This window comes from Anabrus simplex, chromosome 1, assembly GCF_040414725.1.
Source record: "Anabrus simplex isolate iqAnaSimp1 chromosome 1, ASM4041472v1, whole genome shotgun sequence".
NCBI classification, from domain to species: Eukaryota; Metazoa; Arthropoda; class Insecta; order Orthoptera; family Tettigoniidae; genus Anabrus; species Anabrus simplex.
This window is the reverse complement of record NC_090265.1, coordinates 1026835541-1026968505: the sequence shown is the minus strand read 5'-3', so window position 1 is coordinate 1026968505 and position 132965 is coordinate 1026835541. Positions and strand designations below refer to the sequence as shown.

Sequence of the window (132965 nt, the reverse complement as noted above, 5' to 3'; positions counted from 1 at the left end):
GCCGCACTTAAGCGACTGCAGCTATCGAGCTCGGTGACCATTTGTTGGCCGACACCCACTCCCCACTCTGCATCCGCCGACCTTAATGTTGACAAACAAAGAAAAGGTTGTCGGGGGATGGTTGATGATCGAGGGGCATAGCCCGTTCATGAAGATGGCGTTGTGTGAAGATATGGAGTTGATCTTTGCTCTTTTGTGTCTTCATGTTTGTCCTTGTATTTCCTCTCCATTGCTCCTTCTGCCAACGTTAGTCTGTCATTGAGTTCTTCTTTGTACGAATTTTAATCCTCCCTCCTAGTTTCTTATCTCTGATGTTACCCACGACAACCACATCAGCAGTTCTTCTTTTCGGTACACCAAAGAGATGATAACGGTCAATGTTCGACATATTAATATCAATGTTCAGTTTTCTTTCAGTGTTGTCATATTTTTGGTGTACATGTTTTCACCTGGTTCTTTCGGGATGCCATGGAAAATTAAACAGATTCGGTGGCTATACTGTTCCGCTTCTTCTATCTGTTCACTTCACTTCTCCAGCTTTTGCTCTAATTTTGCAATATTCTCTTTTCTTTCTTTAAGTTCAGCGGACTCTTTCTCCTGGAACGCACACAACTCCTTCTCCAGCCGCTATAGGATGGTGTCTATTTGGTCATTGTGTGTAAAATGTGCCCAATGTATCTCAGATGTCGACTTAAGATTGATGGTGTGACATGCGGTTTATTGTAAGATATTCCTGTGACCTGATTGCTGCGGTGTTATTTTCCTTAGTGAGTTCTAAGCATTTTAATGATTTTATACGTATATCGGTATAGACTGTTAAGCTTTTCAGCGTTCAGTCTACAGGCCTCTGGTGATTAATTACGCAACTCCATAATCTTTTATTTGGAACTTACTCTGTGGCCTCGCCTAGTTCCACATCTTTTAACCCACCCAGGTCACTGAAAACAGAGTCAAGCTATTGTCTTCCTAATCCCGTTCTGCTTCTCTGTCATGACGAGATCATTATTCTCCCAGGTAACCTATCATTCCTCCATTCGCCTCGCCCCATTAAGAAATGAAATTAGAAGGCGTCAGCTTTCCGTACTCAGAAATCAATTATCAGTGCCGTGTAGAAGAGCTGATTAATTATATCGCAAATCCTGAATTTCGTCTTCTTACATAGTAACTTTGAGCTATGTAAAAGTAAACGCGTGTCCTCATCCCGAGGTGGTGCAGCTCCTTTCAGGCGCAGCCCAAATGGATGTGTGCTGCATGTACCATTTAAACCACATATCAGCCATGCTGCCATTCTTAAATCTGCGGTAGTACTGGGAATCGAACACGACCGTCCGAAGACCGCAGCTAGTAATGCTAACCGGAGAATAATGAATGCCCTTCCGTACTGAACCGTTAGGAGTAAGGCAGCAGCATTTCCGAAACAGACAGCGACGTGCAACAGCCGGCCTGTTATTGTCTGGACAGATGTATCACGTGTATTTATTACCCACTGTATGGACGTGGAGAGGAGATACTAAGCTACTTGAATTACAAGCCTAAACAGGCATTCAAAAACGAAGCATCCACCGAATTTTACGGGAAGATCTTCACGCTGTAAAACGTGAGACTGAAAAATTCACACTCAGGAGACGACTGGTATCGACGTCTGCCGCATTGTGGCAACGTGTTGTGAGCAATCTGGGTTTGCCATAAACATTATGTAGCACAAGGATTTCATGGTTGACAGTTTCCTCGCTTTATACAGGGTGTACCAAAACTCGACGGCAAATATTTAGGAATGGATTCCTCAATAGAGAGAAGAACAAAACTTTATGACAACATGGGTCCGGAGACGTATACTTACAGATTTATTCAAAGTTTTGCACATTTACACCGTACGTCTGTAACGGCAGCTGAAACACTTTGAGCATGTATCAGAGGAAATGTTCAAAGTGACGACCTTCAGGTTGAATACAAGCCTCCCCTCGTCGTCGTGTGGAATTACGCACGCCATCAAAAATGCCTGGTGTAGTGCGTACTGCCTGAGAGGTTGTCACAATTCGCTCACATAAAGTTGCTTCATCAGGAACAGGAGTTGCATACCCGAGAGAATTAACGTGTCCCCTCAGGTAAAACTCCAGGGGGTCCAAGTCAGGAGAGCGTGGAGGCGGCCAAGCAATCGGTCCTCCTCTACATATCCAGCGCTCAGGAAAATGGGTATTCAGGTCCCTGCGGGAAGCAGACTGAATTGTGCGGGAGCACCATCATGCAAGAGAAACATTTGTCGACGGGATGCAAGTGGCATGTCTTCCAAGTAATTAGGCAATGCAGTACGCAAGAAATTCGTGTAGTTCTGTCCAGTAAGCCTATTCGGAGGAACGTAAGAGTCCCAAAAAGGAATCACCAACAATGCCTGCCCAGATGCTAATGGCGAACCTCTGTTGATAAGATGATTGAATGATTGCATGAGGACATGTAAATTATTACTAAAATTAATTTGTGTCACAAAGTTTGAATAAAACTGTAAGTATACGTTTCCGGACCGATGTTGTCATAAACTTTTTTTCTCCTCTCTATGTGAGGAATCCATTTCTAAATTTTTACCGTCGATTTTGGTACACCCTGTATACTACACTGGTCAACCTGCTCGTCATTAATTCATAAATTCCACAGAAACTTACGTCTCCAATTTATCTATTCCCATTTGCCTGGTAGATTTCACATTCGTGCGAAAAAGAAATAGTTGGCATGACTTATGTTCCAAATCTCGTATACTGTTATCACAAAGTGACTTCAACTTTCAATGTCATAGAGGATGGTAACCTTGAAGAAGGAAACTTCCAGCAAGTATGATAATTACCGGTATTACATAACCAATACAATCGCCCGTAAATCAGCAGGTGTAAAATATGGCACGCCTGGAACAAGGAAACCTGTCCTACTGTGTGACGGTAGGGGTTTCTCAGTTAAGGGCAAACCCACGTTTCTTTTGTTTGATTTACTGGTGCTTGTCTTGAATACGACAAGTAGAGCCATCACCGTTTTCCATTCTCGCAGATTCTTATCATAAGATGTATTGTGAGTAGACCACTGTGAAGTAATTTCCTTGAGCGTTTTAGTACAGCTCCCTTTGAATTTTTACTCATTAGAATGGACTAATCGAGCTGATTTGTGAATAAATCGAAATATTATAACGTAATGTTCTAAATTGCTGAGATAAATGTTACCATTTCTATCCAAGATGGAGCAGAACTACATCCGTATCAGAATTTCGAATTAAATCTGATTCATCCCGAATCTTTTAGGTGGAATTCTAAACAAATGAAATTTCAAAAGGGGTTATTTGTATCATCTTAAATTTTATACTTGATATTCACTGAGTCCCTTTCCAGAAATCCTACTGACTAGTCTGGAATAGAAAATCATTTGGGGGTGGTTAAGGGGGCGATGTTAAAAAAATGAACATAATATTTCCATTGACTAAAAGACGTTCATCGAAGTTTCCTCGATACGTTATAGCATCATATTCAGTCAACATGCCATACGATGCAGGTATCATTTCCAAATAAAAAATGGAAATATGTATGATATACACAGTAATCATCATCATGAACTGCCAGGAAACTGACTTTCATTTCTAAACTAACCTGTATTAGAGATTCATGTGGTAAGGCTGCAAAGAATAATCTTTGCAATCTGTAAGTATTTGTAACGTTTGCATACTTAATTAAATTCAATATTCACTGAAACATTTGTTAGTTCAAATTCGTGTACACTGCATGCTTCTCATTCTCCAGTGAAATTTTTCCTCATTGTTCTATTTTTCTCAGCTCCAAAGTGTCTCATTTCTGGTTTTCAGATAGAGCACATTTTTGTACATGTGAAGTTTGTCCTTTGTATGCTTATATATGTATCTTTATCTCTCTGCCTCTCCTCTCACAAGAACTGACAGGTGCATACTTAAATGAAGACATTTGGAAGAAAGTGAGGTCAAATTGTACGTCTTTTGCATTTTTACCACACAGTACGTCTTTTATAAACTTGACAGATTCAAAACCAGGATATGAATGAATCACTGTTCATCTTATCTAGTTGCCACAGCTATTTCTCCGTGCAACGATTGCAGACACACATGAATGTCTCTAATAAATGCTAATATTCAACAAGGGGTAGACCTGTAGCTTCCAACTTTGTTATCGCAAGGGGCAATTTTCCAAAATTTGATTTTATATAAAATAAATCTTGCTGCACATTTTTTGCTGAATTCCACCTGGGCATCTTTAATGTAAACAGTGTCATCTACTGGAAAACCGTACACGAACTAAAACCAGAAAAAATAATTCAGTTAAGCGATATTACGCCTAATCAGTGACATGAAGGTAATTGATGATAAATTTAAAAAAATAATTAAGTTTACTATTTAACCTACAGTCCAGATTAATGATTTCTTACCTATTTAACTGCTTCAAAATTATTGAATAAACGATTGTATCATTTAGCCACGTAGCTCATCTCGATAGAATAGGCTGTGATGGCAAAGGCAAATCTAGCAAACTCTCCTGATATGCATCAGCACAAGCTGGAGCATACAGGAACACCGTTAGTAGAAAAATATTGTGTCAGAGTACGATTTAGAATATTAAATTATCGCTTTTCAGTATACGATTTAATTAATATTCGACACTACTTGTATTTTATGCATTTTTTTTACCTTCCTTGTGGCAGAAATCAATGCATTCACCTTCTCATACTTAAAACACATTGTTTACGCCATACAATGCAGCGCATGGACTAAACATGTAACGTGCTTGTATCAGTCTATATTACCTCTTGAAAAGCTAAATCGTATTTTAAACCGCACCTCCCCTACATTTGAAAAGAATTGCTGTGATCTCGCATCAAATGATCTACAGGAAGCCGTATAACTAATATTTCTCCCCGGTATCTCTTCGCCAAAATTAAACAAATTGTATGTTTCATGCTACGTAACTTCTGATTGTAGTTCGATCCTAAAATTTGAGGTTCAACAGTGTCCTTGACAGTACTGAAACATCGGCTGTTAAACATCGGCTTTAGACCGTGTCTAAGTAATAAGTAACATCTTCGCAATGTGGTGGCCATATTTAGGCATCGTTTAACTGTAAACGTCTAAATGTTGTTTCTGCAATTATTCCAATGTACATTGAACAGCGACGCGTTCCAATCCGGAAGAAACATGTAACAGTAAACAAGGGATTGTAATCAACATTTTTACATATATGATGGGTTGACTGAGGATCTAAGCTCAGCTTAAGATATAGCTGGAGGTTAAAAACTGGATAACAACACACTGGTCCTACAGAAAATCCCACTTTAAGTCCCGTGACTTTCTGAATGTGTGGTGAACAGTTCGTGTACTGTGTAAGCTTGCCCCTATACACTGATATTAATTCAGCAGTTCGAAATCTAGTTGGATCTCCAACAATTCTACCATTTGTCACATATCAAAGCTACCAAAATAAATATAATTAGGGACCAACTGATACGAACATACATCACAGTTCGTTTCATAGTGACCGCTTCAGAGAAAACGTTTCCACAAGTGTTGTTTATATTTCAGTCACTTTCATATTATTAAAGCAAAATATCTGGCTGAGACAGGTTAATGAAAGTAAAAAGAACTGTTGGTGCTCAAACTAGGAAACATATTTCATAGACTTCACTGTACATCACCAGAGGTGGATGTGGCCTTTATGAAATATATATGTAACAAACATTTGTATCAGTTTATTTCAACTGTGCTTTCATTCCCTTTAAATGAAGGTTTGTCCTGGAGTTCTCTTCCTGTGCGTTCTGCTTTGGTCTCTCTCACGCTTCCCGAGGGAGGGCTCAGTTGATGCTCTACAGTTTAAAATACATTTGAAAGAAGGAACAGAAAATGTAGATTCGTGAAAAATAAAGCTTCATCTCTTAAAATACCCGTATCGCTTCAGTCATCGTGCCTAGGCATTTTGATTTGATGGCATTCAGTCTTCCTCTGTGTCTATTTTGACATTTGGTAGAGAATCGGATGAAATATTGCATTCCACAATTTAGCTACCAGAATTACCTTGTCACTTACTTTCAATATGTCCTAGGCTGTGCAGTGTTCACTAAGTCTCCCTCAGACTAGAAGATGTACTTCGTCCTGGACAACTCCGCTCTTGCACTATGCTGCTTTCTGCTGGGAGTAATCCACAGTTTTGAAGGATTCTGTTGCACCTTGTAGCACCGGTTATAAGCCTGTTTAGAGATCTCCAGATGTGTAAAGAATGTCTCTCTCAGGGACTAGTTCTTCCTGACCTGCATTTCTTTGTCACTCAGCTTCTCCTCCCAAAACTTAATGCGAATGGTTTTCTGAAATTCTTGAAGAGCCTGCGATGTAGTAAAAAAACACTTCCTAGACTTCAAGTGGCATTCAGGTAAGTGGTGTGGATCATCTATTTACTTTTTACGCTCGGAATCCGTTAGTATCTTCCTTCTTACATCAGTAATTGCGATTCGCATGAGTGTGTAGATTTTGTGAACAGTTGTTGGTTTAAGGCATCCTATGACGATGCAGGCAGTTTCGTTGAGAAGTACGATGACATTGCTGTAGCTGTGCAAGGCAAAAGCTTTACTGTGTTCAATGAAGGCTAGCCAACAACATAAATACCAACTGAAGTAAGATGTGTGTGTGTGCACATTCCACATTTTCAACAGGGAAGCAAGAAGAGAGCTTGATATCTGGTGGAGAGGCGATCGATTACAGCGTTGTCTAACCCCTAAACACTTCGGGGTAACGCTGGACCGCATCCTATGAAACCAGTGATATTGCTTAAGTGTGTTCTAGAAACAATGTCTTGCACAAACCCATCAGTTGTACCTTGGGGTGTTCAATTTGCTACTGTAAACATCTTCTATCATGAGATGTGGCTTGCTGTCTTTGTATCTTTCTTTCTTTCTTTCTTTCTTTCTTTCTTTCTTTCTTTCTTTTCGTTCAGAAGAATCTGGCAAATCTTACCTGGAATCATTTCACTGATCTTATTCTGTGGTTTAGTTGAGTCACCGTTCTTCAGGGTCTTCCACGCACATCTATGATTTAACTTCATGTCAAGGTTTCCGACAAGATTACATAAATCAGCTTTCCTTTCCTGTGCAATGCTACCATTAGTTTTTCTCCCACTTCTATAGTTTCAACGTCGAAAGGATCTTTTTCCATAAAGACACTGGCACCTGTCGGGGAGGAGCTTCGAATCTTCTGTTGATTCTTTGATGTACTGGGTCGGAATATTCTTGGGGTGCAACTCATGAACATTTCTTTGATGACAGTTATAAAGTCATTGTAAGTTTCAGAGCGTGTGCGTATAGGATAAAGCCGATAGCAAACCTCATACAATTACCCTCCTTGAAACTGAATCTTCTTTGGAAAAGTATTAGTTGTTGTTTTACAGCTGCCTGCAACGTGCATCGGAGAGGTCTGTGTTGATTTAGGGATATTGGTTCATCGAAGTCTTTTTATACTAGGCAGCTATCTTTGATGTAACAAATAAATTATTTGGATTATGTCCCTACCACCAAACGGCGCTGTTGAAGGAGGAAAGTAGTTTTGGATCAAGAAACTACAGTAAATCCTCACATCTGCCCAGGTCTCAAGCTGCACCCCGTTCTCGTCTGCTTCGTTGTAGTACCAAAGAGTACCTTGCCATCTTAATTACTCCATTATGAAATTGCGAATGTGGGTGTAAAAACTGCTTGTTTCCATAAACAAATAATCTGGTCTCAGAGATTTATACACTGATGTCACGGAGAAATTTGACATATTAACACTAAGAATTTCAATGCGTTCATTGTCTGAGAGTGAAACAGACAGAACTTCGAGATTTGATATTTCAAAAATGGCAGAACGATATTTATCATGTGGTCTTTCAATCACGAAATCCATACCAGCTTTTCTTGGTCTTTTTCTCTCAGGCCTCTGTGTGTTGTTTGTACTAATCAAATATCACAGTAGGGATTATTACATTTGTCAAATATTAAAACTTCCTTAAAAAGCAAAGCAAAGTCTTCTCCGTAGAGGCCATGAAGACCCTTGGATGGGTAGAAGGTAAAGGCTTCCACTATCCGTACCGTAACCTCGGCACTTGATGGGGTATAGTGGTTGGCCTTCGCTCGGCCGTCTTTGCCCCCAGGAATTAACCTGGTACTCATTTTTGGTGTAGGCTGAGTGAACTTCAGGGCCATGTGCACCTCCGGAAGTGGAGAACTCGTTCCTTAAATTTTACGACTTCCTGACGGAGATTCGAACCCACGTACTTCCGGGCGTACCGAGCACGCCTTTACCGCCTCGGCCAGGCAGGCCCTGTTAAAACTTCCTTAGCGCTGGATAATCCCTGTGTTAAGTGAGATCATCATAAGGGTTGATTCTAAAAAAGGTAAACTTTTTGAAAATACACCTTGCTTTGAAATGGTGGTAGAAGAATAACCGCTGGATTGCTCCAACATCCTATTGTAACTCATTCATCTCGTCTGGTAAAAACAATAATTGCGGGAGGCTTTTCCGTTTACCCCACTTCTACATTAAAAGTGTTGCAGTAAATACCGTAGCACATTTCCAAGCGCATTACAACATGCAACAGTAATTTTTCTATGTTTAGTTAAAAATGAAATATGTGGGTTATTCTTATAATCAGTCATATACGAAATTCCTTAAGGTATGTCGAAAATATCCTTGTGCTTGGCAATAACTCATTTTAGTACATTTCTCTTCTAACGACGCATTTCATGACCATGTACAGCTTTGTCTTTTGACCCTTCATGTTATCCATTTTAAACGTGTGTGATATTTATTTACTGAATAATGCTAAGAAAAGAAAGAACGGTATGCTCACATGTAAGAAGTTCAAATAACGTACTCCAGGTGATAATTTCCCTTGTGAGAGATGAAATCCTGCGACGTAAAGAAAGCTGTAAAAAGAAAAAAATGAAATCCTGTGTCTGCCTCCAAGTTTGTTTGAAAATTGGAATCATTTATTATGAGCTTATAGAACGACAAATGCGATTCGATTATTAATAAACTCTACTCTTTCTTTCTTTCTTAATCTGCTTACCCTCCAGGGTTGGTTTTTCCCTCGGACTCAGCCAGGGATCCCACCTCTACCGCCTAAAGGGCAATGTCCTGGAGCTTCAGTCTCTAGGTCTGGGGATACAACGGGGGAGGATGACCAGTACCTCACCCAGGCGGCCTCACCTGCTATACTGAACAGGGGCCTTGCGCAGAGGATGAGAAGATTGGAAGGGATAGACAAGGAAGAGGGAAGGAAGAGGCCGTGGCCTTAAGTTAGGTACCATCCCGGCATTTGCCTGGAGGAGAAGTGGAAAACCACGGAAAACCACTTCCAGTATGGCAGAGGTGGGAATCGAACCCACCTCTACTGAGTCGACCTCCCGAGGCTGAGTGGACCCCGTTCCAGCCCTCGCACCACTTTTCAAATTTCGTGGCAGAGCCGGGAATCGAACCCGGGCCTTCGGGAATGGCAGCTAATCACACTAACCACTACACCACAGAGGCGGTAAACTCTAATCTACTTCTCTCCGAGTACTGTATGTTCTTCGAAATCCTTCCATGTCACTACAGCCCCGATGGGCCTAGATCTACCAAGCGACCGCTGGTCAGCCCGAAGGCGTGTAGAATACGAGTGACGCGTGGCCAGCGCGGCGAGTACTCATTATTCCTCGCTTAGTAGCCGGGGCCGCTATGTCACCGTCACATAGCTCCTTAATTGTTCTTAGGTAGGCTGAGTGGACCTTGTACCAGCCCTCAGATCCAGGTAAAATCCCTGACCTAGCCGGGAATCGAACCTGGTGCTTTCAAGTAAGAGGCAGGCATACTACCCCTAGACTGCGGGGCTAGCTAGGGATGTACAGCACTTGTATTTTATAAATTTTCGTCTTGTGTTCAACAGTCTGAAAACTTAGTTATATTAGTGTAGTCAACATTGAAAAGCATGGTCCATCTTTAAAAGTAAGGTTTAAGTGTGGACAACCGAGTATGTTGGTGGCACTGTTTGAGTCACGTAGCTATGAGCTTGAATTAGATAAATTCTGTGTTTGAATCCCTTCACCGGTAGTCCTGAAGATTATTTTCCATTTTATGCCAGACAAATGTTGGGGCTATACCTTAATTGAGACCATGAGCAATACCCTCCCAGTCCCAGCTCACGTCCATCTTTACGTTGCCAAAATCCATCGATGTAGGCTATTAGTACGACGCAACTCAATAGCAAACAAAAATAAAAACAAATGTGGTCAAGTGTGGTTTAGAGAGGAGAACTGTCACTTATAGTGTCCTATGTAATAAATTACGTAATATAACTGTCACTTTAAGTTCCATTTACTCGTAATTAGACTCACTGCGTTCTGTTGTCGCTGAGTATTGTTATGGCAAACGGTTGAACTCTGTAGAATGCTGTTCTCTTGCCTGACGCGGAAATAAATAGAAGAGTTTAAGTGGCCTAAAGTCCACAAAAATTGGACAGTTGAGGACTGAAAAAGTATGCCGTGAACAGATGAGTCCAAGTTCTAAATATTCGGGCAACGGCGACGAGTTTTCGTTCTGTGTTCAGCATCGGACAAAATTAACACTGACTATATAACACCTACAGTGAAACATGGAGGGGGTTATGTGACGGTTTGGAGTTATTTCACATTCAGTGTAGTTGGTACACTGCACCATTTTCATGGAACAGTGGACAAGAACGGCTACCATTCCATCATATCCCGGTATGCTCTTCCGTCTGGACAAAAACTTGTTGGACGTGGATTTGTCTTCCAACAAGGCAATAACCCCAAACACACCTCTCACTACTGCATTAATTAACTGCAAAGAATGTTAAACTCTTGGGATATTGTTCTTAATGGAATGCTGCCCTCCGCCCATTTTCCAGACTTCCATCCAACTGAGCTGCTGTTAGAGGACTTGCAGAAAACAGGGGTGGGGGTGGGGTGTTTATTTGATGAGAGTAAAGTTTGATGTGTTCTGGTGATGTGTTTTAAATGTGTACATATTGTTTATTTATTATAAGATGCAATGTAAAAACATAATTTTCTTGTAAAATATTACTTTTTGAATATCCATGTCTCACTTCTTTAGATACGTATTGCACCCAAATTGCCTTCGACGTTTCCAAGGGTACAGTATGTTATTTTATTTTAATCAATCCTTTGTTTAACAGTTCAATTCTTGTACGGAACTTATGACCTGCAGTGTATATGTAATAAAATAGAATGCGCAAGTTTAACACGGTGGACGCAAGTATGGATTCACTTTTCTAAAATGTAAGCAACTCCTTGGCTGAATGATCAGCGTAGTAGCCTTCGGTTCAAAGGGTCTTGAATTCTATTCACAACAGGGCCAACAAGTATCCGCGTCTACTTATTCCTTGGGTTTGAGTAAGTATTGCGCTTTTATCAATACAAACCATTTCATTCACATACAACACATTACGTAAATCTGCCTACATCCCGCCACATAGAGTTGGCATTAGGAAGAACACCCAGTCACAAAACTGACTCAAATACACATATGCAGTTCACACCCGTGATCCCATGCGGGAGTGGGAAAAGAGGCAGATAAACAAGAAACATATGAAAACAACAGGAGGAAAAGGGGACTGTAATTTTTTTCAGGAGAAATAATTTAAAGTTCAAAAGTAATGTATTGAAGAACTGTGTGGCAAATGAAAAATACCACCATGGATTCTGGAAGATTTTTTTTTTTTGCTAGGGGCTTTACGTCGCACCGACACGGATAGGTCTTATGGCGACGATGGGATAGGAAAGGCCTAGGAGTTGGAAGGAAGCGGCCGTGGCCTTAATTAAGCTACAGCCCCAGCATTTGCCTGGTGTGAAAATGGGAAACCACGAAAAACCATTTTCAGGGCTGCCGATAGTGGGATTCGAACCTACTATCTCCTGGATGCAAGCTCACAGCCGCGCGCCTCTACGCGCACGGCCAACTCGCCCGGTAGGAAGATTGTTGATCTAGTGTGAAAGTATTAGACATTTTCCACCTTTATACTTCCAATTTCCATTATATAAATTATCGAAAAAGAAAAGAGTTTTCCTCTTCTCTCCATGTTGTCTTCATATAGAAACGGACCCTTGAATGTATCGTAAAACTAATAAACATTTTTGCCTGCCAACATTACACCTCAAGGATATAAAAACGCAAATCGAACAGTGTATACTTGTGACAAACCTCGAACTAGTGTTAAAGACTACACGATTTTTGTAATCGAAACTAATGTGTACATGAAGATACATTTAGAATATGTTAATACGTTTCTAATCTTATGTAACTTAAAATATTTTCAGTCTGCCGAACACACTAGTTCAAAATATAAAATATAACATACCTGTACAAAATACACTTTATTAAACTAATTTTACAGATATGTTATATATTATGTTTTGAACTAGTGTGTATGACAGACTAAAAAGTTACATTAACTACGTCTACACTGGAAAATATGGCTTTCATTCTTTCTTAATCTGCTTACCCTCCAGGGTTGGCTTTTCCCTCGGACTCAGCGAGGGATCCCACCTCCACCGCCTCAAGGGCAGTGTCCTGGAGCTTCAGACTCTGGGTCGGGGATACAACTGGGGAGGATGACCAGTACCTCGCCCAGACGGCCTCACCTGCTATGCTGAACAAGGGCCTTGCGGAAGGGATGGGAAGATTGGAAGGGATAACCAAGGAAGAGGGAAGGAAGCAGCCGTGGTCTTAAGTTAGGTACCATCCCGGCATTTGCCTGGAGGAGAAGTGGAAAACCACGGAAAACCACTTCCAGGATGGCTGAGGTGGGAATCGAACCCACCTCTACTCAGTTGACCTCCCGAGGCTGAGTGAACCCCGTTCCAGCCCTCGTACCACTTTTCAAATTTCGTGGCAGAGCCGGGAATCGAACCCGGGCCTCCGGGGGGTGGCAGCTAATCACACTAAGCGCTACACCACAGGGGCGGACAATATAGCTTCCTTCTTAACAAATGTCTAGTCTTATGAACCGTATAAAGCAAGTATAGCATTACAATTGCCCCATTATGTTCAATGATTTCAGAAGCAACACAATTAACAATATTAGAAAGAATAACAGATTTCAGTTGTTGATATATACCCTGCAGTTTTGCATGATGTTATCAAAATGACATTTAATTTAAAATCAATGACGTGAACAAGTTGTTGTTTCATGTGACGAGGTTCTCGGAACTCATTCATAATTTTTATCAACTAAGTGCTCGAAATTTAGGCCAAGGTCTCTTTCATTCACAAATACAGTCCATGGTTAGGTAAATAAGTACTATAAGGATTAGGTTTATCTTCATGGCATATTGCATGATTAGAAGGATAATTTAATATCAAACGTCCCTCAAGAATTATATACTGTCACGTTGTAACGGAGGGTTTGACTGCTTGGCTGAACGGTCTGCGTAGTGGCAGAGGGCCACGGTTTCGATCTTGGGTCGGGCCGCGGAGTATAACTTTTTCTGGTTAATTCACTAGTCTGGGGGCCGGATGCTTGTGTTCTTATTAATGCACATCTTTATTTATGCGCAGCATGTCACGTACAAATTACGACATAAAAATGTAATATTAAATACACTATATCCCTTTAATGCAGGGGAACACTCTGTATAGGCAGCATGCTCCCCATAGGCTATTGCAGCCTGATCCCCAATCTTACAATTATTACAAAAAAGCACTCTGGGCATGAGTGGCTCAAACGGTTAAGGCTCTGGTTTTCTGAACCTAAGTTGGCAGGTTCGATCCTGGCTCAGGCTGGTGGTATTTGAGGGTGCTGAAATACGTCAGTCTAGTGCCCGTAGGTTTACTGGCACGTAAATGAACTAGTGAGGAAAAACTCCCGGCACCTTGACGTCTCCAAAAATCCTACAAGTAGTCAGTGGGACGTAAAACCAATAAAATTATTATTATTATTATTATTATTATTATTATTATTATTATTATTATTATTACTGTTGCGGAGTTATCCGTGGAAGGCAGAGGTGAAAGAATGTGCGGGATGGAATGGGTCTAAGTACAAAGCTGAAAGATGAATTAAAATTTCAATAAGGGTTATATTTTCAAAACAGCCAAACTTAACAGATTTGATATAGACTTTGAACATACAACAAATAACAACAAGTTAACAAATCAGGTCCAAGACCAGGAGATCCCAGATATAGAGATATTTTAACGATCTGGGCTTCGAGCCCCACCTTTTACAATTCCTGAGCTCTCAGCTCACAACCACATATTACCAAAGGGCAGAAATCCCCTTATTGCATGGAGCACTTGCTCCCAACTTTTACCCTCAAGCCTCTCAGAGGCACTTTTCAAACACAAGAAAGAGATGAGCCGCTCTCAATTTTTCAAGCCTATTAAAGGCAATACCAGACTATTACACGAAATTGCCATCAAGGCACCGCTTACATCAAAGGAAACGGGGGTATCTCGTACCCACCCTACTGGGCCTTAGTGGAAAAGAACAGATTAATTAAATGGCCCAAAATACCAGGATGAATGGAGGCGTTGCTTGCACTCCTACATGAAGCCTTATAAAACCTAATGGGCACTAGGCCGATTAAACAGGGGCTATTCCCACACTAGGGAGGTGACTCGTATAAGAAAATTTTAATACATTAAGAGTAGAAAATTGGTAATGAAAACGTAGTCACCTCAAATCAAAATGAAGGGGAGTTCGAGAGGGTAAAGCACTCTCTATCCCCGATTTACAGTTAAAGTAATAAGAAAATTTTACATAAGCCGGCACTAAGTTACATTTCTAGACAGGTAGGTTACATTGCAAAGGGTTTCGGACCTTCTCCGAGGGTTAAACTGCTGAGCTAGCAAGAAATAAAGATGTTAAAAGGCCATTACCTTGTTGAAGAGCTGCTGCCCGAAGGAAGAGGCGCTACCCGCCCCCTGCTATACTTCCATACACTATGCTAGATGTTGTTGAAGTGGCCGAGAGCCAGGAAAATCAGCAGTTTTTATACTCTCGGGGAAGATTCGAGACCTTTCATGAATAATTAAGACACACCCACAGTCGTTTATTGGGTAGCTTACAGTTACACATCAAAATTGGAGAAGAAAGACCCAATTGGCTGAAAATTAATGACAGAAATTATTGATTGGCTAACTTCAAACCTGGCGGAAAGAAAAGATTTATATTGCCAACCCACAAATGAAAGAACGAAATTTAGTAAGGAACAAACTTATGAATACAAAATTTCTTCAAATAAAGTTCTACCACTTCGCACCAGGGTGCATGGTCATAGTTTTTGTAGAGACATCTATCAGAGAATGTCCACACTTCTTGATAATTAGTAAACAAAAGCAGTTCGAAATTAACACAGTGACATATTCTGAGAAACTGTTGAGATAATTCAGTTTTTAAAGTTCAGAGTTTCTGCTGTAGGGAAGTATTTTAAGGCGGAAAATTCAAAAGTACGGCGTAGAGGTGTACCAACCGGTACAAACCTCCCCCCCCCCCCAAATGTCCTTCCCTGGGGTGACACAGAAGAAGTTGAAGATAATTATTTCCCAAAACAAAATTCCAAGTTTTTGTTTAACCAAAATTAATCATCATTTGTAGAAAATTTCTGCTTCCTTGCAAATAGATTTGTGGGAGGATGAGACATTAAGAGTTTTCAAAGTCTTGTACAGGAATTTTGAAAAACCATTTAAAGCACCAAAACATTTTTTAAGTCTCCTTTGTTTTGAAATAGATAGTTAGGAGTTAGTTGAACTCCGACTTGAGAGTGTCTTTGTCGTAGAATGCCAACCACACGATGAACATTTTGACGGCAAGACCATCCGCCGCTGTCGATCTCCAGTCGAGGTCCTCCGGACCCCTTAAGTATCCTGAGATACCTCTCTCCCGCACTATGAGAGGGGTAGTCGTGGTGAAGGACGCCGCAGATGCGAAGTTTGTTTACAGTCCCTAGATAAGCTTGCGGTTGGTGCGCCGCACTTCAGCCTGTGCCGGAAGATAGCCTCCGGCGCGCCGTACACAGAAAGACATCAGGGGAGTGGAGTGGGCCCATACCCCACCACGGTGGCGGTAAGGCAACGAACGGCTGCGGGGCACTGAAACAGTAAGATCTCGGCGGCAGAATTGTTGTTGACATATGATTTCTTATTTTGGGGTACGATCTTGTTGGGGAGGCTGAGGGGTCAGCGGCGTGGAATTTTTATTTTTAGCCACTGGTATGGTTTAGCAGGAGACGGGAGCTTGGTAATGGCCGCAAGGAAGGGACAGCAGAGTAACCATAGGAGAAGGTCTTACATACTTATACAAGGTTGATGAGAAAACAAAGGGCAGAAGGCCTAAGATTTAGCGAAAAATATAACCTTCAGAGTTCCAGCGAAATGTTAATGACTAACAAGGGTTTTACACAGGCTTAATCTGTGAAATATGGACCCTAATGATCCTCTGGGTGGCTGGATTGCTCACTAATAATGTTACCGGAGTTAAGAAATCCAAAACGGTGCCACGGTCCATGAAATCTGGGGGCAAGCTTGCCCGCGGGAACAAAGTTCTTGACCATAACTTGGTCTCCTACCTTTAAATTGGTGGGCCTCCGTCCACGATCATATCTTTCCCTAACCTTTTCATGAGAAATTTTAAGATTGGCCTTAGCCTTCTTCCATAGATCTCTAACATTATCTGGATCTATTGTCTCCGGCAGAATATCACTAAGATACCAAAGGTTAGAGAGCGGCGTTTTGGGTACGAACTGAAACATCAATGAAGCTGGAGTGAACTTATGAGATTCATGGACCGCCGAATTCAAAGCAAAGGCTAACCAATGCAGGAACGAATCCCACCTGGAGTGATCGTCATGATGATAGGCAATAAGAGCCGATCTTAGATTACGATTGACCCGTTCAGCCAGAGATGGTTGAGGATAGTACGCTGAGGTTGTTACATGTGAGATGGATAAATCAAAACAGAATTTACGGAAGAGATTGGAGGTAAAGGCTTTGGCATTATCAGAAGCAATATATTGACACGGACAAAAAGAAGCAAAGATGGAATTTAAACAAGAAGTGGTGGACTGAGCGGTTGCCAGCTTAGTCGGGAATAGCCAGGAAAATCTTATGAAACCATCTACACACACAAGGATGAATTTGTTGGCATGCCCCTTTGATTGGGGGAAGGGTCCTACGTAGTCGATATAGAGGCGTTCCATGGGGCGCGACGCTTGATGAGAAGACAATAACCATTGCTTAGTGGACATGGTGGGTTTACTAAGCCAAGAAGATTTACAGGCTTTTACCAATTCACGAATTTCACCGTCCATACGTTTCCAAATGAACATCTCTCTGATCTTTTCTCGGGTTTTAAAAATGCCTAAGTGCCCCCCTAATGGGGTCTCATGGTAGTATTTGAAGATCATAGGTACAAGGACAGCTGGAACCACAACTTTCATCTTCTTATCATGCCCCGACGGGCAACATAAAACACCCTTCCTCAATACATAAGGGACGACATGTTCCCCAGAAGAAAGAGTTTCCATAATAGGGGCCAGCGTCGGATCTTCACGTTGATATTTTTCAATTTGTAATTTGCATAGAGTTTGTAATATATACACTAGGTATGGCACTGGCGCGGCAGTCGCATGTCAATTTCAGCGAGCGCGCTCTCTGGCAAAAACTGGATTGTTCGGTGCTTTCACTACTGGTTCTTCCTGATAAATTGAAGTATGTAGTTCTCTGATGGAAACTCCCAGTCTCTATGGCTGCACAGGGAGGATCATGAAGGGAAGTGGCGTTTCTTTTCCCATGTATCTTTCTTTAAAATTCATTTTCATTCTTCTTCCTGTCTGTTTTCGTAATCCGTTTTCCCTTCAGGGTTGGTTTCTCCCTCTGACACAGCGAGGGATCCCACCTCTACCGTCTCAAGTGCAGTATCACGGAGCGTGAGACTTTGAGTCATGAGGATACAACTGGGCAGGGAAACTAGTGACTCACTCAGGCTGAACAGGGGCATTGTGGGGGGATAGGAAGAGTGGAAAGTACAGACAAGGAAGAGGGAAGGAAATGGCCGTGGCCTTAAGTTAGGTATCATCCCGGCATTTGCCTGGAGGAGAAGTGGGAAAACACGAAAAACCACTTCGAGGATGACTGAGGTGGGAATCACACCCCCAATACTCAGTTGACCTCCCGAAGCTGCGTGGACCCGGTTCCAGCCCTCGTACTGCTATTCAAATTCCGTGGCAGACCCGAGAATCGAACCCGGGCCTCCGGGGGAGGGGTTAGCTAATCACACTAACTACTACACCACACATGCGGATTGCACTGTATTCTTCATTATAACCAGAAGATAATGTTGGTTTCTCGACATACTTCTCACAGTATTGACAATATTGACGGGTATAATATAATGGGCTGCTCGTCATCATGAATTTTCAGATTTCCGAGATTAAACTGATGGATTAAATTACATACATTTGTTTTCCTTGTAATGCCATTGTTGTGCATTATATACTGGAACAGTTCTCTTAGTGTGTCAGTGGTATCCTGTCGGCCTCAGGGCTTAAAAAAAAAAGCTATTTGTTTGAGGCGACGACCTAGAAAGATATTTTGCCCCTACTTGCACCATATGTTAGGAGGATCCCGCGTGTATGTTGTAGCCTAAATGGCGGAAGTGGGAAGTGTTGAATGTGAGGAAAGAAACATTAAAGGCGACACAAACACCCAGTCCACAGGCCAGGGATATTAATTATTTAAAATTAAAAACCCCCGACCCATCCGGGAATCAAACCCGCGGCCGCCGGAGGACGCGCGTACGCGTTGCCCCCTACACCGCGAGGCCGGACCGCGGTACAAGACAGCCGGTTCAAATCCTGTACAGTACCACGCTCAGGCGGCCTCACCTGTATGCTGAGCAGGGGCCTTGTGCGGGATGGGAAGATTGGAAGATTTGAAAGGATAGGCATTTGCCTGGATGAAAAGTGGGAAATCTCGGAAAACTACTTCGAGGATGACTGAGTGGGAATCGAACGCTTACTCTACTTAGTTGACCACAGGAGACTGAATGAATCCTGTTCCAGCCCTCGTACAACTTTTCAAATTTCGCGGCAGATCCGTGAATCGAACCTGGGCCTCCGGGGGTGGGAGTACTAACAGAGATCTAAATAAATAAAATAACGAGCGTGTGGCTGTACATTGACTACAGAGCCGAAATTTCCGTACAGTTATCCGTTTCAGGTGTAATAATTACCATCTGCACAATTTTTATCTATGGTGTATGTTTGTCTGAATTCTTATAACTTGAAAACTATGATATATTTCTACGAAACTTGATATTTAGAATCCATCTCATTCCTCCCTCGCCCCCACCTCAAAAGGATGATGAACTTGGACTTTAAAAACATCTGGAGTGCCCCCAAAATGTACGGATTCGACAATATTGTCTATTATTATTTGTACCGGGAGGTACACCTCAACCCCACATATTTAAAAGAAGCGCCTTAAGGAACTCTATTTATCGAACAACTCGTGAAACGGCTAATACATAAAGTTGGGACATTGATCAGAAGATGTCACTACTGAATAACTGAGTAATATTTTATTTTTAAGTTTCCTAACCTGATTGGATTTATTTGTTTTGTTTTGGTGTACATCAAGAAGTTTGAACTTTTATCCATAGACTTCTCGCAAAAACACTGAGGTCATGCACTCAGGTGCAAGGTGGAAGAATGAGTGATTTAAAGAAGTTTTGAGTTTTTAGGTTTTCGCAACTAAATTGACTTTCATTTATTTTGATACTTCAAGGTTTGCAACACTTCCTTCTTGTCCCGCCAGCTTTGGAATCTGGTCAATTAGAAATTTTCTGTATTTATTTTTCAGACAATCAGAGGCTTCTTGTAACTTTTTATTCTGCCAATAAAATGAGAGGGTGTGTCCTGATTTAGTCCAGAGCCTTCTAGAATCCTCCCCTCGGGTATATAAGCTGCGGCTTTATCAAGCTACCTTGCCTTATTCATCGTCGAAGTTCTGAGTATGTATGTGAAGGCAGGAGGCGGGGTGCCCCATTCTTCGGCAGGCAGAACATCAGCCCAGTTTTTTATCTACGTGGCTATCTCCGTAAACTTACCCGAGGAAAAGGTTCTGATCTTTAACTATGTAACCACTTGTTTTCTAAAATGTAAACTTTCTTTCGGCTAATGTAAAATGTCATAAAAGACTCAAATCGGGGATAGAGAGTGCGTTACCCTCTCGAGTTCCCCTTCAATTTATCTTGAGGTGAATACGATTTTGTAACCGTCTTTCTCCTGTAAATTACTAAGTAACTTGTCCTTGTAGTCACCTCAGAAGTGTGGGATTAGCCTCAGCATCATCGGGCCACAGGCCCAAGTAGGGTTTTAAAACCGAAATTTCAAGGAGCGCAGGTGTACGCTTCCATACATTTTGAGTTAGGGCCACCTGTACTTCTTTTTCACGAAGGGTACTAGATACCCCTGTGTAAAGGTATTGTAAATTGTAGGTTGTGCCTAGAGAGGCTAGAGATTGTAAGGTTTTGTGTAAGGTTGCCTTGAGTAGGCTTTATGAAATTGGGAGCGAGTCTCCTTTGTTGAATTCGGAGAGCATGTAAGCTCTTTTCGGGTATTTATTTTAATATTGAGTGGTGCCTTTGGAAGGCTGTAAATTGTAACGGTTGGAGCAAAGTGCTCTGGAATTTTGTGTCTTGGGAGATATCTCTCCTTGTCTAATTAAACGCTACTCTGTAAACGTGTAAATTTGGGGCTTGAAGCCAAAAACTGTTAAATTCCCTATTCTGAGGTTTTCTATTCTTGCATCAAAATTGTCATTGTACCTGATACATTGTTTTGTTTCACTAAGTGAAGAATTTTGTTAAGTTTGAGATCTGAAAAGAAATATAACCTTTAGCATTTTTAATTAATCTTTGACTTTCGTAGATAGACCCATTCAGACCGCACCTTCTTTCACCTCTCTCTGTTCCACGGAAACGCCGTAACATTATTATTATTATTATTATTATTATTATTATTATTATTATTATTATTATTATTATTATTATTATTATTATTATTATTATTATTATTATTATTATTATTATTATTATTATTATATCTCACCCACCTTTCGCTCCAACCACAAAGGGGGATGAAATTGGATATAAAAATTCCGGATGTCATTATTCATCTCAGCGACCCCGAATACTATGGAATCAAACTCTTTTCGATTATTTTCATATCTCCCCCCTCTAGATAAAAAAAAATCCGCAGTGTCACTATTCATCTCAGCGATCCCGAAAACTACGGATTTGACACTAATTTCGATTACTTTTATGTCTCACTTCCCCTCGCCCCCACCCCAAATGGTGGGGAATATGGACTTTAAAAAATCCGGAGGGTCACTATACACCTCAGCGACCCCCAAAACTATGGATTCTACACTATTGCCGATTATTTTTACATCTCACTCCCCCCTCGCCACCACCTACAAAGAATGATGAACTTGGACTTTAGAAAATTCCGGAGTTTCACTATTCGTCTTAGCGACCTAAAAACTACAGATTCGACAATATATTCTGTTATTATTATTATTATTATTATTATTATTATTATTATTATTATTATTATTATATCCCTCTCCCCACGCCCCAATCGCAAAGGGAGGCGAAATTGGACTTAAAAATTCCGGAGTGTCATTATTCATCTCAGCGATCCAGAAAACTATGGACTAAAACTCTTTTCGGTTATTTTTTATATCTCTCCCCCCTCGACTCCCACACGTAAGGGATAAAAAGTCCGGAGTCCCAGCATCCCCGAGACATGTGGATTCGACACTATTTTCGATTATTTTTATATCTCACTCCCCCCTCGCTCCCACCCCAAACGGGCTGAAATTGGAATTTAAACATTCCGAAGTGTCACTATTCATCTCAATGATCCCGAAAACTATGGATCAACAATATTTTCGATTATTTTTATATCTCCCCCTCGACCTCACTCCTAAGGGATAAAACATCCGGAGTGTCACTATTCATCTCAGCGACCCCGATAAATATGGATTCGACACTATTTTCGATTATTTTTATATCTCATTTCCCCCTTGACCCCACCCCCAAAGGTGGCTGAACTTCGACTTTAAAAATCCGGATTGTAACTATTCATATCAGCGACCCCGAAACGTATGGATTCGACACTATTTTCGGTTATTTTTATAACTCAGCCCTCTCACCCACCGTCATTAAGGGTGATTGTGGTGTCTTTCCCCCACGAGGTTTGTCTCCTGGTACTAAGTCACGAGTATACCACGTTTGGTTGAAAACGCTCCAGTGGTTTAGGAGATGTAATACATGCACATCCACATAAAATGACATTTAATTATATAGACCTATAGATAAATTGCATAGACGCGACTTTGCTCGTTGGGAATCCCCAGTTGCCCTTTGTTAGGAGTGGGCGATAACTCGTGTCATTCCACTGTTGATATTTTATATTTTTCACAGTTTCTTGAATATTTTACACATCTACATTCTTCAAACTCGGCAGACCTATCAAAGATGGCCCTGTGACATGAAAGCACATCTCGATCACGGCATGTTGGATTGCTATTTCCAAATAACAGGCATAAGAATGAACCCCCTATCAAGAAAGGTATTCTATAAAACATGGCGGTGTGTTCCCATCCTCCTATATACAGCATTTACGATCGGACTATCATGCTATAGCGTAAGCTGCTGTCGCCTAGCAACAATTCGTCCATCTAGTCGATCCATTCTTGGTGCAGCTTTGCAATTTAATAAAATTACATAAAATTACTCATAAACCCGCCTGGTGGCCATGATCGTTAAGGCGCTGAAGTCTAAAGGGTCTGACACCAAGGTTAGCCGGTTCGAGTCCCGTTGGTCGATAAAATGTTCACCATCAGAATGTTGGCCGGCAGGATAGGGGAGGTGGTGGTATAAAATTTCTAATCACTAGATTGCGTGCCAGAAGCCTGGATTAAATTCCAGACCTCTCCGCAGTGCTCGTATGGAGTGAGGGCATATGACGCTGTTGATGGTGATTCGTCCGTCGGGTGGGAACGTTAAGCCTTGAGCAAACTCCTTGGTGCTATTCGACAGGAGAAGGCTATGTGCCGGCACCAGGTTTCACCCTTTCCCTTCTATCATATATCGCGTCATTCATTTCATCTCATTAACTCAAAGGTTGACGTCAGGAAGGTCATCCGGTCACAAAAACCCGCCACGACAGATTCATCTCACCTTATACCCTACCCCGTAGGAAACGGGACAAGGGTTAGACAAACACAAACATAAAATTACTCATAATTAAAACTACCTATCTGATTTCGTTAAAAACCACTTCATAAACCCTCTCAGAAGTAATGAGAGCAAACTATGAAATGTTCAGCGAAATCGCTCAAGTAGTTTTCTACTCTATTAATCTCAAATATACCATCCAATTTTATGTATATAATAGATGTCTAAAAGCCCCCATTCATACCTTACCGGACATTATAATTTATAGACTAGATATGCAACCCATGTGAACATCTAGAGTAAGTCCTTTATTTTCATTATTACTTTCTTTCTTAATCCGTTTACCGTGCAGGGTTGCTTTTCCCTCGGGCACAGAGATGGATCCCACCTTTATCGCCTCAAGGGCAGGGTCCAAGGGATACAACTGGGCAGGAGGACCAGTACTTATTCCAAGTGTCCTCACCTGCTTTGCTGAACAGGGGCCTTGAGTGGGAATGGAAAGATTGGAAGGTTTAGGCAAGGAAGAGGGAAGGTAGCGACCGTGGCCATAAGTTAGGTGCCATCTTGGCATTTGTCAGGAGGAGAAGTGGGAAACCACGAAAATCTACTCCGAGGATGGCTGAGATGGGAATCGAACCCACGCTGCTCACTTGATCTCTGAAGCTGAATGGATCCCGTTCCAGTCCTCGTACCACGTTTCAAATTTCGTGGCAGAGCCGAGAATCGAACTATTCTTTTAAATGTCATGTCTGTCTGTTAGGTCATCAGCCCAGAGGCTGGTTGGATCCTCAAATAGCACCACCAAAGCTTATGCGGTTATAAGGAAACCGCAGAAACCAATGTCAGCACCAAAATGAGGCGTACTAGGCAAGGCGAGGAGTGAGGTAGTTTGCCATTGCTTTCCTCACTGGGTCAGAAAGTGCTATTGCAGCACGACTGACCCTATGAGCAACACCTTTCATAACACTCAGATGCACTAGTCGTGCTCTGAATGTCATTACTTAGCACCACCCATACCCCAGCAGCTTCCATATTGTCACAGCCATGGATGAGACTGGGACTTCGGTGGAAGCTACACTTTACTCTGGCCTGTGCCAAGAGGTGGAGACAAAATTACTGTATCCATCAAGAAATGGCAGCAGGCAATTAAATGCCATATAGGACTATATAAAAGCACAATAAATTATTGTAAAAAATGTTGCAGTTTTCTTCAATCATATAATTTACTTCTATCCTTTTACATCAAAGGAAATCATTTTACAACTTAAGATCTTACAGCAAATAAAACTTTACAGGAAAAGCTAAATAATAATCTTCATAATAGACTGAAACCACAACCGGGTGTCACATTTCTGCTTTTAATCACGTTTGAAGAACACGGATTAAATAATTTTTTCTAGTTTGCCCCAAAATCTCACCAACACTTTTAGGTCTAAAAACTCGCTCATTAGCTTCGTACGAGAGAGAATGTTTTCGGTTGTTGGTTAGAAATGCAGAAATTCCTGGCCATTTACACAAAAGATAGAGAAGTATGCATACCCCCAGTATTAAATAATAATGATTGAAGACTTAAAATGAACGGTAAATTTATTTTATGTTACTTAATTGCTGCTGAACAACGTCCTCTTTTATCACGCATTTCTCCTGCTGTTTGGGCTTTCTTTCTAGTGGACAGGTGCATCACAACTATACTATAGTCTCTGGGAATATTTGCACTTAAGAATTTAAAACCATATCAATATCCACACAGTTGTAAAAGTCCTCTGTTTATATTGATGAGTACAGCGGTGCGAGCATTTTACCAAACAGCTGAGATTTCAACATGCTCCGCTCGCTATAGTGATTCTTTCGCAGACGGCGGCGCCGCTGCTACCTCTAGTGTGTTATTTATTATAACTCTGTAGCATTTTTCAACACGGCCCGTAGTTCTCACTCATTATGTCAGTCGCTCTCACTCTCCCTTCTACCCTCTTCCTTCTCTCTCCTCCTTGTGACATGCACTTGCATACCGCACTATGAAATTACGAATATGGCACGTTCCCATGTAGCGCAGTGGGTTAGCTGTAGGCTACAACCTTTGTGTTTACCATAACAGCTAAGGCTCGAATCCCGTCTCGAACAATCATTTATTCCCAAATGAGTACATCTTTAATAATGTCATTGGATTTACGTCGAAATAACTTCTTTTACGATTTTCGGAGACGCTGAGGTGCCGGAATTTAGTCCCGGAAGATACTTTTACGTGCCGATAAATCTACCGACATGAGGCTGACGTATTTCAGCACCTTCAAATACCACCGAACTGAGCAAGAATAGAACCTGCCAAGTTATTGTCAGAAGGCCGCTCCTCAACCGTCTCTGAGCCACTCAGCCCGACAATTAATACATCGTGATGACGTCAGGCAACGAACACACCAAGTTTCCCCGAGCTAACTTCGATGTTAGATGCTTCACTCCATTATGACATGACAGATAATTCACATGCGTGAAGAGAGCAAATGTTGGCTCTCATCAAACACGCCAGTTTTAGCATTCGTGGATCAGCTGGTGTGGCCTTTCACCTAGGGCTGCTCAGAGATGGATACGGCAGTTGTGGATGCCAGGGGACGTTTGACATCTACCGGGTAATGGTTTAATAATAATAATACTTATTATTATTGTTATTATTATTATTTTTAATGTCGTGTGGCTATTTCTAGCCGAGTGCAGCCCTTGTAAGGCAGACCCTCCGATGAGGGGTAATAATAATAATAATAATAATAATAATAATAATAATAATAATAATAATAATAATAATAATAATAATAATAAACGGCTTTACGTCCCACTAACTACTTTTACGGTTTTCAGAGATGCCGAGATGCCTAAATTCAGTCCCGAAGGAGTTCTTTCACGTGCCAGTAAATCTACCGACACGAGGCTGACGTATTTAAGCAGCTTTAAGTACAGCCAGACGAGCCAGGATCGAACCTGCTAAGCTGGGGTCAGAAAGCCAGCGCCTCAACAGTCTGAGCCACTCAGCCCAGCGGGGTTTATGGTTTAAAGCGTTTTTCTACTAGAGAAGAAGACAACAGATAGAGAAACCCGTTCTTGAACTAGGCGCAGCTCATGCAGGCGACCAAATTTCCTTTATGTCTATACACGGTCCGTAAACGATTACGATAAGCTGGGCTCTACCGCAGAAAAGCTGCAGCCAAAGTGTCCCTCTCCGATGAACAGATGGTCGATCGATGCACCTTTGTCGAGGTGGAATTATTTCCTAATTGGAATCATATGATCCTCTCTAACGAGACTTCTTTCAGTTGGGCGGAAGTCTAGCCCGTTACGACAAAATGTATAGGGCCAAGTGTTCACGCAGTGGTCGCATATCTATATTGTGTTGGGGGTGAATGTCATCTGATGGGGCTGGAGATAGATAACCATCTCACATCGCAGTGGCGGCGATTGGGAATTAGAAGACTGAGAGAATAAATATGTGTAAGTAACAAGGAGTTCCGTGGGTCTGGTGGATTTAGCGAAGATCGGGTAAACAACAAAATATTTAAAAATAACTACAAGGTGGCAAGTGTTTGATGCTTCCAGAGCAAATTTGGACAGATAAGTAAAGTTTACAAACACTAGTTTTTCTCTTTTTAAAATTTTGATTAACCATCATCATCATCATAATCTGTTTATCCTCCAGGTTCGGTTTTTCCCTCGGACTTACCGAGGGATCCCACCTCTACCGCCTCAAGGGCAGTGTCCTGGAGCTTCAGACTCTTGGTCGGGGGATACAACTGGGGATTATGACCAGTACCTCGCCCAGGCGGCCTCACCTGCTATGCTGAACAGGGGCCTTGTGGAGGGATGGGAAGATTGGAAGGGATAGGCAAGGAAGAGGGAAGGAAGCGGCCGTGGTCTTAAGTTAGGTACCATCCCGGCATTCGCCTGGAGGAGAAGTGGGAAACCACGGAAAACCACTTCCAGGATGGCTGAGGTGGGAATCGAACCCACCTCTACTCAGTTGACCTCCCGATGCTGAGTGGACCCCGTTCCAGCCCTCGTACCACTTTTCAAATTTCGTGGCAGAGCCAGGAATCGAACCCGGGCCTCCTGGGGTGGCAGCTAATCACGCTAACCACTACACCACAGAGGCGGACATTTTGATTAATACTGTACAATATAACTATCACCAAAGGAAAAATATACATACGTATTACATTGAAATAGAAGTATTTAGAGAATGTACAAATGATCAGTAATAATTTCATTCAAAAATGGCTTGTTGGAAATAAACACCACACATTGATGATTTGCTCAAGTCCAACCGGAAACAAATTAAAGAAAATTAAGTGATAAAACAACAGTGTTTGTAAAATTGCATTTTATAATTACTGTAATTCCTAGTCTTATGCGACTAGAATGGAATACAATTTTTTATTTTTTCTCCGAAAAATGATGTGTGGAGGGGAGGGAAGGATGTTCGCCACTGTCACATTGGACTAATAATTGGACGTTCTGCAGAATACTGTGGTTGCGGGTGTGTGAGAGAGTGCAAGAAAATCGTGCGAGAAAAGTCCCAAATCCACACGAGCGGTCGTGTTCAAGCTAGTTTTCTGAGCATGACACTCTATTGAATTGTGTGGGAAACGTGGTAACGCTATATAAAGAAACACTGGCTTCACGCTCCTCCGCGTTCGAATGATGCTTTGTGGGGCGTTATGTTGGACGCGTGGTAGTAGATCGCCCTCGACGAGGAATAACTTCGGAAACTCGTTATGCTAATGCCAGGTCGGCATCAGCTCCGACAAGTTGTTCAAGCCAATGGATATTGGACGAGGTATTAAGTCCTGTCTAAAAGAGTCCTTTTCATGAATAATGTGATGAAAAGCATAATGCCTGATTTCGCAATGAAAATGAAATGAAATGGTGTATGGCTTTTAGTGCCGGGAGTGTCCGAGAACAAGTTCGGCTCGCCAGGTGCAGGTCTTTCGATTTTACTGCCGTAGGCGACCTGCGGGTCGTGATGAGTATGAAATGATGATGAAGACGACACACACACCCAGCCCCCGTGCCGGACAAATTCACCAATGATAGTTAAAATTCCCGACCCTGCCGGGAATAGAACTCGGGACCCCTGTGAACAAAGGCCAGCACGCTAACCATTTAGCCATAGAGCCGGACTTCGCAATAAATATAAATACACATGTATTTGATCCACATAACGCCGACCTCGATAGCTGAAGTCGCTTAAGTGCGGCCAGTGTCTAGTATTCGGGAGATGGTGGGTTCGAACTCCACTGTCGGCAGCCCTGAAGATGGTTTTCCGTGGTTTCCCATGTTCACACCGGGCGAATGCTGGGGCTGTACCTTAATTGAGGCCACGGCCGGTTCCTTCCCACTCCTAGCCCTTTCCTGTCCCATCGTCGCCGTAAGACCTATCTGTGACGGAGCGACTTAAAACAACTTCTAAAAAGAAAGATCCACACAACACTCTAAAAATTAAAAAACTAAAGCGATGCATAGAGTGGGATTTAAATCCTCGCTCTTAGACAGGCTGGTACGCCTCTTCGAAGCTCACTGAAACTCGCATTATCACGCTATTCAGCACTGTGTGTGACACGTAGCAGGAATATTTACACTTCTGTAGCAGTCCTTCGAGAGATCAGTGATAATAAACTACGCGCTCATTGCAAACATTCGGAGTTGAAATGTAAATACTTTAGTACTGTGCAGTTACAGAACAGAGTAACGGAGTCCAGTAAAAAAGATAATGCCGATCGATACCATTACTCCAACCCCGTATATCGTGGTTGATAACCAACGACCTTTCCCCTCCACTAACACTAACACACCGAAAAGTACTCCACATCGAGCTTCACTTGCATGCTTGTCTATCACTTCACATAGTTATTCTACCATTATGAGAGTTTCTCGTCCATTTCATGGCGTACTTTTATGTTACTCATTGTGTACTGACAGTTGCATGTCGTCAGGAGCTTGTCGTTTAACAATATGCAAATTGCATCACTCTTTGTTATAATGTCTCACCCGAGGACGATGATACCCGATACAAGACTGTTAAAATTTTTCGTACGTCAGTTTTTGATTTTTCAACTGTACGCGTAACTCTTGATGCCATAATCCTCTTATATAAACAATATCAGTATATATAGCCGGGCTCCATTGACGTATCTTAACTATCTCAAAGTGAAGATCAATTGTATGTGTACCAGTTTGAATCTGTATTCCCTGAGTAAGTCCAGTTTCCAAATTTCGAGTTCTTAGTGACTTACTCAATTCTAGTAGTTTTACATTTATAAGGTGATGGGAAGTTGTTCTCAAATATTCCTCCATACTGCTATATTTATGACTTTACAGTTACTTAAACATTTGAAATTCGCTGATTATAGCTAGGGGAATCACACATGTTTAACAATGTTCGTAACAGCTCATCCATCTCTTTGACATATTGGCGGATCTTAAATATTTGTATCAAGAGAACTGAAGGTTTCGTAAAGCCTAAAATTCTAGAAGACAGTCGACTTGCTTTGATAATGTGCAGAGGAGCGAAATTCGTCCTATCGCCAGGAAGACAAATAAAATTATATTGGAAATAAATAAATACATAAATAAAATATAAAATAAAAAAGAGAGGATTTACCACATATAACATCTATCGCAATGTTTGCGATGAGCCGTTTACAGAACGGCATGAACAAGGACGATACCATGCCAAATTCTCCTACCATTAGGACGTTCACTTCGATCTCCTCCAAGTAGTACTTATCCTTGTGGAAAGACACTGTTGGAATATAAGTATTAATTTTTTTGCTGTTTTGCTATTTTGCTTTACGTCGCACCGACACAGATAGGTCTTATGGCGACGATGGGACGGGAAAGGCCTAGGAATGGCAAGGAAGCGGCCGTGGCCTTAATTAAGGTACAGCCCCAGCATTTGCCTGGTGTGAAAATGGGAAACCACGGAAAACCATCTTCAGGGCTGCCGACAGTGGGATTCGAACCCACTGTCTCCCGGATGCGAGCTCACAGCTGCGCGCTCCTAACCGCACGGCCAACTCGCCCGGTATAAGCATTCTTTTTCTCAGCGCATACTTCAAAAGGCAGAAGTATTCAGTTGGTTACAAGGATAATGTCCAGATAGAGGAGGTGCGTAATACTAACCTATGATAACGACATTTACAATAAGATGCAAAAGTGGAAAACTAAAAAAGCAGTTGGAATTGATAAGATTTCTGGCGATGTAATAAAGACAATGGGTTGGGACATAGTACAGTAAGTTATTTGAAGTACTTATTTGATTATTGTTTGCATGAAGGAGCTATACCAAATGAATGGAGAGTTGCTATATTTTGGGAAAGCATCATTTCTGATTATATATATATTTGCTAGTGGCTTTACGTCGCACCGACACAGATAGGTCTTATGACGAAGATGGGATAGGAAAGGCCTAGGAGTTGGAAGGAAACGACCGTGGCATTAATTAAGGTACTGCCCTAGCATTTGCCTGGTGTGAAAATGGGAACCCTGGAAAACCATATTCAGGGCTGCCGACATTGGGATTCGAACCCACTATCTCCCGGAATTCAAGCTCACAGCCGCGCGCCCCTTACCACACGGCTATCTTGCCCGTCTGATTATATTAGACGTGTTTGCGAAATTAATTATTGGTGCGATAGAAGACAGTTCGGGTTTAGGAAAGGTAATTACACTGAAGGTCATTTTGTAGGATTCCAGGGTGGTATAGCAGATATCTTGGATTCAGGAGGTCCAATGGACTATATCGCGATTGACCTATGTAATGCATTTGATAGGGTAGATTATGTGAGACCACTGGTAAAAATGAGTGCAATTGGACCAGACAAAAGAGTTACTGAATGGGTGGCTGTATTTCTACAAAATAGAACTCAAAGAAATAGAGTAGGCGAAGCGTTATCTGACCCTGTAATAATTAAGGGCGTAATTCCTCGAGGCAATATTATTGGACCTTTTTTCATATATATATAAATGATATGAATAAAGAAGTGGAATCATAGATACGGCTTTTTGTGGTTGATGCTATTCTCTATAGAGTAATAAATTACAAGATTGTGAGCAACTGCAAAATGACCTCGATAATGTTGTAAGATGGACAGTAGGCAGTAGTATGATGATCAACGGGTCTTAAAAGTCAGATTGTGAGTTTCACAAATAGGAAAAGTCCTCTCAGTTTTAATTACTGCGTTGATGAGTTGAAAGTTCCATTTGGGGATCATTGCAAGTACCTAGGTGTTAATATAAGGAAATATCATCATTGGGGTAATAACATAAATAAATGACATAAATATGATTTTAAAGAAATGAGGGTATTTATGGGTTGTAGTAAGGATGTAAAGGAGAGGGCATATAAGTCTCTGGTAAGACCCCAACTAGAGTATGGTACCAGTGTATGAGACCCTCACTAGTACTACTTGATTCAAGAACTGGACAAATCCAAAGAAAATCACCTCGATTTGTTCTGGGTGATTTCCGACAAACAAGTAGCGTTATGAAAATGTTGCAAAGTTTGGGCTGTGGAGACTTGGGATAAAGGAGACGAGATGCTCGGCTAAGTGGTATGTTCCGAGCTGTCAGTGGAGAGATGGCGTGGAATGACATTAGTAGACGAATACTTTTGAGTGGTGTCTTTAAAACTAAGAAACATCGCAACGTGAACATAAAGTTGGAATTGAAGGGGACAAATTGGGGCAAATATTCTTTTTTCAGGAATAGAAGTTACGGATTGGAATAACTTACCAAGGGAGTTGCTCAATAAATTTCCAATTTCTTTTCAATAATTAAATAAAATGGTAGGAAAACAATAAATAGGGAATCCTCCACCTGGGAGACTGCCCTTAATGCAGATCAGTAGTGATTGATTGATATGCTACACTTCTTCAGGCTGGCTTCTAAGGTTTTAGGATGGGATGGTAAGACTAATTACGTATATTCTTTCCTTTTGTTGTTTAAACCTTTTACACCAATACGCTTTGTGTTGCCGAAAGGTGATATTCCATTGACCTCTTCGTGCGCAATAAAGCTCTTCCTCCACAGTTCAACGGCAATTAATGATGGGATTTTATGATGTCCAGAGTTCCTCAGTACTTCACTGTACAAGCATTTTCCAAGGCCATGATCCATCGTTAGGTTCTGAGACATCATTGATTGAGTCCGGCTCCATGGCTAAATGGTTAGCGTGTTGGCATTTGGTCACAGGGGTCCCGGGTTCAATTCCCGACAGGGTCGGGAATGTTAACCATCATTGGTTAATTCCGCTGGAACGGGGGCTGAGGGTGTGTGCCGACTTCATCATCATTTTATCCTCGTCACGACGTGCAGGTCGCCTACGGGAGTCAAATCGAAAGACCAGCATCTGGCGAGCTGAATATGTCCTTGGATACTCCCGGCACTAATAGCCATACGCCATTTCATTTCATTTCATAATTGATTGAGTTTGCTGCCAAGGATCCGTCCAGAACAGTTCTGACTGCGGTAACGTTAGCTTTTAATTTGAATTGCTTCACGCCATTCACTGCAGGAAAGAACTTCGTGATGCTTTATCCGGCTGATGGTGGGAGTATATTCTTTGTACCACTTCACACCACTGTCCTTGACGGGTAATGAAGACCAGATTACCGTTTTGCGTTCTCTAAGTTCCTGACGAACAGTCCTCCTATCAGTAGTTACTTCGCTGGTTTGTCGCCTGACTGATGTTGGTAAACTTACGAAAACGTATGCATGCTTCAATTTCGCCTGAAGGGTCTCGATTAACAAATGAATAAGCACGCTGTTTTTCTTTACAGCTGGCTTTAAGTCACATCGACACAGATAGAGGTCTTATTTCGACGATGGGATAGGGAAGGGCTAAGGAGTGGGAAGAATGGCGATAATTGAGGTACACCGAGCTCGACTGCTGCAATCCCTTAAGTGTGCAAGTATCCAGTATTCGGAAGATAGTGGATTCTAACCCCACTGTCGGCAGCCCTGAAGGTGGTTTTCCGTGGTTTCCCATTTTCACATCAGGCAAATGCTGGGGCTGTACAATTAAGGCCACGGCCGCTTTCTTCCCACTCCTAGCCCTTTCCTGCCCCATTGTCACCACAAGACCTACCTGTGTCGGTGCGACGCAAAGCAAATTGCCGAAAAAGAAAAAAAATTACGGTACATCCCACCAATTTTAATTAGAGTATTACAGGTATTAATATTTTGAACTGTTGTTTCCTGGGAAGGTCTGAAGACTCTCGGACTTTATACTTATTGTCAGAGTAAAGGACGTAATCGGGAGTGTCGAAAGGTGGTTGTAAATTTTTCTTCAAAAGCTTTTGAGATTTTATCCACGTCATTCAGAAAATAAGTTGGTACGTTTCACTGGAAGGCAGTTTGAAATAAATAACTGTATTAATGATGGCGTACGCGTGATCAGATTTAAGCAGTGGTTAAGATCTAAGTAGATTTAACAATCTATCTAAATTTCTCACGAGCGAATTAGCATCAAAATTGATTGTTTCAGTGAAGGATCCGCCAAGATAATAAAATTCTTGCCATGACTCTTAACCGGAATTCACTGTTTCCTGGCGTCATCGATCTGCTTTCCATTTTCAATACAAATTTCCAGTAGGTTTGTTTCAAGACTAATTTCCTTCCTTATAGCAATCCCAAAACAGCACCTTTGCTATTACCGACAATGGCAGTGCCATCAGCCAAAACCCGTTATAGTGACTGATGATAATTGTCGTAAGAGTGATAGTTCATACCTATATTGACGCCAAAATAATACATATATTAATCAATAGAAAGTGGAATGAAGGTGGGAAACGAAACTTTGGAGGAACACATGTACCAGCACCTTTACTTTCTATCATTAAGTAGATATAATTATATCATTTGTGCGTTGAAATCAATGGTATAGGTTGATGTTATTGTAGGCATGCTTCAGTTTGGTCTGAAGGTCTTGATAACTGACTGCGGCGACATCTGATGTTTGCTCCCTTTACTAATAATCCGTTACTAAGACGCCTCGCGGGTTGGAACTTTATCGAGTTTTCGATATGTTATTATAGTTGATAATGGAATATGGTTTATGACAGTTTTGAGGGGAATTTCTAATTTCACTCCAAATAAATGTAAGCTATATACGGAACGCACGATATACGTTTACACACACATAACTACTCCTTACTTCTGATTTTGAAAAAATTAAACCTATCCCTTCTTTACACTGACCTGAATCGTATATGTAACACCTATTATTATACACATATTTTTTGGTGTTTCATTCGGTGAGCAGTTTACCTCCGCAGTGTAACGGTTAGTGTTATCAGCTGCCATTCTCGTCGGCCCGAGTTCGAGTTCCGGAAGAATGGCACGAGGGCTGGTATGTGGTTAAATACAGTACAGTAGCAGTTAAAAGTGTTCAGCAGCTAGATAATGTCTGTTGTCAATCCTGTTTACGTGTGGGCACAGCAGGGCAGAGAAATCAGCTGAGTTATGCAGTGTATGCGGCATGTTTCCGTGCTCAAATGATATCCATAGGAACACATTTTACGTTGGCTTGTGTGATTAAATGGGAATGCGTTGTATTCAGATATTTTTGAACGTTGTTGTGAACATGCCAGAACAGAAGGAATATTCTGTAGGTCTAAGACAGGATGCCTTTATGCCTTTAAAGACAAGAGAAATTCCAATGTACAGTTGACAGGGAGACAAGGATATTCCAATAGCTGGTAAGTGTATGTAATCGACTTCGAGAACACGAAGAAACTGTACATGTACACAATAAACCCAGCTCGAGTCGGTCTCGGAAGACAACGACACGGTTAGATAGAATAATTCGGAAGCAATCAGTTGCTGATACCAATGAATATCAAAGAGAAATGTTTCCAAATTAAAACGCAGTTTAACATCTAATGATTTAAATGGCAGACGGCTTGAAAGAAAACTACTGCAGTCAAAAAAATTGAAAAGCCAGGTTAGAGTTCGCAAAGAAGTACCGGTAAAGAAGGATAAAAACTGGTCGAAGGGCTTATGGAGTGATAAAGGTAACTGCAACATCGTCTCCTCAAAGGATCACGTATGCTCATAGACCAATTTTTTTTTTTTTTTGCTTTACGTCGCACCAACACAGATATGTCTTGTTGCGACGATGGGATAGGAAAGGCCTAGGAAGTGGAAGGAAGCGGCCATGGCCTTAATTAAGGTACAGCCCCGGCATTTGCCCGGTGTGAAAATGGGAAGCCACGGAAAACCATCTTCAGGGCTGCCGACAGTGGGGCTCGAACCCACTATCTCCCGATTACTGGATACTGGCCGCACTTAAGCGACTGCAGCTATCGAGCTCGGTGCTCATAGACCAACAAACCAGAACAACAGTATGCAATACCAACCAACAACTATTAAACATGGAGGTGGTAGCATCATTGTGCGAGGTTGTTTCCCTAGACATGGAGCTGCTACTCATATAAGAATAGTAAGAACACTGGATCGTTTTATGTGTCGTGATGTTCTGGAGTGGCATTTAGACGAGTCAAGTTCTTTCGCTCAGTTGCAGAACTAGGATGAAGCATTGTATTTATCAGAAATGTCACCAGTTGTCTCTCCAACACCATCGAAGAAGTTTCAGACCATTTAGTGATACCAAATTTGTATTATTATTATTATTATTATTATTATTATTATTATTATTATTATTACTATTATTATTATTAACGAAAGTAAGTTACTTAAAATGAAAAATGTCACCAATTCATAGGCCAATGTGTTCCCTACTTTAATTATTAAGCGATGAATATGTTTTCTACTGTTAAGGACATTCAGTAGCGATGTGTACAGTGTCCATCAGTGCGAGTGTCAAATCAATCAACTAGAAGTCATTGCCACTCAAATTCTAAACGTTCGAATGAGGAAACGGATTGTTAGTTGACAGAAAGATAATGCAGGCTTCATGAGGGAAATATCATCATCTGAAGTTTACGTCAATGATTTTAGTGTGAAATTCTTGACTTTGATGAATATTGGATATCAAGATGATACTCGAAGACTGACATAATTTTAGTATGCGTGCTCTGCAGGAAGTGGTTTCAAAGTACGACAGATTATTTGAAGTGTTTCGATACTTCAAAACGACATTTTACTCACGCGAAACTGATAAGAATACTGTATATATATCGTGGTGTAGACACACAGAAGCAAGTAACTCATCTACTGTCCAGTATACACAATAAACGGTGAGTCGAATATTAATACTGATTCTATTAATAATCATAATTTCGTGTGGCTATTGCTAGCTTAGCCTGCCTTGTAAGGCAGATCCTCCGGCAAGGGTGTAGCCATCCGTGGAGTATGAGAAACTAAGTACATATTAATGAGGTAGAGAATAGTGTTGCGTGTGGCGTGCGATTTGCAGGTTTCTTGAGGACAGCACAAACACCCCTGTCCGGCCGGAAATCGAACCCTGGGCCTTCTGAACAGAAAGACATTACACTCGCCATTTAAACAAGGAAATGAAAAAGTAGAATGGTTATATAGCCTCAAGTAGAATTTTTCTTTAGATTGACAATGAATTATCATTAACACAAATGACTAATGTTATTTTACTAAACTCTGTGAGTATTAATTTTTTTAGACCATACTGACTAGGTTATTGGCGAAGGTTGCTGGAAACCAAAAATGGAACGGGGCGGTTCCCATTTTTAGTAACAATGCTGAACATATAAGGGTTGGTTAGAGAAATATATATATTAAATATTAAATATCATGGGTCATAAAATTATCCAAAATTATCACTGTCCATACAAATATTTTTTTAGCAATGGTCAAATTTTAGTGATATTCATATACAAGTTGCACTCTACCTGCTAATTACCTCATGGTTTAGGGGTAGCGAGCCTGTCCTCTTACTGTGAGGTTCAGGGTTCTATTTCTGATCTGTTCAGGTTTTTTTTTTACAGTAATGCTGGCTTTAGGCCTCGAACGCGTTCATTCAGCCTCGTGAGATCAAACTGAGGATTTCTGATAAGAAAGGCAGTGGGCCCGCTCTCTGAACCTGTTCGATGCCAGCTTCATAAATACTCTCTAGCTTCGCTCTCCTGCCAATTCTTCATCTTCAGTAGATTTCCACTGTTTTAGTCTGCCATATTTTCTTGTGCCTTCAGCTCCAGTCCTCTGTCTGTTTTTGTATAGTCTGTTTTTAATTTTACTTCCATATGTTTATTTGTGAGGACAAGTTAATTCATCTGGGTACGTAAGGAGGCATTGTCATATTGGACACAGATGACAATGAGATGATGGGTGCGAATTGCAAATACTGGGTCACATTCATTAATGCCAGGGTTGCTGTGGATTGTAGCATTCTGTTCCACAAGGTTTTAAAATAATTATTATTAATATTTTTTTACTATTTGCTTTACATCGCACCGACACAGACAGGTTTTATGGTGACGATACGATAGGAAGGTGTGAGGAGTGGAAAGTAAGTGGCCGTGGCGTTACTTAAGGTACAGTCCCAGCATTTGGCTGGTGTGTAAATGGGAAACCACGGAAAAATTATATTCAGAGTTCGAACCCGCAATCTCCCGAATGCAAGCTGATAGCTACGTGACCCAGACCGCACTGTAATTAGTGTTTACAGACCACGGGCTAAAGCAAGTTTGTTGCCTTCATAGATCTATGCCATTCTCATCTCACGCATTGATGTGACAAAAGTGACTGAGGTATGAACAATGCTAGTAAGTACATAGTAACGCCAGTCCTTACAGAGTCAAACTGTGAAAAATGGTGCTGAAGTTCCGGTCGTGGGGTCAGATGGTGAGTAATGGACTTGGCAGACTGATATGTATAACATATTGTGGTCTGATGAGGAAGGCAACGGGTACAGTATAGACTTTCTGTGATAGCTGATGGTGGAGCTGTTGGAGATTCAACCAGCCTTCGGGCTAAAGACTCGACATACCTACTTATAAAACGGATCGTGATTTTAGGTTTCATTCAGCCTACACCAGAAATGAGTATAGTTGTAACTTCAAGGAGCAAATATATCCGAGCCCAGAACTGAACACTCTTTTCCAATTAGTGCCTAGTTTACTGATGCTTTATTCCCTTTATTTGCGCTCCTCCAACGGTCTTCATTGGCTTTGCTGAAATGATTTAGATTTAATATATCATGCGCGATACAGCAGAAGTACGTACAATAGAAGGGGAAAATCGTGTGAAAAAAAACAGCAATAACAGGATCTTAGGAAGAAGGTGAGGAGCATATTCAAAATATTGATTGGTTGGCAGTATCGAGTTGTTAACGGTGAGAATGTGAACATTCAGATGTTAATTTGATTGAAGATAATGTGTAATTTTGTAATAACTCATATTATGGTTCAGATATAGATTTGTTTTACTATTGTCCCACCAAATGGACTTTTCATGCCCAAAGGACACAATAAGGGGTAGTTGTAGTTGGAGGCAAGGAAGAGAATAGACAACCCAAACGAAAAAAATTCAAGGGGGCAAGGATTAATTCAAACGTTTTACACTTTCGGATGATTAGTAATTGTATCTGCATAGTAATGGAACTGTTCCGAATTTGACTACTGCATTTTAAATACATGACTTTAGAATTCCCTAAAAGAAATAGCAAGGCATATTCGAAGCCTTGTGACAGTCAAATCTGCAGTGGAGTGTGAGCTTACATTTCTAAAATCTCATTTGTATTGAAGAGAATTCGAATCACAGTTGCCTTGACGAGAGACTAGCGATGTAGTAGCAAAATTCTTGCGCTCGAAAGAAGAATAACAATAATAATGCTACATAATTAATTTCCTATCTGATGATTTATCACCATTCATCATTTATCATTCTTGAGTGTCAATTGATTGCAACATGATAGGCAATGAAAGATAAGTGGTGCTACTTCAGTTACCTGTACTCACCCATCCACGTGATGACTTTTGAAATATACTTCCTATTGAGTTCTCAACAGTTTACAATATGAGGAGGGTGGAGAAACCAAGTTATGATTATTGGTTGAACCTTTAATGAGACGGAGGAAAGACAAAATAACCTATCGGATATTTCTTCAGAAGTACTGTTCTCGTGGAGGGTAAATAGGCCTATTGGCAAACAATGGGTTATTCCCAATTATTCTTAGTCATATGCGTCGTGTAAATTCTACTCAATGCGTAGGGAGTTTTTGAAAATAGAAAAATCATGTCTCTGTGTTTCAATTCCCCTGAATTTACAGGGATGACAATTATCTGAAGGTGAAACTTGCATAAAGGCATTAATACTTAGAATGAAGTAAAATTTAAATATGTAAATCATAAATCACTTCTGTTCATCGCACGTGTCCACATTTCTGACTTCTGACTATTTAAAATGATTATATTTCAGGAATGACGTCGGTCTGTATTATTGTTGTGGTGGCAGTGGTAGCCTTGGCTGGTGCCACTCAAGTGGAGCCATTGGCTAATGGTCTGCTCCTGGCTGATCCTAAGAACTGCTCTTCCTACTATGAATTCGTACCTCAGCTGAGACATTGTCCTTCAGGTCTTGTGTTCAATCCCAAGCAACAGATGTGTGACTGGCCAGCAAATGTTGATTGCTCATGTAACGGTAACGGTAAGTAACCTCTATAACAGATTCGTTAACCAGAGTTATTTCTCGATGCAGATGTGACACATTGACGTTTACGGGGCCATACAATCTCCTCTACATCCACTGAATTTATTACTGGATAAAGTTTCCAGATGTCATTTATAAATTTTGAAATCTTAGTCCTCCTATGACATACTAACAGAACACTCTGAGAATCGTCAAGAGGATATTAATACGGTTAGCATCCTGCAGATATCTCTTTGACAACCAATGTATATTAAGAATCTGCATGTTGTATGTCAACAATCGTAAGAGTAACAAATAACGCACCAGTCTGGGAGAGGAAACGATTTGAGTTCGAATCCTGAGAGTGCTCCTTTCCCTGTATTGGATCAAATAACGACCACGTCAAGAAGAAATATACATTATATTTACATCTAACATGGAATTCTCATGAATTACAGGTTTCTACATAATTTTAGTTACCAATCAAGACAATACTTTTCAACTACTGTATTTTCAAATTCGCGAAATGTATATACAGTGAAAGCTTCCAGGAATACGCGAGATTTATATTTACGAATATCAGTGGAATTTGATGACGATACATTTCTTAATCCGAATACGATTAACATATACATAGACGTAGGTTACAGTGGGGATATAATAGGAGAAAATGTAAATATTTTAGTTATGTGAACGGGTAGGTTAATAGAAGAAACGAAAGATTTCAGAGGAAGTGTTTCCAAAATGTCGGTATCGTACGACACATGACTGATACCCTCATTTTCTGTATAATTTAATTCCCAGAATCACTGGATCAATGGAGCTGTTTATTATGCTTTCTTCATTTTTATGAGAACGCTAAACTACGACTTAGTTCCATTCTTTGTCATATACTTAATAACAGTCATTTATTTATTTATTTATTTATTTATTTATTTATTTATTTATTTATTTATTTAAATATTTATTTATTTATTTATTTATTTATTTATTTATTTATTTATTTATTTATTTATTTATTTATTTATTTATGAAACACATTTTTCTTTTGCAAATGTATTCGCTTCATTGCCATTATACAGAAAAAATGGTCCATTAATAGACACGTAGTCCGACATCCGCCTGATGATATAAATTTATATCCTTTAGGAACTTCTGGTGGAGGTGGAAACGGAGGAAACAGTGGAGGTGGTGACGGTGGTAATGGTGGTGGAAACGATGGTGGAAATGGGGGCGGAAATGGAGGAAATGGAGGCAACAATGGTGGAAATGGAGGAAACAGTGGTGGAGATGGAGGAAACTCTAACAACGGTGGAAATCAAGGAGGTGACTGTCCTACTCGAGGGAAGTGTCCTGCTGTAGACCCTCTGGACCACACAGTGCACCTCCCTCACCTCACAGACTGCGGACTCTTCTGCAGATGTGATCACGGTGTTCCTAAACTTGACAGATGTCCTGCAGGTCTTCACTTCAATCCTAAGCTTCAAGTATGTGACTGGCCTGACGCAGCCGGATGTGTTATTGGAGGTAAGAATAAAAGAGATAATTTGCATGCACTAAGTTAACAACACTGAAAATCTCAGTCATAAATTAGGGCAGATATGTCAAAGCCAATCGATTTAGCATCGGCCGTCAAAGCCGAAGGTTGCGATTTTTGGCTTCATCGATGTCCATTTATCCATTTTTGTTCTACTGTGTAACTAGCATCCTTATATATGCTAGACTTAACCTAAAAATAAAACGTTAATTTGAAATTCTTTAAGTTTGCAATATTTTATGACTGTGGAAGCTGGGGATTGAAACTTTTACCTTTCCTGCATCAGACACTATAATAATCTCATAATTATTTAAATTAACAAAAGTTGAGAAGTATATTTATCTAGATATGAGCGGGCTGCTTAACCGAGGCTCTAAAGGCGTGCTTAGTTCACACGAAACGACGTGGATTCCATTCATTCTCAGGAAGTCGATAACTTTGGGATTCCTTGAGAAACTCGTAACATCGGGCTCACTTAGAAATGAGTACTAGGGTAATTTATTGGGGCAAAGGCTCACTGGCACAGACGTAACCACTCTACCCCACTTAGTATCAATGTTACGAATTATTGTTGAAGCCTCTGCCTCATGCTCCACCGAGACTTTCATGGTCTTCACAAAGATTACTTTGGTTTATTAATGTTAACGTTTAATGTTGGGTACATATCCACGGTTGAATAAGCAGCGCAGTAGCCTTCTTTCAAGATGGTCCCAGGTTCGATTTCCAGCCGGGACGCGGATTGCATTGCGTCCGATTAATTCCCCATAGCTTGGGGCTGGATGTTTGTGTTCGTCTTAATATACATCCTCACTTACATACAACTGATCACACTACATGCCCCCACCGAAACATGCAGTAGTGGAGACATCCCTCCACATAGGGTTGACATTATGAAAGGCATCGGGCCACACAACGAATTTAATCTACCTATAGTGACGACCCCAAGTAGTTGAGAGAAGGCAATAAGAAAATGCAATTTTTTGGGTTGTTATTCACTATATTATTCTATATTTTCTCAGTTGACCTCTCTTTTATCCATCATTCGACTACATGTTAAAATCATGGCACAAGCATATATTATTCCTCGGACATCGTATCGACAAATATTTCTTCTCATTTTCTGTACATAAGTACTGGTTATTTATTAATAATAAAACATCTCTTTTCTCCTAAAATTAGCTGACTGCAAGAAGCAAGTAATTAATCTCTGTTGCTGATAGGATGAATAATCTGCTTGAATTTGCAGCTTGCCAACCCCTCTCTAACAACAGCCGCAGCCATTGGGAACCTGCCAGCTGTGCTAATGACCCCAGTCAGGTTGGAGACAAATGCCGACTGGTGTGTAACTCTGAGTACCAGCTGAGCGGAACCGCCGAGATCACCTGCACAGACGACGGATGGAGCGGAGCGACTGGCATCGACCAGATACCTTCATGTAAAAGTGAGTGGTGTTATTGAAATATTTTATTTTTAAATACATTCATCCAACCTGCTGAAACAAAAATCTACTATCATACTCACATAATTCTGCTATTGACGAAAATGTTCTGTTACTTCTTATTAGTTGTTTAAAAATTTAGTAAATATCCTTTTATGTGTAATGTAAGGAAATCAATTAGCTTGTATGTGTATTTGTTTGCCTTCAAATACTATAAATAGTAGAATAATCATATCCTGACTAGTGTGAAGTACGCGCAAGGTTTGCAGTTGGTCTTCCGTTTACCATATTTTATTCAAACTAAAAGGAAATATGCTAGTGATGGAACAAATATTCTCTATTCAAATAAATACTCGGAAAAAGTCTTTCGTTTTTCAGATTTACTGTACTCTCGAGAACGTAAGGAAAAGGAAAAGCGAATGAACAAATTTAGCTATTTGGACAATTGTGTCCAAGATTTTAAATTCTTCTGTGTTTCAGTATACTGCTAAATACTTTATACTCGTTTCTGAAGCCTCAATTCTGTTATGCACAACAGAATTTTTCTACGGTTGGTAACGCTGCGTGTATGTGGCTTACGTCGACAAGAGTTTTACACCTCCCAACACCTTCCTTGTTTGAAGGAAGGATTTCTAGGATGAAGCTTATAAAACAGCAGAAGGTGTGGATGACCTTTTCACAGCTTAATGAGAGGACGTGTTAGACGAGTGGCATTGTTCTTACCAAGACAGCCGTTGTCCGAATTATGGCCAATGCATATGGGATATTTTAATTTAAAATTGAAATTAAATTTCCTGTGGCTCATATTCCAAGTAAATCGGAGGTCCCGTGACTATGATCACGATATCAACAGTCACATAAAACTATAGGCTTGACTTTGCTTACACAAAGGGATGAGAATCTATCTTGTTCTGAATTTATGAGTATGTGTGGTATTCGCAGTAACTAAATTGGAGGTCGGTTTCCAATCCTTACAATTATTTGTATAACACTGAAGAGAGTAAGAAAAAGTAATTCATATGTGTTTTTTAACATTTCAGCTGTCAATGAGACCGGAGAAGACTTTGTCAACAACATCAATAACACACTTGGACAGCAAGCAAATCTCTTGTTTGTGCTCGATGAGTCGGGAAGTGTCAGTCAGTCCAACTTCGCTATTGAGTTGAACTTTGTGAAGGCTATTGTGAATGCTTTCCCGTGAGTATATCCATCATTCCATGAAATCCAAAGTGTACACCATCCTTTAAATATATACACTGATTCATGTATTTGGTCACTTAGATTGTCGAAGAACCGATCTGCAGGAGTCATCACGTTCGACAGTACCGCAGCAGTGGACATTTCCATCAAACAATCTGATACGTGTAGTTTCCTGAAAGGAGTGGACAGAATTAAATACAATGGTGGTGGCACTGACATTCTTCGTTCTCTCAACCTGGCTTACAACGAAATTATTCAGAATGCTGTCCATAATCTCACTCTTGTCTGTAAGTAAATTTTCTTAATAGTCTAGTGTCAGAGTCATACATGTTAAGTGGGTTATTTGTTGTAAGTACTACATTTATTTACCCCAGAAACACTCCAGTTTTGTCAATGGCTGCCGTTATTATTCCTCAGTGCATTGCATAGCAGAAAACACGGTCTGTACTGTACATACAACCTAATCCCAATATACCAATATTCCACACCAATAATAAATTGAAATATATTACAATAGTATGAAATTATTACATAATTGTTCGAATTAAAGAAAATATTAATTATTTTTGCACGAATGGAATTTTCAGGACGAAATATCTGGAAGCTCAGTTGTACGTAGTACTGTCTTCATTCAGTTTTCAAACTTTTATTTTAGACCTTCAATTTTTATTTCATTCGTTTCTACACAATAAGCGCTGTCACTGTAGGTAGAGTCATGCGAATCTTCCAAAATCCAGTGTTCAATTTTAGAATCATCAACAAAATTATAACAGTCATATTGCCCCTCACCTCACAAGTGATGGGAGTACCTCAACTTCTCTCGCCAAGTAAACAACGGAAAAAAGTAGTTTGTTTCTCAGATACAATCAAAACAAAATATTAAGCAATCCACAGCTATCGTAATTTACAATCAGTGTCAGTTGATGACCGACTGCACAACTACATTTGAATTTACAGGACGGTGGCAATTTACCAAATACCGCACCTTCCTCCAGGAGGAAGGTGGGCAGATATTGAGGGTTAAGGTTTTTCGGCTCTCTTTCATTAGGGTTGTTAGAATGATGCTACAGGAAATTGACACTTCATGCAGCCGTATCAGACTATTAAGATATTGTTAATGGAACTCCTCCGGTCGTAAAAAGGATTTGATTCTTATTTTACATTCTTTCTCTTAATATAAATACTGTCTTCAGTTGAAACCTCCTGTTGATAATATAGTATCCGTGTTGTTAATTCAACGCAATGATTGGTGTCTCTCAAGTTTCTAATCACACACACGCTAACCACTGTATTGTAGTACCATGTCACATTTACTGCTTGAGGTGTTACAGTTGTTAATCTGACAGCGCCAGCTGGGGAGGAAATAACCGTAAAATCATTTCTCATTTCCTGTCCGTAGTTTGAAACAACTGACAGAACATTATTGGTATTCCACACCGCATTGCCATGGTAATATGACTGAATTAACTCTCCTTCGAGTTTCCCTATTGTCGATCAATTTACACCTCAGTTATAACATTTTCAATGTCTTTCATAGGCTCAGTGAACGTAGCTAGTTTTGTGGTAGTGATGAGCATGGTCTATATGAGGAAGTTAAATGGATTCCCACTATTTTTCAGAAAGACGAACTGCTGCTAATCTTATTAGTAATAAACTTCTCTTACTGAACATTAAAGTGAGCATTTTATTTTATCAGATACTAAATGGAAAAGTAATCTATAGGAAAATTCTTAGAGTTATATTTGTAGCAAGAGACACAAAACTGTGTGCGTGTCTGCTGCTCCTGCGCAGAATCAGTGCCTCAAAAATTATAAAACAAGGGATAGTTTCTTGAGTACCGAAACCGTTAGGCTTAATTAAGAAGCTGAGAATTTCTGTGAACATAAGCAAATCAAATTGTCAAGAATAAATTTAGTTAGTACAGAAGTAAGTAAGTCTCTAATTATTCCAAAAATCGTTTCGATATGATGCTACAATTGCAAAGATTATCACAAATTCATTCATAATCTACCTTACAAAACCCAGAACACAGGTAATTTAACAGTACGAAGAGGAAAGTGATAAATTATCTTGTTTAGATACAGTACCTCAGAGATTGTTCACTAACAGAGCTACAATTAACAAAAATATAGTTTTAATTTTCTGTTGTGATTTTTAAATCTATCTTCTGTGAATACGATATTTTATTAATAGTTCATATATTGTAAGAGACTAGTAGGTAGAGGTTTACACTTTAACTTATGATACATTTAAAAATACTGCAGCATTTAGATGAATGAAAAAATTAACAATTTTTATGGGTTGTTATCAGCGTGAGTTTCGCTTGATTATCAATCATCATTTTAAAAACTGAGGCGCATTTGCTCCGTGAAATCTTTTGGTACTTCTTGAAGATAAGATGTGGGAAATAAAGATTTAAAGATATCAAAACAACGTAATACAGTACGTTGAGTGTAGGACATGCGAACTGAATAGACAATTATATCCAAAAGTACGCAGTTACAACCTGAAAATGCTGTAAATATATTACAAATAGACTGACATGAATAGTTAAACATAATACGTTTTATAGTTAATTAACTATGGCGTACTCAACGTAATATTAAATAAAATATTTTTATAACCCTATGCCAAACTAATTAGCTACATACACATTTTTGTTGGAATAATAGTGTGAATTAACCTGGAGAATGGTCGACCTGGAATTTTTGATGGAGTAGCTATCAAATTGATATTCACTGCCCTTGGCCTTCTGTGACGATTTACCTGATTTGCGTGACTACAATTTAATGTCAATCTGTCTACAGTCCTGGTAACTGATGGTGTCAGCACAACAAACCCTACGGCTGCAGCTGATAAGATCAAGAGCCATGGCGATGCCCTGTTCACAGTTGGTGTAGCTGGTTACAATGACAAACAACTTGCCCCGCTGTCTTCCCTGGACAAAAATAATGCTCCTCTCTTCTTCGGTATTAAGAGCTTCGCAGTGTTCGAGGCTGTAGCGGATTACCTTGCCACCAGTAAGTACTTGTCAAATCACACTCATTTTAAGTTATAATTATATTCATGAGTTGTTCTTCTTCATTATTTTCATCATTACTAACATTCCCTTAAGGCAATGTCTTGACCCACAGTCATAATTTTGTGTCTTCAGTCAGTTATGGTTCATCACTTTCAGAGAATTGCTTATACAAGGCATCACTCTTCGCCCATTTCTTTTATTTCGTGCAATTTTTCTCTGAGATATATTAAAATTTAAGTAACTGTAGAACAACATGTGATCAACAATATTTTCCCTTATTCAATTTCGACTATGAATTTACTGTCTTCACGTATTTTCCTCAATAATTATTTCCGGCCTATATTTCTGTACTACATACCGTATTATTCCTCTTCCATATCCTCTTCACACGTATTCTTATCCTTCTCCGATAACATTTCTTACGGATTATCAGAGTGACTACTCCGAGTCCTTGACCGTAACAAATTTCAGACATCAAATTTTAAACCTTTCACTCCACTAACATACAGTTCGGGTATATCCCTGTGTCTTTTAGTTTTAAGCACGTAGCGAACTATTCTTAAAGGCACATAATAAGTGATATTGCGAGTGTATTTCTATTGAGATTTCAGTAAGAATATTTGTTTTTCTAGAATACAACAACGGAACGTCTCTAAACTGTTAACACCAGAGGATCGACACCACAGATGGAGCTGCTCTACCCATCAGTATCATCAGAAGCAGCCTGCAAGCAAATATTTCGCTATTTCGTGGATATTCGTCAAGGGAGACTCAATAATGTATTATTGCGAAACGCAGTCAATTTGAATAATTAACCAAAGATATTTTACACTGTTTATATACAATGATACTTGCCATTTCATCACAATGTACTTCACCCCATCCTTCAATAATGTATTTATTGTTTTTTTTTCAGTCATTCATTCGAGAATGTATTTATTTTTCTTAGTAACACAAATAAACATATTATAAGCAAACGTGGTTATTATTTAAGAATTTCTTCCTATTTTTTATACGTCGCACTGACAAATGCACGTCTTATGGCAATGATGGGATAGGGCAAGTTTAGCTTTCGGAAGGATGCGACCGTCACCTTAATTTAAGTACATCGTAATTAAGGCATTTGCCTGATGTGAAAATCGGCAACACGGAAAACCATCTTCAGATTTGTCGACTGTAGCGTTCGAACTCACCATTCCTTGAACGCAATCCAGCAGCTACGTGACTCAAACCACATAGCCAACTCGTTTTGTTTGAATATTTTACTCCTTCCTTTTATCATTTGGAGTATTTATTATGGGAAACATTGGAATGATTCAGGGCTGAATCCTAGCAGGATTTTGTATCACCTAAGCAAATTATTAGAAAGCATAACTATTGCACTCCACAAGTACCTGTGTTTCTATTCCTATTACTAAGGCCTATTAAATACAAATTTGTGCAAATTACTAACTGAAGACTACGGTGATAACATTCTATAGAGGAATAACAATAAGAACTTCGAATACAAGTACAGTTTGAAGTAGGATTCAGCTTTATTCTCTGAAATACAGTGAAATAGTTTTGGCCTACGAGCGTATTGCGCCCAAATTCTCATGTATAGCTGTCTGTTTGGGAACTGCATGTTCATATGAAAAGTGGCTGGTATTACTTTATCTCAGTATAAAATTACGGAGGAAGGTAGGGAGGATATTCTCACTTTTAAATGATGTTGGTAATTATTGTTTTAAGAGGAAGTACCAGTAACAAACCATCCTCTTACTTTTAAATCCTGGAGTTCCCAACGTGGGGCAATGGCCTCTCCAGAGAGATGTGAGACAGCCTCAGGCTGGGGTGAGAACGATTGGTAATGAGTAAATTTTAGCTTACAGAAGAATATGAGATGTGGATCTCTATAGGTAATTATTTAGAATCCAAACTAGTGATACTCGTGATAAGTCATTCGAAATTGCGGCTCGTTTATTGTCTTGTTCTCGTCTATCTTTTCCCTTCTCCAAAGTTTTACAATAGAAACGTCGTGTATTTGAATATATACAGTGACCACTAAACGGATTTTACGGTAAAATCAAGGAGCGAGCAAGGAGCAACGTGATGGGAGACAACATCTTTGTCCCATCCTCTGTCTTGTAAGGCTCGGTTATTAGTAGAGCTCTGTATTTGTGCTAGTAAAAATTGGTATGTGGCCTCCGGAAAGGCCTGGTGCAGGTCTTTCGAGTTGACGCCGTATAGGCGACCTCCGCGTTTGTAAGGATGTGACCCCTACCTATAATGAAATCTAATTCTGAATACGTCGCACACACACACCCAGCCCCCGAGCCAGAAGAACTAACTTATGAAAGTTAAAATCCACGACCCAACCGGGAATCAAACACGGGACCCTTTGGACAAAAGGTTAGCATGCTAACGATTTGCCCATTGAGCCGTGATGTACTTGACACTGATCCTGGAGAAGAAATTAGTTTGCTGTAGACATTGATGTGCTGCCAGAATATTTCCAGAAGAAGCCATAGGACTGAAGTGTGATTCAAAAGAAAAATATGATTTTACGACTTTAGTTCTGTATTTTTGGAGATATTGTTTTGCAAATGTACCCTAAAAAACCCAAGTTGCGATGATTATTATTGTTGCCATCCTTATCTGCACGAGTCAGGGTTATCAACATTGACCATAATAAAAACAAAATAACACTGCTGGCTGAATGTCGCGAGTGATCTCCATTGTTCATTGTCCAATATCATTAAACGATTCATTAGTGTATTAACACTGTACTGGAATAAAAGTGATGTACAATAGCGGGTAATAGGCCTACACGTTGGATAACTTGAAGGCATTCTATGTCCAAAGTGAGAAGGGATATCAAGACATAGGTTCAGTGCAAGAGTAATGTTGAAGACATGAAAAAAAGGGACACTAATGAAACCTAAAGAGCATAGAGATTTATTCAGCAATCTCGGGGACAACTTGCGGGTTGGTCGCAATTCCGAGGCCAATCCTGCAAGGAAGAACATGAGCTTACACTAGCTTCGGGATCAAGGAGCGAGTAAGCCCGCTAATCGAATTTAAGGTCTTCCTCCGTGGCTCAACCGGCGTCTCTGGAGGCCGTAAAGAATTAGTTAGGCAGGACAGGTTTGTCTCCGGGTACTCCGGTTTTCCCTATCATCAATCATTCCAGCAACACTCTCTATTAACATTTCATTTCATCTGTCAGTCATTTATCGTTGTCCCAGAGGAGTGTGACAGGCTTCGCCAGCCGGCACATTTCCTATCCTAGATGGGAGCTTCATTCATTCCATTCCTGACCCGGTCGAATGACTGGAAACAGGCTGTGGATTTTTATGCTCGTAAATAATTCTCATTTTGGATATTCTCCCAATTAATTTCTGTCCGTCTGTCTGTCTACCTTTCTATTGTCTGGATGTGTCAGTGAGGGTGAGGGAGAGAGAAAGAGCTACAGTGGCGTACCAGTTAGATATTAAAAAATAATAATAATAATAATAATAATAATAATCGTATGGCCTCAGCTACCGTTTGCAGACATTTCGATTTGACGCCATCTGGCTGTCTGCTCGTCAATTTCGACGTTCCGGTTTACTCTGTCTGCCATCTAGCGGACCTAGAGTAAACCGGATCTCTCTTGGGCGTCTATGGCTGAGATTTAATTAATTTTGTCGGGTAAATACCAAATGTATCACCAGAGATCTTTTACATGCCGACATCGTACGACATGGAGTGTCGAATGGACTTTTTTCCGCCCTTCAAAAATCCGACTACCTCTGCCGGGTTTGAACCCGCTATCTTGGGATCCGGAGGCCGACACTCTACCACGGACCCACAGAGGCAGCTAGTTAGATATTAATTTTATATGTTTTATGTCCCACTACCTAATTCTTTACGGCCTCCAGAGACGCCGAGGTGCCACAATTGTGTTCTGCAGGAGTTATTTTACGTGGCAGTAAATCAACCGATACAAGGCTATTGTAGACTGCCAAAAAACGTGCAACAAGGACAAGGTCATTTTATTCACAAGGAATGTGACAGGTAGTTCATCATCGGAGGAGTATATGATTAGAGATTCAGACCAAATAAAAAGCATATGCCAGATTAAAGGGTGCCCAAACAGTCGCATCAATACACCGTGTGCACCCTCTGGCGGCAATGCAGGCTTGTATTCGCGCATACAAGGGATCATAAAGGTGCCGAATGGCATCCTGCGATAGATTGGCCCAAGCATCTTGCACCTTTTGATGCAATTCAGCAATGGTTCTTGCAGGCTCTGGAGAACGCGTCCCATACGTGTTCAGTTGGGGAGAGATCCAGTGATCTGCTGGCCAGGACAGTTGTTGTACATCGGGCCTCCTGAGTATCATCTGATCGCCGTTGTCAATGACAAATGAATCACTAACACAAAAAAATCTCAGTATTCACTGAACACAATCCTTGAAGGTGTTGCATGTTTTGCTTTACCGACAGTCTATACGAACACGTTATAATAACGCCAAACTTAGCCGATATCGAACCCACCCCAGCAACGGGATCTACGACTGTGAACAGCTGCAGTTGAAACCTTCCTTGTATAGTAGGTATTTTAGGCTAACTGCTACTGTCCACTCTGAGGAGGAGTCCTTGTTCCAGTAAAACAATGATATTGGCCTTTGGGAATACCTGGAACGTTTTAAGTACATATTTCTTGCAACTTCGGACAGTTCCATTCTTGAAAGGACATTTTGCTAGAAGTTACGTGAATATATTTCTGGATACAACATATCATAAACAGAGTAAGGGTCAATTAATGTTTAACGATTCGACATTTTTAGAACAGACTTCCATATGCTTGATAAGAGCGACGTTGTTGGGGGGTGGGTGTTAAAATAATACTAATTATGATCAGTAGAAAATTAAAAAAAAAAAAATGGGATGGGTTTAAAGCCATTGTTGAGGCGTGTAAAATTAAAGTAGGTAAGGAACGGAAGAAACCCACTACTTTATAACAGAGAAAGAGGTCAAGAAAGAGGTAGGTAAGGGTTATTCTGCCCGAAGGCAGGTCCGAACCTCCGCAGAGGTGTTCCTGAGCCGGAGTTTACGTGCGGTAGGGTGGCCAGTTCCTTTCCGTTCCTCCATCCCCTTACCCCCACCAACAGCGCGTGGCAACCCATCCAACTCCTGACCACGCCCAATGTTGCTTGATTTCGGAGATCTCACGGGATCCGGTGTTTCAACACGGCTACGGCCATTGGCAAGAAAGAGGAGCAGGTTCGAAATAGACAGAGTTAGACATGGTTGTGAAAGTAATGAGATATTGAAGGAACATGCTAGGAAATTGAATTTTTTTTAAAGTCAGCTAATTGTATGATAGCAAACATATTTGCCAGTAATATGAATGTTCTAGAAAAATGGAAGGATATGCACTTTAAGGCAGAAACAGTTTCCAGGAAGGATATCAAGGGATCATTAATAAACAAGGGGAGTGTGTATGTGAGAACCTATAGAAGGCAGAAGTATTCAGTCAGCAGAATGCAAAGTATGTGAGAACCTATAGAAGGCAGAAGTATTCAGTCAGCAGAATGCAAAGCTGTAATGCTATTGTTCCGATCATGCACTTGACTCATATGAACAATGGACTTGGCCAAGGATGAGTGAGCATTAGATTTTAAAATTCTCATCAGTAAGCAAGCAGCTCTATTCCTGAGTTTCTATCAGTATCCGGCCTTATAGTAAGATGTTACATGACAATCTTTACGAATATCGAAAACGAAACGCACATGGGCCATTCTGAACTCGCTGGAGTTTGGTATTATATTTATCTGAGATATCGCTATAAATTACAGTGCCGTAATCTATAATAGAAAATACTACAGTGTGGATCAAACCCTTACTTACCGAAAAAGGAAGTTACGAAGAAACTAACACAATATACTGAACGCATGACCTTTGTGTCAGAAGGAACCAGAGTCCTAAAGTCATTACATGAGGTCCCATATACATTACAAGTCAGAAGCTCTACCTATATATTTTATCTCTGACCAGAGACGGCACGTGGACGACCAGCTGTTTGTTTTCATTCTCAAGCTAAAGAAATTACGCCACTCGCACGTGGAACAGGTGGACTATTTGTTCTAATAAAAAGTACTTTTTAAGTAGAATTGGCGGCGAAACTGTCGTAGCGAATGGTAGGAAATTCAAAGAGATAATTTGGACATTAATGATACAGATTTAAACCGCTAAATAGATTCAGAAGGGTATTTGTCAAGAGACGCGCCTGATCGTACACACTCGGTTACATCGATCAAATATAGTGCCTATCTTATGAGGTAATTTAACAATTCAATTCGTTAAGAGAAATCCTTAAATGCTCGTCAATAACATTGCTACTAAATTAAACAACTATGTGTTTCAGTGAGACCTGACCTCAATACATTTTTATGGAGTAGCAAAAGTGCCTGTAAATGAGAATGGCATGGGAGTAAAATGTCTAAAAAAGCGATAGCCTATTTTGAAAACACGCATTGATGCCATTGAATTCGAAGCGAATCTACGTATGTCAGAGTAACATTATAATCCAGCGTTTGAAAGACTTAGTCCCAAGGGAAGATAGGTTTTGGCTGTAGGTGGCTGTAATATCATCTCCAAGTGGAGATAGGTTTTAAACATCACGACATTTTTCAGGGACAGGTAATAGACGGCCATTCGAATGCCACGATCCTGAAAATCCTGTAATTGAAGTTATGAATAATAATTGTTTTATCATCATCATCATCATCTGTTTACCCTCCAAGTTCGGTTTTTCCCTCGGACTTAGCGAGGGATCCCACCTCTACCGCCTCAAGGGCAGTGTCCTGGAGCTATATAAGTAAATTAAGAATCAGATAAGATTTAAGAGTTTGAAGGCACACCAAAAGCTGTAAGCAACAAGTTGTGTAATTAGAAGCAAGGCTTGGTCGAAGTAGGTGAATCACATGCTGCACCCTGCTATAGGTGCGTAGTATATCTTCAGAAAAGGTGGGTAGAGAGTGAACGGAAGGAGGCAATTCCGTTTTTGTGTGTCTTCGGACAGTCTCCATAGGATGAGAACTTCAATGGCCTTCTCGAAGGGAGGCGAAAGTTAGTGAAGGTATAAAACAGGGGTACACACCCTGATCGAGGCTTTTTTTGGAACAAGTCTACTAGGAGTGCGGGCGGAAGCCTTGTCAGTCAGGTCTCCGATAATAATAATAAGGTCCAAGTGTGGACTTAGAGTATTCACTTCAATACTTCGACCACGCCAAGTCTTCTATGTTAGCGATATTTGAAGTTGGAAGAGAGATTGTAAATACTGTATATAATTATACATACTCATCAGTCTACTATTAAAGGAAGGTTTTGGGAAACAGAGGACTTCGTCTCTTCACGCGTAGCAAATCTCCCAGGCCCATTGAACAACCCCTCCTTACCGCTCGGAGGAAACCAATCTGATTATTCAGGGATAGGCAAGGAAGAGGGAAGGAAGCGGCCGTGGCCTTAAGTTAGGTACCATCCCGGCATTCGCCTGGAGGAGAAGTGAGAAACCACGGAAAACCACTTCCAGGATGGCTGAGGTGGGAATCGAATCCACCTCTACTCAGTTGACCTCCCGAGGCTGAGTGGACCCCGTTCCAGCCCTCGTACCACTTTTCAAATTTCGTGGCAGAGCCGGGAATCGAACCCGGACCTCCGGGGGTGGCAGCTAATCATGCTAACCACTACACCATAGAGGCGGACATAACTGTTTTATTTTAAATATAATTGCGTATGCGGATCGGTGTTCGACAGACATGTTCGGTCCGTGCAAGGAAGAGAACGTGTGAATGGTATTTTTTGGTTTATGTCATTATTTTCAGGTGAAGAAAATAAAAGGAAAAATATGTTTGTAAAGCCAATATCTGTCGAGATGGCTAAATAAAATGACTGAGAGGCTGGTGAATCTGTAAAGAGGGGAGAAGACGTACGAATACGGTATGTGAATTACCACCTTGTTAAAATGCTTGTATTTGTTTCATGATGTCACCATATGATTTTTTCTTGTGTATGTATCTGTGACGCGTTTTGGTCACCCTTTCGTTTTGTGAAAATATCAGAGAAATATGACAAAAGGTCATTTGTTTTATTTTCTTGGATAAGCGGGAAAGTCGCAAAACTAGCGTGTGAAGTGTTGTAGAGTAGTAGATTTGATGGATGAGAAACGAATTTAATGTCTAAAGTAAAGGATCATTTCAGTACGTTTATTTTCTATATTTGTTGTTTGTCAAAATTAAGATATAAATTTGTCATATAATTATGTTCTATGTTAAGACGAAATTAATGTAAGTGTAATCCGTGGTTATTCAGTCAAAGCTGGTGTGAAGGCACACCGTTGTATTAGGCGATGTAAATTTTATTGAAGGGAAATTACGGGGCGAGATTTTTAAAATTTTGTCGCAGGGATCACTATTCCAAAGTCTGTTGAAACCTGTGTGGAGTTGATGAGAAGAAAATAACAGTAACATTTTTGAAAGTCAAGTTGTGAATTTCGGTTGTGGAAACATTTAGCTCAGGTATGCGGCAAGAGATGGTTAGTTGTCACAGAGTGTTTATGTAACAGCATTGTGGGTCACCCAAGAGAGATATTCTATATTATTGTCCGAGATTTTGTGTTAAGCGAGTGTTTCAAGTCTTGTGAAATGGGAAGTAAGGAAGGACTGTAGATCAGGTTGTAGAAATCCTGCAGTGTTGATGCCGGGATGTTCAGTGTAGGAAACCCTAGGAGTTATTTTGTGTAATATATTGAGATGGGAATAGGGTCAGTCGATAATTAGGATTCCACATGAAACCGTAGGACTGTGAATTGCCAGCAAGGCAAGCTTTTTCCTTTTTATTTGACGCAGGTTAAACACGACTAGCACACATGCGTTTCGTTTCAAGATAACAAAGGGGAGACTAGTGTTCCGTTACTCAAGTCAGTTGTCAGTTGTTAATCGATAGAGCTCGCTACTAGAAACTAACTGTAACTGGGATTGGTCATGTGTAGTAAAATGTTTGGAATCAGATTTCATTCTTTAGAAGAGACTCGAATTAATAATTACTTGAATTCATTTTTGAAGCGACGGAAATGAGACAATGATGTTGGAGTTAACCATTTTCAGGGATGTCAAAATTTGAGAATTGTAGTAATGTTGTCTGACATTATTCGAGGGTTATACAGAGTCTTATTTTTAAACGTCACGAAGCGATGTGACAGGGATTTGGTTATTTTGCGTTGTGTGTTAATTTGTGCAGATTGTAGGATTTAATGTTAGGATTATCCAAGATAGTTTCTTAATAATTTTTAGTGTTAGTGTTGTTAGTGTTTGAACCACAGCTCAAACCGGACTCACCTGGTGGTGTAGAGGATACGGCGTGTGTTTACTAATCCCAAGTTAACGCGTTCAAATCCGACTGAGGTCGGTGGCTTTTACGGGTGTTTAAAGGTGTCAACCCCATGTCGTTGGCTTCCGACACGTTATAGAACTACTGCGGGACGAAATTCCAACACCCCGGGGTATATTACGAACGGACGTTCAACAAATTAGATTATTAATAATGTTTGTCTCGAACATTTCCGGGACGGTTCCTTATCTCAAATTGATCCATTTGCTTCCCCCATCATCCGTGAAAGTTTATAAAATCATCACGGATACAGCCTGTATAATCCACCGTACCGTAAAGGCACAGAAGTTAGCGAAGTATCAAGGAAGCACCAGAATTCGTACTTATTGAACATAGGAGTACAATAATGATACGTATATTAGACACTTGTTTTACCTATGTGGTAATAAACACAGAAAGAAAATAATACTTTTATTTAGGTGGTGCAGAAATTGATTGTGCACATTCGAACTGGGTTCCATGATTATTCTTCCTAAACTGAAACCTCCCAGTGGTTCATCAAGGTTTAGGCTACTGAATAAAGAGAATTATATTGCAAATTATTCGGAAAATAACAATATGGAGATGAAATTGGAGGTGAATACATTTAACGCTAATGTGTGTAAACAATTGAAGTGAGTTGTGAATCAATATTTTCATTAGACATGTCTCTGAGCGAGATATTGTTACGTAAACAAGATTTAATATGCTTCATGAAAAGGGGAACACAGTATAAATATAAGAAATGTATTTGTGTGAGAAACAAATGGCATTGTTATATTGTAGTTTACAATTGTGAACGAACTGTATCTGTAATTTAGCTTAAATATTGTGTACTGATGGTTTGCCAAAGGATTCATGGGCCGACAAGAAGCTATTATGTGATACAATTCCAAAATTGGCCTTCACGGCCGCAGATCTTAAAATCTCGGGAATAGAACACGTTTTTGGGTAGTTAGGCCGTGTGCGTTTGCAGAGTTTTTCCCAAGGGTGCCATTTGGGCTCATCATTTAGATTGGCACGCCCCTCGAAGACGTGGTTTCCCACTTCTCCTCCGGGCAAATGCCACGATGGTACCTAAGTTAAGGCCACGGCCGCTTCCTTCCCTCTTCCTTGTCTATCCATTCCGACCTTCCCATCCGCCCACAAGGTCCCTGTTCAGGATACCAGGTGAGGCCGCCTGGGCGAGGTACTGGTCCTCATCCCCAGATGTATCCGCCGACCCAATGTCTCGAACTCCAGGACACTGCCCTTGAAGCAGTAGAGGTGGGATCCCTCGCTGAGTCCGAGAGAAAAACTGACCCTGGAGTGGTTATTAAATGAACAAGATTCAGAATTTATTAAAGGAAATCTCGTATACACATTTTCGAGATACACTGATTTTTATCTTGGTACCTAGTACGTCGTATATGATAACCGTGTACTTTACTAGCATATCTGGCCTTCTATATAGTTGAGGCGTGGCAGGATGATAGGTATTAACGCACCTTGACGTACAAGAAAGTAGAGCACTGTTCTTCAAACAAGGTGACGGCAGGCATTTACGTATTTGCCTTCATTTATGAGGTTGCCCATACTATGCAAAAGAGCAATTATGTCGTTATTAACTGAACAAGATTCAACTCGATCTGGTATGAATTCGGTTCCAAGCTTTGAAGCGTGTGTCATATTGCAGATGTCATATTGCAGATGGTTCACTCCAGAGTTAGCAAGTCCCGCGGTCTCGGGATAGCGAGCCTGTCTATCTGTAGGCACCGAGTTCGATTTCTGACCAGGTTAGGGATTTTTACCTCAATCTGAGGTCTTGTTCGAGATTCAGTAAGCCTACGCGATTACAATTGCGAAGTTGTCAAGAATTACGGCCGACAGGATTTTTGGCGCTGACGATCAGGGCTGTTGTGACAAAGTTGTTTGAAATTCGAAAATTGAATGTGGAAAAAATACCTGCTTGATATAGGGCAACCCATCATTGTGGTCTTATACAACGGAAGACCTCATTATCCTAGTATGACAATTCTTTCTACGGCAGCTCATTTCTTAGCCGTTGGGAAACCTGGGAGAATGAAATGATAAAGAATTGCGTGCAGAAAATGTTGCCCTTTTAGGAACGGTGATTTAGTTTGGTAATGAAGTGTCCAATTGACCCGTCCTGTCCCATGTCAACATCGTTCCTCTCTTGCATGCTTTTAGCAACATCATTGAAAAGTTCTTACCTTCCCCCAGTTGACGAGCACTGTACATTTTGATCGCTGGAGTCACTAATCATAATACACTGCAGTGGCCTATCTCTCCGTATTTTCAATGGCAGTGCTAGCGACTTTGCTTTTGTGACTCCAGAGGCTATAGACTATATAAACAATTTGGACATACGTATATAGTGTAGATCTTACAACAATAGACGTTGTATCTCTAGCCATACGCTAAATAAATAAATAAATACTCCGATTAGAGTAAATTTAATTGAACAATATTTCTGACCACCTCTTAATTTCACACTGAACACAACATTGTTCATTGGCTTATTTTCGTTTCTCTGAATTTACTTCAAGCTAGTCGTAGAGAAGGAGCACGTGTGGGGAGAATAAAGTGTTAGTTAGGTATACGTGGGAAACCTCCAAAAGAAAAGTAAGTTGCTATCGTTAGGTGTGGGAACGGGCGAGATTTTCTGCATACAAATATACACTTTGCTTGTGATTTGAAGGTTCTGAAGAGGGTGTATTTTTCTATACTTTGTAGGCTGTATTATTTTTCCAGGACCTGTTTAACATTTGGTAGTCTCACTAAGCCCTGGATGAGACGTCTCTTGTTGACCTGAAGTAAAGTCCGGCACACGAGCACTAACCTATGAATGAAGGTCAACTCTAGGTTATAACTGAAAGAGAGGAAGTTAGTATGAAAAAAAGTAAACCCGAATGGTCGAAACGGGCTGCCTTGTAAACTGAATGCTTAGCTGTCTTGACCTTATTCGATTCTACAAAACAAGGGCAAGGTTGACTGTCGATGAACACAAGGGAGTTGCTAGAGCCAGATGAGGGAGGGGTAGAAGGGATGTAACATTCCATTGCCAACATAAATCACTGTTTCTACATCGCAAAGATTCCGTGCAATCGCCTGTAAAGCTTTATGTATACAAACTGCGTTTCTCAATGTATTTGTTCTTTAAAGGATACATATTCCTCTTTTATATGTTGAACCATAATATTTTCGCTATTTAAATGTCCATCCAATTTATAATTTGCCACCTCCCATATTGAATGGGAAATTATGCTTGAATGAATGACTGAATGAATGAATGAATGAATGAATGAATGAATGAATCAATCAATCAATCATACTCTGCCATATATATGTTGTTCATTTTATCTAACTTTAATTTTTCACATGGTTTCCATCCACCAGTAATTCAGAAACAATTGAAGATATTTGCATGGAGTTTTCCAATGTTATAATAATAATAATAATAATAATAATAATAATAATAATAATAATAATAATAATAATAATAATAATAATAATCGTATGGCCTCTGCTACCGTGTGCAGACATTTCAACTTGACACCATCTGGCTGCTCATCAATTTCGACGTTCCGTTTTACTCTAGGCCTACTAGATGGCAGGCCGAGTAAACTGAAACTCTCTTGGGCGTCCATGGCTGAGATTTAATGAATTTTGTCGGGTAAACACCAAATGTATCACCAGAGATCTTTTACATGCCGACATCGTACGACATGGAGTGTTGAATGGACTTTTTTCCGCCCTTCTAAAATCCGACTACCTCTGCCGGGTTTGAACCCGCTATCTTGGGATCCGGAGGCCGACACTCTACCACTGATCCACAGAGGCAGCTACTAATGTTAGTATATTTTACTTATGTGAACTACAGGCTGTAGAACCATTTCTTTATACCGAGTAAGTGGCTGTGAGGTTTGGATGACGTAGCCATCAGCTTGCATTTGGGAGATAGTGGGATCGAACCCCACTGTCGGCAGCCCTGAAGATGGTTTTTAGTGGTTTCCTATTTTCAGAGCAGACAAGTGCTGGGACTGTACCTTAATTAAGGCCAGGGCAGCTTCCTTTCCGCTCCTAGCTCTTTTCCGTCGTCACCATAAGACCTAAAGACGTAAAACAAATTGTCAAAGAAAGAAACCTTAATTTAATACATGAAATTTACCATTAAATTAATTAATTCGTAAACATGGGCAGTAAAAACAACAATTATTTAGAAGGAAATATTTTCTGATGGAATAGCTCAGAGATCCTAGAGTATGTTACTAACATACGGTATTTCGGAATATTTTCAGCGGAAGGATTAAGTGAATTTATTGCGAAAACCCCGTCCATCCGCAGAAAAATACATATTCAAATGGACAAAATAATTTAAAATAATGTTTTCGTGTTATAAATATCTGAACTTCATTTTTGTAAATAGTGATGAACGTAGGTTAAGAAGGCAACATTTTCTATAAATACACTTTATGTTCATAAAAACCAGAACATCTCAATAGACTAGAGATAGGAAGTTTATATTCACAGGATATGTGCAGTAGTATGTTCTGCAGAAATTAGCATTTGAACCATGTCGGCCCTCAGGTTCAAGGTCCACATATATATCTCCGCGTACCACCACCGACTGGCAAAATGTGCCTGCGGCTCTCGTTGTCGCTATAAACCGAAGGTAATGGATCAGTTTGACTTGAGCAGACGTGCAGGATGCCTCGCAGACGTATGCGAGAACCGTACCGTCAAATTAGTGAATTTAAAAGAGGGCGCATTATTGGCATGAGAGAACGTGATGCATTCATCCGGGAAATGGCTGCTCGTGTGGGACGAATTGTGTCGGCAGTGCAACGGGTGTGTATAGAATGGTTCACAGAAGGCCGTAGAACACGAGGAGATGGGTCTGGTCGAACCACAAGTCCACCCCCCGAGAAGATCGACACCTCATCCGAATAGAGTTGCAGGAGTGATCTGCGTCCTCCTCGGCTCTGACACAACAGTGGAACAATGTAACGCATCGCATTCTATCAGGAGTGACAGTCTGTCGCCGTTTATTAAGTTACCGGCTCGTCGTCCACTTCTCCACCTTCATTTGACTAATGTGCACAAACATGATAGGCTGTAATGGTGTGTGGAACGACGCCACTGGGGACAGAAATGGCATCAGATAGTGTTTTCGGATGAATTCAGGTTGTTTGGATAGCCGCATTTTCGTTCGCCGCAGACAGGGGGAGAGGCATCACATTGACTGCATTCGCACAAAACATACAGCGCCAACTCAAAGCCTTATGGTGTGGGGTGCTATTGAGTACAATCACAAATCACATGTGGTGCGTGTCCAGGGCACTGTGACCAGTTTGATCTACGTGAATGGCATCCTGCGACCCGTAGGCATACCCTTCCTGTACGACACCCCAGACGCCATATTTTAGCAGGACAGTGTGCGACGACATGATGCTGCATGAACACATGCTTTCTTATTGTCACAGGATGACAGACTCTTGCTCTGGCCCACACGATCACCGGACTTGTCGCCAATCGAAAATGTGTGGAATATGGTGAAACGACGGGTGTGGCGCTATGACCCAATGCCAACCACCAAAGATGGACTGTGGAAACAGGTGGATGTCTTATACTTATACGCGTCGATGCCATCACGCATGGAACAAGTTATCAGTGCCCATGGGAGACCCAGTGCCTACCAGGCAACAGGACACGTGCGAAGTTAGGTGACTGAAATTCTAATCGTTTCTGCAGATCATAATAATGAACATGTCCTTTAAATAACAACTTCCTATCTCTAGTCTTTCAAGGTGATCTGTTTTTTATGAACATGAGTGTTAATAGCATAAATATCTGAATTTTACTATCTACCAACGATAGGTGAATTATCCAATTAAGTACAACCAAAGGAGGAAAGCGAAGATATTGAATCTGGTAGAATTAATGTATCAGCGAATGAAAGAAATAGATACTCAGAATCGTAAACATGAAACATTCCTTAAACCTCGCAAATCTGATATCGACAGGGAGCAATAATTGACCAAAGGAAGACAATACAAAAATAATGACGTAAGGAGTTTAACACAAGTGAACAAAATTTATTGCAGACTCAGCTATATCCTCATGGCCGTCACTTCACGATCACATGTTGAAGGACCATAGACAGATTAGGCTGACTTCCCACACGTGGTTCTTGACAAGATGTGCGACGCCACTTACATGAAGTAGCTGCAACAACAACAACAACATCAACGAAACGGCTCTTACAAACAAAAACTTCTCTTAAAACATGAATGAGGAAAGGAAAGCGTTTGGATGCAACTGTCTTCATTTGAGAAGGATCATCCTTCATAGAATTACGATAGAGATAATCAATGAAACTTTTATGACCTAGAAGATTGCCAAATGCTAAGACTTGACATAATAAGATTAGCTGGCGTGTTTCACAAGCAATGTTTTACAGTACGGCGGATTATTTCAAGAGATTTCTAACCTCGTATGTGACAATGTACTGATAAGAATGCAGTATATATTCAGCAGTGCAAGTACTGAAGGAAAAGTCATCCATCAGCTGCGTCTACATCCTAAGATGGGAGGTGAGCATAGTAAATCTCTAGAGGAAAAACATTATTTTTATTATTAATATTGTTTCCTTATAAGATGGGATTCAACATGCTTTACGCAATACCCTTCTAACACCATCATACAATTCATGCAATGTTATGATCATTACTTAAACGTATGAGTAACCTTTTCTAAAATTATCTTACTAAAAAATCTCTGAATCTGAGACTTTACAACTTAAATACCTGTTCGTACCAGAAATAATATCACTACGGATTTCACAGTCTTGTGTATGTGAATTTTAATTTTTGTTGATTATGCAAATTTCTATAGTGAGTGGTAAGAATATATTCACGATATATCCTGCTTGTTGTATTGGGGCGATTGAAAGGAGAACCCCCCAGTGATTCGCGTCCTGGAAGCTTGGGTTTGTGATGACCTATCTGAGTTTAAAATTGCTTCAAATCACTTGTGTCAGGCGTCTCAAGTTCATCTTTTCTGTCTGACCTCCCTTGGTCAACACCCGCTCTCTTCCGATTCGAACGGTATTAGGTTTGTAACGGCCGATGGAGGAATTCATTTCCACGCCCTTCGCAACTCTTCACTTTAATTTCCCGGTACCAAAATTGTTAGTCTGAGTGGCTCAGACGGATAAGGCGCTGGCTGTCTGAGCCTAAGTTAGTAGGCTCGATCCTAACTCAGCCTGATGGTAGCTGAGTTGCTCAAATACGTCATCGCTTTGTCGCTAGATTAACCGATACGTAAAAGAACTCTTGCGGGACAAAATTCCGGCACCTCGGCGTCTCCGAAAACCGTAAAAGTATTTGTTGGGACGTAAAGAACATAGCATTATTATGGTACCACTTCAAAAGATCTAATCTTTTCCGATTTTTTCGCCGATTAGTGCCAAAGCCGATGATACCTAAGTGCACTTTCTCTTAAAACAATTATCGCACCACCAGTTCAGGTAAATATCACTTCAGATACTATGTTCTTTCGAATAGCCTGTGATAATTTCTCTCATTCTATGTAGTTCGGAATGAGTCATATGAATGTATTAGCAGGTAGAAATATTTTATTGTATCCTGCATACGCTGTGACAAATATCAAATCCATTAATGTTGAAATACAATGTTTACACAGAGCTGTATGTTCAATCAGTCAATCAGTCACTACTGATCTACATTTAGGGCAGTCGCCCAGGTGGCAGATTCCCTATCTGTTGTTTTCCTAGCCTTTCCTTTAATGACCGCAAAAAAATTGGAAAATTATTGAACATCTCCCTTGGTAAGTTATTCCAATCCCTAACTCCCCTTCCTATAAACGAATATTTGCCTCAATTTTTCCCCTTGAGTTCCAACTTTATCTTCATATTGTGATCTTTCCTACTTTTAAAGACACCACTCAAAAGTATTCGTCTACTAATGTCATTCCAGGCCATCTCTCCACTGACAGCTCGGAACATACCACTTAGCCGAGCAGCTCGTCTCCTTTATCCCAAGTCTTCACAGCCCAAACTTTGCAACATTTTCGTAACACTACTTGTTTGTCGGAAATCATCCAAAACAAATCGAGCTGATTTTCTTTGGATTTTTCTAGTTCTTGAATCAAGTAGTACTAGTGAGGGTCTCATACACTGGTACAATATTCTAGTTGGGGTCTTACCAGAGACTTATATGCCCTCTCCTTTACATCCTTACTACAACCCATAAATACCCTCATTTCTTTAAAATCATATTTATGTAATTTATTTATGTTATTACCCCAATGATGATATTTCCTTATATTAACACCTAGGTACTTGCAATGATCCCCAAATGGAACTTTCACCCCATCAACGCAGTAATTAAAACTGAGAGGACTTTTCTTATTTGTGAAACTCACAACCGGACTTCTAACCCCGTTAATCATCATACCATTGCCCACCGTCCATCTCACAACACTATCGAGGTCACCCTGCAGGCGCTCACAATCTTGTAACTTATTTATTACTCTATACAGAATAACATCGTCTGCAAACAGCCTTATCTCTAATTCCACTTCTTTACACATATCATTGATATATATAAGAAAACATAAAGGTCCACTAATACTGCCTTGAGGAATTCCCGTCTTAATTATTACAGGGCCAGATAAAGCTTCGCCTACTCTAATTCTCTTAGTTCTATTTTCTAGAAATATAGCCAACCATTCAGTCACTCTTTTCTCTAGTCCAATAGTACTCATTTTTGCCAGTAGTCTTCCATGATCAACCCTATCAAATGCCTTAGATAGGTCAATCGCAATACAGTTCATTTGGCCTCCTCAATCCAGGACATCTGCTATATCTTGATGAAATCCTACAAGCTGAGCTTCAGTGGAATAACCTTTCCTAAACCCAAGCTGCCTTCTATCAAACCAGTTATTAATTTCGCATTTACGTCTAATATAATCAGAAAGAATGCTTTCCCAAAGCTTACATGCAATGCATGTCAAACTGACTGGCCTGTAATTTTCAGCTTTATGTCTATCACCCTTTCCAAAGGGGCTACTATAGCAACTCTGCATTCATTTGGTATAGCTCTTTCAAACAAACAACAATCAAATAAGTATTTCAGATATGGTACTATAGCCCAACCCATTGCATTTAGTATATCCCCAGAAATCTTATCAATTCCAACTGCTTTTCTAGTTTTCAACTTTTGTATCGTACTGTAAATGTCATTGTTATTATAGGTAAATTTTAATACTTCATTAGTATTACTCACCTCCCCTATCTGGATATTATCCTTGTAACCAACAATCTTTACTTACTGCTGACTGAATTCTTCTGCCTTTTGAAGATCCTCACATACACACTCCCCTTGTTCATTAATGATTCCTGGAATGTCCTTCTTTGGATCTGTTTCTGCCTTAAAGTACCTATACACACCCTTCCATTTTTCACTAAAATGTGTATGACCACCTATTATGCTTGCCATCATGTTATCCTTAGCTGACTTCTTTGCTAGATTCAATTTCCTAGTAAGTTCCTTCAATTTCTCCTTACTTCCATAACCTTGTCTAACTCTATTTCGTTCCAACCTTCACCTAGGCTAGGAGAAGTTCGTAACTTTCATGTCACAGATGCAACCTAGGCTTTTTCTGTGTATACACTTCCAAAGATAATCTGTAACAACAGATCCAAGCCTGAATGACGCGCTCAGCAGATTTGACCTTCGCCTTAATATCAAGAAGACCTAATACTTAACAGATTAGACTGCCGGTGATGTTGAAGTCAGTGGTGAATATCTACCGAAGACAGATACCGTCCATTGATAGAATCTCATTACTCTAGGAATACTAACATTAACGCTGAAGTGCAAGCAAGGATAAAATGCTGGATGGATGCGATGCAGAGAGGTAACGGGAGTGCTCTGTGACTAGAAAATGTCGGTACGCTTGAAGTCGAAAATAAACTGTACTTTGGGTCACCCAGTCACTTTACGTCATATTTATAGTGAAATCAAGGGCATTTATTTTTTCAGAGATCTACTGTTAACGATACTGCATAATCTGTAAAATGGTGAAATATGATGGGCAGACTTTCTAAACATTTTACTTAAAAATGCTTGGTTAAATCTTGAATTTTGACGTGGCTCAGAGAGTAAGACAATTACCATTTTGTTAAATTGTTATTTTATAAATGAACTTAACTGCATTTTTCTGCCTACCGTCTTCTAAGCACTACATTCCTAATTTAGTAGAAGTTCGTTGTACGAAACCATGTGTTGATGTGAAGATGTTCTTTAATAATGTAAATATTTAAGTACTTCTTTTGCACCCTTTCAATTAGTACATCTGCATTTTTCACTTAGGGCTCCACATCACGCCCGCGTATTCTAGTTTCTGTCTTACTAAGGTGTTGTACAATTTAATACATCTTTTTGTTTTTAAATGGCTCCACATTTATTCCAAATCGTGAAGTTCCACATGCTTCCGCGACCACCTACTCTGCCCGAAGAGTGAAAATGAGCTGCCGGTCTAATAATGAGCCGAGGTCTTTACATTCTGTTACGGCTCTCAGGTCATCTATCCCTAACTTGTAAAAAATGAAGAGGGTGGGTGCTTTATTCGGGTGAACAAAATGGATACATCTCTTTGAATGTTTAGATTTAATTATTTTTTACTGTCCAGTCCGTTAAGTTATTCATGTATAAGTGAAGATGTTCGTAGTCGTCAATGGTTGAAGTGGCTTTGAATACTTTGAAGTCACTGGCACATAGCAGGCTATCAGAGTAATTCACTCAACCAAGTAGGCCTACATCACTGATATATGCAAATTAAATTAACGGGCCCAAAATAGATCCTTAAATTACTCCTTATATTACCGGGTATTCAATAGAATTATATCTTCCACAGGGAACACATTGTTTCCTTCCACTCACTTAGAAACAGAAAAAAAAAAATGAATGAGGGAACCACGGCTTATGTAATTTATATCGTGATCAAATTTCTGTCCTCATACCGCTTTGGACCGGATTTCTTATTTGTTCTTTCTTGGAATCATCCCGTTCTTAAAAATTTTTAAAATCTCTTTCTATAGTTCCCTCTCCTCTTATTTCATTTCTTTCTAAATCTTTCTTGTTCTCTTGTATCCAGCTTGTGGTTGAATTTTCCCCCGAAAGGTACCTGAATATCTGTTTCTTCAGTCTGTTATCATCACTTCTATAGATATGTGCAATCAATAGCAATCTCATTTTTCTTATTGTTTATGTTAGGTTTTGGATTTACTTGTGCTTCCTACAATGATAGGCTGCCTAAATCTGACAAAGTATACCATATCTCTTGAATATTGAATGTACGTTTAACCATGAAAAGTTTTCTGGAGTTAATCCTTCTCGTATGCAGTACTATAGAGGTAATTTCTAACAATTTGTGTGGATCCTTTAATGGCCAAGACAGCTAAATCGTAGTACAGATTCTTAGGAATGCCCACACTTTTGAAAAGCTCAACTAAGAATTTCGATATGGTTCCTCTTGCTCCGGTGAAAAAGTCCTATAGCCCTTATACAGGAGAGGTATGATTCTTTGAAGTAGCTGATGGTTATTACTTCTTAATTTCTATTGATTTGCTGCTTTAATTGTATTAAAGATTTTCCCTGTGATTCTTCTTTACAATACATCCGTTTTATCTAAACTAGTTCAAAACTAGACATTCCCTTGCATATAGACGTTCTGGTTTCGTCACTGTATAGTAGGGCTTTATTTTAAGATTTTTTTGGTAGATGCTTTTACGTCGCACCGCCACAGATAGGTCTTATGGCGACGGTGGGACAGGGAAGGGCTGGGAGTGGGAAGGAAGCGGCCGTGGCCTTAATTAAGGTACAGCCCCAGCATTTGCCTGGTGTGAAAATGGGAAACCACGGAAAACCTTCTTCAGGGCTGCCGACAGTGGGGTTCGAACCTACTATCTCCCGAATACTGGATACTGGCCGCACGTAAGCGACTGCAGCTATCGAGCTCGGTTTAAGAATTTTAGATAAGGATTTATTATTGTAACCATTCTTAGTGATGCATACGCTTTTCCCATCACATGTAAGCTTTCTTCTATAGCAGATTTTGGTAAACCATCTTCTTGAATTATTTCTCTCAGGTATTTGAATACTTTCTATATTCAACCAATATATGTCGTCAAAACATTTTGAGCGTTTGTATAACTAACCTAACCCAACCCCATGGCACTACAGCCCTGAAGGGCCTTGGCCTACCAAGCGACCGCTGTTCATCCCGAAGGCCTGAAGATTACGAGGTTCATGTGGTCAGCACGATGAATCCTCATTCATGGTTTTCTAGACCGGGACCGCTATCTCACCGTCAGATAGCTCCTCAATTCTAATCACATAGGCTGAGTAGACCTTCAACCAGCCCTCAGATCCAGGTAAAAATCCCTGACCTGGTCGGGAATCGAACCCGGGGCCTATAAGTAAGAGACTGGCACGCTAGCCCTACACCACGGGGCCGGCTTTGAGCGTTTGTATGATTGAAATAAATTTGATTTTTCTAAAGAGATTCCCAAATATGTTTTGTTGGCTATTTCTTCCAAAAGATTGATTTGTGTTGTTGTATCTGCCAGGCTCTCTAAAAGTATAGCAAAATCGTCTGCAAATACCAGGCAATTAATTTCAACACCTGCGTTTATCTCCCCTAGGTTATTGGCGAAATATTATGTTATTTTAATCTTTCATTCCAAACTCTTACAATTTTCTCTAGGATACAGTTGAACAGGATAGGCGATAAGCCATCTTCTTGACGTATGGCTGTATTTATCTTGATAGGATTTGATATTTCGTTTAGAAATTTTACTTTTAAAACTGTGTCTGTATGTGTTTCCCGTATTACGCTTGCTAATTTAGGTTTTACTCCAAATCCCCGTTTCATTTTCTCTAAGGTTTCTCTATCAAAAGAGTCAAAAGCCTTTTAAAAATACGCAATATTAACTATGTCCTTGAAGTTCAGTATGCTATGACGAATTATTGATTTTAAATTAAATATTTGTGTTGCTCAAGGTCCACCATTTCAAAATCTGCCTTGATATTCACCTGATTCCTTGTCAATTATTGTTTCTTCTCTGTTCAGCAATATTTTTTGAGAATATTTTGTAAGCGATGTGCAGCACGGATACTCCCCCATAGATTTTTGATCGTCACATTTTTCATGCAATGGGTGTACGAAGGCCACTTCCCATACTTCTCAAATCTTAACATTTCTCTAAGTATCCTCAAAGATTTACTTAAGCTCTTGAACGATTTTCGGTTGTGAACATTTCAGAGGATTAGCTTTATACAGTCCTCTCCAGTAGCTTTATTTAGGCTGTAAATTATTTATTTAATTTCTTCAACAGTGTGTGGCATGTATTATTCTATATTTTCCGTTGTTTCTGGGAATTTCAACCTATGGTTTGCTTCAAGGCTGATTAAAAGTTGATCAAAATGCTTTATTAGTATTTCGCTCTTGTCAGTATTGTTTAGGCCAATTATATAATTTTCATCTTTAAAACATATACTGGAGGGTTAATAGCCCTTTAATTTACTCTTAAATATTTGATATAAATTTCGGTTGATTGTTATTTTTAACAAGAATCTCTCGAAATTAAATTTCTCATTTAATTCCCCCTATTATTCTTGTGATATCTTTCCCTTGTTGTGTGAATTGTTCTTAGTCGGCGATCGTTCTAGAGCATTTCCACTGTTTCCATTGGTTCGTTCTTCCCGTTAACACATCTTCACGTTTGGCTATCCCAAAATTTTGTGAGCTGCGTTGGTTATTTCATTAGGTAGATCTTGACACTTTCCATGTTCAGTTATTTTTATTTCTTCCTTGAATGCTTATAATGTTTAATGAGTGACTTGTAGCCTGTCTATGTTATATTTCTTAACTATTTCCCTCCTGTGTTTTCTGCGGGGTTGGAATTTGAGTTTAACTTTAGATAAGCAATGATCAGAGTCAAATTCCCTGCTTCTTACTACCTTGACGTTCAAGATGTCTTTATATTGTTCTTTTTCTGGATATGGTTATATGGTCCAGAAGAATTGTATTTAGCATCAGATTTGGAGATATCCGTATGTTAGCTTTTATTGGAAGTTCCTTGAAGGAAATGGACAAAGATTTTACAGATATTCACTGATCTCATTACATTTTGTTCTTTTGTGTGCTGGATATTCTCCTACTATTGGTCTACAAAATTCTTTATATTCCAATTTTTTTGGATCTCACTACATTTGCTTTTGGAAGTTTAGATGGTTTGTAATCTAAGAGCTCCCATGATTCTTCAACTTTATTTAGATTCCTGTTGTTGTCTTCATTTAATGGTGCATAACAATATTAACAAAGGTATACTTTGTATTTTTTGCATTTAATTGCGAGGATAGATATCTCTCGCAGCTACATTGGAATTCTATTACATTGTCTAATTATTTCTATGAACATAAAAGTGGCATTCCTTAATTATTTTGATCGCAAGAGCACTCTTAAGGATTCTGTAATCTTTGGCCTCTGTCACATTCTCATCCAAAAATCTGGTCTCCTGTACCGCTATGATCTGAATTTCACTTCTGTTTAGAAGGAGTTATAATTCTCTTTGTTTACCAAAATTTACAATTCACAATTAGGGTACCTGCAAAAAGATGTGTCTTTTTCTTACTATTTGCTTTACATCGCACCGACACAGATAGGTCTTATGACGATCATGGGGTAGGAAAGGGCCAACTCGCTCGGTTAAACATGTTTTACATGAAACTCACTGTACTTGGACAGCCTGCCCAGCTCTCCCTTGTCTTCCTTGCAAGAAGTCATTCCTGGATTGAACACTTTCTCCGTTATTTACGAAAATATTGGTATTAATTTATTTACCGAGGTTGCACTTTGTTATTCGAAGAGAGATATCAAAAGCTATAGCCTCAATAAAAACACAGTTGGAAGTCCCGGTTACACACTTCCAAATACACAATCTAATGGAGTGCCTTACTTATCTATCAGTCACTCAGCTGCCATCTTGTGATAGTAATAGATTTAGTTCCCTATCCTTCCTTTCTTCACTCATTTTGCATACGGAAACATCCAACAGACATGAAACGGGGAAATAAGATCAAAACACTCACTCCAAACTGTAGCTGGATCAGTAGGTACACATCTACAGGAAGCAAGTTATAAGCAGGTTATCCTCGTGCGCCGTTACTTCACTGGATGCGGTTTTAACATTCGCAGGTAGGATGCATATCTGCCGAACTATCTGACTTGCTGGAAAACGACCCCTAGGTTACCAGCAACAGGTAAATCGAAAGGTCAGGCAAGTGAAAGTTCATATGACTTAGGTAAGGTATTTTCACAACCTATCTACAACTGATCTGAATGCAAACCTGCATCGTGTACAAGACACCTTAAGTCGGCCATGAGAGAGAAGCTGGGACTACTCAGGAAGGCAATGGGGTAGCTGTAGGTGAAAACGTACAACAAGAAGGAAATGGCCCCGGGCAGCGTGAGGGCAAAGTTGTTCGGTATCAGCCAGTTGTTCAGGCCTGATAGGGAAAGGGAGGGTTTTTTGGATGTAATTGTTAATTCACAGAGGCTTGCAGACTGAAAGCTGGAAGGGATAACAGTATATAGTGAATATGTATGTATGTATGCACTGTAGCATGATGGCGGGTAGGAAATAATCACAAAACACTGACAGAGTTGAATTCTACGACTAAGATGTATTAATGTCCACTGATTGCTTACACATTACACAGACATTAGGACCACAGCTTTCAGTACACAATACACACAATTACACCCTCTATCGCTTACAAAGTTGAACAATTCCATTGCATACTCACACTGCTCCGCTACTGTCAATCTCTATGCTGGATCCACAGTTATTTCCGCTGTACACTATCACAGACACTTATTTTATAGGTCACGCACAACATAGTTTCCCACTATTTTATGTCGTACACTGACCGTACACTCACGACAGTCTTCGTTCACTGTCCCTTGCCGATGACCAGTCGAAATCCCCCACGTGACACAGGAGACACGACGTTCACTCACAGCAGCTGGACACGAGAGAGACCAACCCTCGACGACAAACAGAGCAGAACTAACACTAACTTCACGGACGGGATTGAACTCGTTGTACTGCGTTGTTCCACAGACAGCACTGACAGTACCCAGCCGTTAGTTTCCACTAACTGATCTATTTCTCCATAGCAACACTCCTCTCCCAGTGCTCCACAGAAGCACATTCACACAACAGCACTGACTGAACTCCTCCAGACTCCAGACTCGGAGGTCAGTTGTCAGTTGTTCCAGAACAGTCCGGAAGCCGGATACGCCCAGAGAACCCCCGCCCCTACCCCTAATTGTCTAGAAGTTCCCAGCAGTGGCTAGAGACATCCAGGGAGATGTCAGAGGGCCTGGACTTGAACTCCTCGCTCCGTCCTGACTGGCTGGCTGCGCGGCGGTCTGATGGGACCACTATGTCTTTTCACGAGAATTTAATCCGGATGTAAACATGGTATGTCCACGCCTCCGCCAAAGAAAGAGTTGTGATTTGCTGAGCATGTAGTACCGACCTCCGCCCCGTCAACGTCTCGTGTTCGGATGTACAGGGCTGCTCATCGCATACGACAACAGTGCGAAGATCTGAACTTCTGAATAAACGACTAAACATGGATTCTGCTCACTTAGTTTATTGAACACATTCACAGTGCACTGCCTATGGTGACTTCTGAACGGTTTTCCTCTTTTGTGCTTCACTACACGCGATGGTCCTACCTCTTGCTCCGTTTCTCTCACTATGAATACTGACACTGACTGCTGCTGCAAGATGCAACACTTTACCTCCACGCTGTACAGCTTGGGACATTCCCCCACTACGGGAAGACTTGGCGCCTTGTGCCTTCATTTCCCGTTATTTAATAACTATTTTATGCAAAGAACATATACTGTATATACCGGTATATATGACAACCATTTGATTACGTAGCAAGCAAGCAATAGCAAAGCAAAGTCACCTTCGTACAGGCCATGAAGACCCTTGGAGGAGTGGACGGTAAAGGCTTCCACCATTGTTGTAACCTCGGCACGTGATGGGGTAGAGTGGTTAGCCTTTGCCCCCAGGAATTAACCTGGTACTCATTTTTGGTGTAGGCTGAGTGAACCTCAAGGCCATAAGCACCTCCGGAAGTGGAAATCTCGTTTCTTAAATTTTACAACTTCCTGACGGGGATTCGAACCCACGTCCTTCCGGGCGAACCGAGCACGCCTTTACCGCCTCGGCCAGGCAGCCCCTATTTGATTACCCACTCTTTGTAATAAACTAAAATGAAATTAATGACAGGTACTACTTTCCTTCGAGCTCGCACATAGTCGAGTGAGTGCGTCGGTTGCTTCTCCAACCAACTACGTGTATGTCCACGTGCATAGGCAACGTGCTCCGTCTATTTGTTTACATCAGGATTAAACTCTCGTGAAAAGACATATAACTCGGTTACGTCACTCACCGGCCGAGGCCAGGCTAAATTCTTCCTTCTCCCAAGACCTTACAATAAAGGAGCGGGCACCGTCGCAGTACTGCATGTATGTGATAAAGTATATATACATTTATTTATGTGTGTACGTATGTGTGTTTGTATGTGAAAATACATAGGATGCCATTTCAAATAACAAAAACTAAAATTAGTTAAGCTATAATTTACGTGTATGTATGAAATTTCCCTTGGAAGTATTTTGCAAAAAATGATAATTCATAGACACTGTGAGGTATTTGAGAGTCTTAAACCGGTTCATAGAGTCTACGATGCTTATTACGAATTTGTAAAACAGCGGACTAGTATCCTTCTACATTCGTCTAATTACATTGCTTTCTTTTCCTAATTTTTGTTTACTACGATCTCTGTTTTCTAAACTGGTAAGAGTATAAAGTGCGGTCGTTCCCTTTGTGTATTATAAATCGATAAAATACTCCAGATATTTTTGGTTACTCTGTTTATATTGCAATATTTATCTAAAGCAAGGTTACATTAAATCACTATTGGCTAATACTATATGCTTTATCTCTGTTACAGCCTTGCCAACATATCTTGGAGTGCTTCTGATGGTGGCAGTAACTTTTAGCGTTGCATCATTTGTGACGGCATCCATAACAGATGGCCTGCTTGTAGCTGATCCCAACGACTGTGGTGCTTATTATGAATTCGTAAAACTGCACAGATATTGCCCTAGCGGACTAGTGTTCAATCCTAACCGCCAGGCTTGTGACTGGCCTTCCAATGTTAATGGTTCTTGTAATGGTACGTATCACTTGTTTCATTAATATAGCATCGGAGAAACAATAGTCCTCTGATACATTCCATTTCTGAATGTCACATGTTAGGAATTTAGAGGTGTTTTGATATAATTAAATACCGAGCTCGATAGCTGCAGTCGCTTAAGTGCGGCCAGTATCCAGTATTCGGGAGATAGTAGGTTCGAATCCCACTGTCGGCAGCCCTGAAGATGGTTTTCCGTGGTTTCTCATTTTCACACCAGGCAAATGCTGGGGCCGTACCTTAATTAAGGCCACGGCCGCTTCCTTCCCACTCCTAGCCATTTCCTGTCCCATCGTCGCCATAAGACATATCTGTGTCGGTGCGACGTAAACCCAATAGCAAAAAAAAAAAAAAAAAAAAAAAAAAAAAAAGATATAATTAATATTAACAGAAACCTTTATTGCAACCAACGCACATGTATTAAATTACACATAACAATAATTAAAAAAAACCCGTGGCGCAACAGCCTTGAATGGCCTTTGCCTACCAAGCAACCGCTGCACAGCCCGAAGGCCTGCAGATTACGAGGTGTCGTGCTGTCAGCACGACGAATCCTCACGGCCGTTATTCTTGGCTTTCTAGACCGGGGCCGCCATCTCACCGCCAGATGGCTCCTTAATTTAAATCACGTAGGCTGAGTGGACCTCGAACCAGTCCTCAGATCCACGTAAAAGCCCTGACCGAGCCGGGAATCGAACTCGGGCCCTCCGGCTAAGAGGCAAGCACGCTACCCCTGCACCGCGAGGATGGGACAGTAATGCTAAGTATATATCTTAGTTACTACTATTACTACTTCTTTTCTTTATCTGTTTACCCTCCAGGTTCGATATCTCCCTCGGACTTGACGAGGGATCCCACCTCTACCGCCTCAAAGGCAGTGTCCTGGGGCGTGAGACTTTGGGTAGGGGTATTAAACTGGGGAGGAGGACCAGTACCTCACCCAGGCGGCCTCACCTGCTATGCTGAACAGGGGCCTTGTGGGGGGATGGGAAGATTGGAAGGGATAGACAAGGAAGAGGAAAGGAAGCGGCCGTGTAGGTACCATCCCGGCAATTGCCTGGAGGAGAAGTGGGAAACCACGGAAAACCACTTCCAGGATAGCTGAGGTGGGAATCGAACCCACCTCTACTCAGTTGACCTCCCGAGGCTGAGTGGACCCCGTTCTAGCCCTCGAACCACTTTTCAAATTTCGTGGCAGAGCCGGGAATCGAATCCCGACCTCCGGGGGTGGCAGCTAATCACACTAACCACTACACTTGGTGTTAGTCGCTGAATAATTTTATCAGTGATGCATTTCCCCTTTTTTATAAATTTTAGCAAGATTTCATTCCGTATCCTGAAGTGGTGCGCCGGACCTCCTGGAGGGAAACGCCCTCTATCACGCCAAGCAGGTTGTGTAGGTTTTGCGAGGTGCCGAGAAGAAAAGGGGGTAGCGGCAGTAGCCTATGAAGAGATTTTTCCAAGTATGTTTGCGTAAGGTCCGCCTCTGTGGTGTAGTGGTTAGCGTGATTAGCTGCCACCCCCGGAGGTCCGGGTTCGATTCCCGGCTCTGCCACGAAATTTGAAAAGTGGTACGAGGGCTGGAACGGGGTCCACTCAGCCTCGGGAGGTCAACTGAGTAGAGGTGAGTTCAATTCCCACCTCAGCCATCCTCGAAGTGGTTTTCCGTGGTTTCCCACTTCACCTCCAGGCGAATGCCGGGATGGTACCTACCTTAAGGCCACGGCCGCTTCCTTCCCTCTTCCTTGTCTATCCCTTCCACTCTTCCCATCCCCCTACAAGGCCCCTGTTCACCATAGCAGGTGAGGCCGCCTGGGCGAGGTACTGGTCATACTCCCCAGTTGTATCCCCGACCAAGAGTCTGAAGCTCCAGGACACTGCCCTTGAGGCGGTAGAGGTGGGATCCCTCGCGAAGTCCGAGGGAAAAACCGAACCTGGAGGGTAAACAGATGATGATGATGATGATGTTTGCGTAAGTGCAGGAGAATGGGAAAACATGGAAAGCCATTCTCAGGGCAGCTGACGGTGAGGACCAGCCTCTTCGCCTTCCGAATGTACAAGTATAAGCCGCATTTCTCCTTTTGCGTTTCTCACTGTGGTATTGAGACTGAACAGATGCAATCTTCGTTCGGCGTTTGGATGAGTTTCGTACTCCATGTCTTATAATGGGATCCGTGAGCCTCGCATCTTGTAAACCGGTGTTGCGATCCATAATTAGATTCTGTCCAATCCTTACCGGTCATAGCGTCAATGGTGTGTCACTCCAGCTGTTTATTTTGACGGTGGGCTATTAGCAGTTCGTTATAAGGAGATGTACAATGCAGTAGCAGTTGAAGATTCGGCTACTCTATTGATATCGATTCCCTGCATAATGAAATCATGTTCGGCTCGCCAGGTGCAGGTCTTTTGATTTGACGCCCGTAGGCGACCAGCGCGTCGTCATGAGGATGAAATGATGATGAAAACGACACATACACCCAGGCCCTATGCCAGCAACATTAACCAATGATGGTTAAAATTCCCGACCTTGCCGGGAATCAAACCCGGTACCCCTGTTACCAAACGCCAGCACGCTAACGATTTTGCCAGGGAGCCGGACTCGTGCATAATAATATTCATAGACTAGCCTTCATGGTGTGCACTTGAAAACACTTCACACTGGTTTCAAGAACATTGTCTTGAGTTTTTCGATGCTTGGACGTAAAGAGATAAGTAATCACCGGTTGAAACTTCATTTAAAAAAATATGCCATTGCTGACCGTAAAGAAAGCCATAGTAGAGTTGAATTTAATTGTTAGAGCTACTGCTTCCAGAATATAATTTTAATTATTAGATAATTAACATCCGAAAGAGTATGTCCTAGTCTCAAGCTCTTCTCTTCGAGTGCTCTTAACGAGTTAATGATGCTGGAGGTATTTTGATTTCGTATGCTCGGCTTTTGACCCGGTGAAGATCAGTGGGTGTTTGAAGTAGGGTTGCCAGATTTTTGAAATGCCGATGAGGGATGGGTCATGTCGACACGACGTAACGACATTTGCTCAAGAAAACAGTGTACTATAATTACAATGAAGGCACAAACTTTATTACATAATTTTTCTGTTTCTACATTATAAATCCGTATTTTTCTTCACTTTTAGTCTTTTTTCAATAATGCTGGACCTCCCTTAATCAAGTTATGAGATTTCTGACAACTATGATCAAAACTAAGCGAGGCTAGAATTTCTGACTTTATCAGAGTTGCTGAAAATCTATTTCTTTCATCAATTAATTTGTTTTTAAGGATTAAGAAAACCGCTTTCAACATAAGCATTCGAACCAGGTACACTTAGAACATAAGATACCAACATTAGTACATTTGGAACAGCGTCTATTTTATTCATTTCGACTCTCCCCAACGGGAGATTGCCCCTGAGGTTGTGTTGGTGGTGATTAAGAGGAAGTACAACTAGGCAACCATCTTCTATATAACACTAATCAGAAGGAAAAATATGGAAGGGATTCGACACTTCGAAAAATGAAGGTATCGACCAAAGATAGCCAAGGACCACGAAGGGCATGAAAATGAAGGACTCCCTAGCCTTCGGAAACCTAATAGCGGCCAAGGGAGGTCAGATGTGATAGATAAAAGTGAGGAGCCTGGCACAAGTAACTGGAAGCAATTCCAGGACTCAGCTAAGGGCCCCGTGGTCGCCAACCCACGATCCAAAGTTCAGAGCCCTTGGGGCCCCATTTAGTCGCCTCCTACGACAGGCAGGGGATACCGTGGGTGTTATTCTACTACCCCCACCCACAGGGAAGATTGCCCCTGAGGACAAAGTATTAAAAAAGATGAATATTAAAAGTAATTGCGAGTTGGTTAGCATATTTGATATAATGTATGATGTTGCATTAAGAAGTTTGGGATATATGGTTCTTCAGGATTTGGATGGAAGAACGTGGGTTCGGTTCCCCGTCAGGAGGTCGAAAAATTTAAGAAACGAGATTTCCATTTCCGGAGGTGCATGTGGCCGTGAGGTTTACTCAGCCTATACAAAAATGAGTACCAGGTTAATTCCTGCTAAGTGCCGAAGTTACGGTTGGTGGAGGACTTTACCTTCCACCCCTCCAGGGGCCTTCATTGCCTGTACGGAGATGACTTTGCCTTTTTGATTGAGGTTAAATGATTTGCAGAACTGGACGAAAAAGAGAGGAATGGTTCCTCTAGCGCCAACAGTTAATCCTATGAGTGGTGGTGATTATTGTTTTAAGAGGAAGTACTATTGGGCAACCATTCTCCGTATAACACTAACCAGAGAGAAAAAAGTGGAAGGGGTCGGACACTTCGAAAAATGAAAATATCGGCCAAAGGAAGACAAGGTCCACGAAGGGCATGGAATTGAAAGACTCCCTAGGCCTCCATTCGTAATACCGTAAGGGTCTGAAAAGAACAAGCGTTGACCAAGGGAGGTCGGATAAGATAGATGAAAGTTAGGAGCCTGTCACAAGTAAGTGGAAGCAATGCCAGGACTCAGCCAAGGGCCCCGTGGTCGCCAACCCATGCTCCCTAGTTCAGAGCCCCTGAGGCCCCTATTAGTCGCCTCTTACGACAGGCAGGACATGCCGTGGGTGTTATTATACCGCCCCCACCCACAGGGGGATTAATCCTATGACTTCGATATCATTCAGCAGGTTTTGTTGATAGAATGGGACGGTTGGTTCATATGTGGTTATATACCTCATTGAGTTGTAGTTCAGATGTCTCAAATCTGATCGTCGGATCTATTATAAAGCCCTTTATGTGGTCTTTGAAGACTATCATGTCAATTCGACGGGCGATGCCTGTAATAAAGAGGCCGTGAACCTCCTCGAAGACTATAAAGCTTGAGTCCCTTGAGCAATGGCAGATCGTATTTTATGGTGCCTAGTATTTCGTAGAGCTCCTCCATGCGAGCAGTAACCGAAATATTCACCCATTTTGAGTTCACATTACTGTCAGTATCAGTACACCTCCGGGATCATGCAATTCAATGTTAGGGGAAGACAGTTCTCCATAAAAGCTATCAAAATAAAAATCTGGAAAAAATTCAGTAAATTTCAGAGAATGATTTCAAAGAATGAATCATTTCTTCAAAACCAGAAAATGTTACATGTTTCAGATGTAAACACCTCTAGAAAAATGTTAACATCACTCAAGTCACAACTTTTTCCAGATAATTTATTGCAGCATCGTGAAAGCTCTCTACGTTAGATTTAACTTTTATTCTGAAGGTTCGGAAGGAACTGATCTATTAGGACGACGTAAACCAAATTTCTCTGTGTCTCGCTCCCGTGAGCCCGCGCTTGGGCTCGGAGCCGACGGTTCGCTCGCCTACTACACGTTCCGATCATGATGCAGAATCGGCAGACGGAGAATAATGAACTGAAATACAGGATTGGTAAGTGCTGCTGTAAATTTATCATTTTAGCCAAGGCAGAAGTGAGTTGTTTAAATATGGGAGAAAAGGGGCGTCCCGTATGCTGTTAAAACGGGACAGTACTTCCAGACCTTCAAATAGGGGAAATACTGTATAATACGTGACAGCGGGCAACCCTAGTCTGAAGGCAGCAAAATCCATGGAACACTGACGAACACGTTACAGGTACGTGTCCATTAGGCTAAATTATCTCATCATTTTAATCCATCTAAATGGAGTTGTCACATTGCTATTGACTTGTTGTTAACTACAGTTAGAGAGAATGATACGTTGAAATTGACACACAAGTCGTCCTAATGGTGCCAATACGAAAGACTTGTGTTTAGGCAGCTGGGATCATGCTATACTAATGTTATTATGACATAAAATTACAATTATTATTATGATAGATGAATTGTGTGTTATTTTTCAGACATCATTTATGACTTTTGCTGAGAGTTTGTAACTCCTAAGTTTTCGTTCTATTTTATGTTGGCAAACTTACCACATAATCGACCCGAACTTCTATGCATGTGATCATACCAACTCTTTTGAAATTCATTGTACATATTACAATTTTACTTCTGGTACTTCGTTTATTGTTGATGTATGATATCAACGATGACTTACGTTCCGATAGATGTGTTCAGATTGAATCTTTTCCCCTCAGAACACAAACAAGATATTGATATTGCGTCACCATTAACTTCATGATGCACTGATTTGGTTGGTACACATTAACTTTCTCTTTGTTGCACCGATTCCGACGTCTTCATGGTGGTGGTGGTGGTGATGGTGGTGGTGGTGATGGTGGTGGTGGTGGGGATTATCGTTTTAAGAGGAAGTACAACTAGGCAACCATCCTCTACATAACACTAATCAGGGAGAAAAATGGAAGGGGTCCGACACTTAGAAAAATGAAGATACCGGCCAAAGGAAGACAAGGGCCACGAAGGGCATGAAAATCAAAGACTCCCTAGGCCTCCATACGTAATAACGTCGGTGTCTGAAAAGAACATGAGTTGACCAAGGCAGATCGGATAGGATAGATGAAAGTAAGGAGCCTGGCACAAGTAAGTGGAAGCAATGCCAGGACTCAGCTGAAGGCCCCGAGGTCGCCAACCCACGCTCCAATTTTCAGAGCCCCTGAGGCCCATTTTAGTCACCTCTTACGACAGCCAGGGGATACCGTGGGTGTTATTCTACCGCCCCCACCCGCAGGGGGACGTCTTAATGGCGAATATTGCCTAGGACAGAGCTAGGACTGGCAATGAAGCAACCTTGGCCACAATTAATAATAATATTATTGGTTTTACGTCCCACTAACTACTTTTACGGTTTTCGGAGACGCCGAGGTGCCGGAATTGTGTGCCGCAGGAATTCTTTAATCTACCGACACGAGGTTGGCGTACTTGAGCCAGGATCGAACCTGCCAGGTTGGGGCCACAAGGCCAGCGCCTCAACCGTCTGAACCACTCAGCCCGGCTTGGCCATAATTAAGATACAGTATGTGAAAGTGGGAAACCACGGAAAGCTATCTTCAGGGAAACAGACAGTGGAGTTCGAATCCAACACTCCCGGAATGCAAGCAAACAGTTGCATTGTTATACCGCGCAGCCAACCAGCTCGGTCCTTCGTAGTTAGACTTCATCGTATTTCAAATATTATTTGAATATCTACTTAAACCCATGGAGTGAATATCAGGTCATGGTTTTTAAGCAATTTAGTACGTTAATTTCACTTTTCTGAACACGTCAAAATAAAGCTACATATGCATCGTTTGTTTTGTAATGAATATCAGGTGGTGGCGGGAATGGAGAAAATGGAGGAGGAAGTGGGGGAGGAAACGGAGGTGGAAGCAACAACAACAACAGTGGAAATGGTACCATTGGTAGTGACTGTCCTACTCGCGGCAAGTGCCCAGCTGTAAATTCTCTGGACCAAACAGTCCATCTCCCTCACCTCACAGACTGTGGACTCTTCTGCAAGTGCGATCACGGCATTCCTAAACTTGACAGATGTCCTACAGGTCTTCACTTTAACCCTAAGCTTCAAGCATGTGACTGGCCTGAATCTGCCGGATGCACTACTGGAGGTAAGTGATTCATAACACCAAAAACAGAGAGTTTGTAATTTCGAGAGAAATCATACATCTGCATTTGAATAAAGTACTTAAAAATTATTCCTTATCTTTCATTTGAAATTATTGGCTAATACTGCGTTTTTAAATCCCAGGTGAGATAAGATTAATTCTTCCTTCGGTTGAATTTTCGTCTAATTTCATGTTTTCACTTTCATTGCGTGCGCCAGGTGGTGAGGAGAATGGAGGAAACGGAGGAGAAAACAACGGAGAAAATGGCGGAAATGGGGGAGGAAGTGGTGGAGAAAGCGGAGGAGGAAACGGGGGAAATGGAGGAGGAAACGGTGGAAATGAAGGAGGAAATGGTGGAGGAAGTGGAGGTAACGGAGGAGGAAATGGTGGAAATGGCGCAGAAAGCGGAGAAAATGGAGGAGGAAGCAGTGGAAATGGAGGAGGAAATGGCGGAGAAAGTGGAGGAAATGGAGGAAACGGAGGAAATGGAGGAGGAAGCAACAACGGAGGAAATCAAGAAGGTGACTGTCCTACCCGCGGAAAGTGTCCAGCCGTAAACCCTCTGGATCACCCAGTCCACCTTCCTCACCTAACAGACTGTGGACTCTTCTGCAAGTGCGATCACGGCATTCCTAAACTTGACCGATGTCCTACAGGTCTCCACTTCAACCCTAAGCTTCAAGTATGTGACTGGCCTGAAGCAGCTGGATGTGTTAATGGAGGTAAGGGAGATATGACCATGAGCCAAGTATATAATTTCGAGAGGAACTGTGTATCTGCATTTTGAAAATTTTATGCACTTTTGTTTCTGCCTGTACATTTCGAATTTTCTGCTAATAACTCGTCCTTATATCGGATGATGTAAATAATTGTAATGCCTCCTTCGAGTTTTGTCAGCCTGTTTGACTGATTTGTTGTTTCTGCTTTCTTTCCTGATTCGCATACGTCAGGTGCTGGTGAAAATGGAGGAAACGGCGGAGAAAGCGGAGGAAATGGGGAAAATGGAGGCGAAAACGGAGGAAATGGAGGAAACGGTGGAGAAAGTGGAGGCAGTGGAGGAGGAAATGGGGAAAACGGAGGCGAAAACGGTGGAAATGGAGGAGGAAACGGCGGAGAAAGTGGAGGTAATGGAGGAGGAAACAGTGGAAATGGAGGAGGAAATGGCGGAGAAAGTGGAGGAAATGGAGGAAACGGAGGAAATGGAGGAGGAAGCAACAACGGAGGAAATCAAGAAGGTGACTGTCCTACCCGCGGAAAGTGTCCAGCCGTAAACCCTCTGGATCACCCAGTCCACCTTCCTCACCTAACGGACTGTGGACTCTTCTGCAAGTGCGATCACGGCATTCCTAAACTTGACAGATGTCCTACAGGTCTCCACTTCAACCCTAAGCTTCAAGTATGTGACTGGCCTGAAGCAGCTGGATGTGTTAATGGAGGTAAGGGAGATATGACCATGAGCCAAGTCTATAATTTCGAGAGGAATTGTGTATCTGCATTTTGAAAAATTTATGCACGTTTGTTTCTGCCTGTACATTTCGAATTTTCTGCAAATAACTCGTCCTAATCTCGAATAATGTATACCTAATGATTAATGCCTCCATAGATTTTCGTCTGTCTCTTTGGCTGATGTGATGTTTTTGCTTTATTTTCTGCTTTGTATACGCCAGGTGGTGGTGAAAATGGAGAAAACGGCGGAGAAAGCGGAGGAAATGGAGGAGGAAACGCAGGAAACGGAGGAGAAAATACAGGAGGTAACGGGGAAAACGGAGGAAATGGCGGAGGAAACGGTGGTGAAAACAATAACGGTGGAAATGAAGATGGCGACTGTCCTTCCCGAGAAAAGTGTCCTGCTGTAGACCCTCTGGACCATACAGTGCATATCCCTCACCTCACAGACTGCGGACTCTTCTGCAAGTGTAATCACGGCATTCCTAAACTTGGTAAATGTCCTCCAGGTCTCCAGTTCAACCCTAAGCTTCAAGTATGTGACTGGCCTGAAGCAGCCGGATGTGTTATTGGAGGTAAAATGTTTTATCCTGCATAATTATATACCTGGAATCATTTAAATAATGTTCACATGTTTGTAGTACCTGCAATACTTACAACACAAAATTCTTATTTATTATGAGTCGTACTAAGATATCCTATACCTAGTTATTTAAGCAATACGATTTAAAAGTAGCACTGAAAACCACCAACATTTTCCACAAACTAGTACATAAGACCCTTAAACATAACTAGGAGTGTGCGTATACAAGGGAGCTGGAATGAGAACAAAACCAAACAAACGGTTAGAAGTGTTTCAATCAGATATATACAGGATGAAGCGAAATTCGCGCACTCGGGCGTCGCAGTGCGACTCCTCACATGCTAGCAATAAAAAAAGTCTGTCACGAAGTTCGTCCTGCGAGTATATCCAATAGAAAAACGACGTCGAAGTGTGGCAATCTGGCAACACTGTAACCACATGTAGGGTAACTACCTCTGTCAGCACATATTAGTCGTGCTGTACAGTTGGTGCAGTGGGTAGTTTTGGGTTAGCATTAAGGAGATGGAGGGTTCGATCCTGGGTTGAGGCGTATGTTTTTTATTCCATAAATGTAGTCCATGTGGTATGTTATCTACCATCTTAATCGTCAACAGCGATTGCAGCGGGTCCTCTAGAAACCATTTGCACTTACATACTATGATCCTAGAAATGGACGAACAATCGTTTTCATTGGTCCGCTTTGAAACACGCCTTTTCCACGTCGTGAGCGTGAATTTATTCGCTGTTGACGATTAACATGCCAGATACCATACAACCTGTACTACATTTACGAAATAAATAATAAAGATACGTCTTAACCCAGGATCGAATCCTCGACCTCCTGCATGCTAACGCAAAATTTTCTCCACTGCACCAACTGTACAGCACGACTAACATGTGCTGACAGAGGTAATTACCCTACATGTGGTTACAGTGTTGCGAGATTGCCGTTCTTCAACGTCCCTTTTCTGCTGGAAATACTCGCAGGACGAACTTTTGTGACAGACATTTTTTGTTGCTGGTATGTGAGAAGTCGCGCTGTGACGCCCGAGTGCGCGAATTTAGCTTCACCCTGTATAACACAATAACTCCATAACACTTAACAATATTCAGATCTCTTATGGTCACGTATTTATTAACCCTGCTGTTCTGTTCGGGTCTATATGACCCGAAATGAATATACACGTAATTTTTCATACTTTAAATACAAATATATGTTTATGAAACTCGGTGAATTTGTCTGAAAATAGAAGAGTAGCACACGTTAAAAAGTTTTTTTTTAAATATTTAAAGTAGTTTGAGCATGAACTGTAATAGTTACATATGTAACGTTCGGGTCATTGTGAAACGACACAAATATTATTACTGTTATTCTGATTTATTTTTAAAGAATGGAAAAGTTGAACTTTGTTTTTTTATATGTTATGGGAATGGTGGCTTTTAGCACTCCAACTTACTCGCAATAATCAACCAAGCCTTGATGCGTTTACAACAACGGGCTTGTTTCTTGCTCTTCCTAGGAAATCATAATTAGCAGCTCTCAACAATCTGAATGCTTTGTTTCTGATCAGATTGAATTGTGACACCATGGGGATTAGACCATTGGCTGATGATGAGTTGGAAGAATTAGTAAATGCCTACGCAGATGAAGAAGCACTTTCTGAGTTCGAAGATCATGTCAGTAATGCAACTGAAAGAGTGTGTTCTAATGACAATTATAACAGTCAACAGCGTGTAAAAAATAGTGTAGAGACTTGTCTTTCTAAAAATGGGAATATAAAATGGCAGTTTCATGCACCAGCACAACAACGCCACTTACCAGCTTCGGAAATTATCAAGAGTACCCCTGGAGTTAGCAGGCAATCGGACTGGTACCAGAAAGGAATGGGGGAATGAGGGTAGTATTTGATCTCACTTTTGAGTTACATGGTCAGCATATGATGTATGAAAACTTTTTTACGTCATACACTTTCAGACAGCTGCTCCTGAAAAGGAAATTGATTATTTTCGGAACTATACGGAAAAATAAGCCGGAGTTTCCACATAAAGTGACCTACAAGGAGGTAGTAGCTTTTCATTTTACTTCACAAATGACAGTACTGTGGCCAGTTATATTCCTAAAAGAAATAAGAGTCCGCCTCTGTGGTGTAGTGGTTAGCGTGATTAGCTGCCACCCCCGGAGGTCCGGGTTCGATTCCCGGCTCTGCCACGAAATTTGAAAAGTGGTACGAGGGCTGGAACGGGGTCCACTCAGCCTCGGGAGCTAAACTGAGTAGAGGTGGGTTCGATTCCCACCTCAGCCATCCTGGAAGTTGTTTTCCGTGGTTTCCCACTTGTCCTCCAGGCGAATGCCAGGATGGTACCTAACTTAAGGCCACGGCCGTTTCCTTCCCTCTTCCTTGTCTATCCCTTCCAATCTTCCCATCCCTCCACAAGGCCCCTGTTCAGCATAGCAGGTGAGGCCGCCTGGGCGAGGTACTGGTCATTCTCCCCAGTTGTATCCCCCGACCAAGAGTCTGAAGCTCCGGGACACTGCCCTTGAGGAAGTAATCAAAAACTTATGTTATTTATTCGAGGGAAGGCTATATCAGGAGCTCCAAGTATTAGAGGGACTAATCAATTTCCAAATCCTCCAATTATGATGGGCATTAGTATAAAGAAAATTATTACAAATGTGTGAGCAGTGACAATTACGTTATAAATTTGGTCATCACCAATTAAATAACCTGGTTGTCCTAATTCTGCACGGATTAATAAGCTGAGAGATGTACCTACCATTCCTGCTCAAGCACCAAAAATGAAGTATAATGTTCCAATATCCTTATGATTAGTTGAAAAAAGTCATTGTTGTGGTAGGGTGGCTGAGATTATAGGCGGTAAACTGTAAATTTATTTCGGAGAATTTTCTCCCCTCGCTGAGTCCGAGGGAAAAGCCGAACCTGGATGGTAAACAGATAATGATGATGATGATGATGATGATGATGATGATAATGATGATGATGATGAAAGAAATAAGAATGTTGTACGTATGAGTACTCTCCGCCATGATGAGGAAATCAGTGACAGGGTTGATAAGAAGCCAAAAAGAATTTTGGACTATAATTCAACCAAAGGGGCTGTGGACATGCTTGATCAGCTATCAGGTAAATATACATACAAGCGAAAAACAAAAATGTGGCCAATGATAGTTTTGTACAATTTTCTTGATGTTTTTGATAGTGTATATCTTAAGGACTTGATTGACCCTGAATGGAATACGAGCAAATTGACTGGAAGGAGAATATTCTTGGAAGAACTTGGAAAGTCACTGAAAAGTGAACACGTTGCGTCAAGAATGGATTTTCCAAGAACAGAAGATTCTTTGAGAATGATCAGAAGCATCCAAGAGCCTAAAGATGTGACTGGTGTGTAGGAGTCAGTAACAACAAGAAAATCTACGAAACGTGCATGCTGTAAATTCAACCCATCAAGCAATGACAATAAAACAAACACGCTGTGGAGAAAATGTAGTAAAAATATTTGCAAAACGCATGTCACCTACTTGTGTCCACACTGCAATCAGTAAGAAGAAAAGGACTGTAGTGTTTTCGAAGATACTTGTATTGAAAACTGCCTGTTATTTCAAATTTATATGATTATATAAATAGTAAATGTTCTTTAATAATGTTTTGTGCATTATTATTATTATTATTATTATTATTACTATCATTATCATCATCAAAAAGGTATTGGAATAGAACAACAATGTCGATGACTAACAACTGTACAAAAATGTATGTTTTTACAAGATTTCTACAGCATTTCGGTATGTCGGGTCATGTTGACCCGAACAGTATATTCGTCAGGTAAAAGTGAACTGAACAGCAGAGTTAAAGACTGTATTTTCAACGAAATAGTCAAGGAAATGACTTGTCCGACTCCTTGGTTAAACGGTCATCGCTGAGGCCTTCGGTCCATGGGTCCCGGAATCCATTTCCAGCTGGGTTACGGATGTTAGTCCGGTTTGGTTAATTTCTCTGACTGTTTGTGTTTGTCCCAGTACACTCCTCTTCATATTACACTACCAGTCACCACAGGAGCACGCAATGCTAAATATATCCCTTCAAATAGGGTTGGCTTTAGGAAGAGCATGTTGCCGCAATACAGGGCCAAATCACATGTGCGACACAGTTCGCATCCACGAATTAGATAATAATAATAATTATTTCGTGTGGCTATTTCTAGCCGAGTGCAGCCCTTATAAGGCAGACCTTCCGATGAGGGTGGGCAGCATCTGCCATGTGTAGGTAACTGCGCGTTATTGTGGTGGAGGATAGTGTTATGTGTGGTGTGTGAGTTGCTGGGATGTTGGGGACAGCACAAGCACCCAGCCCCCTGGCCATTGGAATTAACCAATGAAGGTTAAAATATCCGACCCGCCCGGGACCCTCTGAACCATAGGCTAGCACGCTGACCATTCAGCCAACGAGTCGGACCACGAATTAGATGAAGACAAGTGAATGACTTACAACGTGATAGTTCCCTAGATTTTGTTCTTATTTTTTTTTTTTTTTTTTGCTAGTTGCTTTACGTCGCACCGTCACAGATAGGTCTTATGGCGAAGATGGGGCAGGGAAGGGCTAGAAGTGGGAAGGAAGCGGCCGTGGCTTTAATTAAGGTACAGCCCCAGCATTTGCCTGGTGTGAAAATGGGAAACCACGGAAAACCATTTTCAGGGATTGCCGACAGCGGGGTTAGAACCTACTATCTCCCGAATACTGGATACTGGTCGCATTTTTTTTGCTCTTTCTTAGCGTAGATATACCAAGTAGGCCTAACAATGCCAGTGTCTGGTTAAGATCTGGAGTTAGGCCTTCCGAGATGAAGGAGAAAACCTTCGAAAACGTGGAATCCCGTCAAGCAGACACCGTAAAGAAGATCGATATCTATTATCGAAGTATTTAAATTTGACAAATTCAGTTAAAATTTGTGTGCGATTCATCTATAACAGGAAGTCCATGCTAATCATGTTGTGGATCTAATAAGATTTGATAAATGCCGTCCATATAAAATATCTAGAGAGTTTGTTATGAAAGGATCAATAATGTAAAAAGTTAAATATTTTTGCATACTCTCCTAAGAATGATGTTAAGTTTCAAATGTCAAATCTCCATAACGCGAGATTTAGGCTCCAAGGAAATTGAAAGCTCAATTCATACCTATTGCAAATAACGCAAAATAAGAACAAATGAAAATCATTGCATAAAGCGTAATATGAACATGACAATATATATTTTAAATTCAGGTTAAAAACACACTTTCTAGTGTACAGACTTAGTTCGCAGACAATTTTAAATCTTATGACATGGCAGGTGCATTACATAATCTGAGTCTTCATTAGCACTGTTAGTCCACTGTGAGGCAGCAGCATCTAAAATACAGTCTCTGTACCGAACAATGTTCAGCATTACCTACTGTATGCTGCTTGGATTTTTCACCAGCAGCGCAACGGAGCAACACTTCCATATTTATATACGTACAGTACATAATCTGAAATTAATTCTTCTTCTTTTTATTCAGCTTTTTCTCACACCTGTGGAGTCGCGGGTGCGAACTGCGTCGCACATATGGATTTGGCCCTGTTTTACGACCGGGTGCCCTTCCTGACGCAAACTCTATATGGAGGGATGTAATCACTATTGCGTGTTTCTGTAGTGGTTGGTAGTGTGGTATGCTGTCTGAATATGATGAGGAAAGTGTTGGGATGGACACGTACACCCCGTCCCCGAGCCTGAATAATTAATCAGAAGCGATTAAAATCCCAGACCCGGCCGGGAATCGAACCCGGGCCCTCTGAACCGAAGGCCATATATCTCCAGCGCACTTATGAATATAACTGGCGTGAAAACATTCCTTTATAGGCCATACGTACATCGTGCATCGAAACAAATTGAATGTAAGTGATTGTTAATGTACTTTAGACCAAATACAGGGTGTTTCTAAATTCCCATTGCCGACTTTGAGGGCTTGCAGTGGGGACCAAGACGGTTAAATTTGTCATAGGAACTTGTGTCCGAAAACGTACCGTCTTCGCGCTACCGAAAAAACCAACACAGCACACGTTCACAGCTCCTGCATTTTCGGCGCTCTGTCTAACTCCTGCTGGTTGTCGTCTGAGTCCAATTACAGGTGGGGATCGATGTGACAACCACCGACGTCAACACAGACACACTAAATCCGCACCATGTTCTCATACATACGATCACCAATCCCTGGTCCTCCAACATCCGCCGCAGCCATAAACCGCCCCAGTAGGTCTTCCTCGGATTCCGCAGGAGTCTCGTAAATCAAGTTTTCATGTGATCCCACTGTTAGTAGTCTATCTGTGTCAAGTCGGGTGAACGTGCAGGCCAAGCAATTGGGCCACCGCCAAATGAACTACTGTAAGTACAGCTTACTGCTGAGTACGTAGTAAAGAATTACTGCTGTGTTGTAGTATGGACGAAGATTACAACCACAACAGCAGGTGCAACACTTCTCCGTGCGGATCACACACTCAACTGAATGGCATGGAATGTCAACAAACATGCAGGGCTATGAGACATCACGTGATCGTTCACTGACGTACGTACTCTAGTCAGTGGCGGCGACAGTGTGGGAGATTTGAACGTGTGCTGTGGTGGTTTTTTACGGATAGCGGTAAGACGGTACGTTTCCGGACACAATTTCCTATGCTAAACTTAACCGTTTTGGTCCCCACTCTAAGTCTTCAAAGTCTGTAATGGGAATATAGAAACACCCTGTATTTTAAGTATAGTATTTAACATTAACATGTGAGATACAAATATGAACATATGTTACGAAAATATCATGCTTGGAAGACTTTCTCTATGACAGTTAAACAACACAAACATGTAAGCATACACATAGTTCGTCCTTTCTAGAACGGATGTTCATAACAACTACTGGTACGTTATATGTTCATGGAAGTTGTTTCGTTTCTCGGTACTTCTTAGGGCCGGGAACTGGACTTGTGTGAATCCATCCTCTATATCTGGTCTTGCAGTATGTCAGCCACTCTTGCTCACACATTCAAGTTCCAGCCGCAACGCCAAGAAACATTTTTGAAAGTTGAATTTAAAACCAATTCCTGCAGTAACGAGACTGGCAGCACGTTTGTTAAACACTAAGCTCATATCTAAACTACAATAATAATCGTCATCATCATCATCATCTGTTTACCCTCTAGGGTCGGCTTTTCCCTCGGACTCAGCGAGGGATCCCACCTCTACCGCCTCAAGGGCAGTGTCCTGGAGCTTCAGACTCTTGGTCGGGGGATACAACTGGGGAGAATGACCAGTACCTCGCCCAGGCGGCCTCACCTGCTATGCTGAACAGGGGCCTTGTGGAGGGATAGGCAAGGAAGAGGGAAGGAAGCGGCCGTGGCCTTAAGTTAGGTACCATCCCGGCATTCACCTGAAAGAGAAGTGGGGAAACCACGGAAAACCACTTCCAGGATGGCTGAGGTGGGAATCGAACCCACCTCTACTCAGTTGACCTCCCGAGGCTGAGTGGACCCCGTTCCAGCCCTCGTACCACTTTTCAAATTTCGTGGCAGAGCCGGGAATCGAACCCGGGCCTCCGGGGGTGGCTGATAATCACGCTAACCACTACACCACAGAGGCGGACAATAATAATCGTACCCCTCGGAATTGGCGTACACTTAAATTTAAAATATATGGCCGAATATTTAAAAAATGACTTATAACAAATAAAAATATTTGCATAAAAATCCCGTAGCAAATTCTTTATCTGCATTTGCTAGCTATAATTTCTGAAATATTCACTTTAATTGAAGGAAAATTGTTACGAAACTGGTATCTGAAGCTCTCAGAGTATGGTCAAGAGTTATTCTGCCCGAAGGCAGGCCCGAACCTCCGCAGAGGTGTTCCTGAGTCGGAGTTTACGTGCGGTAGGGTGGCCAGTTCCTTTCCGCTCCTCCATTCCCCTACCCCCTACGAACAGCGCGTGGCAACCCATCCAACTCCTGACCACGCCCAATGTTGCTTAACTTCGGAGATCTCACGGGATCCGGTGTTTCAACACGGTTACGGCCGTTGGCAGAGTATGGTAATCTACAATTAATTATAGTTTGTTAATTATAATTCATATCTGTATAGACTTATGATGTTACCTCGACTGACAAGTGTAGAATATGAACTTACATTATACAATAGCGTTATAATTAGGTGTAGTTCTTGTGGAAATTATGTAGGCTATTGTTTTAAAATTAGTTCTGATCTTTCAGTATGTCAACCATTGTCGAACAACAACCGTAGCCACTGGGAGCCTTCTAGCTGTGTTAATGACCCTAGTGAGGTTGGAGACCGATGTCGGCTCGTCTGTAAATCTGAATATCAGCTGAGTGGCAGCGCCAGCATTGTCTGTACAGAGGATGGTTGGAGCGCGCCTACAGGCATCGACCAGATACCTTCTTGCAAAAGTAAGTGATGGCTAACATGCTTTAGCCCAAACACCTCAAGTAGTGTAAGTATAACATGTACGATGCAATTATTTAACATTTTTCACGAAAGTATCAATCATGTTTGGAATACGTTCTCTATAACAGTTAAACAACAGAGGCATTTAAATAAAAAATTATACGAGGGTCGAGTCATAAGTCATGGCAACTATTTTTTTCTCACGAACAGGAGACAACACGCTAAATCTAAGATATGCATTTGGAAATATAGGGCATGTACTTATGCATAGTGCCTGAAGACAAATTCCGACTTCAGGAGATTCTCGTAGGAAAGTGACAGAACACAGGCCATTGGTAAACATTGTTTTATTGTGGTATAGACAGCAAATACACAAGACTACGTACAAAGCACAGGTCTCCACTGGTTACAGACCTTCGAAATAATCACCCAAGGTTTCCACTGTGCGTTGCCAGCGGTGGGGCAGGCGCTGAATACCATTCGCTGCATGCGTATCGCTAACGTGTGACACATCTCTCCGAAATGCTGTTACGATGTCCTCTTTGTTAGCAAACCATTGTCCACGTAATGGCTTCTTGACTTTGGGGATTAGATCATAGTCACATAGGTTCAGATCAGGTCAATAACCTGGTGGTGTGGCGTGCATTTCTGTCGCGGAGAACTGCTATTTTAATATGCGATCGTTGCTCCTTCTTGTTGACATCTATTTTGTGACGCTCTCACTCACACACTGAACTTGGGGGCATGCTTAGACCCACACTGTTGTTTACATACACCATCTAGTAGCATCATACGCAAGTACATATCTTACAAGGGAACATCCACAATGGTGAAGTCGCCGATCGCGATGAAACTTAGCAAACACATTGAGGTACATGTAAAAACAATGCCAGCATCAATTTTAGGCGCCAACAGTCATTAGCGCGTTAACTAAGGGGCCTAAAAGTTGCGACATTTCAAGTTCCGCGCGAACAGCGATGAATTCCTCCTGACCAATGCTTAGCCGGAACACTGCTTTGTGCCACACCTCTGCTCCTCCTCCCGTCCGCCCCGCCTGGTTCAGCACCACTCGTTTCCCTCTCCCCGCGCTGCCGTCTGCTTAGCTGTCGAACAGAACCTGTGCTACACTGCGTACGCTATCAGCCTTCCTCATAGCTCTCCCTTGAAATTTCCACATTGTATAGGCAGTTTACATTTTATGAAATATTTATGAAAACGTTTGCGACGAGTCCTTAAGGGCAATGTCACTGAGCGTGTCAAAAATTATTTTTCATCTTCAAGCAAAGCACGGAAGTCACGGTGAAGAAGGTCCGCTGAACTTTCGGGAGCTGCAACTTTATGACGCGATTGAGGGTGTGTGTTCAGCAGTCAACTATTGTCAAATAGGTTTTGACGCTCACGAGGAGATGTCACACTGCGGACATGGGCCGTAATAACGTAGATTGAAGCGTGGTCTTTTGCGCTGCATGTGAAATTGTACCTTTATGATATGTTGATACCGATAACTCTGTCCGACTCGCTGGCTGAACGGTCAGCGTACTGGCCTTCGGTTCAGAGGGTCCCGGGTTCGATTCCTGGCCGGGTCGGGGATTGTAAACTTAATTGGCTGATTCCTACGGTACGGGGGCTGGGTGTATGTGTTGTCTTCATCATCATTTCATCCTCATCACGACGCGCAGGTCGCCTACGGGTGTCAAATAGAAAGACCTGCACTTGGCGAGCCGAACCCGTCCTGGGATATCCCGGCACTAAAAGCCATACGACATTTCATTTCATTACCGATAACACTCTCGTTGTTTTTAAACGAACAGTTGTGTTCTCCGTTGTTCCTGTCAATACATATACACATAACAACATGTATTTTAGTTATTTGTTTTATTTCTCTTCGCAAGCGCGAGGAGAAAGAAGGGGAACGTGCCGGGGAGAACCACTTCGAGGGTAAAAGGCAGTGCAGAGGGTGTGTCTCCAGACGGGAAGTGTGTGTGCCGGCTTAGCATTGGCCAGCAGGTATTCATCGCTGATCGCGCGGAACTTGAAATGTCGCAACTTTTAGTCCCCTTAGTTAACGCGCTAATGAATGTTGGCGCCTAAAATTGATGCTGGCATTGTTTTTACATGTACCTCAATGTGTTTGCCAAGTTCCATCGCGATCGGCGACTTCACCATTGTGGATGTTCCCTTGTTAGATTTTCCGTGTTGTCTCTTGTTCGCGAGAAAAAAAAATATAGTTGCCATGACTTATGACTCGACCTCCGTATTTACCATACAATATTTTATTTTACGGATTTTTGCACTCCTTTTCAGCGAAATTTTCATTTATCTGAAGTGTTAACTGCCGAGGGATTAAGCTCAGTTAGTGGTTTATTACCATTGCACAAGTATTTACGATTTGATCATTACTGCTATTTTGATCTAATAAACAATTATTATTTTCCATAACAGTGCTTGAAATTCACATATGATAAACTAAAGAGCCAATTTTTATAAATAGGCTCATTTTTCATACTCCGAAACTAAGCTTAACAGTGGTCTAAGGTAATGGTGATTAAAACAGAGTTCACGCATGCGTTACACGCCTGTTGATATCACCGTCCATGTGCCGCATTTAATCAGGTAGGACTACCGAAATAACGTGGTCTATTTATCATCATCATCACCATCATCTGTTTACCCTCCAGGGTCGGCTTTTCCCTAGGACACAGCGAGGGATCCCACCTCTACCGCCTCAAGGGCAGTGTCCTGGAGCTTCAGACTCTTGGTCGGGGGATACAACTGGGGAGAATGACCAGTACCTCGCCCAGGCGGCCTCACCTGCTATGCTGAACAGGGGCCTTGTGGAGGGATGGGAAGATTGGAAGGGATAGGCAAGGAAGAGGGAAGGAAGCGGCCGTGGCCTTATGTTAGGTACCATCCCGGCATTCGCCTGGAGAAGTGGGAAACCACGGAAAACCACTTCCAGGATGGCTGAGGTGGGAATCGAACCCACCTCTACTCAGTTGACCTCCCGAGGCTGAGTGGATCCCGTTCCAGCCCTCATACCACTTTTCAAATTTCGTAGCAGAGCCGGGAATCGAACCCGGGCCTCCGGGGGTGGCAGCTAATCACGCTAACCACTACACCACAGAGGCGGACTGGTCTATTTATTCTACATTAAAATCAATATTCAACGCATGTAATGCCAGATATTTAGTTACGATCTCCTGTTTCCTATTGTAAAATTAAGTACATAAAATAACTCTCTGTATCGACAGGTTTCCTCAGGTTAGAAATAAAACTAAGCTCGCTGTTGTTATCTTCCCTTTTTTTTTTTTTTTTTTTTTGCTATTTGCTTTACGTCGCACCGACACAGGTAGGTTTATGGCGACGATGGGATAGGAAAGGCTTAGGAATGGGAAGGAAGCGACCGTGTCCTTAATTAAGGTTCAGCCCCAGCATTTGCCTGGTGTGAAAATGGGAAACCACGGAAAACCATCTTCAGGGCTGCTGACAGTGGGGTTCGAACCCACTATCTCCCGATTACTGGATACTGGCCGCACTTAAGCGACTGCAGCTATCGAGCTCGGTAATATCTTCCTTTTTTTTTTTTTTAGAATTCACTTTGTTCCTGAGGCCTACCGTATCTCATATTAATAAGAGAGCGTATACAGAAGTAGTAATCTGGTTCATGAAAGTTTTCAATTTTCTTTTTCCACTGAAATGTAATATTCACATATTAATATTGTGCATTTGGCATCCGTTCGACAACTATAGACCTTACGAGACACTAGTATGGCAAAATTCTGGCCTGAATAGGGGTTCCTAAATGGCTTAATACATACTAGGTGTATGCATAAGTCTTTTCCGATTTTACTAAGAGATTGTGCTAGCGAACAGTACGCAGCTTATTAATTTGACACATACGTCAGTTTGTTCGTCTGACATTAACCTACCAACGCACACAAGTTGAGTCCACCAAACACTGGCCTCTGTGTTGTATCTTTCAGTGATCATTTCGACGTTTGTATCTGGAAAAGAACATTTGCGGCCCGCATTGCTTTTCTCATTTAATCAAAAGAAAAGGGCTGTGGAAAGTCATCGTTTGCTGGTAGATACATGTGGTGAACACTCTCCGTCGATCAGAACATGTGAGATATGGTTTCGACAGTTTAAACGCTGTGATTTCCATGTGAAACCAGTGCGCGCTATGGTTGACCACGAAAGTGCGAACGCAAGCAATTGCAGGCGTTACTGGATGATGACCCAATTCAAACTTAACCAATTGGCACAAGCATCAAAATGTGTCACAAGAAACAATCAGCAGACGTTTGAGAGCAATGGGCAAGTTCAATAAACTCGGTGAATGGATCCCACATGATTTGAATGAACGGCAAATGGAAATCGCACAGTCACTCGCGAAATACTGCTTCAACGCAACGAAGGAAAATTATTTATGTACCGAATTGCGACGAGTGACGAAAAATAGATTCATTTTGAAACCCCGAAGAGGAGAAAATCGTGGCTGTCACCTGGAAAACCCAGTCCTTCAACACCAAGGCCAAATCGCTTCGGCAAGAAGACCAATCATGCTTTGTGTCTGGTGGGACCAGAGCGGTATTGGGTATTATGAACTCTTGAAGCCCGGCGAAATCGTTAAAGCACAACGCTATCGCTAAGAAATGATTTAAGTTAATCATCATCATCGTCATCATCATTAATCATCACTTATTATCGGTACAGGGAACTTACAACAGTGGAAAAACAGCTGTATTTGCGTGATTTAAATTAATCACGCATTGATCGAAGGACGACCGGAATGGGCCAGAAGACATGGGAAAGTTATTTTGTTACACGCCAATGCGCCGTCTCACACAGAAAAACCAGTGAAAGACACCTTGAAATCGTTTGGATGGGACATCTTTCCGCATCAGACGTGAACTCCCAACCTGGCGCCATCTATCACCTCGTCGCATCAATGGGGCAAGCGCTCACAGAACAGCATTTCAGCAATTTCGAGGAAGTTGAAAATTGGCTCGACGAATGGCTTGCCGCAAAACACAAGTAGTTTTTCTGGCATGGTATTCAAAGCTTACCTGAAAGATGGGCGAAGTTTGTATAAGCCGATGGCCAATATTTTAAATAAACAAAACATGAATTTGCCTTGAAAATTACGTGTTTTCTTTACCACAAAACCCGGCAAAAACTTATGAATACACCTGGTATAGCAACCAAGTGTCTCTCGCACTGAATATTTCAAATAATTTCAATCACTCAATCTTTAAGTGATCATTTACATCTCAATCAACACATATAAGCAAACATAAATGGAAGTTCAAACAAACAAACAAACAAACAAACAAACAAACAAACAAACAAACAAACAAACAAACAAACAAACAAACAAACCATAAACAGTTACATATGCAATGCGATTTGTGATTCCCCAAGAGACGAACGGAAAGGCCTCCTCACCATTAAGTTTCTCAATGATCGCCTCCTTATATAACATACTTTTTTGGAAATCATCATGTAGGCTAGTCCGATAATGTAGTTGTTGAGACTTTGTTCTATTTTGTTTAAGGTTGTAGGTGCGTAGTTCAGCATAGATCCGTTGTTTTCAAAGGGAGTTGGAATAATCCATTTTGGCAGTGTTGTTATGTGAAATATCCCATCTCTCTAAAAATTCAGTAGCTAAGAATTATAAAAAGAATATAAAGCTGTTTTTGGCACTGTTATAAGTTCACTGTACCGATATTAAGTGATTCTTCTGGTTTTAATAAGATTTATGATTTCCTTTTACTTAAAGTCACTTCAGAAGTAAATATCTCTAATTCAAATAGTGGGAAAGTATTACAATACTAGTTCAGTGACGTTTCGTAATCAATTTAAGAAATCGACGAAAATTGGAAAACTGTGCGTGAAACAAAGGTAGCTTACATGTTATTTTGAAAACGTGAAATGCTTGAAACTGCGATCAAGGTAATTTGATTATTCTGCAATCAAGAAAGTAATTATTAACCATGTACTAGTCTGTAGGTATTTATGTTGTTATGAAATACTAACAATTTAAAGAATGCAACTTTCTCTACAAGTCCGTGGAAATCAAAACCTTCTTTTTCAAATGAATACGAAAACTGGACAGATTACATTAAAGCCACGTGAAGACTGATTATTTTAAAACTACAATTTGGCAAACGTCCGATTTTGATCGTAGAACGAGCTAACGAATAATGCACCAAATTTATCATGTACTTAACAATTATTTTGTAGGACGAAAAAAAATTGTCTACTTTTAGGATTCCAACGCCCCTTAACGTGACAGATTCTTGTCAGCAGATTCACTCTATTCAGGACAAAATTGCTGTCACAGGGTTCTTTTACGATAAAGAGCAGTAGAAGGGATTGAAACCTATTATTATTATTATTATATTATTATTATTATTATTATTATTATTATTATTATTATTATTATTATTATTATTATTATTTACATTTCACTCATCACGGTGGTTCACCGGCCATGGGACGGACTCTTGTCAAGTTTTCCCAACCTCTATAGCTGGATAGAACGATACTTTCATACGGTAGGTCTTCAGAATGACAGCCTCTTGCATTTGTGGTAGTGCGTAGGCGATGTCCAGATCTCGCACGTGTTGTTGCAGCTTATTGTGCACTAGTCCTTTGGCGGGGATGACTTAAAGCTTCACAATTGCCAAGTCCATTTCGCACAGTTTTCGAGCTTCCACAGCGAGGTCAATCTTCTGGACTTGGTCCTGGAGACCGTCACATCCAGCAGATCATTCTTCCTGAGATCTTTGCCAAAAAGGACAATATATGGCATGCTTTATATTATTATTATTATTATTATTATTATTATTATTATTATTATTATTATTATTATTATTGCTTACTTTGGTCTGCGGGAAACAGCTGGTTTACTGATTCATCTCTTCATCTCCTCCCATAATTGTTCATTCTTTCACTGAGGTCCCTCCTTCTTTGTTCTGACCACATGGTCTTGGTCTTTGAACGTTGTTCCCAGAATCCCTTGAATTTATCATAGTTTGAAACTTCTCAATTCCAGATCTCATTTTTGTGAATCCCAACTTTGTCCATCCACATGTTTTCTTGTTTCCTGGACCCATTTTCTGGCTGTCTTTAGGCCTACGTTGATGATATATAATTGAAAATTCATTTTGTCAGCCAACTCTCACTCATTCTCACATGGTATTCGTAGCGCAGCTGTGAGCTTGCATCCGGGAGATAGTGGGTTCGAGTCTCACTGTCGGCAGACCTGAAGATGTTTTTCCGTGGTTTCTAATTTCCTCACCTGGCAAGTGCTGGGGCTGTATCTTAATTGAGGCCACAACCGGTTCTTTCCCACTCCCTGGCCTTTCCTATCCCATCGTCGCCATAAGATCTATCTGTGTCGGTGTGACGTAAAGCAATTTAAAAGAAAGGTACGGTATCGAAAAAATTCAATCTTTCATTATGCATTATGTCGGTAATTTTCTCTGCATGCCTGTTTAGGTCTTAATTTTTCCTCTTCCACCAAGCACCGTAGTTTCCCTTAACTAGTCCTAGCACATTTCTTAGAATTTCTTCTTTACCTCCTCAATTTCCATTTCCTTACTCAGTATTGGGCATTTTGAGCTATACAATGCCTCTGTCTTGACAACTGTTGTATAATGCCTAACCTTTGCTTTGTAAGAAATTGCTCTCTAAGTGTATGTATTTTGCGTTAGACTATAGGCATATGCTAGTTGTATTTTCTTATGACTTGCTTTATTCACTTCCTTATCAAACCCATTTGGTTGGTTCCATTCACCCAAATATTTAAATTTGTCAACTCTTTTAGGGTTTCTAAATTTTATTTTCAGATTCTTATCGTTATCGTGTCTGTATTCTTTATACTTTTAACATATTATTATTATTATTATTATTATTATTATTATTATTATTATTATTATTATTATTATTATTGAGGCGCCTTCTCCTAGTGGAGGTTGGTGGTCCACATAGCCAGGTCCGAACGTGATGTTGCAGCATGGAAAGCATCTTCTGAAGTTCAGTTGTGCCATCTTCGGATGTCCTTCAATTCGAACTTTGTTGTCGTTCACTTTGATCTTTCCAAAACTGCTGGGCTTTCTAGTCATAGCAACGTTGAAAGAATTCCCCCCTGGAGATCAGAATGGGGGAATAGAAACTCCGGATAATAATTTTACGTTAAACACAGCCATGCCATGTGAACTTAAAGGGATATCCTTCAGGATCTTTAATGCAGTGGTTTCCCGTTGCCTTCCGCATCCTAATGCCGACTGAGCCAACTATGGACTACGAAGATTAACCAAACTGGTTTTCAGCTAACAAGGGATTGGTTTCACGTTCTTAAGAACTTTTTTCCTAGTCCATATCTCTTTCATTTTCTGGCTTTGTAGTTGTCTAGCTGCTTCTGATCTCTTTGGCCTCTGCCTCTTCTTATTCTGTGGGTCTTCCTTTAATATTTTCCGAAAAGTTTGTCTGTCCTGGATATAGGAATCAGAGATGTTGAAAGTTTGAAAATCTTGTTTAACTTGCTTGTACCACAGTGATGTTGTTTTCTTGCAGGAGCTGGCTCTGTGGATGACGATGGTCAGTCTTGACTCGTTCATTCTCTCAAGGTGTCATAGAATTGGAGGTGTCTCTTGATAATGGTGTCCATTAGAAGTTCTTGCTTTAGGTGTAGATCATCGTTGGGCCTGAGTTACCTTGCTCCATTTATGATCCTTGGGCCTAAGATCTTTCTCAAGATGGTTCTTTCCCTGACCTATAGTTTCTGTATGAGTTTTGTTCCTTTGATGGTTAGGGTTTCAGCTGCATAGAGGACCTAGGTCTGATTACAGCGTTAAAGTGTCTTAATTTCGCATTGATGGATATAGATTTCTTCTGGCAAACATTAATGTATTGGTTGTATGTAATATGCAGTTTCCTAATCCCTTCTTCAAATGCGTTGTTGATCTTCAAGTCTTCACTGATCCATTCACTGAAACTTTTAAATTCTCTGACTTTGCGGACCCTGTTGCAGGGAAGAAGGTATTCTGGTTCAGATTTGCCATTTGTCATGATCACTGTTTTCTCGTAAGACTACTGAAGTCTAGTCTTGGAAGCTATGGATTGAAGTGTATTTATCTGGTCTATTGCTGTTTCAATCGAATCTGCTAGTATAGCTACATCATCCCGGAAAGCGATACAATCCACTCGGGTATTTATTTAGTTTTTCCTGTTTATTACTCTTAGACCTGTTTCAGAGAGTGTTTTCCTCCATTTTAGGATAACTTTTCCTAATACACAATTATGCAATATGGGTGACATTCCATATCCCTGCCTTTTTTTTAAATGCTATTTTTTCGGGGCGTCGACCCATGTGGATCTTTTGCCCATATTGTATGAACCTGCGTGTAATTGGAATGTTGGTAGTGTGAAATGTTGTTTGTGCCTTACTCCTGTTTTAACCTCAAAAGGATCAAAGATTTTTCCTCTGAACTTGAATTTAGATAGGGTGTTTGTTATGGTGCACTTGACTATTTTTAATGTCTTATGATAAAGCCCGAGTTCTTGCAGGATATTGAATGGAACCGCTCTTTCAACAGAGTCGTAAGGCTTTCTAAGTCAATAAATAGGATTACGAAATTTGTATACTTTTTCTTAGTCTGCATAATAATGGATTTAAGGTTGCGTATTAGTTCAATACATGATCAGCCCTCCCGAAAACCTGCTTGTTATTCTCCAATTTCTTTATCTAGCTGAGATTCTAATTTTTGAGTAGTATCTTAGAGATAATTTTGTATGTTACTGAGAGAAGGGAAATGTCTCTATAATTGCTAACATCGTTCTCTATGCCCCTTTTTGTGCGTAGGGTGTATTAGAGCAGTGGTCCATTCTGCAGGGAGTTCTTGCTTAATCCATATGTCTTGTATAATTTTAGTCAAGATGTCTATTGTTCTGCTATCTGCATTCTTCCAAGGCTCTGGTATGATTGAGTCTTCCCCGCTGGCTTTTGTCGTTCTTGAGTTCTTTGATGGTTTGTTCCACCTCATCTCTTGATGGCAATGGAGCATCTTCAGGCTTGTTGAAGGGTAGTTGTTCTTTTGGTGGTTTACAATTTAATTATTGTTCAAAGTATCTCGCTAAGATCTCACCGTTTTCTTGATCAGTTATACGTTTTGTACCTTCCGGGTCTTTGAAGATAAGCGACGAAGGCTCATATTTCTGGGGAATTCTTTTGAATATTTTGTGGAAATTTCTTGTATTGTTCTTCTTGGAGTCTTGTTCGATGGATTCAAGGGTATCTTTATCAAAGCTCCTTTTCGTCTTTCGGATCACTTTGGTAGTTTGCTTTCTTATTTTAAAAAGTAGAGCCAATCTGGTTGACTTTTAGTTTTTACCACCTTCCCTACGCTCCTTGTCTCCCTTTTATGGCGTTCTCACTTTCTTGGTTTCACCATGGATGTTTATGTTTCTTCTTAAGAGAAATTGTTTCCTGTGAGGTTGAGATTACTGCTTCTTTCAGCTGTTCCCAGGTTTTAGGAGGCGAGTTTCCGATGCGTTGGCTTAAGTGTCCTTTGAAAGTTGCGCGGTCTTTGACTTTTACTGTATCATATTTAGGGACGGGTTTCTGTGCTTTCCTCTGGTTAATTTTATAGTTTCTGGGGATAAAGTTTAGTTTCACTTTGGAGATGTAGTGATGAGAATAAACTTTCGCGTTCCTGAGTACCTTTACATTCCAAATCCTTTTACCATATTTGTATGAAATGGCTACGTGATCAATTTGCTATTCTTCCAAACGTGAACATCGCTTCTTTCATATCTACTGTTTCCTTGGAAGGTATTTGAACCACGTGGATTTCATTCTCAACGAAAACATTCTGCAAGTATCTATCAGACGCTGTCCAGTGAGGTTAGTTCTCTTATGAGCTGGGTACTGGCCAACTATATCAGAATACTTCTTTTCTCTACCTATTTGTGCGTTGAAATCGCTCATTAAAATGAGAGTATGGTGATAGGTAATTCTATGAATTGTTGAATGAAGGTCTTCCCATTATTGTTCCACAGTCTCAGGATTTCTGTAATTATCTTGATTTGCTGGAGCATGGGCATTGATGATAGTGTATCCTTTATTGGTACTTCGGAAGGACAGAGATGAGATTCTGCTTGAAGTCGAGGAGAATCGTGTGATATTGTTGATTATCTTCTTTGATGCAATAAATCCTGTTTCATGTTGTTTGAGAATTTTCTTCCCTGGTTTGCCTTTTAATATTCGGTATCACTCTGACTCAAAGGAATCCTCGTCTCCAAACCAAGTCTCTTGAACTGCCATTATTAATACCTGCTGTTGAGTCATCAGGTCGGTGATCTCTTTCAATTTCTGAGTGAATTGGTGTTGAAATTCACTATGTAACTTATTTTCTTTAGTCTGAATGGAGATACTGTGCATGACGGTGAGGGCTCTTCAGACTGCGATGGCCCTCTTATACCACCTTGGTTTGTTGCTGTGGATTTAAGGCTATCCTTATTAGGTAGTTTTCCTTTGGTTTGTTTCCTCCATGCTCTACCATTTTGATTAAAATGGGTTTGATGTGCCTGAATTTCCTCAGTACTTCTGATACTGCTTAAGTTGTTACCTAAGAGTAAAAAAATGGTCGCCCCTAACATGGGGAACAGACACCGACCAGTTCACCGCCCAATGCGGGTACAGACACGAACAGATTTGTTGACTGAAGACAGTTCCCCCGCTTTATCAACCGTTGGGACAGTTTATCCTCCTACGCCTCCAAAACCGTTGACCATCTTCATTGCCTCAGTCGATCCGCGGATGTATTATTTGGCAATGCCTTATTCACACCTGTCCTCTATAACTACAGGAATATCCCCTATCAGCCATATGAGACGCGCTGTGTCGAGGTTAAGGAACCCCCCCCCGCCCAGTGTCTCACACGGTGTTATGTCCAGCTCGTACTCACTTCAGAACGAGACTCCCGTGTGAGCTGACTGACCACGATATTTATTATTATTATTTTCGCTATCATTACTAGTAGAAATAGATAAATATACTTACACATTCTTTTATTCTTGGCTTGTTTCAGCAATCAACGAGACTGCGGAAGATTTTGTGAACACTATCAATGAAACCATGGGACAAAAGGCCAATCTCCTGTTTGTACTCGATGAGTCAGGGAGCGTAAGCCCTCCGAACTTTAAGATAGAACAGGAATTTGTGAAGAGCGTCGTCAGTGCTTTCCCGTGAGTATTAGAATGTATATTCCACAAAAATGAATCTATTAATTTGTGACATTTTTGACGTAGTTCTTGTATACTCAGGTTGTCCGTCAATAGATCTGCTGGAGTTATCACGTTCGACAGCCAGGCAGCGGTGGACATCTCTGTAAGGGAATCCCGCACATGCAGTTTCCTTGATGGAGTGGATAGGATTAGATATAATGGGGGAGGCACAGATATTCTCCGTGCCCTCAACCTGGCTTACGACGAAATATTAGCAAATGCCATCCACAATCTTACACTTGTCTGTAAGTATAATTCTTGTTTCAGTTTGAAAGCAAGGGTAACAACACCCAGTTCATACTTTTAGGCAGTACTTTGACAACTAAGTTCTTTCCTCACAAATGTAATCGAAGTTATAAACGTTATTCAAAATCCAAAGGCTGTTTCCAGTCACTCGACCGGGTCAGGAATGAAATAAATTAATCCTCCATCTAGCGTCGAGGATAGGAATTGTGCCGGTTGCCGAAGCCTGTCGCACTCCTCTGGGGCAATGATTAGTGATTGACAAATGAAATGATATTGGAGAGTGTTGCTAGAATGAAAGATGACATGGAAAACCGGAGTGCCCAGAGAAAAACCTGTCCCGTCTCCACTTTGTCCAGCACATATCTTACATGGAGTGTGCAGGATCCGAACCATGGAACCCAGCGGTGAGAGGCCGGTGCGTTGCCACCCGATCCACGGAGGCTCACTGTAAACGCTATTTATCCTCCTTATTCCTTGCCAACGCTTCTGACGACATCTTTTAACAACATGGGCGCCAATATGATAGTTTGTAGGGGGTTGGGGCTAGACCTGGGGTATGTAGTATTTTTAATATTTTGGAAGATGAATGGCAGTTTGTATTCCGCGGTAGAATAACACCCACGCTATCCCCTGCCTGTTGTTGGGGGTGGCACTACCACTTCTACGTAATAGCGACTTTAAAACCATTTTCTTGAGAGAAAAAATACACCTGACTCTATTACATTTTCTCTTTTCCGTGAGAGCTAATGGGGGCGGGAGGGGGCGGCCCCCTTGCCCCGGGCATGGGTGCCCTTGTTTAACAATACGTTCCATAACTAGTCGTGCCATCCTATAACAACCACTTAATGTGGCCAGACCAAACTTTATCCAATCTCCATTCAACCGGGAATATATTTTTGAACTTATTTTCTTTTCATAGAAAAGTAACGCAATCTGTCTTCAACACTATTACCGGCCGATTCCCTCTTACTTTGTTTTGGAGATGATTAAGTTTGAGCGTGGGATGCAATCCGATCATCACTAACTTTTTCAGCTTCTTTATTAATATTAATCTGAATTGTACCCATGGCAGTTACTTACGTGAAATTAAATAACATGAATCACTTATAATAATTGTTGACATTCCACCCTTCAAAATCGAACAATGCTCGACGTATAGCATGTATTTGTACTTCTATTTTTGATTCTGTGTAAAATAACAATCAAATGAGCATACAATAGTGTGACAATTAGTTGGTAAAAACTTAAAATTACAGACAAGAACAAAATGTCATAATATGGACTCTACCTTTGATGCACAGGTGGAGGTGCTTATTTTATATGAACAGACGTTATAGGGTAGGGTTCACACTGAAATGGGCTGCTTGTCACAGAGACCAGAAAAGCTCTTGATATTTTTTGCAAGACATCTTATATGGCTTAGAAAATAGCACCTACACCGACGACAATGGATCACACAAACATCTCTTCTGTCTCTTTGTACATTTGGAATAGGATTTAATTCGGCATTCACAAGGAGCTCAATAAGCTCCCACCCAACGGACCACTCTGAAGGAGATTAGGACTAGCAAACATGAGATTTGTTCTGCTGAAATCGTTAACACCTTACGGATAAAACTCCCACAGAGAATGGATGTTGATTTATCTAGTACTTTGTATACCCGCGTAATGCTCAACATATAGCATGCATTTCTACTTCTGTCTTTGATTCTGTGTAAAATAACAATCGAATGAGCATACAATAGTGTGAAAATTAGTTGGGACAAACTTGAAAATTAGAGACAAAAACAAAATGTCATAATATGGACATCTCATATACATTTTAATGAGAATCGTGACCTATTTTCACTTTAATCACTTATTTCGTCCCGTAACACATCGAATGAAGCCCGCCGCTGTGGTGCACAGCCCGTAGGCCGGTTTTCGATTCCCGGTTCTGCCACGCAGTTTGGAAACTGGTACGACGGGGTCCACTCAGACTCGAGAGGTCAACTAAGTAGACGGGGTTTGATTCTCACCTCAGCCATCCTCGCAGTGGATTTCCGTGGTTTCCCCACTTCTCTGGGCAAATGTGACGGTACCTAACTTAAGGCCACGGACGCATCTTTCCCTCTTCCTTACCTATCCCTTCCCATCTCTCCATCCCCCACAAGGCCCCCTGTTCTGCATGGGCAAGGTACTAGTTGTATCTCCGATCAAATGTTTCACGCTCCAGGACACTGCCCCTGAGGTGGTAGAGGTAGGATCCTCGCTAAGTCCGGGGGTGAGGGGACCCAAACGTTTAGGGTTCGATTGTCCAACTCTTGTCGCGTTTACTGACGTCAATCTTATCAGAGGAGTTAATGCAATGAAATGAAGAAAGTGATATATGATAGTAGGAAGGGAGAGGGGTGCCGGTGCCGGCAAATAGCCTACGCCTGTCGAATAGCACCAAGGGGTCTGCTCAAGACTAAACGTCCCCATCCGACGGACGATTCAGCATCAACAACGTCATACGCCCTCACTCCATATGAGCACTTCGGAGAGGTTTATAATTTAAATCCAGGCTTTTGGCACGCAATCTAGTGATTAGACATGATATATATCCACCTCCTCCACCCTGCCAGGCAACATTCTGGTAGTGAAAAGTTTTTCGATCAACGGGACTAGACACGGCTAACCACAGTGTCAGACCATTTAGAATTTACCGCCTTAACGATCATGGCTACCCGACAAATCAACTGTGGAGGATAAACAGTTAAATAAAATATACCTCCTCAAATGATAAAACAAGCCACAGTTAATTATAGCTTATTATTTTATATTTAAGTGGTTAACTGTGCATAAGTTAGAATAAAAAAATAAGAAGGTGTGTGTCCGCCTCTGTGGTGTAGTGGTTAGTGTGATAAGCTGCCACCCCCGGAGGCCCGGGTTCGATTCCCGGTTCTGCAACGAAATTTGAAAAAGTGACACGAGGGCTGGAACGGGGTCCACGCAGCCTCGGTAGGTCAAGTGAGTAGAGATGGGTTCGATTCCCACCTCAGACATCCTGGAAGTGGTTTTCCGTGGTTTCCCACTTCTCCTCCAGGCAAATACTGGGATGGTACCTAACTTAAGGCCACGGCCGATTCCTTCCCTCTTCCTTGTATATCCCTTCCAAACGTTCCATCCCCCACCAAGGCCCCTGTTCAACATAACAGGTGAGGCCGCCTGAGCGAGATACTGGTCATTCTCCCCAGTAGTATCCCACGACCCAATGTCTTACGCTCCAGGACAGTGCCCTTGAGACGGTAGAGGTGGGATCCCTCGCTGATTCCGAGGGAAAAACCAACACTGGAGGGTAAACAGAAGAAGAAGAAGAAGAAGAAGAAGAAGAAACTATGTGTACGCAGTGTCCGGAGACTATAGTATACGAAGACCAATGCTTGAATTCGGAAGTCCATTTATCTCGGTTAAAATTATATCAAGTGTATCAGTGCGTCACAACTGACAATGAAATTTGGGCACCTGGAAACAAAATTGACATAATTGAAGTAGAACGTCTTATATTAGTTCCAGAAGAGCAACCTTTAAGAAGGGTGGTACTCTTGCTCCGGTAGGAGGACATCGGTCATCATGCTGCTTTGTTAGCTGAGTGGTAAAGCGCTTCGTTCGTATAGCGAGCGCATGGTTGATAGTTCAAACTCTCAGAAGTAATTTTAAGTTTTTAAAGTTATATAGAATGACATTTTCATTTCCTCTTTACAAATTTAGAAGTTTGCACTTTGGTATCAACTAAAATAGATACAGTATCTTTCTGCAATCAGTGATACGCTTTCAGTAACATGCAGATATGAAATGAACATTCAAATAACACAGAAATTAGGACTGCTCGGAGGAGGGTAAACGGAATATTAAAGAACAGAATTGAATCAATTAGTTTCTTGTAGTCCGCCTCTGTGGTGTAGTGGTTAGCGTGATTAGCTGCTACCCCCAGAGGCACGGGTTCGATTCCCGGCTCTGCCACGAAATTTGAAAAATGGTACGAGAGCTGGAACTGGGTCAACGCAGTCTCGGGAAGTTAACTGAAAATAGGTGGGTTTGATTCCCACCTCAGCTATCCTGGAAGTGGTTTACCGCGGTTCCCCGCTTCTCCTCCAGGGAAAATGCCGGGATGGTACCTAACTTAAATCCTCGGTCGCTTCCTTTCCTCTTTCTCGTCTATCCCTTCGAATCTTCCCTTCCCCCGCAAGGCCCCTGTTCAGCATAGCAGGTAAGGCCGCCTGGGCGAGTTACTGGTCATCCTCCCCAGTTGTATCCCACGACCCAGAGTCTGAAGCTCCAGGACACTACCCTTGAGGCGGTAGAGGTGGGATCGCTCGCTGAGTCCGAGGGAAAAACCAACCCTGGAGGGTAAACAGAATAAGAAGAAGAAGACGAACACTTGAACTTACCGTTCCATCGTTGATCGTCTGCCACAGCTGCTTCAATAGAGCAATATCAAACTCCTGGTTCTTGGGGTAGTAGCGGGTTTATTTCTGTCACTACATTGACGAAACAATGGGGTTCAGAAGAGAGCCTAACTACTTCAAATGAGGAGCAAAAATGTGCTTACTAAATTTTTATTCAATTAAATAACGACAAAAGTATTGATTAAAATCATCCATAAAAATCACTTAATAATTAAAATGTTTTAAAGCAGTCACAATACCCAACGTGAGTGTTATCTTCTTATTGTTTATCATTTTGTTTAAAAAACTGAAGATGTATTATAAAATTCGTGAACAGCAAAACTAGGGCATCATTAATGCAAACGATAACTGAGAATTAATCCACACGATCCGTGGAAAATTTGACCTTCGACAAGTATAAATCCAGTTTACATTTACTTAAGGTTATCCACCAGTCTGGTATCCTATCGGATATTGGAACATCCCCCGAAAGGATTCTTAATCGAACCAAATTAACAATCAGTTGCTTTGGATGGGCTGCGAACTATTACTAAAAAGGATGGTGTTCATTACAAGTTAACATTAATGGTCACAATCAAAAATAAAATTCCCCCATGTATTGTCATCTCATGACACACTTAAGTTACAGAATAATTCCGATGCTGAAACAGATGTTCAGAAGGAACCAACAACAACTTGATCTGAGGGGATCTTACGTTACGTCGTCCTTAAGGAACAAAACTGCGAAATGCATGAAATCATTAATTCATTATGCTTTTAGAAGAAATTCCAAACACTGAACTTAAAGGAAAGTAGTAAGTCACTTGAAAATATTCTTACTAAACCGACTTTCAGGTCGCAAAATAATAATGTTTGTTAAATTACAAGTTCACACTACAAAACAAATGACAGAAATCTTTCCAATTTTCTAGAACTACGACTACCATTACAAATCTGTCTTCCTACACCTGTCTCATTAAACCAAACTGCAAGTACTCGGTAGACCAACGTCTCAACTAATACAAACTGAAACAACGAAAATTGAAAATAAAATATATTAACAGCTGACGAATCGAAACCGCATTCGTAACGTAAATCCTACATAAATCAGCTAAGTGTCAATACACGGCACTATCATAAGATATCGGACATCCAAACAAATAAATCATAAAGTAAAGATAGTGAAAATAGAAAACGAAAGTTCATCGAACTTGAACATGCACGGCTAAGCGGTAATGATCAATCTCCATTAGTTAGATTTCCATGTTGGACAACCCTCACATTCATGCCACCACTGATGCTACGGTATTATGGGAGCACCTTCTGGCTAGTAAGAATTATGCGGAAACATGGCCTGGGTAATATCTGTTAATATCATTCAAATCCGTATTCACCACTGCAGACACTAACATCGTTCAAGTCGATTCGCAAAAACGACTAACCTTTGGCTTTTCTATATACAGACGAAGCCCTAATTATTTTGTTGAGCCTACGTAGTCTCTACACATCCGTATATTTATATAATACACGCAGCATCCTAAATCTAAGCCAAAGTTGGGTGTCTACACATCATTTACACTGTCAGGCGAAATCGAAACTCCAAACACAATTTCGGAAATTTAAATATAATTCTTGTCGAAACTCTAACAAAATAAAATGAAAACGCCACCGCTGAACTCGAATCTGGAATTATAACTATGTCCATTTTTTTACAACAACGCGTCCGAATAGTTTAATCCGTTTCTCAATACAATCTCAACACATGCAATGAAGTTCGCCAAATAAAAATAAATTCAACTCCCCTATAATTTTATGTAATATCGCTTAAAATAGTAATCACCACCATCATGAAATCCACAACATAACTCAAGTGGGGCTCCAAATGGCCTACAGTCTCACCGTTCCAAACATGTATTGCAGTGAACTATCCAGTGAAGTAACTTTCCATCAATCTACTCACGCTAGACCATCATTCTAACAATATACAAGTTTCTATCCCGCAATGTTTCCATTCAACGATAATTTCGTCTCGTTAAAATACAGAATAGAACTCAGTCCATAATAATCAAGTATCACCTTGACCTGTGTTAGAATGAATTTTGTTCCTGAGGTCGTCTATCACAAAAATGCACTATGCTGGTTCTACACAGAATCGTCCCTTGGACTTAACTGCCAAAGCCTACGGTCTCATGTGAAATTAGTACCATGGGATAATATCAACTTGTAATTAAAATAGGCGTTACTACGCTCTAACTTGGCTTTTGACCACTATTAAATTAGTCAACTGTTCTGGATTGGTTACAGGACATCGTTATCTTACACACCCTGTCTCAGAAATATTACCTCTTCACATACACCATGTCACACAAATTCATCTCCGTCATAAAACAGGGCTTCTCATACCCAGCTTCTTGTTCATCATATACTACATTACTCGTAAAATAGAGGCTTGCTCTGCCGTTAACATCTTCCGAACTATTCCCATAGTATACCATTTCCATTACAATCCATTTTTTTCTGTTCGAAACTTTTCAAATATACGTAATCCCATAAGCAACAACTTCATAAGAATCTCACAATTAACTTCTTTACATATTTATGATCTCAAGAGCAAAATAACATACCGTGATTTTCTGTATCACAAATACACGGTGGCACAAAATTTAAGCTTCCCAAAAATAAATGTTAACTTTATTAGACTTCATTGGATTTCGGTATAAATCGCAAGTCTCACTCGACATTACTGTAGAATACATAATTTATCATTTCAAATTTATCCTGACGTGAATATTCGTTTTATTATTATTAATTTGATATTTGACTTTATAACGCTCACCACGACTATTTTATCGTTATCATAAATGTAACTTTATCAGCCTGAACATATTTCATTGATTTTTAGTACAATATTTAAAACTTCGCATATTACATTTTTCTAAAGATAATTTATCCGCATTTTTAAAGGTTCACGCACTGACATGAATAATAGATACTTCACCTCAACATTATAATATACTTAATTTCTACACACGGAAGTGTGGGACAAACATTTACAATCTCTATCTACAGAACATTTTAAAAGTAGACAGAGCTTGTAACAGCATCGTAGCTCCGAAGTCATCCTGGCTACATTCTAGCCAGCTCATTCAGACATTAGCCGTTCATATTTGCAGAGAACATTCTTCTCTTTTGATTATGCTATTTATAATTACACAGACTCTACACTTCAACTTGTACAAACAAGTAAATAGTGATTTTTTAGATGCACTCGATATGTACGCCTTCACCTTTCCTCGACTAAAACCCGACTCACCGTGAGAATTTCTCCTCGCCCTCACCCCCTTGATAAGCCAGGTGGCCACGAGATATGAGACTTGAAGCTTATCTTGGTAGTCTAGCACTCCCCTACTGGTTACAAAGACACACAATAATTTAATGAAAACTATCTATGCACTCACGGTTCTCATTTGCAGAAGTTAAGGAATTCTATTACCTATTCAAATAAGTAAATGTCCTTTGCCATTTTACCAATCGGTCAAATATTCCATCTCAAGTTAGCTAACTCAATACATATCACAAGTTTATTTGAAGACACAGTTCAAGACCTCTACTTGGTATTAACGCGGCGCAGATCCACCCCCGCGACGACCGACCAAGTGAGCGTCGCTACTGTCCAGGGGTGGGGATAGGTTTCCGAGGGACGCTACCCTTGTCATGATGAATTGTGGTGTAGTCATACAATTTCAGAACCACGGATCGATTTCTTTGAAACTCACCCCAAAAATTCCACCTAATTCCCAAGTCATGATGGTGTTGTATACAATTTGTTCCGTGCCTTTAACGGGCGTAATTAATTAATTTCGTGTAGGTGATTTCGCGCACTTTTTAATGGCGTGGCCTTGACACGTGCTGTCCATCTGCCAGTACAGAAGCCAACTTTTCTCCAGGATTAATTACATACATTTCCACCCTGTGGATTTTAGCTTCATTTAATATTTCTTACAATTTTTAATTATTTATTTATTGGTTAAAGATATTGCCGAAATATCTTGCAATTATGGTTTATTATGTGGAAGATAATTATTAACTACACGAGGTCAATCGAAGTGTTCCGACACCATCCGAATGGATGCCTCGCTCTCTCTCACCGTATGACAGTTTGATGTATTGTGCAAATAACTGTCGTATACATGTTTTGCAAAAGTCGTGCAGTGATGACGCAGTAAGTGCTTTAAATGCGACTGTAGCTTGGTATGCGGCAAAGGAAAATCGACCATCACTCCACTGACGTTCGGTGGGATGCCGAAAAGCAGATACGTCAGGCGCGGCTGACTCACCCGGTATTCTCTTCTTCACCTTACAGGTTAAAATCACTTAAATATGCTGGACCTTTAAAAATGGGCCCTAAATAAAAATTGGTTACAAACAATTTGCAATAAAATATGTTAAAAGTTGAAACATGAATAAACCTTAATGTTATATACAAACTTTTCATGTAACTATCGTGTGACAGTCTATATATAGTACTGATCCTTCTTCTTTTTCTTCTTAATCGTTAACCCCCAGGGTTGGTTTTTTCCTCGGACTCAGCGAGGGATCCCACCTCTACCGCCTCAAGAGCAGTGTCCTGGAGCTTCAGACTCTGGGTAGGGGATACGACTGGGGAGGATGACCAGTACCTCGCCCAGGCGGCCTCACCTGCTATGCTGAACAGAGACCTTGGTGGGGGATGGGAAGATTGGAAGGGGTAGATAAGGAAGAGGGAAGGAAGTGGCCGTGGCCTTAAGTTAGGTACCATGCCGACATTTGCCTGGAGGAGAAGTGGGAAACGACGGAAAACCACTTCCAGGATGGCTGAGGTGGGAATCGAGCCCTCCTTTACTCAGTTGACCTCCCGAGGCTGAGTGGACCCTGTTCCAGTCCTCGTACCACTTTTCAAATTTTGTGGCAGAGCCGGAAATCGAATTCGGGCTTCCGGGGGTGGCAACTAATCACACTAACCACTACACCACAAAGGCGGACAAAAAATACCCTGTGCAACAAATACTTGCTTGTCACAACTAATCTGTACAGCACTGAACACCCATCCCTAAAACGCTGTGGGAACTCAAGAACATTACGATATTCCCTAATGGGCAATGTATTTTCAGTTCCCTAATTTTGTGAATATGCCATTGCTGGCGGGATGTATGTAGTGTTTACAGTGAACTTTGTCTTCTGCCATAGGCTTGAGCAGTTTTGTTACTTTTATTGACCTGTCCCACCCTTTGCTTTGACATGGAAGTGACTGAGGTATGAGCGATGCTAATAATGTCACTACTTGTGCAGCCAGTCCCTATTATCAATGATGTGAACATGTCGCTCATAGAGTCGGTTGGAGCGTGCATTTCAGTAAGTTGGCAGACTAATATCTGATGGCAACTTTTGGCTCGGTGAGGAAAGCAACGAGGAACATCTCAGTATTTATCTTCCGCGCTTCTTTGGGGAAACGTTCGCCATCTAAGACAGCTGATTTTGGAGCTGTTGAAGATCCGACCAGCATTCAGGTTGAGTATTTAACATAAGAACATCAACATACTTTTTGAATGAGGTGTGAGTAAAATAATGACATGAACACTCAGTCCTATTCTGAAATAGCAGAAGTGAAGAAGAGGAATGCATAAGTACATTCCCGTACATTTCTATTGAACGGTTGCCACGAAGACTTAAGAGTCCGAACTCCGAATTAAAGCAGTCCATGGGTTTCATTTTGAAGTATCTGAAAAAAATTGATATCATCATACATCATATTTACCATAGGGGTAATTCGGTGATAGCAAGGCGTGGCAGTTGCCACCCCAATGTTTTGAAGGAAACAACATTTTTGTAATGTTAGACTTAGAAATACTATATTTTAAAGGTACGTTTTTGTCACTCTTTTTAATTTAACTCAATAAAACAAAATGATAGTTGCAAAATTATTTAGGCTACCTACATAATGTTGATAGAAATAATTTCTACTATAGTTCAATTTTACCTTCCCCCATTATTCTAATTAAAATGTCGCAAATAATTTCCGAAAAAAATCCGATGGGTAAGTGCCGAACGCCACGGACTGCGCCATTTCAGACAGTGCAACAGTACTACAAAGCTACAATGCTGGTTTCCGTTATTGACATTCCTAAGCAAGAGTTAGAGACCAAGCTTCAAGAAAATAACTTAGATATTCTGAACCATATAAGTCAGGTTATAAATGGAAGCGAAGTAGAGATGGTCAGTGTGAAATATGTTAGTAACTTTTACACTTTGGACAAGAAACTTCTTCTGTATGAGTGGCCGTGTTCTTTTATTTACAAAATGGAAGAATCAAAAACCACATGTATGAAAGGGACCTGCAGTTTTTGTAGAAAAGTATTTTCAAAGTGTATTCGCTCTCGTTTTCAAATTTATTTCGCGCTTTAGAATCCCAATGAATTCAGCAACCAGGTATTTTTCATGCTTATAGGCGTTTAAAACATACTGGAGGAACAGGATCGTCCAGGAGAGGTCATGCTCTTTGGGTTTTTGGTTTTCAAAAGTACTACTCATGTTGCCATTTCAAAAGTAATTCATGACTAATTCAAATCGAACTTTATTTTGTGTAAAAATGCGATGTGATAAGATTGTGTAAAATAAAGAAAAGGTTTATTTTTTCTGGGTACAAATTGCTCTCAAAAGAGAGGAGCCATGGACCCCCCGGTAATCCCTGCCGCCCCCCCCCCCCACTCCACCACAAATCAAAGTGCTCAAATTACGCCCATGATATTCATGCAGGTGTATACTGTATGAGGAGCAGTGTACCATTTACAGTTTGAAACACTGGCGTATGAGAACACAATAATTTATAACAATACGTTTATAATTCATTACAGTATTTGCAAATATGCCCAATGTTGATTACTCTAGTGTTATAATTATTATAATTTTAGTTATCACATAAAGTGAATGAAGTTTGTATGCTACCTGATATATATAGGGTAAAACGCAAAAACTGAGGCGGTAACATAGTGAGGTATACCGGCATATGCTATGATGAGAATTGATGCAGTTTGCATCTGAACCAGACTATGCTATTGGAGCAGGACGGGTCCAACGAGTAGTGTTTCATGTCATCCAGACGCATATTATTTAGCACGTCAGCGACTTCTACACTATAACAGCCATAAATCAGACTGGAATTCATAAGATTCATTTTTCTCTGAAGCCAAGAGTCAGGTGCAGAGATACTGCAACCCTCAATAAACTGTAACTTTCGGAGTAGTTCAGTTATTTGGAAGAAGATGAGTTGCTAAACATATTTTAGCGCAGGAAACCTCACCACATTTCATATACATGTAGTGATAATTATATATGATGTATGATGTTATTTGTTCTCATATATATACAGTATAATACATTTAGATATATTTAAATATCAACCTCTTTTACAGTCCTCGTGACGGATGGTCAGAGCTTCACGAACCCAACTTCTGCAGCCGATAATATTAAAAGCCGAGGTGATGTCTTGTTCACGGTTGGAGTGCAGGGTTACGATATCAAACAACTGGCCCCTATTTCGTCACTGGATAAGAAGGGCTCTCCTCTCTTCTATGGTATAGATAACTTTGAAGTCTTCAATGCAGTGGCCAACTACCTTGCTACAAGTAAGTAGAACAAATACTACACTAGGGTTGAGCAGTATAGAATGCTATTACAAGCAATACAAACATTTTGATAAGAGCTCCGTACGATTTTCACACTCCTTGGTTTTTCAGAATTCTAAATTATTGACACCCTCAACATTCGAAGTAATTATGGTTTCAAATTTAGAAGCTCAGCTTCTGGGGTAGAATTTGCAGTAACATGAGGCCGTCCGCTTACGATTAGTTTAAAGAAATTAGGATCGTTTTCTGCGCTGGTGGTGAACGTGTCTATATAGAGCACCCTGTTAATTATTTTGCTCTATGAGAGTATTTCCAATCCTTTTATCTACAACTGCGTAAATTTATTATAAACAGTTGATTCAGAAATTTTAAAACCACGTGAAAACAATAAGTGCGTTTCAAATAATAGAATTACAATTTGACACCTGCAGAAATTCTGTTTCCCTGGAGGAATTCTTTCTCGGATATACTGTATTCATTGCTCTAATGATATTGCTTATATCGTTTTTAACTGTTATTATTATTACTATTAATATTATTATTATTAGAAGGGATATGGTGTCATACAGAAAGTTCAGTTTATTTCATACAGTTTTCAGGGAGATCAGCGGGCTGTGAATTGTTTTGAATGGATTTCAAATGTTAGAAATATAAGTTACTATCAGACCTAACTGCACAATCTCATCCTTCGATGATTCGGGACTAATCTCGTATTCTCCTTCCTCCTGTCACTATTTCTCAATATTCTTATTCGATCATGACGCTGAAGATCTCAATGTTAATTTATATTTAAACTTTTCCTCTCTCGGTTACGAAACATCACATTGACACACGTAGGTACCTGGTAAGGCTACGACAGGAAAGGGCTAGGATTGCGTAGGTAGCGGACAATAGTCTTAATTCAGGTTTAAAAGGAATTTTTGCTGAGGAAAAAATGAGAAACCACGGAAAAGCTGCAAGGCTGCCGATAGTATAGTTCAAACTCTCCATCCCCCGTATGCCACCTAACAGGCGTGGTTTCGTCAGAAATTACTTACGCTATAATAATATAGAAATAGGGAGGTGATTATAGGATTATTAGTGTAGTTCTAATGCTAATCACATCTTCGAAAAATGAGGGACCAGGAAAAAAAATGGGGGTAATTATATTAAAGAATTATCGAGCGACATTATTCATAATACAGTATTCGTGAAAATAATGTGTCATAGGAAAGAAATATATTATTATACTTTTAAAAGTCTATTTCATCAAACTTGTTGACACACTTATTTTATTTTACTTTACTTTACTTTAATTTAATTTATTGCTTGCTACAAGATTTTCATCCCAATTACAGCAGCATTCTTTGTGATACACAGGGGACAAACAAATAATTATTACTTAATATTATCTAGCCTAAATTTAATCTATTCTAAACTAATCTTAATCTACTCCTTTTTACTTGAAAAACTGAATGAGCTTCTAGACATTTTGCATTGCCATAAGAACAAAGTTTAACTACATAAATAAAAGTACCACAATTAATAACACATTGTACAGTCTACAACATTAACATTTAGAAACGCAAAAAAATATATATATCAAAGAAAATTTAATTGGTTATTACGACATTAACGGGAATATAAAGGCTGGCCGGTGTGATGCTCCATTATGACTGTGGGATCAATTACTGTACATGGCCTTTCTTGCTGCAATGAATTCTTTAAAAAATATTGCTAAATTTGCACTTCTGAAATAATACAATTGTTTTAGAAGTCATGCTTCCCATAGTAGAATTTTTAATAATGGTGATTCAAAAAGTCAGTATTACTAACACAACTGACAATAGAAATGAAGAGTTGTCACCTGAAGTGAAACAAAAGAAAACGAAATTCCGAATTTTTTGTTTTGAAACGTTTTAGCTTTAAATCTTCCTTAATACTACACATTTTGAAATAATGACTTATTTGTTTCACGTACACAGATCATTTTAAATACGTAAGTGTAAAATCTTATCCATGAATTTTGTACTTCGGGTATTATTTTTAAAATTTGTTTTCCTTTTCAGAGTACAACAATGGAACGTCAGTCTCCTGCACACTATGATGTAATCCGTCGACTGTGAAGAGAGAAGCATTTTTCATTTTAATATATGCTCATACAAAATGTGCTTCATCGTACTAAGTGCCGTATTCTTGTCTCATTTTATAGCCATATTCTCTATTTTTATTCACAGTCTCAGTATAGGTAACTGTACTGTAACTGTTTCATTCTCATTGTATTCCATTTAAGTCATACTGACATTATTTAATTGATATTCAATTTACAAAAACGATAAAATAAACATATTTTTGATATAATTTCCCTTGACCCAATTACAAATCTGTATGCACATGTTTTGGACGGAACATTGATCTCGGATACATTTTTTTTATTTTCTTGAGAAGGCTAGCAGGAAACAGATAACATTAACTGGTTGCTCTGAACTGCAATGGGATAGTTAACTTTGAGACTTCTAACATAATTATTTACCGGTACCCCATGGCTCCCACGAAAATATTCAACGTCACGATCCAGCGTTACCCACCCTTACCAAGGTAACAGTTTCAAGACGAATCTCTTCAGCGAGGAGTCATTGCCTACCAAACGGTTGTTTCTCGGCCAGAAGACCTGCAATTATGAGGTAACAAGTGATCGGTTTGATTCCTAGGCAAGAGCCGCTATCACATTGTTAAATAGATCGTCAATTGTCCTCCCGTAGGACTTCTAACTAGCTTTTAGGCCGGGAATGGAATCCGGGATCACCAGATAAGAGGCAAGCTTGCCATTGCAAGACCGCTGATGATGTCAACACGAATCTTACTGTGATTCCGCCTCCTTGAAGCTAACAATGTGTGCCTTGCACTTACGTATCTCGAGTGAACAGAGGCTCATACACTCAGTACTTCTAGAGTGTAGTCATAATAACTACACGTTTCTCTAAGGGACATTTAAAGAAAGAGTATTCGAGAGACGCCTACGTGAGTACATCCAATGTAATAAACACCAGCGAGGATTCTGTTTAACTCCAGGCACCGTTATAAATACTTCCATTCTAGGCGCATTGTTGAAATCTGCTAAACAGAGGAAACAAGACATCACGGTAATTTGTTTGGACATTCGAAAGCCATTTGACAATATCGGTCACAGCCAAATTCCAAAAACCATACAGTCCGAATGAATACGTTGAAAACTCCCGGACGTCATTTCCAACCTTCAGATTGGGAACGTCAACGTCACTCAAATTGAAACGCAGAAGGGCAGAACAAAACCTATACTCATAAAATGAGGCGTGATGCAGGGATCGCCATTATGACCAGCCCTCTATAACCTAGCCGTAGATCATATCTTAGACGAGCTAAGCGAAGATAGTCTTTCGCGGCATTACGGGGTATCACTGTCACCCGAACTACCACCTATAACCGTAATGGGCTTTGCCGACGAAACCGTCATCGTGTGGAAGAACAAATAATCCGTTTTAGACCTTACTCCGCTAGTCCGCAGGAGGTTCTAAGAAATTGGACTTGATATCAATCCTCAGAAGTGTACAGGGATATGAGCTATCCGAGGTGAGTTGAAGCAAGGGTCGCTATCCGTGGGGAAAGACTGTAGGATTAACTTAACTGGAGACGACAAACAAATTCTCTACCTTGGAACTATCTTAAGGGATATTCTAGTGTTCCACGAGACTGCTGTAATGAACTTCACAATAAGCTCCAACAACTTCTAACATCGTCGCCACCGCTTAAGGAAGACAAAAAGCTCATAGTATTGAATTATTCAATCTGTCTCACCCTGGTATATCCTTTCATGACATGAAGTTGTAAGAAAATCCCACAGAAATTTTTATTCGATAGCCATAAAACGATTAAAAGTGCAACAAAGGAGATATTGAAGCTGCCGATGGATACTTCAGATGGCATACTGTACACCGAAAGAAAATACAAAGGACTCGCTCTTTATAAAACTTCGTGGGAAGTCTACCTACAATGCATTAATGTCTGCAACACTTTGCTTAAGACTAAAACTCCACTCGACGTCGCTTCGAGGGTTGCTCACGCGGAGAGTCAGGAATGTATATAACGTCTAAATTTAACGAACACTCATACTCGGAAAAGGACTCGGAGTACAAATTTGCAAAGAGTAGCCTACACACCAGCGACCTTTTGAGTGCGAGATCATACCGGACTGTCTTGTAACGAGTGGAAAGAGGCTATAAAGATGGACAACAAACTATGTCGGCATTGCCATGGAGAGAAAGAAACTCTTGGTCGTGTCCTGGAATTCTGCACACGCGGGGAGCTCTTAAGAAACAAGCGGCACTGCCAGATCAGATCCTTAATTGCCGAAGAACTAAGAAAGAAGGGATTAAATGCACATGAGGAGGTACACGGACTGGCCATAAACGGTAGTTCTCAGGGAATTGTCATCATAGCCTCTAAATACAACAGTTATCAAGGATTCATCTTAGATCTGACTGTCAGGATCGGGCACCATAGCGGTCAGCCAGAGGAGGTTAATCTAGAAAAGATTATAAAATACAAACCCACTATACCTTACTGCAAATATAAATACCACCTTCAGGAAATTGAAATAATAGGGATAATGGTTGGAGCTCGCGGTACCATACGTCGTCACTTTGACACCACGTGGAAGTGCTTCCAACTTCCAATGAAGTCCATCCCCGAAATTGCGACTCTCGTCCTCCGAGCCTCCATCAATATCCTGAGATACCACCTCTTCAACTACACCTCTGAAATGCCCCACTAATTATACTGTTCCTTTATACTTTAGAGTTTTCTTCAATTAATAGAACTGTACAGAAAATTTGATATGTTTTACCTTGTACTTAGTGGCAGCCTGTAAATACAGCAGGTTGTTCCTAAATAAATGGAAATGTATATAACAACACTGAATATCGATAGCGTGATGTCATTGTCCATTAACACTATCAATGTACTCATTATCATGGATTCTGAAGATCCCTTGTATGCTGGAGTGTGGGAAAATGGCAGGAGGGTATTCGGAATTAAGAGATAAAGGCTAAGTTGGGAATGAACTCGATGGATAGAGCTCTACTCATAGACCGACCTCGGTAGTGTGATCGTGTGAGTCGAATGGAGAAGGATAGGTTACCATGGAGGATAGAGACTCTGTTATGGAGGCTAAGGGAAGGAGAAGGAGACCAAGACGACGACGGATAGACTCAGTTTTTAACGATTTTTGATAAGAGGTATTGAACTAAATGAGGCCACAGCCCTAGTTGTAAACAGAGGATTGGGGCCACGGTAAGTAAATTCACAGAGGCTTGCAGACTGAACGCTGAATAGCATTACGGTCCATAATTGATTATGTATGGATGTATTGTACCAGGAAAAGTTGTTGATCCTGGCTGCTTTTTTCAAATGTAGTCCTGTGCGTTGTAACTGAATTGCTACGGTCTGGTCTGCTGCTTATATTCCGTACGACCCAAGGTTGCTTGCCACGTCACTGGGGGAAGTTGATTTCTTTCTCGCTTATATCTCATGAATGCCGTGATGGATTTTATTGAAATTAACATATATTTACGTTCAGAACATGAGCTACACGATAATGTATGTCTCATTTCCGTATCTTTATCGGCAGAAAAGTTAGAAATTTTTCTTTCAGTACAATCGAGGGAAAGGCGTGCAACATGAGGCAGTGGCATTGCTCGTGACGTGTCCAGCTCGCCACGAGGAACTTTGTATCGCACCCGCACAAGATTTCGGGCATACGAACACATATTATAGCCGTCTCTTTTCCATATATTCCTGCAATTTTAAAATAATGTACCGGGCTGGAACAGTTCCTGGCACATATTCCTCCCTCCTCGAATTAAGAATTGCCTACTCTTCTCGTGGAACATATTTCTTGAGGTTATAGGCATATGACACATGGCGAAATTATGCCATTATTCTTCATCTGACTAATCAATGCTCTTGCCTCGTCTCGATATTTCTCAGGAACTGGGTATGCTTTCCGTCTATAATGAGAACTATCATAACGTTGAGGTGATACTCAAAACCTTGAATTGCCCCTGGTTTTCCATCAAAGACATCGGGGTATAATATAAAAACTTCTTGTCTAGCCGAATCAAGCTTTGCTTCGAGTTCTGGCTCTTCAATTGCACTGGTTACGGATCCTAACAAAGAGGCGGCGACATCGAAACATTGATCAAATACGGACATTTCCTCGTCCGTTCCAAGGTTTCCCATTTTCAATAGCTTTACCGCGGCTAGCGCATCTTCGAATTCAGCAGGCTCGGCCATGTTGCTACCGGGTTCTTCAGCAGGGGTTCTCTCTTCACGAAATTCCGCATCATAACGATCCACCAGCTGCAAATCTACAGTCTCAGCTTTACTTAAACTGACAAGGTTCGATTTGTAATTTATAGTTCCCTTATACTTGATCATGAAGCCTGATCCCAATATAACATTGAAATTGAGACATGAAATGAAAAGAAAAATATGTTCGAAAAGTCTTCCATTTATATAAAATTCTATAAATGCTTGTAGTTTACATTTAATGTTGCGATCTGGTACCACACCTCGAACCTTTAGTTGAGCTACGGGCATTATTAATACAGTGTATTTCCCCAAACAATCTATAAGTTTGTCCGAAATAAGCGAAGCTTGCGCACCAGAGTCAACGAAAGTCATCACATTAAGGTTTCCGACTCTTATAGATATGACAGGCAATGATCTCTTAATTATGGGTCTATCATGATGTTCATCCTCAAACAATAATTGAGAATCATGAATGTGCCAGTATGGTACTTCTGTAAAACAAATAATTTGATGATCGCCCCCTTCTTCGTTTTCAGGCAATCTCCAGTTTAGTTGTTCTGAGTTTTTTTAATAGCGCCAGTCGATCTGAGTTCTTTGTCAGTCTCTTCTTGAATTCTTACATGCTTTTGGTGTTCTAATAATGTGGCTCCTAAGACCTCATTAGTTCTGTTTCTGTCTCGAATGTATTCTCTGGTTTCTTTCCATCTATTTTCAAGATCTTCCCTCCGAGCACTTCTCGCTTCTTCGGAAGTTATCTCCGGTTTTCTCCACGGTAGTCTCGTTCTGTACGTAGGCTATCGCTGGTCCGGTTGTTTTTGAAATTTCCTAAACCTGGGAGGAGTACGTGAATTATTTACAACATTTTACCTCGGTGTTATTTCTTGATCCGTAGTCTGCACCTCGGCTGAATTACTGGATACCCCTTTAAGTTTTGTACTCTTTGGAGTTGACTACGTATTAGCCGTGTCTAGTCGTCTTAATATAGCATCCAAATGTTCAAGTGTTTGGATGTTTGCTGCCACTAATATTTCCTGTACATAGGACGGAAATTGAAGTATCATTATTTGGATAAGTTCTGGAATCTGTAGCGGAGGATCCAGATATTACATGTTCTTCAACTGCATCAAACAATAATCTGAGTATCTAGATGTATTCACCGATGTATTATACTTTCGCGAATACAGCTGCATTTTCACAAAATGTTGTGTCTCTGTGTCCCAAAAACGATTTAATAATGCCTTTTTAAAATCATCGTAGGTCTTGAAATTGTTATTAAAGGCTATTAACCAAGAATATGCCCTGCCTTCCAGCAATTTAGATACGGTACGTAATTGCCTCTCTTGTCCTATGCAATTTTCTTGAAAGAAATCCTCAACATTTTGAAGAAATTCTCTAGCAGTGTACTCATCTATACCCGAAAATTTAGTTGGTTTGTCGTCTTGAATTTTAATGAGTGTCGTGGTGTTAATTGACTCTCTAGATGTACCTGGACTGGAGATAAATGATGAGTTTTCTCTTAATTTAATCGAAGAGACTTCTTCAGCAAGGGTGTCTACTTTAATCTGAAATGTGTTATCAAGAGTTTTAATTTCTGATTGTAATCAGTTTTCAAAGCTTGAACATACTTATAAAAGGCGGTGAGTTGTGTGTGGGTACTATCCATTTGACTCGTGAAACGCATGTCCATTTCGGCTTGTGAGGATTTCATAAGTCCCACTTCAGCGTTGAGTTTGCTTACGTCCGATTTGAACGAGTCCCTAAGGCTCTCCTGGATTTGTGCCATTTTTATTCGAGCCTTCGAAATGTGTCCATGAGACTCTTGGAATTCGGCTCGAAGTTCTTTTAATTCCGTGGAAAGGGATTGAACATTCTTGAGATCTTGAACCAATGATTGAATAACTTGACCTGTAATTTCTTCCTTCAATGTTTCAAGATTCTCAACGAATTGAGCTTTTATTTCTCCTAACTTGGATTAGATTTTGTCACCCGAATCCTTGAGCCGCTTTTCTAAATTAGCATTTGCCTCACGAAATGTTTGTTCGAGATTATCAGTTGATTCAGGAAATCGATTATTAAGGGATTTATCTGCCTCGGCAAGTCTTTTCTCTAAAGAAGCTTGTGCTTCATCGAACCTTGAGTTAAGGTTATTAGTTAACTCTTGCATTTTATTATGAGTGATTTTTATCTGTTGACCTAATTGCTGACTTAGTTGTTTGTTAGTCAGATCAACCCTGGTACTCAATTCCTTGATTGAGTATTTAACTGTGCATTTGATTGTGCATTAAATTGATCTATTTGTCTCCTGATTTGAGTACTTAATTCAGCATTTGATTCCTTAATTTGAGTGCGAAGTGCTTCAATTACTGCTAATAAATTCTCCATGATGGAAAAAATGTTTATACTGAATTTGAAAATCAATTATGTATTCTGAGGGTCAAAATATGCAATTGAATGGGCGTAATCTGAGAATGCTATTTGCTTTACGTCGCACCGACACAGATAGGTCTTATGGAGACGATGGGACAGGAAAGGCCTAGGAATTGGAAGGAAGTGGCCGTGGCCTTAATTAAGGTACAGCCCCGGCATTTGCCTGGTGTGAAAATGGGAAACCACGGAAAACCATCTTCAGACCTGCCGACAGTGGGGCTCTAACCCTCTATCTCCCGATTACTGAATACTGGCCACACTTAAGCGACTGCAGCTATCGAGCTCGGTAAAATCTGACAACGCTTGCGTTTTTATCATGTAAAGCTTAAATATAACTTTATTCAATATCCTGTTATTTTTCGTGCTATAATATACACCACAGTTCCTTTCGAAATCCCTAAGTTGGCCTTCATTTATTATTACACACGGGGCGTCGCTATGCACTTGTTGCTAGCGTGGTATATCTCCTTTTGAGGCCCCTTAAGTTGGCCGCCATTAATACCTTCTTTCGCGGCCCCTTAAGATGGGCTTCATTTAGTACTACCGGGCGAGTTGGCCGTGCGTGTAGAGGCGCGCGGCTGTGAGCTTGCATCCGGGAGATAGTAGGTTCGAATCCCACTATCGGCAGCCCTGAAAATGGTTTTCCGTGGTTTCCCATTTTCACACCAGGCAAATGCTGGGGCTGTACCTTAATTAAGGCCACGGCCGCTTCCTTCCCACTCCTAGCCCTTCCCTGTCCCATCGTCGCCATAAGACCTATTTGTGTCGGTGCGACGTAAAGCCCCTAGCATTTAGTACTCCCTTCGCGGCCCCTTAGGATTGGCGCCATTAATACCTTATCTCCTCTCTGAACCAGGAAAAGTTGATTTTCAAGAGAATGAGGTCTTTCTAAGGGGTGTCTAGTCCTTAGAAGAAAGTACAGAGAGGGAAGATCGCAAGGCGTAATATTAGATATTATATCTTTCTTTCCTTTATTCAATCTCTGGAATGTCACCCTATTATATTGCCGAATCATAGATATTTACTAGAAAATAAATATCAATTTCAACAACAGAGTATCGAAAAATCAAGTTGATCAAGTAAAATTCAACTGAATAATATCTTTCCCAATCAGTCATGTCCATCATAACTTTCATGGCATAAATTAATAATAAAGCATGTTGTAAGTAAATAAGAAATTCTAAAGTATTTTTATTGACACCTGCGATTTCAGATTACGCTTTCTACATAAACTAAATAAAGTAAAATCTGTAATTCCTTCTTATAAACACATAAAACTCAAACATGAAACACTTGAAATTAAATCTGATATTCTGGTATAAAGTTCTGAGTATTGTCCTAATTTTTGTAATTTATTATGCATTTGGCGTAAATATCGTAAATTAAGAGTTTATGGTACACTTTCACTGTGAATGAAGCATTCAGTTGAAATACTAAAGTTCCAATAAGTGAAAAAATACGACATTACGAGAGCACACTGTTATTTGAAAGTCTGCCTTTACTTTTGAGTGTCGTAAAGCGTCAATTTTTCAAGTTTATGAAATATTAAATGAGTGAGCTTTTGATGTTCTTTGTCAGTAATGGCAATGTTTATAAAAGTTCTGTTCAAAGTTAGATTTATGTTTCTGAATGGAAAAAGCATTGATATCACCTAACACACGCCTTCTTGTTGAGCTAGAACAGTCGAATACTGCTCTGCAAGCAGCAATCTGGAACTCAGCTAACAGCGATCACCACGATGTTCCATAGTACCACATTTCTGGAACTGTCCCTCGTAGTACCAAGTCCATGTTGATCTGCTTCAAATCACCGTCGATCTACGTCGTTCTCCGTCGTTCTCTGTCGATCTCCGTCGTCTAGAGTCAGGATTTCTCTTGTTAATAAAAGAGTGGCTTTAACACGAGAAAGTCCAACTGACTAGGTTGAAATGTGCACCATTTGATTTGCACTGATAGTACTGATTATGATTGTGTCATAAATAATCACCATTCACTGGGTGAGAAATATGTCGAAGCACTGTCTATTATCATGAATTACGATAACTGAAAAATAAGCAAAACACACTTCCACGCATAGGTTATCTTGACACTTACTGTACACTGTTCGTATTGTCAAGAACAACTTTCATTCGAAGAACAGTTTATCAAGGCTCATTTTCACAACAAAGACATAAATAGCTCTCTCTCTCTCTCTCTCTCTCTCTCGTGATATATCATAATGTTTCTTCTCACTATCACAGTTCTACAAGTATTCGTGCATGAATTTTATACTTCACAATATCACCGAATCACGAAGTGCATTATACAATATATCTACACGGGCTGTTACTATGATACGTGAGCAGTCTTTCGGCATAAATTAAAGTGTTCTAGCTCTGATAATGCTCAAAATAGTCGATGTGTTGTGCCCTATACTCGTTCAAGGTCATTACAATTTAAAGTAGCCGTGCTAACTTCAAGTTTGTTCAAGTCATTCACACGAAAATTGAGATATTTGTCAAGTCCAAATATTAGCGAAATATACAAGTTTTATGACTTTGATATTATACACACGTTAATTTCCTAAGTTTGAACGTCTGGTGAATTGCAAGTCCAACAATTTATAAGTTACTCACAGGTACTCACAGAAACTAAGTGTCAACTTGCGGTCGAATTTGTATAAGTATGACGATATTCCGGCAAGATGAATACTGAGTTCGAATCGTCGCGTGCAGCATGACATGCGGGTCAGCTGTGAAGGATACGAACTGAATTGCTACGGTCTGGTCTGCTGCTTATATTCCGTACGACCCAAAGTTGCTTGGCACGTCACTGGGGGAAGTGTGATTCCTTTCTTGCTTATATCTCATGAATGCCGTGATGGATTTTATTGAAATTAACATATATTTACGTTCAGAACATGAGCTACACGATGATGTATGTCTCATTTTCGTATCTTTATCGCCAGAAAAGTTAGAAATTTTTCTTCCGATACATTCGAGAGAAAGGCGTGCAACATGTGGCAGTGACGTCACCCGCAGGTTCATTGCCCGTGTCGTGTCCAGCTCGTCACGAGGAACTTTGTATCGCACTCGCACAAGATGTCGGACATATGAACATATATTATTGCCGTCCCTTTTCCATATATTCCGGCAATTTTAAAATAATGTACCGGGCTGGAACAGTTCCTGGTACAGCATGTATGTATGTATGTATGTATGTATGTATGTATGTATGGATTGGTGTATGTCTTTTACAAGTGAAATAACGGTGTTATTTATATATTCTCAATATGACAGGCTACTTTGCACCAAGTTTTAAATCTGGTTATTGAATAGGAGAAAGCAGGCACTTCTTTATTTCTGAGGGAAATAGGTTAGGTTAAAACAATTCAGAAACTGTCCAAGAAGTAGCCACTCATTAACTTTAGATATTTCTGTGTGTGACTTACATTTTAGTGAGGATGTAATGGTGAAATTCGATTCGTTTAGAGCAGATAAGAAGTTGGAGGACTTTGTTTTTTCACGTTGAAATAAAAGGAGGATGTTGTGTCGGATAATTTCCCTGGAGTCCAAAACTGATTAAGTTTCCAACCACATACAATAAAATCCTGAAGAAACACAATATACATCCCAACAAACCCAAATCACATGCGCAGTGAGGGCACTTTTACAACATGTAGCGAAGACATCGCATACTTGCATACTGGATCATTTAGCTTTTAAACACTTTGGAATTATTACGTAGAATGGTTTCAAATTTCTTTATAAATTATTCGAAGATAGGAACTAACTTCCTTAGACAGCGAAAATATTGTAATCTTAGAAAAGAATTTGTTGAATATCACAGTACTCTACAATACTGTACACAGAATAAAATACATTTAAAACTATAGGACCACTGGGAACCTGTTGGAATGTTCGAAAATCTAGCTTGCGTGAAGGAACTGGGAGCAATCCTATTTGGTAGACATTTGAGGCAATATGACCATTGAAGGCACAGCGCGATTATGTAGATATACTACGGAATTCTGCGGTACTTTCTCCGGTTTAGTACGTTGGAGCTATTTTCTAGCAGGAGAACTTCCGCTCGCAAACAACTGTGGTTACAGAGGGACGTTTACGTTTCAACTTATCCTTGGACTGCCAGGGCAAGTGACTTCTTACACATCAAATATTTGTTGAAACTGATAATATTCCAATTTACTCTACATCGAAATGTTGGTGGAGGTAATTCACTATGTCTGCCGAGGAACGGAGTAGATTTATCCTGTCTGGCTAGTTTTCAAGGGAGGCCAGCGAAGGACAGCGAAGATCTACGTTCAACCACAGAACCACCCTTGTATTCACTCATTTAAATCAAAACGAATACCTTCCACATTAACTCAAGAACAGCGTACAGGGTCAGTAGTGTCGTAGAAAATCCCATTTATGCATTTAAGCCCTGAGACAACAAGGCGTGTAAAGCGGACGGATAGGGCAATTTGCGACTTTGGAGTATACTTAGGAAAAATAACGCAAGCCAGCTTGTAATTTGAACGTGACTGTTGATAACATGTTCATAGGCTGGGAACCTCCAATCTTACTCCATCACTGGGCTGTGAATAACATCATCATCATCTGTTTACCCTCCAGGGTCGGCTTTTACCTCGGACACAGCGAGGGATCCCACCTCTACCGCCTCAAGGGCAGTGTCCTGGAGCTTCAGACTCTTGGTTGGCGATACAACTGGGGAGAATGACCAGTACCTCGCCCGGGCGGCCTCACCTGCTATGCTGAAGAGGGGCCTTGTGGAGGGATGGGAAGATTGGAAGGGATAGGCAAAGAAGAGGGAAGGAAGCGGCCGTGGCCTTATGTTAGGTACCATCCCGACATTCGCCTGGAGGAGAAGTGGGAAACCACGGAAAACCACTTCCAGGATGGCTGAGGTGGGAATCGAACCCACCTCTACTCAGTTGACCTCCCGAGGCTGAGTGGACCCCGTTCCAGCCCTCATACCACTTTTCAAATTTCGTGGCAGAGCCTGGAATCGAACCCGAGCCTCCGGGGGTGGCAGCTAATCACGCTAACCGGCTGTGAATATTCTTTTCAAAATTCCCGTATGCACAGGTCTGGATTCGTACCATGGCCGCATTGTGGCTATCTAGTGCCTAAAACACTACCCTATTAAGAAGAACTCACCCCCTTTTTTTAAATTATACTTTTTCGTGGCGTCGACCTCTGTAGATCTTTCGCCACTACTTTCATCATATGAAATGAGTTGCGGAATTGTAGAGTGTTGTATGTGAGGAAAGGAACGTTAAGGACGACACAAACACCCAGTTCCAAGGCCATGAATATTAATCATTTACAATTAAAAACCCGGGTGACATGCGGACGTTTGCCCCCTACACCGCGGGGCCGGACGGACTTACCCTTACTAGGGTACTACAATCCCTGAGGCAGTAAAGGAAATCAAAGGAAAATTTGGAAACGGAATCACAACTCTGAGATTTTCCGATGATATTGGTATTTTATCTGAGCCTGCAGGAGATCAGGAGAAATTGCTGAATGGTATGGTCAGAGTCTTGGAGAAGGAGGACAATACGAAAATATATGTCCAAAACGAAAGTAATGACGTGCAGTCGAATGGAGTCAGGCGGTGAAGGAAATATTAGATGAGGAAATGGAGTCTAAAAGGTAGTAGATAAGTACTACAAATAATTAACCATAGCAGAAGTAAAGAGGCATAAAATGCAATTGTGCGAAGGAAGTCACAAAAACGTATTCATAATCACTAATTGGTTGTTTAAATGCCTGTTGCTATCGACTTTTCCCTCCACTATAACCAAAATTCCATTTGACAATCATTGTTATAGGCCTATTATGTGAGTGAAACATTTCTAGACTACAAAATTGTTCCAAAACGTTTTTATGTGCTAAACAAAGACGTTTAACAGTTAGGTCTAAAACAGCTTGCAACTTGATTTCAGATTTTACTTCATTATGATAAGGATCCCTCGGCTCAACTATGCGATTATAGGATGGGCATAAAATCTATAATTCTTTCGCTTTTGTTGACATGTGTTTAATTTCTTACTTTCCGTTAGTTTGTTTTTCAGATATGTATAAATACAAGGCTTCGAGTTCGCTTAAAGTTCCTTCCGAGACCAACTTCTCTACCTTACTAAGTTTGACTCTAATTCCACATTCCTCGAAATATTTTGATGGACGTCCAAGTCGTTTAACTGGTGCCATATGTTGTGTCTCTGATGTACTGTAACTTGCGCTAGGCAAATCGACGTTTTCTAAACTAATATGACTCATTAATTAGTCAAAATTCGTCTTCTTAAAGAAATGTCTGTTACGGGAGGCTTTCTTCCAACTTTCATTGAATTAAATGACAAATAGTTTTACAACATGCCACAATTCCATTTAATATTAGCCGAACACGTTTTGAATTGATATTTAGTATTTAAGTATGCTATTAGAAACGAATTGGACAGTGTTGCTGTATTCCTTAATACTACCATCACTTTTCAGTGTCTTGAACAGTTCTCTTTGCGACACGATCAGAGAAAAGTAAATACATACATGAGGGTAGCAGGTTCTAGCAGAAATAGTCATATCAAATATGTTCTAAGAATTACATGCTTTTTGGTAAAAATGGAAGTATTGGGTGGACACATATATAACATCTTTGGGAGCCTTGTATAAGTCACAATTAATTCTAAATTACGCCCGTTTAACTACCCTGCTTCATA

At 40.7% G+C, this 132965-nt stretch overlaps 1 protein-coding gene across 1 annotated transcript; it reads left to right on the top strand.

Moving 5' to 3' along the window:
• Positions 1 to 36438: 36438 nt before the first annotated feature.
• LOC136857861 (uncharacterized) lies at positions 36439 to 119831 on the top strand. Its single transcript, XM_068225183.1, has 21 exons — positions 36439 to 36517; positions 39672 to 39899; positions 41031 to 41408; positions 42665 to 42859; positions 43897 to 44053; positions 44138 to 44343; positions 46864 to 47076; positions 48810 to 48924; positions 51186 to 51420; positions 61961 to 62092; positions 62938 to 63070; positions 74606 to 74830; positions 82082 to 82375; positions 82591 to 83094; positions 83323 to 83808; positions 84040 to 84393; positions 92689 to 92883; positions 104980 to 105136; positions 105215 to 105420; positions 117279 to 117491; positions 119540 to 119831. Exons 2-21 carry the CDS (start codon positions 39674 to 39676, stop codon positions 119575 to 119577), a joined length of 4662 nt encoding a protein of 1553 aa, XP_068081284.1. The 5' UTR covers positions 36439 to 36517; positions 39672 to 39673; the 3' UTR covers positions 119578 to 119831.
• The last annotated feature ends 13134 nt before the right edge of the window (positions 119832 to 132965 follow it).

Excerpts from the sequence above, each read along its gene's own strand:
- LOC136857861 (XM_068225183.1), top strand. The coding sequence starts at position 39,674 with ATGACGTCGGTCTGTATTATTGTTGTGGTGGCAGTGGTAGCCTTGGCT. Across the intron at positions 82,376-82,590 it reads TGCCGGATGCACTACTGGAG|GTGGTGAGGAGAATGGAGGA; the intron begins GTAAGTGATTCA and ends TGCGTGCGCCAG. Across the intron at positions 83,809-84,039 it reads AGCTGGATGTGTTAATGGAG|GTGGTGGTGAAAATGGAGAA; the intron begins GTAAGGGAGATA and ends TGTATACGCCAG.